The sequence below is a fragment of the Rhinoraja longicauda genome, chromosome 25, assembly GCF_053455715.1.
Source record: "Rhinoraja longicauda isolate Sanriku21f chromosome 25, sRhiLon1.1, whole genome shotgun sequence".
NCBI lineage: Eukaryota > Metazoa > Chordata > Chondrichthyes > Rajiformes > Arhynchobatidae > Rhinoraja > Rhinoraja longicauda.
The window spans coordinates 23,220,541-23,349,677 of NC_135977.1; the positions used below are offsets into that span (position 1 = coordinate 23,220,541).

Consider the following 129,137-nt stretch of genomic DNA (forward strand, 5'->3'; position numbering starts at 1 on the left):
CTAGAGATGCTGCCTCACCCGCTGAGTTACTCCAGCATTTTGTTTCTATCTTCGGTGTAAACCAACATCTGCAGTTCCTTCCTACACGAGGTTAATAATTTGATTTACACTACATGAATTAATTGGATAAATAAAACAATGAGATGGGAGATGTGTTGCTGCTGGAATCTGTGGTCAGTGGACATTTTTGTCCGAGACAGATACATATATCAGAGATTTTGGATGGCCATGGTGGCTCAGCGGTAGAGATGCTGAAATTTACAGCGCTTGCAGCGCCGGAGACCCGGGGTTCGACCCGGACTATGGGTGCTGTTTGTACGGAGTTTGTACGTTCTCCCCATGTGGGTTTTCTCCAAGATCTTCGGTTTCCTCCCACACTCCAAAGACGTACAGGTTTGTAGGTCAATTGGCTTGGAGTATATGTAAAATTGTCCCTAGTGTGTGTAGAATAGTGTTAATGTGTGGGGATCGCTGGTCTGCCGATGGGCCGAAGGGCCTGTTTCCGCGCTTTATCTCTGAACTAACCTAAACTAAACTGCCTGGTCCATCACGGGTACTGGCCTCCCCACTATCAAAGGGATCTATACAAGGCGCTGCCTCATAAAGGCTGCCAGCATCATCAAGGACCCACACCACCCCTGGCCACACTCTCATTTCATTCCTACCATCGGGAAGAAGGTAGAGGAGTATGGGGGGAATGTTTGCTAGTGCTGTCGGGGAGGATTTAAACTAATGTGGCAGGGGGATGGGAGCATGAGCGGAGAGACAGAGGGGTGTAAAATGAGGGTAGAAGCAATAGGTAGCAAGGTGAAAAGTAAAAGTGGCAGGCAGACAAATCCAGGGCAAAAATCAAAAAGGGCCACTTTTCAACATAATTGTATAAGCGGTAAGAGAGTTGTAAAAACAAGCCTGAAGGCTTTGTGTCTCAATGCAAGGAGTATACGCAAGAAGGTGGATGAATTAAATGTGGAGATAGTTATTAATGATTATGATATAGTTGGGATTACGGAGACATGGCTCCAGGGTGACCAAGGCTGGGAGCTCAACATCCAGGGATATTCTATATTCAGGCGGGATAGACAGAAAGGAAAAGGAGGTGGGGTAGCGTTACTGGTTAGAGAGGAGATTAAAGCAGTGGAAAGGAAGGACATTAGCTTGGAGGAAGTGGAATCGATATGGGTAGAGCTACGAAACACTAAGGGGCAGAAAACGCTAGTGGGAGTTGTGTACAGGCCACCTAACAGCAGTAGGGAGGTTGGGGATGGCATCAAGCAGGAAATTAGAAATGCATGCACTAAAGGCGCAGCAGTTATAATGGGTGACTTCAATCTACATATAGATTGGGTGAACCAAACTGGCAGGGGTGCTGAGGAAGAGGATTTCTTGGAATGTTTGAGAGATGGTTTTCTAAACCAACATGTCGAGGAACCAACGAGAGAACAGGCCATTCTAGACTGGGTATTGAGTAATGAGGAAGGGTTAGTTAGCAGTCTTGTTGTGCGAGGCCCCTTGGGCAAGAGTGATCATAATATGGTAGAGTTCTTCATTAGGATGGAGAGTGACAAAGTCGATACAGAAACAAGTGTTCTGAACTTAAAGAAAGGTAACTTTGAGGGTATGAGGCATGAATTGTCCAAGATAGACTGGCGATTGATGCTGAAAGGGTTGACGGTGGACATGCAATGGAAGGCATTTAAAGGTCGCATGGATGAACTACAACAAGTGTTCATCCCAGTTTGGCAAAAGAACAAACCAGGAAAGGTAGTGCATCCGTGGCTAACAAGGGAAATCAAGGATAGTATTAAAACAAAAGATGAAGCATACAGATTAGCCAGAAAAAGTAGCATACCAGAGGACTGGGAGAAATTCAGAGTCCAGCAGAGGAGGACAAAGGGCTTAATTAGGAAAGGGAAAATAGATTATGAGGGAAGACTGGGAAAAAGATTAGTTAAGGCAAATGTAGGTCCCTTGCAGTCGGAAACAGGTGAATTGATCATAGGGAACAAGGACATGGCAGACCAATTGAACAAATACTTTGGTTCTGTAAACCGTCTGCCGGAAATAGCGGGGGACCGGGGGTCTAATGAGATGGAGGAACTGAAGGAAATCCAGGTTAGTCGGGAAGTGGTGTTAGGTAAATTAAATGGATTAAAGGCAGATAAATCCCCAGGGCCAGATAGGCTGCATCCCAGAGTGCTTAAGGAAGTAGCCTCAGAAATAGTGGATGCATTAGTGATAAGTTTTCAAAACTCTTTAGATTCTAGAGTAGTTCCTGAGGACTGGAGGGTAGCTAATGTAACCCCACTTTTTAAAAAGGGAGGGAGAGAGAAAACAGGGAATTATAGACCAGTTAGCCTAACATCGGTAGTGGGGAAAATGCTAGAGTCAGTTATTAAAGATGTGATAGCATTACATTTGGAAAGTGGTGAAATCATCGGACAAAGTCAGCATGGATTTACCAAAGGCAAATCATGTCTGATGAATCTTATAGAATTTTTCGAGGATGTAACTAGTAGAGTGGATAAGGGAGAACCAGTCGATGTGTTATATCTGGACTTTCAGAAGGCCTTCGACAAGGTCCCACATAGGAAAATGGTGTACAAACTTAAAGCACACGGTATTGAGGGTTCAGTGTTGAGGTGGATAGAAAATTGGTTGGTGGACAGGAAGCAAAGAGTAGGAATAAACGGGTCCTTTTCGGAATGGCAGGCAGTGACTAGTGGGGTACCGCAAGGCTCAGTGCTGGGACCCCAGTTATTTACAGTGTATATTAATGATTTGGACGAGGGAATTGAATGCAACATCTCTAAGTTTGCGGATGACACGAAGCTGGGTGGCAGTGTTAGCTGCGAGGAGGATGCTAGGAGGCTGCAGAGTGACTTGGATAGATTAGGCGAGTGGGCAAATGCATGGCAGATGCAATATAATGTGGATAAATGTGAGGTTATCCACTTTGGTGGCAAGAACAGGAAAACAGAGTATTACCTGAATGGTGACCGATTGGGAGAAGGGGAGATGCAACGTGACCTGGGTGTCATGGTGCACCAGTCATTGAAAGCAAGCATGCAGGTGCAGCAGCCGGTGAAGAAAACGAATGGTATGTTGGCATTCATAGCAAGAGGATTTGAGTTTAGGAGCAGGGAAGTTCTGCTGCAGTTGTACAGGGCCTTGGTGAGACCGCACCTGGAGTATTGTGTGCAGTTTTGGTCTCCTAACCTGAGGAAAGACGTTCTTGCCTTAGAGGGAGTGCAGAGAAGATTCACCAGATTGATCCCTGGGATGGCGGGACTTACATATGAGGAAAGACTGGATAGACTGGGCTTGTACTCGCTGGAATTTAGAAGGCTGAGGGGGGATCTTATAGAAACATATAAAATTCTTAAGGGGGTTGGAGAGGCTAGATGCGGGAAGATTGTTCCCGATGTTGGGGGAGTCCAGAACCAGGGGTCACAGCTTAAGGATAAGGGGGAAGTCTTTTAGGACCGAGATGAGAAAACATTTCTTCACACAGAGAGTGGTGAGTCTGTGGAATTCTCTGCCACAGAAGGTAGTTGAGGCCAGTTCATTGGCTATATTTAAGAGGGTTAGATGTGGCCCTTTTTGCTAAAGGGATCAGGGGGTATGGAGAGAAGGCAGGTACAGGCTACTGAGCTGGATGATCAGCCATGATCATATTGAATGGCGGTGCAGGCTCGAAGGGCCGAATGGCCTACTCCTGCACCTATTTTCTAGGTTTCTATGTTTCTATGTTTCTATGAAAACTGTAACGTCCAGGTTCAGGGACTGTTTTTTCCCCAACAACCATCAGGCTATTGAACACTATAAACACCAACTAAACCACAAACTGAACTGTTGTATTTGCACTAGCGTCCGCAGGCTTTATTTGCACTAATATTGTTTTTATTAATTGATTGAACTTTTTTTGTTTATTCTGTTATGTATGGGTACAGGCACTTTGTATTTTACGTGAGGAAAACGTGCTTGAAAAGCAACGTGTACATCAAAAAACGCATAAATCAAACATATACCAGACACCACTCGTGATTATGGTGCCAGGCATAAGTTTCAGCGAGTTATTCTGTAAACAGCAGTGCGTAAATTCAACTTCGGTGCTACTGTACTTTTTTTACAGACTGGATACATTGGGTTCGCCCTGACCTCAGGTTCTGTCTGTGGAACAGTTCTCCATGTAACCTTGTGGGTTTCCTCCGGGTGCTTTGGTTTCCTCCCACATCCCAAAGATGTGAGGGTTTTGTAGGTTAATTGGCTTCTGTATAAAAATCCCCCTAGTGTGCAGGGAATGGATGAGAAAGTGGGATAACATAGAACTAGTTTGAACACGTTGACATAGACTCAATGGCTCAAGGGGGGCGTTTCCATGCTGTATCTCCAAAGTAAACTAAGCAAGCCAACTCTCTGCAGGAGACATGAGGAACTGCAGTGTTGGTTTAGCGCACATTTGGAGTACTGTGTATAGCTTTGCTCGCCCTTCTAAGGGAAGGATTAGTTTAGTTTATACATAGATACATAGATACATAGACAATAGTTGCAGGAGTAGGCCAATCGGCCCTTTGAGCCAGCACCGCCATTCAATGTGATCATGGCTGATCGTCCACAATCAGTACCCCGTTCCTGCCTTCTCCCCATACCCCTTGATTCCGCTAGCCCTGAGCTCTATCTAACTCTCTTTTGAATGCATCCAGTGAATCGGCTTCCACTGCCTTCTGAGGCAGAGGATTCAACAAATTCACAAATCTCTGTGTGAAAAGGTTTTTCCTCATCTCAGTTCTAAATGGCCTACCCCTTATTCTTAAACTGTGGCCCCTGATTCTGGACTCCCCCAACATCGGGAACATGTTTCCTGCATCTAGCATATCCAATCCCTTAATAATTTTATATCTTTCCATAAGATCCCCTCTCAACCGTCTAAATTCTCGTGAACACAAGCCCAGTTGCTTCTTTCATCCTATGACAGTCCCGCCATCCCGGGAATTTACCTCGTGAACCTGGAATGTCCTTCCTCAAATGAGGAGACCAAAACTGCACACTGGAGTCAATTATCAAAGATGTAATTCCTGGAGTCAATTATCAAAGATGTAATCCAAGATGGATAGCAGTGACAGGATCGTTCCAAGTCATCATGGATTGGCGGAGGGGACATCATGCTTGACTAATCTTCTGGAATTTTCTGAGGATATAACAGGTAAAATAGACAAGGGAGAGCCAGTCGGTGAGTGTACCTGGACTTTCAGAAAGCCTTCGATAAGGTCCCACATAGGAGATTAGTGGGCAAAATTAGATCACATGGTATTGGGGGTAGGGTACTGACATGGATAGAAAATTGGTTGGCAGACAGGAAACAAAGAGTAGAGATAAATGGGTCCCTTTCAGAATGGCAGGCAGTGACTAGTGGGGTACCACAAGGCTCGGTGCTGGGACAGCAGCTATTTACAATATACATTAATGACTTAGATGAAGGAATTAAAAGTAACATTAGCAAATTTGGGTGGCAGTGTGAACTGTGAGGGGGATGCTATGAGGATGCAGAGTGACTTGGACAGATTGGTGAGTGGGCAGATGCATGGTAGATGCAGTAGAATGTGGATAAGTGTGAGGTTAACCACTTTGGAGGCAAGAACAGGAAGGCAGATTATTATCTGAATGGTGTCAAGTTAGGAAAAGGGGAAGTACAAAGAGATCTGGGTGTCCTAGAACATCAGTCACTGAAAGTATGCATGCAGGTACAGCAGGCAGTGAAGAAAGCTAATGGCATGTTGGCCTTCATAACAAGAGTAGTTGAGTGTAGGAGCAAAGAGGTCCTTCTGCAGTTGTACAGGATCCTAGTGAGACCACACCTGGAGTATTGTGCGCAGTTTTGGTCTCCAAATTTGAGGAAGGACATTCTTACTATTGAGGGCGTACAGTGTAGGTTCACAAGGTTAATTCCCGGAATGGCGGGACTGTCATATGTTGAAAGACTGGAGCGACTGGGCTTGTATACTCTGGAATTTAGAAGGATGAGAGGGGATCTTATTGAAACATACGTCTATTAAGGGATTGGGCACGCTAGAGGCAGGAAACATGTTCCCGATGTTGGGGGAGTCCCGAACTAGGGGCCACAGTTTAAGAATGAGGGGTAGGCCATTTAGAACAGAGATGAGGAAAACTTTTTCACTCGGAGAGTTGTGAAGCTGTGGAACTCTCTGCCTCAGAAGGCATTGGAGGCCAATTCCCTGGATGCTTTCAAGAGAGAGAGTTACATAGAGTTCTTAATGATAGCGGAGTCAGGGGATATGGGGAGAAGGCAGGAACAGAGTACTGATTGTGGATGATCATTCATAATCACAGTGAATGGCGGTGCTGGCTCGCAGGGCTGAATGGCCTACTCCTGCACCTATTGTCTATTGTCTATTGTCTATAATAAATTCACCTGTTTCTCTCTTCAAGGGACCCACATTTGTCTTAACTAATTTTTTTCTCTTCACATACCTAAAGAAGCTTTTACTATCCTCCTTTATATTCTTGGCTAGCTTAACTTCATACTTCATCTTTGCAGCCCACCGAGACCGCGCCGACCATCAGTCACCTGTACCCTGGTTTTGTCCTACGCACTAGGGACATTTTACAGAAGCCAATTAACTGACAAACCTGTACGTCTTTGGAGTCTGGGAGGAAGCCGGAACACCTGGAGAAAACATGCGGTCACAGGGAGAACGTACAAACTCCATGCAGGCAGCACTTAGTCAGGATTGAACCCGGGTCTCTTGGGCTGGAAGGCAATTATTCTACCGCTGAGCCACTGTGCTGCCTAAACTGGATGCTGTTAAGCTGGAAAGGGTGTAAAACAAGATTACAATGATGTTGCCAGGTCTGCACGGGTTGCGCTGTTAGGGAGACTGGATGGGCTAGATCATTTCTCCCTGGAGCGAAGGAGGCTGAGAGAAGAACATATAGGGGTTTATGAAATCACAAGGGGCACAGGTGAGGTGAAGAGCTACAATATTTCCCTTAGAGTATGGGAATTTGAAATCAGAGGTCATGAGTTTAGGATGAGATTTAGAAGACACCTGAGTGACAAACAGGTAGGTAGATGGATCACATTGCAGATGCTGCTTTATTAAAATAACATAAAGTGCTGGAGTAACTCATACATTTATAAATTCTAGGAGTGGAATTAGGCCATTTGGCCCATCAAGTCTACGCCATTCATTCATGGCTGATCTATCTTTCCCTTGCAACCCCATTCTCCTGCCTTCTCCCCATAACCTCTGGCACCCGTACTAATCAAGGATCTGTCAATCCGTGCCTTAAAAATATCCATTGACGGCTTCCATAGCTGTCTGTGGCAATGAATTCCAAAGGTTCACCGCCCTCTGACTAAAGAAATTCCTCCTCATCTCCTTTCTAAAGGTACATCCTTTTATCCCGAGGCTGTGGCCTCCACTGCCCTCTGAGGCAGAGAATTCCACAGATTTACAACTCTCTGACTGAAAAAAGTTTTTCCTCGTCTCCGTTCTAAATGGCCTACCCCTTATTCTTAAACTGTGGCCCCTGGTTGTGAGTCTATAAATATTTTCACATCAACGCTGTTTACTGTTTACGTAGAAGGAAAAGTGCCCAACACAGTTGGACGACTCTTGTGGCTTGGTTCGGTTTGCAAACTAAGAGCCGCCTTTCAGAGGGTCAGTAGTCCTTTCAGAGGGAATGGAAAGGGGAGTTAAAGTGCTTGGCAACCGGGAGATCAATCGCAAGGTGGTCAACTGATATGTCACAGCTCACGATGCAGAAACAAGGAATTGCAGATGCTGGTTAATACACAACATGACACAAAGTGCTGGAGTACAGCAGGCCAGGCAGCATGGCTGGAGAACATGGATAGGTGACGTTTTGGGTTGGGACCCTTAGAAACATAGAAAATAGGTGCAGGAGTAGGCCATTCGGCCCTTCGAGCCTGCACCGCCATTCAATATGATCATGGCTGATCATCGAACTCAGTATCCCGTACCTGCCTTCTCTCCATACCCCCTGATCCCTTTAGCCACCAGGGCCACATCTAACTCCCTCTTAAATATAGCCAATGAACTGGCCTCAACTACCTTCTGTGGCAGAGAATTCCACAGATTCACCACTCTGTGTGAAAAAAAACGTTCTCATCTCGGTCCTAAAAGACTTCCCCCTTATCCTTAAACTGTGACCCCTTGTTCTGGACTTCCCCAACATCGGGAACAATCTTCCTGCATCTAGCCTGTCCAACCCCTTAAGAATTGTGTACATTTCTATAAGATCCCCCCTCAGTCTTCTAAATTCCAGCGAGTACAAGCCGAGTCAACCCAGTCTTCCTTCTCCTCAATACGGGCCCCGACCTGAAACATCGCGTCTCCATGTTCTCCAGAGATGCTGCCTGACCCGCTGTTACTCCAGCACTTGCTCTTAGGTCAGTTCATGCCTTGTCATGGATGTCATTTTGTTTGCCGGTTGGTTTTGATCTTGACTCTGCCTCCTTTTACGATACATAGTTGAAAAACAAGGAGTCCAGGCAGCTCCTCGTCTGTAAGCTATTTATTTGTAAGTTTTTTATCTGTAAGCTTTTTATGCTGTGTTTTATTTCACTTGCTCTTGACATATAATAATTAGGAGGGTTTATTTTCATTTTAGTATTTGATGTTGGATAGGTTTATTTTTAATTTCCGTTTGTTTTTACCGATTTAAGGAAGTTATGAGTTTTGTTCGGTTTAGTTTATTTTGCAGATACAGCATGAAACAGGCCCTTCGGCCCACTGGTAGACACAAAATGCTGGAGTACCTCAGCGGGACAGGCAGCATCTCTGGAGAGAAGGAATGGGTGACGATTCGGGTCGAGACCCTTCGGCCCACTGTGTGCATGATGACCATCGAACACCAGTTCACACTAGTTCTATGTTATCCAAGTTTCATATTCTGCACACTACACATTAGGGGCAATTTACAGAGGACAATTAACCTACAAACCCGCACGTCGTTGGAATATGGGAGGGAACTGGAGCACCCGGAGAAAACAATAGACAATAGACAATAGGTGCAGGAGTAGGCCATTCAGCCCTTCGAGCCAGCACCGCCATTCAATGCGATCATGGCTGATCACTCTCAATCAGTACCCCGTTCCTGCCTTCTCCCCATACCCCCTCACTCCGCTATCCTTAAGAGCTCTATCCAGCTCTCTCTTGAAAGCATCCAACGAACTGGCCTCCACTGCCTTCTGAGGCAGAGAATTCCACACCTTCACCACTCTCTGACTGAAAAAGTTCTTCCTCATCTCCGTTCTAAATGGCCTACTAAGCTGGTTCGCTTCGTACCTCAAAGATAGGAGTTTCGCCATCAACATAGGCAGTTATTCCTCTGCTCCAGCTAGCCTCTCCTGCGGAGTTCCACAAGGCTCCATCCTAGGCCCCATTCTCTTCTCTCTATACGTGCTCCCCCTTGGCCAAATCATTCAAAGGCACGGCATTTCTTTCCACTGCTATGCCGATGACACTCAGCTTTACCTCCCCCTGAAACCCAACAACCAGTCAAATTTAAACAGCCTCTCACACTGCCTTGAGGACATAAAATGTTGGATGGCACAGAACTTCCTCCAATTAAATGAGAGCAAGTCTGAGGTCATCCTATTCGGCCCCCCCGACTCCATCAAATTGATAACAGGCAGTCTTGGAAGCCTATCCTGCCTAGTCAAACCGCATGTCAAAAACCTCGGCATGATATTTGACTCTGCATTAAAATTTGATAAGCAAGTCAACGCTGTGGTAAAAGCCAGCTTCTTCCAACTTCGAACCATAGCTAAAATCAAACCTTTCCTCAAATTCGACGACACAGAAAAAATCATTCACGCTTTCATTTCCTCCCGCCTAGACTACTGCAACTCCCTATACACTGGGATCAGCCAATCTTCCCTGTCCCGCCTGCAACTGGTCCAAAACGCCGCAGCGAGACTCTTGACGGGTACCCGTAAAAGGGACCACATCACCCCGATTCTGGCCTCTCTCCACTGGCTCCCTGTACGGTACAGAATCAACTTCAAGCTCCTCCTATTCACGTATAAAGCCCTAAATGGACACTCCCCCCCCTACATCAAAAATCTTCTAACCCCCCTCTCTAACTCCAGGTCCCTCAGATCGGCCGACTTGGGGCTATTCACTATCCCGCGGTCTAGGCTTAAACTCAGGGGTGACCGCGCTTTTGCGGTTGCAGCTCCTAGACTGTGGAACAGCATCCCTCTCCCGATCAGAACTGCCCCCTCCATCGACTCCTTTAAGTCCAGGCTCAAAACATATTTCTACTCCCTAGCGTTTGAGGCTCATTGAGGAGGCGCTGTGAACTGTTTGCGTGCTACTGTATGTTTTCATTTTTTTTTTCTATTGGAACCTAATCAAATGTACAGCACTTTGGTCAACGTGGGTTGTTTTTAAATGTGCTATACAAATAAAATTGACTTGACTTGACTTGACTTGACTTATTCTTAAACACATGCGTCACGGGGAGAACTTTTTGCAAACTGTGTCCAGACAGCACCCGAGGTCAGGATTGAACCAGGGTGTCTGGTGCTGTGATGCAGCGACTCTATCAGCTGAGCCACAGTGGCCGCCCCAAATGGGAGAGTGAGAGGGGAGGAGAGATGGTCACTCTGTGTTTGGTAAATGTATTCCTTCCCAGTTTTCAAAAGATGTCCTGAATTAAGAGAATAGAGAAATGGTTGCTCTGCCCATGGTCTTGTAACTAGAGGAACAAGACTCACTCGCCTTCCTCTTTCTTGAGATCTTGTGTTACTAAAAATGTATGTAGCCATCTTACACGGGCTGCGTGTAACTGGAGTGAGATTTCTATATTTCTATATTCTATTCTCTTTGCATTAAAAGGTAACACATTAATTATTTGTCTTCCTAATGGCTTCTTGTGGCAATGTCAACTTTCCATTCTTCATGGAGCATGCCAGAGACCCGGGTACGATCCTGACGATGGGTGCTGTCTGCGAGGAGTTTGCAAGTTTTCCCCGTGACGGCGTGGGTTTCCTCTGGGTGCTCCGGTTCCTCCCACATTCCAACGACGTGCAGGTTTGTCGGTTAATTGGCCTCTGTAAAATTGCCTCTCGTGTGCAGGGAGTGGATGTGAAAGTGGGATATCATTGAACTGGTGTGAACAGGTGATTGATGGTCGGCATGGACTTGGTGGGCCGAAGGACCTGTTTCCATGCTGTATCTCTGAACTCAAAGAAATTTAGCAAGGGATGGAATTGTTTACCCTGTGGTTACTTCTAACTGTCAGTCTGTGGCCCCCCCTGCTGGCCAAATCACCCCTGATATAGATACAAAAAGCAGGAGTAACTCAGCGGGTCAGACAGCATCTCTGGAGAAATGGAATAGGTGACATTTCAGGTCGGGACCTACTCACCTCACTGGGTTATCCACTTTGGTGGAAAGAACAGGAAGGCAGATTATTATCTGAATGGTGTCAAGATAGGAAATGGGGAAGTACGAAGAGATCTGGGTGTCCTTGTTCATCAGTCACTTAAAGTTAGCATGCAGGTACAGCAGGCAGTGAGGAAAGCTATTGGCATGTTGGCCTTTATGACAAGAGGAGTTGAGTATAGGAGCAAAGAGGTCCTTCTGCAGTTGTACAGGGCCCTAGTGAGACCGCACCTGGAGTACTGTGTGCAGTTTTGGTCTCCAAATTTCAGGAAGGCTATTTTTGCTATTGAGGGCGTGCAGCGTAGGTTCACTAGGTTAATTCCCGGAAAGGCGGGACTGTCATATGTTGAAAGACTGGAGCGACTAGGCTTGCACACGTTGGAATTTAAAAGGATGAGAGGGGATCTTATTGAAACATATAAGATTATTAAGGGAGTGGACACGTTAGAGGCAGGAAACATGTTCCCAATGTTGGGGGAGTCAAGAACCAGGGGCCACAGTTTAAGAATAAGGGGTAGGCCATTTAGAACGGAGATGAGGAAAAACCTTTTCAGTCTGGGAGTTGTAAATCTGTGGAATTCTCTGCCTCGGAAGACAGTGGAGGCCAATTCTCTGGATGCTTTCAAGAGAGAGCTAGATAGAGCTTTTAAGGATAGCTGAGTCAGGGGGTATGAGGAGAAGGCAGGAACGGGGTACTGATTGTGAATGGTCAGCCATGATCACATTGAATGGCGGTGCTTGCTCGAAGGGCCGAATGGCCTCCTTCTGCACCTATTGCCTATTGTCTATTGTACACCACAATATATTTAGTGCAAGTGCGTGCATTCATGACGTTCTTCTTTCTGAAATTTAATTATTCACGCTCGGAGAGCAGATTGTGAAACACATGCGCTGCCCAAGTGGCTCAATTAGTTGCTGAGGGAAAGAAAGCAATTACGTTTACATTCCGCATTCAACATCCGGCAGCCCCAAGGGATTTGCAACCAATAAAAGGGTTTTTTTCCGGAAGCGCAACGAACTGCAGGTGCTGGAGATTTGTGAGGCAGCGGTAGAGTTACTGCCTCACAGCACCAGAGACCCGGGTTCCATCCTGACCTCTGGGTGCCGTCTGCACGGAGTTTGTACGTTCTCCCCGAGACCTGCGTGGTTTCTCCGGGTGCCCCGGTTTCCTCCCACACTCCAAAGATGTGCAGGTTTGTAGGTTATTTGGCTTCTGTGAATTGTCCCTGGTGTGTAGGATAGAACTAGTGTGTGGGTGATTGCTGGTCGGCGTGGGCTCGGTGGGCCGAAAGGCCTGTTTCCACGCTGTATCTCTAAACTAATCAAAACGTAGTGCTGGAGTAACTCAGCGGGTCGGGCAACATAGTATAAGAAAATAACTGCAGATGCTGGTACAAGTCGAAGGTATTTATTCACAAAATGCTGGAGTAACCCAACAGGTCAGGCAGCATCTCAGGTGAGAGGGAATGGGTGACGTTTCGGGTCGAGACCCTTCTTCAGACTGATGTCAGGGGGGCGGGACAAAGGAAGGATATAGGTGGAGACAGGAATACAGTGGGAGATCTGGGAAGGGGGAGGGGAAGAGAGGGACAGAGGAACGATCTAAAGTTGGAGAAGTCAATGTTCATACCGCTGGGCTGCAAGATGCTCAGGCGAAATATGAGGTGCTGTTCCTCCAATTTCCGGTGGGCCTCACTAAGGCACTGGAGGAGGCCCATGACAGAAAGGTCAGACTGGGAGTGGGAGGGGGAGTTGAAGTGCTCAGCCACCGGGAGATCAGGTTGGTTAAGGCGGACTGAGCGAAGGTGTTGAGCGAAGCGATCGCCGAGCCTGCGTTTGGTTTCGCCGATGTAAAGAAGTTGACATCCAGAGCAGCGGATGCAATAGATGAGGTTGGAGTAGGTGCAGGTGAACCTCTGTGGAGGCCGTCAAGGATATTTTTAAGGTGGAGATTGATAAATTGTTGATCAATGCCAGTGTCAGGGGTGATGAGGAGAAGGCAGGAGAATGGGGTTGAGAGGGAAAGCTAGATCAGCTATGATTGAATGGCGGATTAGATTTGAAGCACCGAAGGGCCTAATCCTGCTCCTACAATTTATGAACGGAACTTTTTGCAGTCTCTTGTGTCTCCAATAAACCCATTCAACAAAATCCCAGGTGCCTCAATGCGAATTATGGCTGCCATGTACCGTGGTGGGATGTCCGTGTGAGTTGCTGTAAGTCTCACAATGCAACTCCTTTTAACTGCGATTTTGGTCGTTGAACCAGCCCAGATCTATGATGCGATATATCATAACTCCCCCCCCCCTCCCGAACATATTAGACTGCAGTGCCCAATTATTCCTCTTTCAAAGTATCAGAGTTTACTTCCACAATGGGTGACGAGAACAATTCTTGTCCATCAGTGAAGGACATTAACTCATCCTACAACCCGCCAGTGCTCATTTTTACATTTATCTTTGGATTCATTGGAAATGCAATTGCTCTGTGGATCTTCTGCTTCCATGTGAAAACTTGGAGACCAAACACAGTGTACGGGTTGAACCTGGCGATCGCGGACACTCTGCTAATCTGCTGCTTACCATTTCGAGCTCACTACTACATCAATGAGAAAGACTGGATTTTCGGCGAAGCTGCCTGTCGCCTGAAGATATTCACGATATTTATGAACCGGGCAGTGAGCGTTGCTTTCCTGATGGTTATGGCGCTTGATCGCTACTTCAAGGTGACCCACCCTCACCATAAAGTGAACAAGATGACCACAAGCGGGGCGGTGTGGGTGTCCTGCATTCTTTGGCTTGTAACGCTGGCGATGTGTTTGCACGTTTTGACTGAACCCCGCACGTTCGAACACATAAACGTGACAAATTGTGAGCCATTCAAGACAGTTCAGCCCTTAAGCCCCACAGCCGTTTTGACTAACATGGTTTTTATTATTTTGACGTTCATTTTACCGGCTTCGGTCATCCTGTTTTCCACTTGCTGTATCATCTGGAAGCTAAAGCAGATGAAATCTGAACTGAGGACCAAATATAAACGAGCAACGAGGCTTGTGGTGGTCGTGGCGACGGTTTTCATCATCTGTTTCTTACCCAGCAACGTTGCTGTAATTGCTGTTTTAATCTCAAACTGCGTAAGTAATTGCAACACATTCGACGTTACCGTGCAGATCTTCTCCAACACCCTGTGCATCACTTACTTGAACAGCGTGCTCGACCCGGTTGTTTACTACTTCTCCAGTTCCATGTTCAAGGAAACTCTGAAAAAAGCGCTCCGTTCTCACAACATCAGGCTTTTCGGATCGACAATTCGCTCAGCTCCGAAACCTCAACACTCTTCTGTTCTCAACACCTGGGACCATTTACGAACTGTGTCGAAAGACAATCTGTGAACCAGCTCCCAACGTTGCTGCTTGCTTCCTTCCAACTTGCTCTGGGAAGAAGGGTCTGGGCGGTGCGCTCTCACAAATATTTTTAAATCCTTTGATCTTAAGAAAGTCATCGCCCTGCAGTTTCTAAGTTAAGTTACTCGCCCGAGACCACATTTCTAATGCAAAAGGCAACTATAGCACTGAAAATATTGCTTGGTGCATCCGCGACGACCGGTAAGGAGAATGAACTGCAAACGCTGGAGTCCCGATTAGAGCACAAAGTGCTGGAGGAACTCAGCGGGTCAGGCAGCGTCTGTGGAGGGAATGGACAGACGACGTTTTGGGGGTTGAGACCCTTCCACAGACTTCACGTCATGCCCAATGTCTAGGAAGTCACCGCCAAAGTCTCCTTGTTTGCCTTGGACTTTACTTCACAAGTGTGGGGAAGAGAAGGAGACCATTGGGTGGCTTCAAGGTGCCAAAGTCCAGCACTCACTCGTATCTGATTGGAGTGCCTCAAACACTGAGACAGGACCAAAGTATCTTTAGACAGGACTACCTGCCCACCCTTGCCACAGGCAACAGGTGTGCTGTTCACTGTGATTTTTCCCTGCACCCAGAATGGTTCTTGTCTCCTGCCTCCTCCCGGCTTCATGATAACGCTGATTGCTGGAGTAACTCACCGGGTCAGACAGCATCTCTGGAGAAAAAAAGATGGGTGACATTTCCGGTCCGGACCATTCTTCAGACTTAAAGTAGGGGGTTGGGGGTGAGTAGGGAGAGCTGGAGGTGAGGAAAGACCAGAACTCACCTTCTCTCTCCAACTCTCCCCCTCCCTCCATCCACCCACCCCTACTTTCGGTCTGAAGAAAGATCCTGAACCAAAACTGTAACCCATCCTTTTTCTCCCCAGATGCTGCCTGACCCACTGAGTTACTCCAGCACTTTGTGTCCATCTTTGGTGTCATCCAGCATCTGCAGTTCTTTGTTTCTTCATGATAACGTTTTTGGACCCCAGCGGTATGAACATTGACTTCTCATACTTCAGATAGTTGCTCTGTCCCTCTCTTCCCCCTCTCCCTTCCCAGTTCTCCCACTAGTCTTCCTGTCTCCTCCTACATCCTATTTTTGTCCCGCCCCCACCCCTGACATCAGTCTGAAGAAGGGTCTCGACCCGAAACGTCACCCATTCCTTCTCTCCCGAGATGCTGTCTGACCCACTGAGTTACTCCAGCACTTTGTGTCCATCTTTGGTGTAATCCAGCATCTGCAGTTCTTTGTTTTTTCATGATAACGCTTGTGGATAAATCTTGTTAACAATAAAGTAATATTTTGTATATGGCAACTGGTTGTCTTGTGGCACCTTGGAACAAAAGAGGCGGGGACTGGCGATCAGGGTGATCAATGATGTCTCACTGGGAGACACTACAAACTGCTGAGGTCACCACAAATCGATTGAAAGGTGTAGCATGGAAACAGGTGCTTTGGCCCACCGAGCCCACACCGACCATCGATCACCCATTCACACAAGTTCTATGTTAATCCATTGACCTCGGCTGCTGTCTGTGTGGAGTTTGCACGTTCTCCCAGTGACCGCGTGGATTTCCTCCAGTTGCTCCGGTTCCTCCCACATCGCAAAGACATGCAGGTCTGTAGGTTAATTGGCCTCTGTAAATTGCCCCCAGTGTGTCAGGCGAGGATGAGAAAGTGGGATAACATAGAACTAGTGTGAACGGGTGGTCGGCGTGGACTCGGTGGGCCGATCATCCTGCTTTCATGCTTTATCTCTAAACTAAACAAACTTTGGATGATTGGGCATTGGCTATATCTACACTGGGCTGAGAATTCTTTATTTATGGATGTTATGGGAGACATTGGTGGAACAGAATTATGGAGTTGGGAATTAAGTCCTATCGAAAGAAGGATCCTGATTCAGTGGCTTTTATTGTCACATGTGCACAGTGCAACTGCGCAGTGATATTCTTTTCTCACAGTCCAGTGAAGTATTGACACGCCCAAGCACATCCCCAATTAGCAGTTGTACAGAAATAGTCTACCTTATTTTGGTGCTATTTTTCGTTCAATCCACTTTCCAGTCTGAAGAAGGGTCTTGACCCGAAACATCACCAATTCTTTTTCCCTGGAGCTGCAGTCTGACTTGCTGAGTTAGAAACATAGAAACATGGAAAATAGGTGCAGGAGGAGGCCATTCGGCCCTTCGAGCCAGCACGGCCATTCATTGTGATCATGGCTGATCATCCACAATCAGTAACCCGTGCCCAACCTCTCCCCATATCCCGTGGTTCCACTAGCCCTGAGAGCTCTATCGAACTCTCTCTTAAATTCATCCAGTGATTTGGCCTCCACTGCCCTCTGTGGCAGTGAATTCCACAAATTCACAACTCTCTGAGTGAAAAAGTTCCTTCTCACCTCAGTTTTAAATGGCCTCCCCTTTATTCTAAGACTCTGGCCCCTGATTCCGGACTCCCCCAACATTGGGAACATTTTTCCTGCATCTAGCTTGTCCAGTCCTTTTATAACGTTCCAGCTTTTTGTGTCTGTCCATGTTCCAGTTGTTATGGGCGGTTCCCGATTCTGGCAAACCCCAGGCTGCTGCAGGGCCTTCCCTTGGTCGACCAGCAACCAAGGTCCTCTCCTCGCCGGCCCACCTTTGTTCACTGCGGGGTCATCTCCCAGTTGTAACTCATGATGTTCCATGCCTGAATTATCAGGAACTGTTTGAGTAATGAGTAATGAGGAAGGGTTAGTTAGCAGTCTTGTTGTGCGAGGCCCCTTGGGCAAGAGTGACCATAATATGGTGGAGTTCTTCATTAGGATGGAGAGTGACAAAGTCAATTCAGAAACAAGTGTTCTGAACTTAAAGAAAGGTAACTTTGAGGGTATGAGACGTGAATTGTCCAAGATAGACTGGCAATTTATACTTAAAGGGTTGACGGTGGACATGCAATGGAAGGCATTTAAAGGTCGCATGGATGAACTACAACAGTTGTTCATCCCAGTTTGGCAAAAGAACAAACCAAGAAAGGTAGTGCATCCGTGGCTAACAAGGGAAATCAAGGATAGTATTAAAACAAAAGATGAAGCATATAAATTAGCCAGAAAAAGTATCATACCGGAGGACTGGGAGAAATTCAGAGTCCAGCAGAGGAGGACAAAGGGCTTAATTAGGAAAGGGAAAATAGATTATGAGAGAAGACTTGCAGGGAACATAGAAACTGACTGCAAAAGCTTTTATAGATATGTGAAGAGAAAAAGACTAGTTAAGACAAATGTAGGTCCCTTGCAGTCGGAAACAGGTGAATTGATCATAGGGAACAAGGAGATGGCAGACCAATTGAACAACTACTTTGGTTCTGTCTTCACTAAGGAAGACATAAACAATCTGCCGGAAATTGCAGGGGACCGGGGGTCTAACGAGATGGAGGAACTGAGGGTAATCCAGGTTAGTCGGAAGTGGTGTTAGGTAAATTAAATGGATTAAAGGCCGATAAATCCCCAGGGCCAGATAGGCTGCATCCCAGAGTGCTTAAGGAAGTAGCCTCAGAAATAGTGGATGCATTAGTGATAATTTTTCAAAACTCTTTAGATTCTGGAGTTTTAAAAAAGGGAGGGAGAGAGAAAACGGGGAATTATAGACCAGTTAGCCTAACATCGGTAGTGGGGAAAATGCTAGAGTCAGTTATTAAAGATGTGATAGCATCACATTTGGAAAGTGGTGAAATCATCGGACAAAGTCAGCATGGATTTATGAAAGGCAAATCATGCCTGACGAATCTTCTAGAATTTTTCGAGGATGTAACTAGTAGAGTGGATAAGGGAGAACCAGTCGATGTGTTATATCTGGACTTTCAGAAGGCCTTCGACAAGGTCCCACATAGGCGATTGGGGTACAAACTTAAAGCACACGGTATTGGGGGTTCAGTGTTGAGGTGGATAGAGAATTAGTTGGCGGACAGGAAGCAAAGAGTAGGAATAAACGGGTCCTTTTCAGAATGGCAGGCAGTGACTAGTGGGGTACCGCAAGGCTCAGTGCTGGGACCCCAGTTATTTACAATATATATTAATGATTTGGACGAGGGAATTGAATGCAATATCTCTAGGTTTGCGGATGACATGAAGCTGGGTGGCAGTGTTAGCTGTGAGGAGGATGCTAGGAGGCTGCAGAGTGACTTGGATAGATTAGGAGAGTGGGCAAATGCATGGCAGATGCAATATAATGTGGATAAATGTGAGGTTATCCATTTTGGCGGCAAGAACAGGAAAGCAGAGTATTACCTGAATGGTGACCGATTAGGAAAAGGGGTGATGCAACGTGACCTGGGTGTCATGGTGCACCAGTCATTGAAAGCAAGCGTGCAGGTGCAGCAGGCAGTGAAGAAAGCGAATGGTATGTTGGCATTCATAGCAAAAGGATTTGAGTATAGGAGCAGGGAGGTTCTGCTGCAGTTGTACAGGGCCTTGGTGAGACCGCACCTGGAGTATTGTGTACAGTTTTGGTCTCCTCATCTGAGGAAAGACATTCTAGCCTTAGAGGGAGTACAGAGAAGGTTCACCTGATTGATCCCTGGAATGGCAGGACTTTCATATGAAGAAAGACTGGATGGACTAGGCTTATACTCGCTGTAATTTAGAAGACTGAGGGGGGATCTTATTGAAACATATAAAATTCTTAAGGGGTTGGAGAGGCTAGATGCGGGAAGATTGTTCCCAATGTTGGGGAAGTCCAGAACCAGGGATCACAGCTTAAGGATAAGGGGGAAGTCTTTTAGGACCGAGATGAGAAAACATTTCTTCACACAGAGAGTGGTGAGTCTGTGGAATTCTCTGCCACAGAAGGTAGTTGAGGACAGTTCATTGGCTATAATTAAGAGGGAGTTAGATGTGGCCCTTGTGGCTAAAGGGATCAGGGGGTATGGAGAGAAGGCAGGTACAGGTTACTGAGCTGGTTACTCAGCCATGATCATATTGAATGGCGGTACAGGCTCGAAGGGCCGAATGGCGTACTCCTGCAGCTATTTTCTATGTTTCTATGTTTCTATGTTTCTGTCAGAGAACTAAAATGGGCATTACCCCACTTTTCACACCTAAGGGATATAGTGGCTTAAATTTTTTTTACTATCAATTAGAAAAAGTCCCAAGTGAATTTAGGGCTGGGCTTCTTTCAAATTTCAATTGGTGTGAGATTTTGTTAAGTGAATATGAAGAAAAAAAGCTCCACATCCTCTGTGGGGTTTGCTAAACAAAAGCAGAACTAAATAGCGTGCTTTGTTTACCAGTCCACCAATCCATAAACTCAGCACTGAAAGATGTTTTGAGGAAGGACATCCTTGCTATTGAGGCAGTGCAGCATAGGTTCACGAGTTTAATCCCCAGGATGGCAGGACTGTCATATGAGAAAAGACTGGAAAGACTGGTATTCACTGGAATTTAGAAGGATGAGAGGGGATCTTATATAAAATTACTAGACCAAGTGGGCCGGTTGGGCCCAAACCTCTCCTGCATTGGTGCAGCACTCTCTCCTCCCCCACTTCCCCCTCCCCTCTCCCCCCACTCTCCCCCTCCCCCCCGCCTCTCCTCCCCTCCTTTCCTCCCCTTCCCCCCTCCCTCCTTCCCTTCCCCCTCCCTCCCCCTCCTTCCCCTCTCCCTCCTCCCACCCCCCTCCTCCCACACCCCTCCCTCCCTCCCCCTCCCTCCCTAGGAGATAGATTTAAACTTTAAAATGTGAATAACTTTTAAAATATAACACCGATTTCAATGAAACTTCTTCCATTACACCAAAGGGACGACAGTGAGTAAGTTGGGTCTAAAATTGTCACGCTATCGTGTACCGTTTTGACTGTAGTTCAGGAACAAACAAACAAACAAATGAGAGATTTCGTATATAGATAAAAGGACTGGACAAGCTAGATGCAGGAAAAAACAGTTCCCAATGTTGGGGGAGTCCAGAACCAGGGGCCACAGTCTAAGAATAAATGGGAGGCCATTTAAAACTGAGATGAGAAAAAACTTTTTCACCCAGAGAGTTGTGAATTTGTGGAATTCTCTGCCACAGAAGGCAGTAGAGGTCAATTCACTGGATGAATTTAAAGGAGGGTTAGATAGACTCTCGGGGCTAGCGGAATCAAGGGATATGGGGAGAAGTTGGGCAAAGGTTACTGATTGTGGATGATCAGCCATGATCACAATGAATGGCGGTGCTGGCTCAAAGGGCCAATTGGCCTCCTCCTGCAACTAGTTTCTGTTTCTATGTAAAACTTGCATTTCCCTGTTTACAAGGTTGGTTTCTAGATAGCCCAGGAATCAAAGCAGAGAGTGAAAGAGACACAAGGAACTGCAGATGCTGGAATCTTGCATTGAACACAAAGTGCTGGAGATAGACTCAAAAAGTTGTAGTAACTCAGCGGGACAGGCAGCATCTCAGGTGAGAAGGAATAGGTGATGTTTTGGGTCGAGACCCTATTCAGACTGAAGTCTAAAAAAGTCTGAAAGTTCTGAAGAAGGGTCCCACTGAGTTACTTCAGCTTTTTGTATCTATCTTCTGTACTGTTCGATGCTCTATGTTCTATGTTGAACCAATTGCAGTTAGAACAGATAGACAGTCTTGCGCACTGGCTCATTAAAAAGATTTGCACTGGACAGATAACAAGGTGAGAAACAATCAGAAATAATCACCTAACGAATAACTAATAAAAAAACACAAAAAAGACTTATTTTCTTCAACTGCCTCTTGAAACAACCAGCCACAAGTAGAGGAACGAAACCCAGCATTGCTGAAGAGGAGTTGTTATCATCCATCCATCCATCCATCCATCCATCCATCCATCCATCCATCCATCCATCCATCCATCCATCCATCCATCCATCCATCCATCCATCCATCCATCCATCCATCCATCCATCCATCCATCCATCCATCCATCCATCCATCCATCCATCCATCCATCCATCCATCCATCCATCCATCCATCCATCCATCCATCCATCCATCCATCCATCCATCCATCCATCCATCCATCCATCCATCCATCCATCCACCCACCCATCCATCCATCCATCCATCCATCCATCCATCCATCCATCCATCCATCCATCCATCCATCCACCCACCCACCCACCCACCCAAAAATGGTTTCGCACAAAATCCAGCAGATCACTGCGTGTACAGTAAAGAGACTGAAAATGAGAGAATAATTCTGATCATGTGGGTTGACGACCTAATTATTGCTGCCAGTGATAAAGAATCTCTCAATGGTGTGAAAGAAATGCTAAGTGCAAAGTTTAAGATGAAAGATCTTGGGAAACTTAGACATTTTCTAGGCATTGATTTTTCACAGACAGAGGGAGAAATAAAAATGAACCAAAAGAGGTACATAGCAAAAATACTGGAGAAGTTTGGAATGTCTGACTGTAAAACAAGGTCAACTCCATGTGAACAGAAACAAAACTTTTATGACGATGATGAGCCTGTTAATCCAACACAATACAGGGAAGTGGTAGGCAGCTTGATATATGTGATGACATGTACAAGGCCTGATTTAAGCTGGATTGTCAGTAAACTGTCACAATATCTAGCAGAGCCTAAAGAACAACATAGGATAACTACCAAACATGTGTTGAGGTACTTAAAGGGTACTATAAACCAGGAGCTGTGTTACAAGAAAAGAGAGGAAACACTCAAACTTGTTGCATACAGTGACGCTGACTGGGCGGCAGATCAAAATGACAGGCGAAGCACAACAGGATATTGTTTTAGTTTGTCTGAAAATGGGCCTGTTATTTCATGGAAATCCAAGAAACAGCAGACAGTAGCCTTATCCACATGTGAAGCCGAATATATGGCAATGGCGGCTACTACACAAGAGAGCTTGTATCTTGTGCAGCAATTGAAAGGAATGGACAAAGATTGCCAGTACGAGCCAGTGAAAATCTTTGAGGACAATCAAGGTGCGATTGCATTATCAAAGAACCCAGTGAACCGACAAAGATGCAAACATATCGACATTAGGTATCATTTCATTCGGTCTGCACTCAGTGATAAGAAAGTAATCATTGAGTATTGTCCAACAGCAGACATGGTTGCAGATATCTTAACTAAGCCTGCAACAAAGTTTAAAACTGAGAAATTCAGGGATTATATGTTTGGAGTGTAAAATCATAAAAACAAATTTTTTTTTTGAAAGGTTGAACACTGTAAATGTGTAAAATGTGGTGATACAGAGAATGTAATCAGATTAAGTTATGTTGTATATGTTGTTAAATGTAATGCACAGCATAAGAGCAAGTGGGGGTGTTGGATGTTAAACTGAAACTGTTTAACTGTGCTCTTATACTGACGTCACTTCCGGTGTACCAGATATAAAATGCATATGAAAACAAAATAAAAGTCTTCACTTCTGGTTAGAGCAACACCGATGTATGAGAGCATGTGTGTTTATTCCTCCGAAGAATAAAAGACATAATACCGACTATCCTGCCCTTGAGATGCAAACATCAACAACCCCACTGGTCACTGCCTCCCATTCCGAAAGGGACCCATTTATCCCCACTCTTTGCTTTCTATCTGTCAACCAATTTTCTATCCATGTCAGTACCCTACCCCCAATACCATGTGCCCTAATTTTGCCCACTAATCTCCTATGTGGGACCTTGTCGAAGGCTTTCTGAAAGTCGAGGTACACCACATCCACTGACTCTCCCCTGTCAATTTTCCTAGTTACATCCTCAAAAAATTCCAGTAGATTTGCCAAGCATGATTTCCCCTTCGTAAATCCATGCTGACTCGGAATGATCCTGTTACTGCTATCCAAATGCTCAGCAATTTCGTCTTTTATAATTGACTCCAGCATCTTCCCCGCCACTGATGTCAGACTAACTGGTCTATAATTACCCGTTTTCTCTCTCCCTCCTTTCTTAAAAAGTGGGATAACATTTGCTATCCTCCAATCCACAGGAACTGATCCTGAATCTATAGAACATTGAAAAATGATCTCCAATGCTTCCACTATTTCTAGAGCCACCTCCTTAAGTACCCTGGGATGCAGACCATCAGGCCCTGGGGATTTATCAGCCTTCAGTCCCATCAGTCTACCCAAAACCATTTCCTGCCTAATGTGGATTTCCTTCAGTTCCTCCATCACCCTAGGTTCTCCGGCCCCTAGAACATTTGGGAGATTGTGTGTATCTTCCTCAGTGAAGACAGATCCAAAGTAACGGTTTAACTCGACTGCCATTTCTTTGTTCCCCATAATAAATTCCCCTGCTTCTGTCTTCAAGGGACCCACATTTGCCTTGACTATTTTTTTCCTCTTCACGTACCTAAAAAAACTTTTGCTATCCTCCTTTATATTATTGGTTAGTTTACCCTCGTACCTCATCTTTTCTCCCCGTATTGCCTTTTTAGTTAACTTTTGTTGCTCTTTAAAAGAGTCCCAATCCTCTGTCTTCCCACTCTTCTTTGCTATGTTATACTTCCTCTCCTTAATTTTTATGCTGTCCCTGACTTCCCTTGTCAGCCACAGGTGTCTCTTACTCCCCTTAGAGTCTTTCCACCTCTTTGGAATAAATTGATCCTGCAACCTCTGCATTATTCCCAGGAATACCTGCCATTGCTGTTCTACCGTCTTCCCTGCTAGGGCCTCCTTCCAGTCAATTTTGGCCAGCTCCTGCCTCATGCCTCTGTAATCCCCTTTGCTATACTGTAATACTGACACTTCCAATTTTCCCTTCTGCCTTTCCATTTGCCGAGTAAAACCTATCATGTTGTGATCACTGCCTCCTAATGGCTCTTTTACCTCTAGTCCCCTTATCAGATCAGGATCATTACACAACACTAAATCCAGAATTGCCTTCTCCCTGGTAGGCTCCAGTACAAGCTGTTCTAAGAATCCATCTCGAAGGCACTCTACAAACTCTCTTTCCTGGGGTCCATTTCCAACCTGATTTTCCCAGTCTACCTGCATGTTGAAATCTCCCATAACCACCTTAGCATTACATTTTTGACACGCCAATTTTATCTCCTGATAGGGGTGGGAGGGGAGGGGGGGAGTGTTGAGGGGGGATGGAGGGGTGAGGGGGGAAGGAGTGGGTGCGTGGAGGGAGGGAGGGGGATGGAGTGGGTCATATAAGAATATAAAATATATTGTATATCTTTCAATATATATTAATCTCTTGCAGGGGAGTGCGATGGGGGGGGGGGGGGGTCTGACTGATGCCCAGGTTGAGAGGAGGGTGGGGAGTAGGGGTGGGGGAGGGGAGTGGGGGGAGGGGAAGTGGGGGGAAGAGAAGGGGAGTGGGGGTGGGTAGGGGGGGATGGAGTGGGTGAGTGGGGGGAGGAGAGTGGATAAGGGGGATTGAGTGGGGGGGGGGTGAGGGTGCTAGACCAATCCAGGAGAGGCTTTGGGTCCATGGCTCGCTCTGGCTGCAGCGCTGGCGCCACGGGGCCGAAGTGAATGGCCCCCTCTCCCCTTCCCTGTCCCCCCTAAATGAGGAATGGGCCCAACAGGTCCACTTGGTCCAGTATATTGCTAAAACTCTCGGTTTGTTTGTGTGTATATGTTTATGTGTGTACCATGCCCTCTCCACAGCCAAAACAGTATACGATAGTGTGACAATTTTAGGCCCGCCTTACTCATCATTGTCCTGGGGACCCTTTAAAACAAGTTCCATTCAAATTGGTGTTATGTTTTTAAAGTTAGAGAGATTTTAAAGTTTAAAAATTACATTTTATACCGATTTCACTGCGATCTTCAGCGTGTGATGTCACAATGGGACCTGCACGAGTGCTAGCCAATGAGGGAGGGGGGCCAAGGAGTCATGGCCAATAAACTGACTTCAACAAATGCGCTCCCCCCCCACCCCGGAGGACCAGCGGGAGGACCGCCGCCTGTCCCATCATGCCTCGCGCCTGACCTTCCTCCCATGGGTGCAGCGCCGTGCCACAGAGAAGGCGAAAGAAGATGGCCACTGCTAGGACGGCCGCTCTCCTGCTGCTGGCCACCGCGATTGTCACCCGGGGCCGGGGTGAGTCGCACCCTCTCCCCCATCATCCGCACCCGGCCCCGCAGGAGATTCGAAGCAGGACGCAGATGATCACCTCCGTCTCCTCCAGTGCCCGCTTCAACAGACGGCATCGTTGAGTCCCCGCTCCCGCCAGAGCACAGTGTCCCGCACCATCACCAGAATACAACCCCCAGCAGGCAGCTTCTTCTCCTCCTCCCGCCTCTCCTCCACTCCAACGAAAATGGCGCCTGCTCTCCTTTTCCTCCTCCTCCTCCCGCTCCGCCATCTTGTGTGCACCTCCTGCCGCCGCGATGCCTGCTGGGAGGTGTAGTCCCTGATCCCGCCCCCCCTCCCCGCCCCAGTGCAATGGACAATCACCGATTACAACCCCACCGCACATACTAACACACAGAGGGTAATAATAATAATATAATATAACAATTATAATACTTAAAATATAATAATGTAAGAGTATTAAATGTTATATTGTATATCTTTCAATATATATTAATCTCTTGCAGGGGAGGGCGATGTGGGGGGTCTGTTTGATGCCTGAGTTGAGTGACGGGAGGGGGGTGGGGGGAAGTGGGGTTAGGGGGGAGGGAGTGGAGGAGGGGAGTAGAGGGGGGCAGTGGGGGGAGGGAAGTGGAGGTGGGGTAGGGGGGATGGAGTGGGTGAGTGGGGGGGAGGATGGGGGAGAAGAGGGATTGAGTGGAGGGGGTGAGGGTCCTACACCAATACAGGAGAGGCTTTGGGTCCACGGCTCACTCTGGCTGCAGCGCTGGCGCCACGGGGCCGAGGTGAGTGGCACCCTCTCCCCTTCCCTGTCCCCCTCTATGAGGAATGAGCCCAACGGGTCCACTTGGTCTAGTAGTTTATAAATATCTTGTGAGAACCAATTACTTTTGCAAATGTCTCTTCTCTTTTTTATTTTTTCTACATTAGATTTTAAAACAACATATAATTATTTATAATGTGAACATAACAGTCTTTCAAATTGTCCAGTTTAATTGTTGCTCTCACTGCAGATTATTTGCATTGTTAAATATAATTTTAAAATACTTTTCTGCTTTTATAGTTTGACACCTCTGCTGAAACTTGTGTTGGAGGTGCACTTTGAGAATTGCTGAGGTTTTACTAAAGTTCAGATACAGCTGAGGATAGTTCACAACCATAGTTCACTGAGGCTATCAATACCAATTCTGCAAGCAAAACAAAATTATGAGTAGGAAGGAACTACAGATGCTAGTTTACACTGAAGATAGACGCAGAAAGCTGGAGTAACCCAGTGGGTCAGGCAGCATCTCTGGAGAAAGGAATAGGTGATGTTTTGGGTCAAGACCCTTCTTCAGACTGAGAGTCAGGGGAGAGGGAGATGAGAGAGATATGACAAGGTACAAAGAACAAATGAATGAAAGGTGTACAAAAGGACAAATCAAAGCCAGCAACAATGATCAAGAAAAGGTGGAGCCCACACTGGTCCATTGTTGCCTGTGGAGAAAGTGATAACGAGTGATAAAAACAGTGAAACTAAGCAGGGCGACAGTGAAACTAGTAGGACGACGAGGATGGGGGAGGGGCAGAGAGAGAGAGAGATGGTGCCAGTGTTACTTGGAAGTTAGAAAAATCAGTAGTCATACTGCTGGATTGAAAGCTACCCAAGTGAAACATGAGGTGCTGTTCCTCCAGTTTTTATTTGGCCTCACTCTGACAGTGGAGGAGGTCCAGGACAGAATGGTCAGCATGGGAATGGGAAGGGGAGTTAAAGTCTTCGGCGACCGGGAGATCTAGGCAGACTGAGCAAAGGTGTTGAAGTTCTTTTTAAAATTTAAAACTAATTGTGGAATCTCTGTGGAAAAATTAACTCGCTTTATGTGTGAAATTGTTTGGCTTAACATTAACATATCTGATTCTCGCTGAATTGTGCTAATAAGTCATTTTACTTAAACTTTTATTTTGGAATGATCAGAAGCTGTATGTATACATTTTTTTTGTGAATGTAAAAAAACAATATAAAGTTTAAATATGATTGTACCATCTATGGTTTCTGGTTCCCGCATGAGTAAAAAACCCTTTTGTTTCTGTCCACCATTTGCAACATTTTAGACCAGCACATTTAGATCATCATCTGAGATCTGCAATGTCATTGAATAAATACAGAAGTCACGAGGGCCTGTGGTCACAATGTTCTAAGGATGGATAAGGAAATGGCTAGAGCATCAACAACAGTGCACGCAGTCTCCTCATACAGCTTCTAATGGCAACTGCACTGTTCCTAATTTCCCACATGGTGCATTATGTCAATGGCCCCAGAATCAGTTTTAAGAAATTCTACCCAATTTCATAGCTCAGATGAGCCCAAAGACGGATGGTTTTGAAGGTGAATTGGCCTCTGTAATTTGTCCATAGTGTATAGGGCGTGGAGTTGAATGCTCTATACGTTGCACATAAACCCACAATTAGCCTGTTGGATTTTCATTGCTCCCCACTACAGCAAGTGCAGTGTTTCTTAGGTAAGGAGACCATCACTATAAAGTTGCACTGTGCTATAAAGTTTCAGTGGGGCAGTTTCACTCTGTAGTCAAATCCAGTGATAGCTACTGCATTTATTTTGCACAGGATGAGTCTATCAGGTCCATGTGACTTCCAAGGCAACAATCCCTTTAATCCCATAGGAACCATCCTAGCAACAACCAGAGAACAGTCCTGAGCTACTATCTACCTCATTGGAGACCCTCGGATTATCTTTGATCGGACTTTACTGGACTTTAACTTGCACTGAACGTTATTCACATTATTCCCTTTATCATGTATTTGTGCACTGTGATTGTAATCATGTATTGTCTTTCCACTGACTGGTTCGCATGCAACAAAAACTTTTCACTGTACCCAGGTACATGTAATGTACAATAATAAACCAAACTTAGACTCAACTCAACTCAACCCATTTCCCTTTATCCCTACAATTTATACTCTCTCATATTTAGTTTAGTTTAATTTAGTTTATTATTGCCATGTGTACCAGGGAACAGTGAAAAGCTTTGTTTGCGTACTATCCAGTCCAAGGAACGACTCTACATGATTACAATCAAGCAGTCCAGAGTGCACAGATAAAGAATAAAGGATACAACATTTAGTGCAAGATATAGCAATTAAATCTGATAAAGTCTGATTAAAGATAGTTCACAGGTCTCCAGTGAGGTAGATGGGTTAGGACCACACTCTAGATGATAAGAAGAATGTTTAGTTGCCCGATAACAGCTGGGAAGAAACTGCCCCTGAAGCTGGAGGTGTGCGTTTCTAATCTTCTGTACCTCTTGCTTAATGGGAGAGGGGAGAAGAGGGGGTGAGACTCATCCTTGATTGTGCTGGTGGCCTTGCCGAGGCAGTGTGAAGTGTAAATGGAGACAATGGAAGGGAGGATAGTTTTGTGTGATGGTCGCATATTTGCTGATCAACTCACTGTTGATTCCATGTGCCATGGCCAACATTTAGGGATAATTTACTATAGCCAATTAAACTACCAGGATATCCTTGGAACGTGGGAAGAAACCAGAGCGCCCGGCAAAAACCCTTGTAATTATGGAGAAAAGTATAAGCTCCATTCCCTGGCTCCTGAGGTCAGGATCAAACTTGTGTCTCTGAAAATACTCGCTGGAAATTACCAAATATATTCTATGAATAATTCACCGCCTTGGGTCTGCTTACTCACAGTACATATTATGGAGTCATTGAGTCATACAATCTCAACCTCTCCCGACACCTTAGGCCTCAAGTCCTGGCAACATGCTCGTAAATCTTCTTTGCACGCTCTCTGGCCCAACAACATCTTTCCTATTGCAGGGTGACCAAAACTGAACACGATACTCTAAATGTGGCCTCACCAATGTCTTGTACAATTGTAACATGACCTCCCAACTTCTATACTTTACTAGATCAAGTGGACCCGTTGGGCCCAAACCTCTCCTGCATTGGTGCAGCACCCTCCCCTCCCCCACTGCCCCCCTCCCCCTCCCACTCCCCTTCCCTCCCCCCCCACTCCATCCCCCTCAACCCCCCTTATCCTCCCCCCTCCCTCCCTTCCCTCCCTCCACCCCCCTCCCTCCCTCCACCCCTCTCCCTCCCTCCCTAGATTTAAACTTTAAAATGTGAATAACTTAAAAAATATAACACCAAGTCCCTTCGGTGCTAATGGAAGAAGTTTCATTGAAATTGGTGTTATATTTTTTAAGTTATTCACATTTTAAAGTTTAAATCTATCTCCTAGGGAGGGAGGGAGGGAGGGAGGGAGGGAGGGAGGGGGGTGGAGGGAGGGGGGTGGAGGGAGGGGGGAGGGAGGATACGGGGGTTTGAGGGGGAAGGGAAGGGGGGGGAAGGGAGGAGAGGGGAAGGGGAGGGAGGGGGAATTGAAAGGGTGGAGGGAGGGGAGGTGGGGAAATAAGGCGGGTTGGGTGGAATGGAGTAGGGAGGAGGGGAAAGGGAGGGGGTGGATGGAGGGGTGGAGGGAGGGGGAGGGAGGGGGAGGGAGGGGGAGTGGAGGGAGGTGGGAGGGGGGAAGGAGGGGGGTAGAGGGGAAGGGGGAGTAGGGGGGAGAGAGGGGAGGGGGAAGTGGGAGAGGAGAGGGTGCTGCACCAATGCAGGAGAGGTTTGGGTCCAACGGGTCCACTTGGTCTAGTTATAAATAAAAATAAAAATAAGGATAATTGTCATAATTTACTGTGTATTTTTTAAACTGTTACTGTTAACTGGTCTGTTGACTTGTCTGCTGGATGTAGCGCTGGTTGTGCAGTCTCACAGCAGCAGTGTCTCTTTCACACACTTGGGGTGAAGGAGTCTGTCACTGAAGGAGCTACTCAATGCAGTGACAGTATCCTGCATGGGGTGGGAGTCGTTGTGCAGTAGCGATGTTATCTTTGCCATCATCCTATCTTCGGTGTGTCCAGCATCTGTATATCCTTCCTACAAAATAACTCCTTATGTGGGTTAATGATGTCACAGGAGAGTAGGAACCATTGCTATCTGGTTCTTCAGCATGAAGATGCCATCCCTCCAAATAATCCTTTCTCAATCCTACCACACACTGAGTTGGCACATTGAAAGTGATGGTGAATTTTGTGGGTTGGCATATGGTCAGTATGAAAGTGGAATAAGTATTTATGGAAAAGCTCCAGAATTTTATTATTATATGTTCTGGGTATTTACTGCTCTTATCACCAACTAGAGAGCACTCCTGACCTCCCATCTATGCTATTGGAGACCTTCATTCATTGGTCTTTAGGGGACTTTATCTTGCAGCAAAACATTATTCTCTTTGTTATCGGTGCACTGTAGACGACTTAACTGTAATCATGTACAATCTTTTCGCTAACGGCATAGCACGCAACAAAAAACTTTTTGCTGTACCTCGGCACAAGTGACAATAATAATAAACAAAACTAAACTAAACATATGAGTAGGGAGGTTATGCTTCTATCTTAGAGTGTGTAAACTCCACACAGATAGCTCCCGAGGTCAGTATTGATCCCAGGCCTCTGGCGCTGTGAAGCAGCAGTCCTACCCACTGCGCCACTTTCTGACAAAGCTTTGCAGGGAGAGTAACTTTAACAAAATCAGAAAATATTAAAAACTGGAAACAATTCCTTATTCAAATATTTCATGTTCATCGGATAGAGGAGCAGAATTAGGCCTTTTGGCCCATCAAGTCTACTCCGTCACACAATCATGACTGATCTATCTTTCCCTTTCAACCCCATTCCCCTGCCTTCTCCCCATAACCCCAGACATCCGTACTAATCAATAGAGTTTTTACTTAGAGTCAGAGTCATAGAGCGATAGAGTGTGGAAACAGGCCCTTTGGCACAACTTGCCCAACCGCCCAACATGTCCCATCTACACTAGTCCCACATGCCCGTGTTTGGTCCATATTCCTCCAAACACTGATCCATGTAAATCTGTCCTATCCATGTAAACCTGTCCTACCCATGTAAACCTGTCCTATCCATGTAAACCTGTCCTATCTATGTCCTATTCATGTGATACTGGCTTCTCTCCCTCAAGGATATTGTTTGAATGCTCTATTTAGTCCACCGCCTGTTCAAGATAATTCTAAACTACTCGATAATATGTATATCTGTGCAATACTTCAATAGTTAGAATGACTTGGCCCCTCCGACATCCAATCAGCTACAGTATGACAACGTTATCACCAGTTTAGAGACCTACCTCCTTATCGCGGCTTCGTCTCATGATCAATGATAAAAAATATTTATTAGCAGGCAGTGAGTTTTCTTTCTTTACATTTATTTTGCTCCCTTCCACAATGGGTGACGGGGACCAGTCTTGTCCATCAGTGAAGGACATTAACTCATCCTACAATGCGCCAGTGCTCATTTTGACATTTATCTTTGGATTCATTGGAAATGCAATTGCTCTGTGGATCTTCTGCTTCCATGTGAAAACTTGGAGACCAAACACAGTGTATTCACTGAACCTGGCGATCGCGGACACTCTGCTAATCTGCTGCCTACCAGTTCGAGCTCACTACTACTTCAGTAGGAAAGACTGGACTTTCGGCGAAGCTGCCTGTCGCCTGAAGATATTCACGGTATTTATGAACCGGGCAGTGAGCGTTACTTTCCTGATGGTTATGGCGCTTGATCGCTACTTCAAGGTGATCCACCCTCACCATAAAGTGAACAAGATGACCACAAGCGGGGCGGTGTGGGTGTCCTGCATTCTTTGGCTTGTAACGCTGGCGATGTGTTTGCACGTTTTGACTGAACCCCGCACTTTCCAGCACAACAACGTGACAAATTGTGAGCTATTCGAGATAGTTCAGCCCTTAAGCTACACAGCCGTTTTGACTAACACGGTTTTTATTATTTTCACGTTCATTTTACCCGCTTCGGTCATCCTGTTTTCCACTTGCTGTATCATCTGGAAGCTAAAGCAGATTAAATCTGAATTGAGGGCCAAATATAAACGAGCAACGAGGCTTGTGGTGGTCGTGGCGACGGTTTTCATCATCTGTTTCTTACCCAGCAACTTTGCTGTGATTGCTGTTTTAATCTCAGGCAGCGCAAGTAACTGCAACACATTCGACGTTACCGTGCAGATCTTCCGCAGCACCCTGCGCATCACTTACTTGAACAGTGTGCTCGACCCGGTTGTTTACTACTTCTCCAGTTCCACGTTCAAGGAAACTCTGAAAAAAGCGCTCCGTTCTCACAACATCAGAATTTTCAGATCAACAATTCGCTCAGCTCCACCGGAACAGGACATCCAACAAACTGATCCTCAAAGCTCTAAATCGAATCAGGTGAAAGGACATTCCTCACAGACTGACTATCTATGAACCAGCTCCCCGAAACCTCACGCATTCCTTCTCTCCAGAGATGCTGCCTGTGCCGCTGAGTTACTCCAGCTTTTTGTGTCTCTTCCCAATTTCGCTCCGGGAAGATAGGTGGGGATTGCGTGTTACATTAAATATGTTATATTCATCCAATCTCTCTCATCCAGTCAAGCAATGCTGAAAGACTCCTCGGGTTTCTCAGTTGATCGTGAAGTTTTTCCTTTTCATTTAACTCGTGGAAATGGTGGCAAAGAATTCGATGGCTATCTCGTCTACTATCAGGATATTTTGGGAGAAACAAGGAACTGCAGATGTTGGTTTGCAAAAAAGAGACACACAAAGTGCTGGAGTAACTCAGCAGGTCAGGCAGCATCTGTGGAGAACGTGGAAAGGTGACGTTTCAGGTTGGCGTCTTTCTTCACCCTGAAGAGGGGGGAGGGTCATGAGGTCACAAGTGATAGGAGTAAAATTAGGCCATTCAGCCCATCAAGTCTACTCCACCATTCAATCGTGGCTGATCTATCTCTCCCTCCTAACCCCATTCTTCAGCCTTCTCCCCATAACCTCTGACTCCTGTACTAATTAAAAATCGATCTATCTCTGCCTTAAAAATATCCACTGACGGCCTCCACAGCCTGCTGTGGCAAAGAATTACGCAGATTCACCACCCTCTAACTAAAGAAATTTCTCCTCATCTCCTTCCTAAAAGAACGTCCTTTAATTCTGAGGCTATGGCCTCTACTCCTAGACTCTCCCACTAGTGGAAACATCCACTCCACATCCACTCTATCCAAGCCTTTTGCTATTCTGTATGATCCCCCCTCATTCTTCTAAACTCCAGTGAGTGCTGGCCCAGTGCTGACAAACGTCCATCACAGGTTAACATAGTTTTCTATGGCTAAATGGAACCCCATCAGGATAAACATTTACGATTCAAAGCTATTAGAATGGGTGACTGTCTTTTATGAAGGAAAAGGGGAGCCTGTTGAATGTTACACAAAAGAGTGCATGTGTTTCCAGCAAATACTCCAGTGAAGTGTGATACTTCATCAATTATTATTTGTTGCAATCTGAAACAGTATTTCCAATGGATTGTAATGAGTGTGTTCATTTCCGATATTGAATTTGATGCTGTGGGAAATCAGATTTGTTTCCACTGCATTTCACTCTCACAGAGTCGAGCAGTACCATGGCCTGTTACTAGTTCCTTGAAACAGATTTCCAATAAGTGACTAGTTTCCTCTCCCATTATCCTGTTGGAACGCTCCTCTTCAAGTACACAGGAGCAGCACAGTGGCGCAGCTGGCAGAGCTGTTGCCTCACCCTGCCAGTGACCCGGGCGGGTTCAATCCTCACCTGTGGAGTTTGCACGTTCTCCCTGGGTTTCCTCTGGATGCTCTGGTTTCCTCCCATATCCCACAGACGTCTGAGTTTGTGGGTGAATTGGCCCTCTGTAACATCGCCCGCAATGTGTCAGGAGTGGATGAGGAAGTGAGGTAACATAGAACTAGCGTGAATGGGTGATCGCTGGTTGATTGGAATCGATGGGCTGAAGGGCCTGTTTCCTTGCTGAGTCTCTAAAACTAAAAATAAAAAGTATTTTGCATGTATTCTGAAAGTGATCATTGTAAATTATAAAATATATTTGGAACTCAGACACTCGGGAAATAACACATGGCAAAACCCACAGCGAAATCCATGTAGTGTGTGTATGAATGTAAGTGTGTCTATATGTTTGTGGGCATAAGTGTGTAAATGTGTGCATATGTGTGTGTATGCGTGTGTGTGTGTGTGCGTAAGTGTATAAGTATGTGCGTGCATATGTGTGTGTGCGCGTATGTGTGTGTGCGTGTGTGTGTGTGTATGTGTAAGTGTGTGTGTGTGTGTGCATATGTGTGTGTGTGTGTTTATGTGTGTGTGTGTGTGTATTCAAATATGGACATGTCTCTTTTCTGTTGGCTGAAATTAGTCCAAGACTTATAACTGCCACCCAAGGCCAGAGTACAACAACTGTGAATAATTCAGCATGGCCAGTCAATGCTAATATTGTAATACTATATGAAAAAAATGATCTTGGTCAATTTTAAAATAATCTGTGTAAGATTCTGGAATGATTAAATTGCTGTATATGCGAACTGCTTTACTTTGTCTAATCTTGTTAATGCTTTTAATAATCAATGTGTACCATGCATACATGATCAAAGTTGACTATTTTATATATATATCCTAATTCATTTAAACATTATTGGAATTGTTCATGAGCTGTAATTATTTTAACATAAATGCACAATTAAAATTGGTTTTGGTATTGGTTTAACGTTGTCATGTGTACCGACCGAGATACGTACAGTGATAATCTTTGCATGCAATCCATGCAAAATCATTTGAGTAGTTATTCATTAGTTTTCTTTCCTCCAATCTTGTGAATCTCATCATTGGCATTCACTCCATGTTGAGTCTGATTGTTCTCCTGGTGGGTCCTAGTCACCACAGGTCTTTACTGGGGACGTACAGGTGGTATGTTTCTCCAGATGGATACCTGTGTGTAACATCAATTATCACCGGGGTCTGGTGAATGGACAATCTGCACAAGGCCCTTGACAGAGACAGACCCATGTCCAACGGCATGGACTCTATCACGGTTGGGAGTTTCTTCCTGCTGCTGCAGCCTTCTTCCACCAGCAGGCACGGCACGGTGGCGCAGCGGTAGAGTTGCTGCCTTACACGGCCAGAGATCCGGGTTCAATCCTGACTACAGGTGTTGTCCGTACGGAGATTATACATTCTTCCCATTACCGCGTGGGTTTCTCTGGGATCTCTTGTTTCCTCCCACACACCAAAGACTTACAGGTTTATAGGTTAATTGGCTTCGGTAAAGATTGTAAATTGTCCCATGTGTGTAAGATAGTGTTCGTTTACGGGGATCGCTGGTCGGCATGGACTTGGTGGACCGAAGGTCCTGCTCCCGCTGTTTCTCTAAACTGTAAGCTTTAAACCTTCTCAGAAATGGTGGCGGTTCACCATCCTCCACCTGTTCTACTGTTGAGGTCTTCTTCTTGACAGGAACCTCCCCCTCGACCTATCCATCATCAGTGACCCTGCCAGGAGCATAGCTCCAGACAGTAAAGCTCTCAAGATCTTAGACACTGGTAAGCTTCTCCACCACAATAAGGTGTAGAGCCTCGGGGAAGAGTATGTACCATCGCGTGAGGTTAACCATGACTGCAGTGTGAACTTAAACAATGCAGAACATTTGGCTTCATCTAATCCTTGATGAAGTCTCCAAGCCTTTGTGCATTGTGGCCCTACTCTCCCAGTCTACAACGGTTATTTTAGACTGAAGATTAAGAGATGCAGCCACTGCCAGATCAGTGGGAACAGGTGGAAACAAGGTGTTTCTGAATTGGAGAATCTCACTTCCCAATGAAGAGGCCGGAAATGATATTTTCCAATTCTTTTTTCTATGCACTCTCCCGATAGAAACCTCAATGTTTCTGATGCAATAACACAGCTAGTAGATCTTTATCTTCCCCATCCTTAACTCAATGCACAAATGGTCATAGAGTCATAGAGACATGCAGTGTGGAAACAGGCCCTTCAGCCCAACTTGCCTATGTCGAAAAATATGTCCTGTCTACACTAGTCTCACCTGTGCATGCTTGGCCCACAGCCCTCTAAACTAATCCTATCCATGTACCTGTCCAAATGACTCTTAAATGTTATTACAGTACCTGCATCAACTACCTCCTTTAGCAGCTCGTTCCATATGACCACCACCCTTTGTGTGAAAAAGTTACCTCTCAGGCTTCTATTAAATCTTTGCCCCCTCACCTTAAACCAATGCCCTCTGGTTCTTGATTCCCCTACTCTGGGTAAGAGACTCTGTGGGTATACCTGATCCATTCCTCTCATGATTTTGTACATTTCTACAAGATCACCTCTTATCCTCCTCCAAAACTTTATAAACTCGCAACATGACTTCCTGACTCTTATATTCAATGCTTCATATGATGCAGGCAAGCATACCATATGCCTTCTTTGCCCCTCTTTCTACTTGTGTTGCTATTGTCAGAAAGTTCTGGGCTTCAACACCAAGAACCCTCTGTATTTCATTGCGTGTAGTGCAATACACACATAGTGTGTGGTGTGTGCTAGTGTAATAGGGATCGCTGGTTGGCATGGACCCGGTGGGCCAAAGGGCCTATTTCCTCGCTGTATCTCTCTAAACTCTAAACTCTCTCACTGCTCCCTCTCTGAGATTCCCGCTGTCATCCTGCTTTTCAACTATGTTCCAGCTTACTACCCCTCCCCCCAAATCAGTCTGAAGAAGAGTCCTATTCAATCTGTCCATTCCGATCATAGATGCTGCCTTAACCGCTGAGTTCCTCCAGCACGTGGCGCTTTTCTCCAGATTCCAGAATCTGCAGTTCCTCATGTCGCCGGATACCATGGGTGTCTGGTTCTGATGGTGGGGTAACGGTATGATGCAATGACTAGTACCCACATTATAGGGATTGGATCCAATGACTAGTACCCACATTATAGGGAAATGGCAGCAAAATCTGAAGGGAAATTGCAAAGCTACACTCACGTGAAATTTCTCTATACCTTTGGCAGAGTTTCTTGAATTTGGATTGTTATTTTATAATTCATAATTATAATTCATAAGCTTTGTGGAGTTCAGTTTAATTTAGTTTAGAGATACAGCATGGAAATAGGCCCTTCGGCCCTCCAAGTCCATGCCGACCAGTGATCACCTCTCACACTAACACTATCTTATACACCAGGGACAATTTACAGAAAACAATTAACCTACAAACCTGCATGACTTTGGAATGTGGGAGGAAAACGGAGCACCTGGGGAAAACCCATACGGTCACAGGGAGAACGTGCAAACTCCATACAGACAGCACCCGAGGTGCGGATCAAACCCGGGAGCAAATTGCATTTACTTTAACGGTCTCAGGATGTGGGAAACACATAAAAGATTACACACACTCGGCTTGAGAAAGAGACATGTCTTTTGTGACCGATGGTGGTGTGTGAAACCGGACGGATTGAAGGTCAGACAGACGGCAAAGTAGTGCTCTGGGTATGCTTGGCAATCCCAGTTGGTGCCTATGGTAGAAGACTTCCCATATCATAGAGCGTGACATTTAGCGGAAGTGGCGGCGCCTAACGGCTGCGACTGGCTAGCAGTCCGTTTGTCTTTTTTCCTTTTTTTTGTTGTGTGTCGGTGTTGGGATGGTTTTTGTTTTTTTGTTTTTTTTGTTGGTTGTGTATGTGTGGAGGGTGGTGGTGTGGTGGGGGGGGGGGGGGGGGGGGTGGGGGAAACCTTTCTCTTTTAGGTCTCTTCCTCACGGCGCGGGGTGCGGCTCGGCCGCGGGGCCTTCCATCGCCCGGTGCGGCTCGGCCGCTGGACTTAACATTGTCCGGTGCGGCTCGGCCACGGGGCGCAACATCGCCCGGAGCGGCTCGGCCGCGGGGCCTAACATCGCCCGGTGCGGCTCGGCCGCGGGGCCTAACAACGCTGGTGCGGCTCAGCCGCTGGACTTAACAGTGCCCGGTGCGGCTCGGCCACGGGGCGCAACATCGCCCGGAGCGGCTCGGCCGCGGGGCCTAACATCGCCCGGTGCGGCTCGGCCGCGGGACTTTACATCGCCCGGCGCGGCTCGGCTGCGGGACTTTTCATCGCTGGTGCGGCTCGGCCGTGGGGCCTTCCATCGCCCGGTGCGGCTCGGCCGCTGGACTTAACATCGCCCGGTGCGGCTTGGCCGCGGGGCCTAACATCGCACGGCGCGGCTCGGCCGCAGGGCCTAACATCGCACGGCGCGGCTCGGCCACGGGGCCTAACATCGCACGGCGCGGCTCGGCCGCGGGGCCTAACATCGCACGGCGCGGCTCGGCCGCGGGACTTAGCTGTGCACGGCTCGGCCGCGGGGCCTTCAATCGCCCGGCTCGGCCGCGGGACGTTTCAGCGCCCGGTGCGGCTCGGCCGCGGGGACTTCCATCCCCTTGCGGGGACTGTGCGGGTCGGTCGGAGACGAGCTGTCTGTCCGTGGGATTGGGGAAGAGAGTGGAAGTTTTGTTGCCTCCATCACAGTGAGGGGGTGTTTGGAGTCACTGTGATGGACGTTTGTGTTGGAGTTATGTGTCTTGTGTTCTTTTTGTGTATGACTGCTATGTAATTTCGTTCGGTACCTTGGTACCGAATGACAAATAAAGCTCTGTTATCTGTTATTAGCAAACACAGACAGAAGGCCAGATTCCTGCACTCCACAATAAATTTAATAAAACAGGGTGGCACACTGACGTAGCTGGTGGGCTGCTGCCTCAAAGCACCAGACACCCGGGTTTGATCCTGACCTTGAATGCTGTTCGTGTGGAGTTTGCACGTTCCCCCTGTGACTACGTGGGGTTCCTCCGGGTGCTCCTGTTTCCTCCCACTTCCCAAAGGCATGCAGGTTTGAAGGTTAATTGGCCTCTGTAAAATTGACCTGCCTATGTAGGCCCCGGAGTGGATGAGAAAGTGGGATAATGTAGAATGATTAGTAAGGGTGTCGGGGGTTATGGGGAGGGCAGGAGAATGGGATTGAGAGGGAAAGATGGACCAGCCATGAATGAATGGCGGAGTAGACTTGATGGGTTGAATAGCCTAATTCTGCTCCTATAACCTATGAACCTGAACCAGTGTGAAAGGGTGGTTGATGGTCGGTGTGGACTCGATGGGTTGAAAGGCCTGTTTTCATGCTGTATTTCTAAAACTAAACTATGGAACAGATGCCTATACTGAGTGACATTGCAGCCAGGATCCTATGTTTCCATTTAACCGACAGAGGCTCAGGTGGTTTGAGGGTGTTTTATGGGACAGCCAGAACTACTTAAAACGGAGCAAAAATGGACCCTAATATCTGACATCCTAATATCTGACCGGTCCATAAGACCCTTCCAGTGTCAGGTCTGGGTCCCTTTGAATCAGGAGCTGGACAGCAGAGAGCAGACTGGGACAAGTACCAGGGACCCATTTAGTATTGGAATTGGAATTGGTGTTGCAGAGAAAATTTACGAGGATGTTGTCAGGCCTTGAGGGCCTGAGCTATCGGGAGAAGTTGAGCATACTAGGATTTTATTCCTTAGAGTGCTGTAGAATGAGGGGTGATCTTGTAGAATTGTAGCAGCTCATGAGGGGATTTCATAGTGTAAATGCACAGAGTATTTTACTCAAAGTAGGGGAATCGAGAACCAGAGGACATTGGTTTAAGGTGAGGGGGGAAAGATTTAATCGGAACCTGAGGGGCAACTTTTTGTACCCAAGGGAGTGTGGGTCAATGGAATGAGCTGCTCGAGGAGGCAGTTGAGAGCTGGATCTTGGGAAACAGCAGGAACCCTCATGGAAGATAAGAGTATTGCAGCAACTTTTCGCTCTCCTTTCAACACTATGATATCGGAACAAGGCTTTCTGATTTTCGTCACACCTTTTCCTGCTGCCTTAGATTAGATTAAAAACCGCTCATTGTGGGGAAGTGAGTTTAACACGTACATGTTCTGCTACTGTGCTTCGGAGATTTGCAGGGCGGGGCAGGTTTTTTACAGTGTAGTAAGTGCCTGGAATGCACTGTCGGGGTGGTGGTTGAGGCAGATACTTCAGTGGCATTTCAGAGAATTTTGAATAGGAATATGGATGCGCAGGGATTGGAAGGACATGGTTAGGTGCAGGCAGTAAGAGTCAGTCTTGGCATCATGTTTAGCACAGACATCGTGGGCTGATGGGCCGGTTCTTGTGCTGGACTGTTCTATGTTCTATGGTTCATAGAATGCAGATTCTTGTGGGGAGCGTGGAAATTGATGACCAGAGAAACTAGGTTCTTGCTCTGTTTGGGAGGAGAGGAAGTGAGAATAAAAGTGCAGAAAATAGATGCAAAAAAGTGATGAGTTATGAAACTGTGAAAGAGAAGAAGTGATGGTTCAGGAAGAAGGAATTACCCACAGAGGCACCCTTCTCAGAGCAGTGGAAAATATTTTACCTCAGAGATTTGAAGTTGAGCAGTTGGTATTTGGTTAAAAAGGATTGGTTAATGGCATTCTTCAGAATGGACTGAAGTATTCCCTTTAAAGTTTAACAGTCATAGTCATGGAGTCATAAAGCATGGAAACAAGCCCTTTGACCCAACTCACCCATGCCAACCAAGATGCTCCATTTAAACAAGTCCCGCCTGCCCATGTTTGGCCCATGTCCCTCTGAACCTTTCCTATCCATGTACCTGTCGTAATGTCTTTTAAATTTTGCTATTGTACCTGCCTCAACTACCTCCTCTGGCAGCTTGTTCCATGTACCCACCACCATCTGGATGAAGAAGTTGCCCCTCAGGTTCTGATTCAATTTTTCTCCTCTCAGCTTAAAACGTAGCACTATAGATCTTGATTCCCCTACGCTGGGAAAAAGACTCTGTGCAGTCACCGTGTCCATTCCCCTCATGATTTTATACACCTCCACAGGATCAACCCTCAGCCTCCTTCACTCCACGGAATAAAGTCCTAGCTTGCCCAATCTCTCCCTACAGGCTAAGGCCTCAAGACCTGCCAACATCTTCGTAAATGTTCTTGACACCCTTTCCAGCTTAACAACAACTTTCCCAGAACAGGGGGATCAAGACAAATACAAAACTCTAGATGTGGCAATGTTTTGCACAACTGTAACATAACATGCCAACGTCTATACTCAGTTTTCTGACTGTTGAAGGACAACGTACCTACTCATCACTCTATCTACCCGTGACAGCACTTTCAGGGAATTATGTACTTGTACGCCAAGGTCCCCGTGTTCTCTAACACTCCCCGGCCCTACCATTCACTGCCCACAATGCAACAACTTGTCAACCTTAAATAGACACAAAATGCAGTGGGTCAGGCAGCATCTCTGGAGAAAATGGGGAGGTGACATTTTGGGGTGAGACCCTTTCTCAAACTGATTGTGCGGGATGAGAAGGGGGGTGGGGGGGGGGGGGAGAATACAGGAAGCAAGAAAAGACCTGGGGAAAACAGGGCCAGCGAAAGACGACCTCAAGCGGAGAGAAGCCAATTGTTGTCTAGGGACGGTATGATCCCAAGAGGGATACATCGTTGTGAGCTGTGGAACTGGTTAACTGAGTTTTAGTGGAGGAAGGGGGCAAGGAGGGAAGAACAAGGGGAGTGGGGAGGGGAGTGTTTGTAAAAATTAACTAAAGTTAGAGAATTCAACGTCATCCTTCTTGGTTAATTCTTTAAAAAACCTAATCAATCTCGTGAGGCATGATCTTCCACACACAAAATCTCTAATCTTTGGCCCCCACCTCAACGAGTTCCAGGTCCGCCACGACATGGAGCTTTTCTTCCGTCGTCTCTGCCTCCGTGCTTTTTTCTATGGGAAGGAGTCCTCACCACCCAGTGATGACCCCCTTCTCCCTTCTCCACCACCCAGTGATGACCCCTTCTCCCTCCTCTTGGACTCTCCAAAATGGCCTTCTACCCTCTCTAGACCTCAAGCAGTCTCGCCCCGAAATGTCACCCATTCCTTCTCTCCAGAGATGCTGCCTGTCCCGCTGAGTTACTCCAGCTTTTTGTGTTTATCTCTAATCAACTCCTGCCTTTCCAAATACATGTATTTATTATCCCTCAGAATTCTCTCCAGTAACTTTCCTATCACAGATGAAAGGCTCACTGGTCTATGCCCTTGGAACCAAGGGTTTTCATTGCAGCCTTCTTTTTTAAATGAGTACCCATTTTTCTTATAACAACATCCCCTTGTTTGACGTTCTATCACAAATATCTCCAAGGAATGGCACAGCGGTAGATTTGCTGCCTTACAGCGAATGCAGCGCCGGAGACCCGGGTTTGATCCTCACTATGGGCGCTGTCTGTACTGTGTTTGTACGCTCTCCCCGTGACCTGTGTGGGTTTTCTCCGAGATCTTCGGTTTCCTCCCACACTCAAAGACGTACAGGTATGTAGGTAAATTGGCTTGGTAAATGTAAAAAATTGTCCCTAGTGTGTGTAGGATAGTGTTAATATGCAGGGATTTCTGGTCGGCGCGGACCCGGTGAGCCGAAAGGCCTGTTTCCGCGCTGTATCTCCAAAAAAAAATCGACATTCTCATGTTGAAACAAGGATCTACTGTGCTGGTTTACTCAGAAGAACACAAAGTGGTGGAGTAACTCGACAGGTCAGACAGCATCTCTGGAGAATATGGATAGGTGCCATTTTGGGTCAAGACCCTTCCTTACTTTCATGTCCGCTTAGGATCTTAGATGTTCAGTACAATTGAATTTAATTCTCCTTAAGATTTACTTTACTTTACTTTGGTTTACTTTAGAGATGCAGCACGGAAACAGGCCCTTTGGCCCATCGAGTCCGCGCCAACCAGTGATCCTCGCACACTAACACTATCCTACACACACCAGGGACAATTTACAATTTTTACCGAAGCTAATTAACCTACAAAGCTGTACGTCTTTGGAGTGTGGGAGGAAACCGGAGACCCAGAGAAGATACACACAGGTCACGGGGAGAACGTACAAACTCCGTACAAACAGTACTCATGGTCAGGATGAAACCCGGGTCTCTGGCGCTGTAAGGCATCAACTCTACCGCTGTGCCACCGTGCCACTCCAAAGATAAAGTTCTATATTTCATTAGTTTAGTTTAGTTCAGAGATACAGCATGGAAACAGGCTTTTCGTCCCACTGAGTCCACACTGACTATCGATCATCCATTCACACTAGTTCCATGTAATCCCACTTCGTCATCCACCCCCCTACACACCAGGGGCAATCTACAGAGGACAATTAACCTACAAACCTGCATGTTTTTGGAGTGCGGTAGGAAACCAGAGCACCCGGAGAAACCCGCGCAGTCACAGGGAGAATGTGCAAACTCCGTACAGACAGCATCTGTAGTCAGGAATAAACCCAGGTCTGTGTCACTGTAAGGCAGCAACTCTACCGCTACTCCACCGTGCCACTTTCAGTTGAACTCTACAAACACCAACTAAACTTCAAACTACAAACTGTCTTACTTGCACTTTTTGCATGAAAAAATTGAACTTTCTTTTATTTGTTGTGTTATCTATGAATACTGTTTTGACAGATCTGTTAAATTCCTACAAGGAAGAGTTGAATTGTTGCATTTTCAGTAGACGTGACAATTAGACATCCATGACAATTAAATCGAAACATCCAGAGGAAATCCTTGAGTGCTTTCGTTTGGTTCTCTGTAGTTACTAGTTGCAGATGTTTTTTCCACATGGTGTCATTGAGTCACACAGCACAGAAACTGGCCCTCCTGCCCACCCAGCCTGTGCCAACCATTTACACTCAATTCCTTTTATTCTCCATTCACATCGACTATCCCTCATTCTACCACTCACCTACGAACCAGGGATCACCAATTCATCTCCTGACTGACTCATCTTGGAGGGTGTGGTCACAGGGTGTGGACAGGAGAACTCTACACAGGCAGCACCGGAGTATCTCAGGATAGAATCCAGGTCATTGGAACCACGAGGCAGCAGTTCTACCCATCCATCTAAGTTAGCAGGAACTTGAACACCCTGCGCCCACTGTTTGGAAGCTTGTTAGACACGCATACCAATCATGAAAAATTGCTAGTATACTGCTGCTCTGCTCTCCGAGCTGCCCATGGCCATGGAGATTGGTGGGACAAAGGTGGACTGTGGTTCCCCTGTGACTAATTTGGGGAGAACACAAAATGCTGGAGTAACTCAGTGGGTCAGGCAGCATCTCTGGAGGACATGAATAGGTAATGTTTTGAGCCAAGACCCTTCTTCAAACCTTTCTCCTCCAAGAACCACCTCCCCTCTCTCTCACCATCCTCCCCTCCCCTGAAGCCTAGCTGACCTGACTGAGACCTATCAGTTATCTTGTTGTACAATCTGACTGATGGTGACTGATCTTGACTAGGGGTGCTGTCCGTACGGAGTTTGTACGTTCTCCCCGTGACTGCATGAGTTTTCTCCCGGTGCTCCGGTTTCCTCCCACACTCTACTGGTTTGAAAGGTTCATTGGCTTTGGTAAAGATTGTAAATTGTCCCCAGTGTGTGTGGAATAATGTTAGTGTACGGAGATTGCTGGTCGGAGTGGACTCGGTGGGCCTGTTTCCGCGTTGTATCTCTAAACTAAACTAAAGTAAAAACAACTTCAAAGTGCTGGAGTAACTCAGCAGGTCAGGCAGCATCTTGGGAGGGCATGGATAGGTGACATATTGGATTCGACAGACATGGGTGGAACCCGCCTGAAGGCTCGGCAGACCACGGTGCTGGGAGGGAGACACTGGAGATCTCAGACATGAGGAGCAAGGGCTGGCAGGAGGGTAAACTGGGGTAATGCCTCCAGCGCCTTCAAGGTCGGCTGCAGGAGGTGCCCCTGGATACAAAGATGGCCGGGTGAGGAGAGGGATCAGTTCGCAAGCAGATCTGGTGGAAGGCAACAGAGGAGGCCCTGCAGCTGCCTGGAGCTTACCAGGATCGGGAACTGCTCCAGTTGACTGTGAAAATGGTGCCAAAACCTTGCGGATCCTGCATGTGATAAATATACAAAAAGAATTTCACCTTGCACTTGCATATGTGACAAATATAGCACCATTGAACCACTGCACCATTGAACTAAGTTTAGTCCTTCCCTTTACTGAAAGGAAACTGCTGATGCCTATGTTTTAGAGGGGTATAGCTGATCTAAATGAATGATCTAAAATTAACTCAGTGAAACTCGGATCTTAGTGTCATCCAAATTCATGTGGTATTTTTTTGTCTGGAAACCTACTAGAAGAAGATCCCGACCCAAAACGTCACCTATCTGTGTTCTCTGGGGAATCTGCCTGACCTGCTGAGTTACTCCAGCAGTGTGTCTCAACTTAACTTCAAGCCAGGTTTTAACACGCCTCTGTGTATGAAATGTAGGAAAAAAACTGCAGATGCTGGTTTAAATCAAAGGTAGACACAAAAGGCTGGAGTAGCTCAGCGGGTCAGGCAGCATCTCTGGAGAGAAGGAATGGGTGACGTTTCGGGTCGAGACCCTTCTTCAGATTGATGTCAGGGGAGGGGGCGGACAAAGATAGGATGCAGTCGGAGACAGGAAGACTAGTGGGAGAACTGGGAAGGGGGAAGGGATGGAGATGGGAAGCAGGGACTACCTGAAGTTAGAGAAGTCAATGTTCATACCGCTGGGGTGTAAACTGCCCAAGCAAAATATGAGATGCTGTTCCTCCAATTTGCACTGGGCCTCATTCTGACAATGGAGGAGGCCCACTACAGAAAGGTCAGATTGGGAATGGGAGGGGGAGTTGAAGTGCTGAGCCACCGGGAGATCAGGTTGGGTGAGACGGACTGAGCAGAGGTGTTCAGCGAAACGATCGCCAAGCGCATTCTTGTCATGATAATATGAAATCTATAAATTTATATTTCATCTTTTTGTAACAGGTGCAGCATCTCTATATGATGATGTGCTTACATGCAAATTTCAGAAGGCAATAGGATTAATCATTAATATGTGAAGTTTTTTCATCAGATAAAAAAATATTCCAGTAGAACATTCATGTTGTAGTATTATGTAACAGTAGGAGCCAGTTATTTTATTGTTTAAATGATGCAATGGTAAACTGGAGACACCAGCTCCCTCACCTGTATGAACCTATTACGGCACGGTAGCGCAGCGGTAGAGTTGCTGCTTTACAGCGAATGCAGCGCCGGAGACTCAGGTTCGATCCTGACTACGGGTGCTGTACTGTAAGGAGTTTGTACGTTCTCCCCGTGACCTGCGTGGGTTTACTCCGAGATCTTCGGTTTCCTCCCACACTCCAAAGACGTACAGGTATGTAGGTTAATTGGCTGGGTAAATGTAAAAAATTGTCCCTAGTGGGTGTAGGATAGTGTTAATGTACGGGGATCACTGGGCGGCACGGACTTGGAGGGCCGAAAAGGCCTGTTTCCGGCTGTATGTATATGATATATGATATGATTACCTGCCAGGCTTTGTCCTGCTCGTCGTCTATCCAGCTTACTTCTCCCCCTGCCCCCTCCCACCCCACAATCAGTCTGAAGAATTGTTCTGACCCGAAACGTCACCTATCCATGCCCTCCAGAGATGCTGCCTGGCCCGTTGAGGTACTCTGGCACTTTGTGCCATTTTGTTTTTGTGTTTGTCCTATGTACTGGCAACGAAAAGTGAAATTCTTACTTGCAGCATCATAATAGGCCTATAACACACTGCACATTGATATAATAAACAAAATATTAAATGAATTTTTAAAAAAGATACTAGTGCAAGAAGCCTGAGTTGCTTGGTGCAATCATGACAGTTCATTGTTCATGCATTAGTTCATGTTTTGTAGTGTTCATGATCCTGATGTGTATTAGGAAGAAATCAGGTTCTTGAACTTGGAGATTAAGGTTTTCAGGCTCCTGTACCTTCTTCCCAATGATAGGAGTGAAATGATAGTGTGGCCAGGGTGGTGTGGGCCTTTGTTGATGCTGGCAGCCTTCTTGAGGCAGCAACTCTTATAGATCCCTTCAAGAGTGGGGAGGTCAGTACCAGTGATGGAATCAGTGGTGCCACGAATGAGGTCTGGTGTTTGATCACTTTTATTCAGTCAGTTGAAGGCTATGCTTATATGTTTTGGAGTTGATAATGAACCTTGTCATCAAACCTATAAAAGCCTCCAGCTATCTTTTATAAATCCTATGTGGTGGTTCGCCAAATCAGGAAAATAATTGGAAATGAAAGTCTTTGTTTGAATACATATTTTTAGAATTATTTTAAAGTCAGTGATTTCTCACATCCAAAGAAATCTTTTATGGTACACTGCTGGATCTTGTGGGCAGTTCATATTCTAGAGCATAGCTATGAAGCTCATCTTAGTTTACTTCCAGGAATGTAATTATAAAGTTGTTTTGTTGACAAATTCAGGAAATTATTCTTGTTCACGTTAGTTGTCAGTTTGTGGCCCAAGCTTTGAGTCAGCATTCATATCATATCATATATATACAGCCGGAAACAGGCCTTTTTGGCCCACCAAGTCCGTGCCGCCCAGCGATCCCCGTACATTAACACTATCCTACACCCACTAGGGACAATTTTTACATTTACCCAGCCAATTAACCTACATACCTGTACGTCTTTGGAGTGTGGGAGGAAACCGAAGATCTCGGAGAAAACCCACGCAGGTCACGGGGAGAACGTACAAACTCCTTACAGTGCAGCACCCGTAGTCAGGATCGAACCTGAGTCTCCGGCGCTGCATTCGCTGTAAAGCAGCAACTCTACCGCTGCGCTACCGTGGAGACAATATTCGTTGCTGATCTAACAAAAAAACTGCTCGCATAAAAACAGGGTGTGCATTTCCTGTTTTTCAATGCAATTTGCACACAATAGCTAGTTACGCAAAAGCTGAGCTATGCAGCAACAGAAAGACACCAAAGGGCACAAAGTGCTTGAGTAACTCAGTGTGTCAGGCAGCTTCTCTGGAGAAAAAGGATGGGCGACGTTTCAGGTCAGGACCCTTCTTCAGACTGTTCAGTTTGAAGTAGGGTCCAGAACCGAAACTTTACCCATCCTTTTTTCTCCGGAGATGTTGCCTGACCTGCTGAGTTACTCCAGCACTTTGCATCATTTTTTTGACATTGGTACTGGCAATAAAACAATGAAATTCTTATTTGCAGCAGTATAATAGACCTGTATCACACAACACATAGATTAAGAAACCCCAATGCCTGAATTCCTTAGTGGAACCAAGACAGTTCATTGTTCATAGATTAGTTAATGTTTTATTATGTTCATGAGCCTGATGGTTGTTGGGAAAAAAATCAGGTTCTTGAACTTGGAGGTCATGGTTTTCAGGCTCCTGTACTTTCTTCCCAATTGTAGGAGTGATAGTATGGCTAGAGTGGTGTGGGTCTTTGTTGATGGTGGCTGTCTTTTTGAGGCAGCATCTCCTATAGATCCCTTTGATGGTGGGGGAGGTAAGTTAGTTAACCAGAAGCTAGTTAGGCAGGATCTGAGGAATGCAGGAACAGAAAGACACCAAAGGATACAAAGTGCTGGAGTAACTCAATGGGTCAGGCAGCATTTCCGGAGAACATGGATAGTTGAATTTTTCAGTCCTGGCCCGAAACATCACAGATCTACGTTCTCCAGACATGCTGCCTTACAAATTGAGTTACTCTAGCACTTTGTGTCCTTTTGTGTAAACCAGCATAAATAGTTCCTTATTTCTACAGAAAGACGCCAGACAGGTTGAACAACTAATCAAATAGAAATTCCCTTAGAACAGAAACTAAGTAGTAAAGCAAGATTTGCTGACAATTTAACGGAATTTACTATTGTTCGTTACATACGAGATGAATGTAAAATATTATAATTACATAGAATACGGCAGTACATGAACAGGCCTTCCAGCTCAACAACGTTTGGGTCAAACATGATCGTGAGTTAATCTCCTCTGCCTGCACCTGATCCACAAGTTGCCGAGCTCAGCTCTTGAAGACCGACCGGAGAGTCGTGGGGGGAGCCGCTGACGACGACGGATGCGAGGAGTGGGCCAGTAGGAGAGGGACCGGGGTATTGCCTCCAGCGCCTTCAAGATGTGCTGCAGGATGCTCCCCCACCCCACCCCGGGACACGGAGGCAGTCGGACGAGGAGAGGGATGTCGGTTCGTGGGCCGAGCCAGCCGAGGGCGACGGAGGAGGCCCTGCAGCAGCCTGGGGGTTATCTGGATCAGGAGCTGCTCCAGTACATCGAGCACATGGACTGGACTTTAGACTTTTGTAAATGGCGCCAAAATATGGTGACTTGTGCATGTGTGAGCTATGCAAAAAGAATAACACTGTGCAGTGCATAAGTGACAATAAAGAACCATTGAACCATTTCAGCTATTACCCTCTGGTCCAGACAGTATTCTGGTAAACCTCACCTGCACCTTCTCCAAAGTCATTCCATCTTCGTGTAATGGGGTGACCAAAACTGTACACAATACTCCAAATGTGGTCCATGCAAGCTTTAATAAAGTTGCAGCATGACTTCCTGACTCTTATACTCAATGCCTTGACCGATGAAGGCAAGGGTACCCAAAGCTTTCTTTACCACTCTGTGTATGTGTTACCACTGTCAGGGAGCTAGACTTTTGAACTATGGAGCCCTAGATCCCTTTGTACACTAATGCTGTGAAGAGATAGCCATTAACTGTATACTTTCCCCTTACATTCATTCTCCCAAATACATCGTACACTTGTCCCGATTAAACGCCATCTGCCATTTCTCTGTCCATATCAATACTTGATCTAAATTCTTTGAATCTATTTCATTAGCTGTAACCATCAATTTTGGTTTACAAATTTATCAATCAATCTACAACTAGTTGTTTATATATATATATATATATATATATATATATATATATATATATATATATATATGTGTGTGTGTGTGTATATATATATATATATATATATATAGTGTAAGGAAATAACTGCAGATGCTAGTACAAATCGAAGGTATTTATTCACAAAATGCTGGAGTGACTCAGCAGGTCAGGCAGCATCTCAGGAGAGAAGGAATGGGTGACGTTTCGGGTCGAGACCCTTCTTCAGACTGAGTATATATATCACAAACAACTTAGTTCCTTGCACAGATCACTGCGGAATACTACATATCATAGACCTTCCACCACTATCCTTTGCCTTTTATGGGCAAGACACTTCTGATTCCAAACTACAAAGACACCACTGTTCCCATATATCGTAATCTTCTGGATTAGCCTACCATGTAGGACTTTATCAAACACCTTACTAAAATCCACGTAGTCAACATCCACTGCTCTACCCTCATCAACCATCTTCATCTCCGCAAAAAACAATCAAGTTAGTAGGACATGACCTGCCATGGACAAAGTCATGCTAATTGTCCCGAGTTATCCCATTCTCTTCCAAATGTGAGTAAATCCTAACCTGAAGAATCTTCTCCAATAGCTTCCCCTCCACTGACATGCGGCTCACTGGCCTATAATTTCTGGATTATCTCTACTTTGTTTCTTAGACATTGGCTGCTCTGCAGTGCTTGGGACCTCACCTGTGACGAGAGGAGATACTACGATTTTGGCAAGGCCACTGCAGTCTCTCAATAAACTGGGATAGACCCCAACAAGCTCTGGACATTTATCCACTTTAATGCTTTTCAAGTGGCCCAGCTCCATCTCTTCCTGATCTCAAACTGCATAGTAACATATCTTACACCATTCTCGCTACTGACCGCTGGCAAATAACCACAAGGAATGAACGAGCATCAAATCACTGAAGACCCAAGGCTTGTGTCTGAAGAAGGGTCTCGACCCGAAATGTCATCCATTCCTTCTCTCCAGAGATGTTGCCTCACCCGCTGAGTGGCTCCAGTGTAGTTCCTTCATACATCCTCCAACTCCTAGTATAATTCTCTCCTTTATCCTTAGGTTCTCCCCAGTTACCCTCTTGGTTTTAATCTGTGTATAAAAAGCCTAAGAATTTTCTTTCAACTTCTCAATGACATATAATGGGCCCTTTGGGCCATTCTAAATGCCTGATTTGAGTGCTTGCCTGCTTGCATTTAAAAATTGTTTTAAATCTGTGGCTGCATCATGGAATGGAGAACTGGAAATGCATATGTTTCCATGTCAAAGAGGCTATTAACAGTAATATGTAGCATAATTAAAAACTCCGTTTCACAAGGGTTAACATTTTTACTGGTTCTTTCATTGCGAAGATGGGTGCAAAAAGTAAAATTTCACATCATTTTACTGTGTTGATTGCATCTATGGACGTTTTGCCACCAATACAACCTCAAATGTCGCAATAAAATGTTTCGAAATATCAGGCCCCGGTACACAAGAATGCAAGATACATGTATTTCCCTTTTGTTTTTGAGACAACTTTTCCCCCGATTGTTGCCAACACCAACTCTGGCAATAACATAGAAGTGTGACTGTGTAAGCAAGTAAAAATTTAACTGTTACGCTTACGGTACAAGGACATCTAGACACTCTTGACTGTTACTCCACAGTATCTTGAAAGCTGCCCCTGTGGCACAACGGTAAGGTTGCTGTTTTACAGCACCAGGGACCTGGTTTCGATCCTGACTGTGGGTGCTGTCAGTATGGAGTTTATACATTCTCCCTGATTGTGTGGGTTTTATCTGGATGCTCTGGTTTCCTCCCACATTCCAAAGATGTACAGGTTGGTAGGTTAATTGGCGTTGGTAAAATTGTTGAATTGTCCCTAATGTGTGGGATAGTGTTAGTGTGTGGGTGTTAAATTGTCCCTAGTGTGCAGGGTAGTTACTTTATGCAGTGGTTGGCATGGACTTGTAGGCTGAAAGGTCTGTTTCTGGTCTGTATCTCAAAAGGAAATACCTTTGGGCGTATGACAAACAGCAGTCTACTGTTTCACAAAGTTAGTTTTATTGGGATAAGGTTTATCAACGCACTAGGCAAAATACACAATACTAGCTTCTACTAAAATGAAAATATCTCCAAAAATCTCCCAGAAAAAAATAGTGAATGAGGCATAGTTAAAATATTTAAATTATAAAGGTTTAATGTGAGAGGGGAAAGGTTTAATAGGAACCCAAAGGGCAACCTTTTCACAGAGATTGGTGGGTATATGGAACGAGCTTTCAGAGACAAGTACAATAACATTTAAAAGGCATTTAGACTTTAGATTTTAGAGATAGTGTGGAAACAGGCCCTTCGGCCCACTGAGCCCTACCGACCAGTGATCAACCCGTACACTAACACTTTCCTACACACTAGGGGCAATTTTACCATAGCAATTAATCTCTAAACTTGTATGTATTTGGAGCATGGGAGGAAAGCAGAGCACCCGGAGAAAACACACGTGGTCATAGAGGGAACGTACAAACTGCTTACAGACAGCACTCATAATCGAGATCGAATCCGGGTCTCTGGCGCGGTAAGGCAGAAGCTCTCCATCTGCGCTATTGAATGTTTGAGAGGTACATGGATAGGAGTTTACAGGAACATGGTCCAAATGCCGATCAATGGGACCAGCTTGGATGAAGAACTTGGTCGGCGTGAGCGAGTTGGGCTGAAGGGCCTGATTGCGTGCTATTGACTCTATCAGTTTAAAATTAATCTGGCTGGCAGTGGAATCAACAAGCATAAAAGACCCCAAAATTATTTGAATATTTGTAGCCTACCTGGCTACAATATTGCAACCTAAATTTTATATGCAGCCTTATCAGTAAGGGGCGGAATCTGGATAGTCGTGGATACATTTATTTTATATTTATTGCACAATGCTATGATTTACTGCTGGGAGATATCATAGCCTGTGATGTGGGCTTAAAGCTATGATGCAGCTTATTTCTCGTTGATTCCAGCCAGTTGACATGGCTCAGAGGCTATTTTTAGGCCAGAGTATGTCCAAAATGTGCAGAAATTACTTTGATCTGCTGGTGAGGTTAACTCACTGACATGAAATCGTAGCTATCGGGACACAGAATGCATCAGACCATGGGAAGGTAATAAAGCACCAATGCTTTTAAAATGATGCAAGCTGTCTATGAAGATCAATTTTAAAGATACAGCGTGGAAATAGGGCCTTCAGCCCACTGAATCAGTGCCGACCAACTAACACCCCATACACGAGTTTTATCCTACACACGAGGTACAATTTACAGAGGCCAATTAATGTACAAACTTGCCCGTTTTTGAAATGTGGCAGGAAACCAGAGCACCCGGAGAAAACCCACACAGTCATCGGGAGAACGTACAGACAGCACCCGTAGTTGGGATCAAGCCCGGGTCTCTGGGGCTGTGAGGCAGCAACTCTGTTGGCCTGCTGTTCTAAGAAAGAGCAGTAGAAAATGGTGCAGTCCACATACAGTAGTGGGGTCAAATTGGTTTCTCTCTCCATGGATGCTGCCCAAGTTGATAATTTTCAGCATTTCCTCTTTTGATTCTGGCATTTGTTCCTTACATGATTAGCTGTGGCTTGGTGAAATTGGGAGATTTTAGACATCTTCTGCGTCACTTGGGAGATTCCAGTTGTTCAAGCATTTTATTGCATCTTGAAATATTTTCCATGGTAGACCTGGAACCACCAGTATCACCCCGTACCCTGTCCTTCCCACTCCACTGAAAACCCATGTTTACAACCAGCACCTGAAAGGGATTGACTGGAAAGTGTGCACTACCATCATGGTGACTTACTAAACCTAGTCAAGCTCCCTGCACCAACATGCCAGGTGCTTTTACCATCGGGGACTCGAGTGTTGTCACTTTCCACTGAGGCATCAGATGCTCTGGAGACCGCCCATTTCAAGAAGCAGTATATATTATCAAATTCTTGTGGATTATTAACTCAGAAGCCACTGGATATCTTCACAATTCCAGCTATCTGACTGTTGTTATGAATTGCCTTCACATAAACAGGCTAGATTTGGCATGGGAAACATCTAGGAATTTACTGTAGAATAGGCAATTTTCTCACATGATTACCAGCTCTGACATGTCATGGAGTCTCACAGCACAGAAACAGGCTTTTCGGCTAACCTCGTTCATGCTAACAAAGGTGCCCCATCTAAACTTGTCCCATTTGCCTCAATTTGCCAATATCCCTATAACAATATCTTCTTAATTCAATATCTTGCATACTGCTAAACCATCAGAAACACATAGAATTTTCTAAGTGAGGTTCATACTGCCTTGTTCTTCAGCCTATTGAATCATATTGTGGTTGATGATGGGTGTGATGGAGAAATAACACTTCTGAATTTCCTGTCATTTCTTCTTTCTGTGACATTTGTTGGGGTGGAATGAAAGGCAAAACAAGTTTGGCTACTAAATGCAACTGATTTGAAGAAAGCGAACAAGTATCTTGCAACCAGTGCTCATAAACATCTCAATGTATCTGACACAGGAGTACATGTCATCCTCAACTGGATTAGCTGAGTGTAAAGCTTCCTCCTTCTGTGGGAGGGTCACTTAACATTGATGGCCTTCCACCTGGTACTAGTTCAGCAATGACAGTGGAAAAGTGAGTCTGATTCTGAAAGCTCCACTTACCAACTTAAGGCAGGAACTACCTTCCCTTCAGCTAAGAAGTTAGTATCCCCCAACAAGATGAGTTAACCCTATTGTTGCAGTTTCAGTTATTGATAACAGGTCCCGAGCATAATTAGTGTATCTCTAACCAACACAGCAGACAAAAATGGAGGTAGTTATGCTACAAGTGGTTGACCATTGCTGCTGTTGGAAGGTTGCAGCATGGAAGTAGTGTGTGATGATCAAGCAATGATTACCAATGTGTTAATCCTCCATTTATCATACACAGCTGGATATTTATGTAAGACTCTCTGATATTGATACTCCTTATGTGAATTTCTCTGCCACTGCATTCTTGGATTTCCCAGAACCTTTGTCTTTGCTTAATTTCAATCTTCAAAGTTGCAAACACTGTTAATGAATTTGATCACCTTTGCACAAGTAATTCCAAATCGGAAAAGATTATTTCATGATAGTTGTCAGTTGTAAAGCAATCACCTAGCTCCCATTGTATAAAAACTCTAGTGAAAGGGTTAATGCATTCTTATTTATTGTATTTGCATGTATGAACAAAATTCACATCCTTGTGCTGTCTGATATGCGATACAGAACCACAATGTGTTGGACTAACAATGTTTGAAAACAAATCCCAACTCTAATGATCCACAAGAGATCAAAACAGATATTTTATTAAACTAAGGATCTTAGTGCACTCAATGTTTTTGTTTTAAAAGCATAATCCAGAATTTTCACAGGAGCTTTGGCAACCAAAGTACAAGAAAATAGCCTCAAATCCATTGAGGACGTTTGACTAGAGGGGATATCTGTAATAAAAAACCTTATCACTGTTTGTCCAAATATCTTCCGCCAGTTGAAACGAACAATAAAAGTACTGGTCACTTCTTTACTTCTCCAAGATCTTCAATGGAGTCATCATCCACCTGCAAGAATAATTTACATTCAGCAACTGGAAAGGTGAAGCATGTTAAACACAAGATAGATAGGTGACATTTCAGGTCAGGACCCTTCTTCAGACCCGAAACATTTTTTCCATTTTCTCCAGGGATGATGGCTGACCCGCTAAGTTACTCCAGCATTTTGTGTCTATCGTTGGTATAAACCAGCATCTATCTGCAGTTCATTTTTATTACATTTAAACAGAAGATTGATCGAGTCCCATGAATGAATGAATAAGTTTATTGGCCAAGTATGTGCATACACAAGGAATGTGCCTTGGTGCTCCGCTCACAAATGACATCACAAACCTACAGTTAACAATTAAGATTAAAGCATAACCACATCAAAACAATAAGGATACAACATTACGGTTTAAGCATGTGGGTGAAAATAAACCAGAGCAAAAAAGGGACTACAGACTTTGGTTATTGAGTAGAACTACTACTCGTGGAATAAAAATGTTTTTATTTCTGGCTGTGGCTGCTTTGACAGTCCGGAGTCGCCTTCCAGAGGGAAGTGCCATCAGAGTCGTTGTTGAATTATGCAAGGCAAGCATGCAACACAAGGCGGAAATATTCTCCCCCCTGAAATGTTATTGGGTAGTCATTAACCACAGCCTGATAAAGTCATCGTTACAGCAGAGAGGACAAAAGGAACCAAGACAGCAGATATTTCCAAACCTTGCACCTGCAGATGCTATGATGCTTCTGTACCTGTCCGAGAACATCTTTATAATAAACTTTATGCCTTTATAGTCTCACTTCACTGAACCGAAGTTAGCATGATATTGAAATCTATCACTGCACTCATGTCATTTTGAAGTTCTCCCCTTTGTCCAGTTTCCAAATTCCTGTTCTACCTGGTTCCTTCCCTTTGGTCATGTCCTCTGGGGAAAGCAAGTGTGAATCAGCCCTAATTTCAGAGACCCTCCACACTGATCTACTATAGTAAATTCACATCACCTTTCTTTCCAAGGCCCAGCCCTGATACTGTAATATAATGTGGTGCATTTTCACCCTGCTGTTTAGAAAACAGACCTATACAATACAACTCTCGACACCTCTCTCTATCTTCTTTTACACTAGAAATCAAGTAAAGATTAATCATTATTTCTCCTAGCATTTCTTGACATTGCACTCAAACTCAACCTTCAACTCCAAACCAGTTTCTCTCCCCTTACTACGATCTACAAACATGATTGTCATTGTAGAATATTGATTAGGGAATGGGGGTAGGATTAAATAAGTTCACACTTCTTCCTACTCCTTTTCGCACATGTAAAGACGTTAAGTAATGGATTAAATTCTTTGTATTTCTTCTGTTTTTTTGTTTATTTTGTTTTTTAATTGATGTCTTTTAACATGTTGAAATAAAATGATAGAAAAGAAAAAAGAAAAAAGAAAAAGAATTCGCACTGCAGCCTGTTCTTTCCTCAAGAACCTTATTTCTCTCTAAAGATAGAAACAAAATGCTAGAGTAACTCAGCGGGACAAGCATCATCTCTGGATAGAAGGAATGGATGACGTTTCGGGTCGAGACTCTTCTTCAGACCTGAAACTTCACCCATTCCTATCCAGAGATGCAGCTCGTTCCAGAGTTACTCCACCATTTTGTGTCTATCTTAGGTGTAAACCAGCATCTGCAGTTCCTTCCTACACGTTATTTTTCTCTGAAGAAGGGTCTCGACTCGAAACGTCACCCATTCCTTCTCTCCAGAGATGCTGCCTGCCCCGCTGAGTTACTCCAGCATTTTGTGCTTACATTATTTCTCTCTACGGGTCTTTCCTTATCCAGTAACTTCAGATCTACATTTTGACCATCCAAAGCGTCTAATACACAATGGAACCAATTAGGACAGGGCGACCACTCTTCAACAGGACTTTTTTCTTGAACAGAACCCCCACCAATTTATACCCACAACCATCTTCCTCTAACTATATAAATCTGTTCTTAAATTTAACACTCCTTTCAATTCCGTTAATTCTTCCAAACATAAAATAGAACAGTACTATCCATGCCTGGCTGGCTGTGGAACCAAGGCATTCCAGCCCTTCACAGGTATTTATTCACAAAATGCTGGAGTAACTCAGCAGGTCAGGCAGCATCTCAGGAGAGAAGGAATGGGTGACGTTTTGGGTTGAGACCCTTCTTCAGCATTTTGTGAATACCTTCGATTTGTACCAGCATCTGCAGTTATTTTCCTACACCAGCCTTTCATCTTGATTCCCACTGACCCTGTACAGCTTCCCGCTATTACCCCAAACTAGAAAATGCAATTAACCTCGGTCCTCCTTTGCCTTCACATTGGTGATCTTTGACATTTCTATGCCATCTCCATCTGGGGAAACGAATCAAACAGTACCCAATATAAACCTGCTGGTACCAATAGCCACCGTGATCACATTTCCTTCTTCCTTGCTTCCTATAAGAATACCATTCAATTCTATTATTTTTTATACTTTGGTGATAGCTGTTCTTACAATGCCAGCTTTTCATTCTAATCCTTTGTTGGTCTTGTTTTAACTGTAGTTGATAAGGGCCCATGTGTGTATTTGCCGCTTTACCTTACTTTTGCCCTCACCTCTGTCACTACCTCTAATCATAAAAGGGTTCACCCTCTAAATCAGAAGCCCCCACTTCAGTAGAGCATTCTCCAAATTCTTTAACACATGGATTTCTTTTTCAGTATTCCAAACATATCATTCCTTCCACAGCCAGCTCATCCACCATCCCCCAACAGTGTTCCCTTCACATACATGTTAGAAGGTGCAACACCTGCCCTTTCACTTCTGCACTTCTGTAGCTCTAAAAGCTTCACAAAATGGAGACTTGTTTTTAATTGTTTCATGTTTATTCATTGCTCACTGTGGTTTGCTCGGTCTTGGGAACAAACATTTGCTGGGTTATTGCTTCTCTATTCAGATAACAAGTACGATTCTGAGCATTTGTCTTTTTTATTTTGTCTCTCTATCATTCTCACAGCTGTGGCCTCAGTTCCCAACAGATACTCATCTTTCCATTAGGTATTTTATACCCTTCTAGGCTCCACACTCTATTCCAACTATTTAAAATAACAAACACTGTTATTTTGTGATAAAGTACGAGATGGCAATGATTCTATTACAATTTACAGAGTCTTATGACCACTTAAAAAGCAGAAGTCAGATGGTGCACTATACCTAGATTTCCAGGAACTATCAAACATTATGGGGAAAATATAAGATCATGATGCAGAAGATAATTTTGGTGTGAAAAGAAGAAGCACTAGACAACAGGAAACAGAGAAAACATAAATAGATGTGTAGGATGGAACTGCAGATGCTGATTTACCCTGAAGATAGACACAAAATGCTGGAGTCAGATAGTATCTCTGGTGAAAAGTAATAGGTGACATTTTGATCAAGACGCTTCTTCAAACCCTTCTTCTGAAGAAGGGCCTCGATCTGAAACGTCACCCATTCATTTTCTCCAGAGCTGCTGCCTGACCTGTTGAGTTACTCCAGCATTGTGTCCATCTGAACATAAATAGATCTTTTCTGGTGGCCAAATGTGACAAGGGGTATGCTTCATTCAACGTCTTTATCCCAGTCACTTTCTCCCCACCTGTTTCTATTCAAAGGATTTTGGATCTGTAATGCTAGCTCCGATCGTTTCTCTCCATTGCTAATGGCCAAGTGGTCAAGTATTTCTAGCATTTTTTATTTGCTTCCTCAGAGGTGTGACGGCAGTCTTGTTTCATACCACATTGCTTCACGGCTGACTGCAAAAATCTAGCGATGGTACCTGCGCCAACCTTGAAGGCCTTAAAATCTACATCTAAAATATCAATTTTGTTCAGCGCAAAGCAGGTTACTATATTGTCATTATAATTAAACAGCCTTAAAAACCCTACTCAGATTTCCCAGATGATGTTTAAAGTATAATTTGTAGAAAGTCTGGTTCATTTTATACCAGAGGCTCTAGTCAGTTCAATTCATTTGCATGGATGGAGCCAAACAGACAGAAAATTTTAAAGAATTCCATACCTAAAAGCAGAAATGCTGAAATTGCTGTCATTTTAAAGGTAAAATCCAGTAGCTTCATTGTCATTACAACTGCAAAATCGAGGGCAATGTTCTCTAATGTAGGATCTTTACGAATGCTTAAAAGATGTCTCGATAAGGCCAAAAGATAAAATTGCTATGCCTTGCTGGATGAGTTTTATTTATATGCCAACCTCTAGTCAGGTGGAGGTTGAACTTTGCGCTAAATCATGCTATGCGTTAACAGTTCGACTGGCATATCAGCCGTATAGCTGATTAGCTCATTTTGGGCATTGCTCGGTCAAAAGCAGATATCTGAAATGACCCAGGGATCAGATGCTGGTGCAGCTAAAGTGCCTGTCTCACTTAGGCGATTTTTAAAGCGACTGCCAAAGTCGTAGCAGATCGCCAAAATCTTCTTTTACCCTACGACAATGCCGAGTCAGGTCGATACAAGTTACTTTTTTTTGTGAAACTAGCAACTGGCTAAGAGATTACACCATCATCCGAAACATTGCGAAATTCCCACGCTGTCAATGCTTCTCCGGCGGCCTAATTTTCGCTGAAATCATTGACAAGTCTGTAATTACTTGAGTTTTGAAATATAACATCTTGCCCAGATTACTTGAAAACCAAGCTTCACGGTAACAAGGCATAAACTGGATTGACTTCCAGTTTACTAATAGCAGTATTAAGAAATTTAATTTTAAACGTGGTTAAATGGATTTTTGTGCGAATGTGGGAATTCTATGAAAATGTACGGGAGATGCATATCTGGTTTCTGGGTTGTATATCTGGGTTGGGAGCCTATTTTAAAAATAATCGCTGATGGCCATAAACATCACAAAATTCCCACGCTTACCTGACCGTCAAACTGTCGCCTCCAATCTACCTGTCAAATGTCCTGACGGTAAATAAATTGGTTAAACACAAGTATTTTATGGTATCTTCAAATGACTTTACTTAATTTAATATTATATGCTTCTAAATGCATCTGCGACAACCTAGAAAACCTGGGGACAGCATGCGACAGCGCCTGCAATAAGCAACGATGCCTGGCGACAAGCCAGCTGTCGCCGAGAAATTTCAATCCGGTTAATTTCTCAGCGACGCGCTGAGATCCACTACGATTCTTTGAAGACTCCTCACGATCATGCCCACGACACCCCGGCGAACTGTCGGCGACAGCCTAGTCACCGGCAGTCGCCTTAAAATCGCCTAAGTGGGACAGGCCCTTAACTTTCTGTTCCACTACCGGACTCAGCAGCAGAATTCAACAGAACATTACGTAGAGATAGAGTTCAGAGATTAGTTTAGTTTAGTTTTGAGATACAGCTCAGAAACAGATCCTAAGGCTCGCTGAGTCCGCGTCGACCACCGTTCCCTGAACATTAACATTATCCTACGCACTGGGGACATTTTACAATTTTTACCAAAGCCAAATGACCTACAAACCCCTACATCTTTGGAGTGTGTGAGGCAACCAGAGCACCTGGAGAAAACCTAGGTGGTCACAGGGAGAAAGTATAAACTCTGTACAGACAGTATCTGTAATCAGGATTGAACCCGGGTCTTTGGCGCTGTAAGGCAACAACTCTACCGCTGTGCCGCTGTACTGCCCCAAAGATACAGCATGACAATAGACAATAGGTGCAGGAGTAGGCCATTCGGCCCTTTGAGCCAGCAGCACCATTCAATGTGATCATGACTGATCATTAACAATCAGTACCTTATTCCTGCCCTCTCCCCATGCCCCCTGACTCTGCTATCAGGCCCTTCGGTCGACCAGGTCCACCTGGACCATCGATTACCCGTTCACACTAGTTCTATGTTATCATACTTTCTCATCCATTCCTAAGACATTAAGGGCAATTTACAGAGGGTCAATCAACCTGCAAACCTGCATGTCTTTGGGATGTGGGAGGAAACTGGAGCATCCGGAAGAAACCCTCACAGTCACGACATTGTGCAAACTCCACTCAGACAGCACTCAAGGTTAGTATAAGACAATAACTACAGATGCTGGTACAAATCGAAGGTATTTATTCACAAAATGCTGGAGTAACTCAGCAGGTCAGGCAGCATCTCAGGAGAGAAGGAATGGGTGATGTTTCGGGTCAAGACCCTTCTTCAGACTGACCCAAGTCTGACCCAAGTCTAACCCAAGGTTAGGATCGAACCCTGGTCTCTGGCGCTGTGAGGCAGAAGCTCTACCACTGTGCCACTGTGCAGATCTCACTGTGACAGCACAAATTCAGCAACAGAGCATTTCAGAGCTAGAAAGGTGTTACATGCACTTTGCTATCCTTGTGCAAAATGACACGTGTAGGAATGCAGCTCAACAATATATATTTATAATTTGATTTAAAAAAAAATCTTGTTTTTAAATTATTCCAATCTATTTGAATGTTTTTTTAAATCTTCAGCTATCAGAGACACAAAATAAAATTCAAAATACTTTGACGGCAGCCAGCACCAACGCTACTACACGCCTGAAGCCTACTCACCTCCTACAGCCAACTGTATCAGACAGTATGCCTGTCCAATGCAGTGGGCTGGGTTGGCCCCTCATTACCAGAAAAGGATAGTGTGGGTGGAGAGACAGTGAACCCAAGTTAGATCAAAACAATCTAGTCTTGTGTTTAGTTTAACTTAGTTTAGAGACACAGCGCGGAAACAGGCCCTTCGGCCTACCGAGTCCACAACGACCAGCGATCCCTGCACATTAACACTATCCTACACACACCAGGGACAATTTATACTTGTACCAAGCCAATTTACCTACATACCTATATGTCTTTGGAGTGTGGGAGGTAACGGAAAATCTCGGAGAAAACCCACGCAGGTCACGGGGAGAACGTACAAACTTCGTACAGACAGCACCAGGCGTCGGTCTCTGGTGCTGCAAGCGCTGTAAGGCAGCAACTCTACCGCTGCACCAATGTGCCACCCTAGTGTTAGATTAAATTTTTTCCAGAGCTAGATACTCTGGTAAAGTTGAAATAACAATGGCGCTGCTGGTAGACTGCTGTCTCACAGCACCAGAGACCCAGGTTCGATCCTGATGTTGGGTGCATTCTCCCTGTGACTGCGTGGGTTTCCTCTGGATGCTCCGGTTTTCTCCCACATCCCAAAGATGCGTGACTTTGTAAGTTAATTGGTCTCTGTAAATTCCTCCCAGTGTGTAGGAAGTCGATGTGAAAGTGGGATAACATAGAATTTGTGAGAACGGGTGATCGATGACCAATGTGGACTGGGCGGACCAAAGGGCCTGCTTCCATGCTCTATCTGTAAAACTAAAACTGAAATTCCTTTTCCAGATTTGCATTTAAAGAAACAAATGAATCAATGTGTACCAAGAACAATAAATACATCTGCAAATAATGAATAGCCCCTCACCATTGATGGAAAGTAGCAAATTACCTCTTTTCGTTCGCCTCCACTGGCAAACCCTGGAGTCTGCAATATGTTTTTATAGAACATAGAACAGTACAGCACAAGAATGGGCCTTTTGGCCCACAATATCTGTGCCAAACTTGATGCCAAGATCACCTCTCATCACCCTGTCCATAATCCAAGTCTCTCCATTCCTTGCATGTCTGTGTGCCCATCCAAAAGCCTCTTAATTGCCATCATTGTATCTGTCTCAACCAACCCTGGCAGTGCATTCCAAGCACTCACTACCCTGTGTAAGAAAATGTCCTTCAACGTCTCCTTTAAACTTTGCCCCCCATAACTTAAAGCTATTTCTTCCTGGGGAAAATGTTCTAACTGTCTACCCTATTTATGCCTCTCATAATTTTATATACTTCTAGCAGGTGTCCCTGCAATCTCTGGCGTTCTAGAGAAAACAATGCAAGTCTGTCTAACCTCCCTCTGTAGGTAATACTTTCTAATCCAGGCAACATTCTGGTAAACCTCCCCTGCCCACTTTCCAAAGCCTCCACGTCCTTACTGTAATGTAATGTACGATTCTCTTTCCAATTTAAGTTTTCACACTTTTGATATATCTGGTTGGACCCATTCGGAAGGCAATTTTCCTCGTTACACACCAGAAAGATTTGTGCTTAGAAATTCTTCAGCATTGTATGTGCATAGATTCATGAACATGCATTGAACATCCCCAAACCTGAACACTTCCATCAGGGGACTAGTCTTGAACTTGACATTCATTAACTTCATGTGTGGGAAGGAACTGCAGATGCTGGTTTAAACCGAAGATAGACACAAAAAGCTGGAGTAACTCAGCGGGTCAGACAGCATATCTGCAGAAAAGGAATAGGTGATGTCTCGGGTCAAGACCCCTCTTCAGACCTAGACTTCAGAATAATTAGTCTCAGCATTGGTGAAGGTTTTCAAAGACACAATCTGAAAAATTCCATAGAGCAGAGAAAAGTACAGCACAGGAAGGGGCCCCTCAGCTCATGTTTGTGCTAAACATGATGCTAAGTTACATGATCTCATCTGTCCGTACATGCTCCACATCCATCTATTCCCTGCACTTCTATGTGACTCTCTATAAGCCCTTAAACACCACTATTGTATCTATCTCCACCACCACCCTGGCAATAAGTTACAGGCCCCCACCACTCTCTGTGTGGCAGTGAAGAAAAAGGAAGTCTTACCTCTGGCCATTTTTCTTGAATTACATCCATAATATCATCCGTTACATCACCCTGAATTGTAATTTCATCTTCTCCTGTAACGGATGCTCCACAGGAGAACTTCTGAGCAAAGAATCGTTGGGCTTCTTTAAGTTCGATCTCTGTTTTATATACAAAGAAAAGAACCATTAATAATAATTTCAACTAAGATTTTGGGCTGAGTTAACCAAATTCCAATTTTAGAACAATGTTGTGTGGGAAATTAAAAAGAATAAAAGGCATTCAGTTAATCCAGGCGCCTTTCCTCTCGGTATTAAATTATTGCATGATATTTTGTTCAACTGCTAAGGTGTTTTGTTTGAAGAGATGCAATTTTAGAGAAAATAGGAATAAAATGAACATAAAGGAAAATTCCAATTCATATTTTTCATACTCTCCGTATTCAGAAGAATATAAAATTACAGTAAAATGATTAACATCAAATACTTGCCAAAGGTTGCAAGGCCACAGACTCTTGTTACATATTTCTTTTTTGCTCTCGGGATTTTGGCTATTGTAACCTTTTGAGGGGCTGTCTTTTTTTTCTGTTTAATTATACCTCTGCCACCTTAAAAATAAAAATAAAACTTTTATTAGACCACGAGTTTGATCACTACCAACAATCCGCACATGCTAAGCTTGCTTTATATAGAGGCAAATCACGTTTGTAAATTAACTGTAGTTAGAAATTTCAAACTTGTTTGGAGTCGCATCAAAAGAAACTTTGTTCCGCATCTTTATTTGACATTTAGTTACGTAACTTGCCACTTAAGTACAAATCATAAAATGCCGGAGTAACCCAGCGAATCAGGCAGTGATTTTCAGAAGGTCTTTGATAAGGTGCATCACAAAGGCTGCGAAACAAGGTGAGAGCCCCTGGTATTAGAGGGAAGATATAAGCATGGATAGAAGGTTGGCTGTATGGCAGAAGGCAAAGAGTGGGAATATAGGAGGCCTTTTCAGGTTGGGTGCTGGTGACTAGTAATGTTTCTCAGGGGTCGGTGTTGGGTCCGCTGTTCTTCATGTTGTATATTAATGATTTGTATGATGAAATTCATGGTTTTGTGGCCAAGTTTGCAGATAACACGAAGGCAGGTGGAGGGGCAGCTAAGTGTAGCTGAAGCATGGAATTTGCAGTAGAACCTGGACAGCTTGGGAGAGTGGGCAAAATAGCAGATGGAACACAGTGTAGCAAAGTGTGCGGTCATGCACTTTAGTAGTAGAAATAAAGGTGTAGACTATTCTCTAAATGGAGAGAAGATTCAGAAATCAGAGGTGCAAAGGAACTTGAGTGTGCTGATGCAGGATTCCCAAAAGGTTCATTCGCTGTTTAAATCAGTAGTAAGGAAGGCAAATACAATATTAGCATTAATTTCAAGAGGACTCGAATATAAAAGTAGGTATATAATGTTGAGGCTTTGGGAAACTGGTCAGACCGCATTTGGAGTACTGTGAACCGTTTTGGGCCCCATATCTGAGGAGGGAAGTGGCGGTGTTGGAGAGGGTCCAGAGGAGGTTTACGAGATTTATCCTGGGGATCATTGGGTTAATGTATGATGAGCGTTTGATGCACTGGGGCTGTACTCGCTGGAGTTTAGGAGGATGAGGAGGGATCTTATTGAAACTTATTGAATTATGAAAGGCTTGGATAGAGTGGATGTTTCCACTAGTGGGAGAGTCTAGGACCAGAGGGCACAGCCTCAGGAAAAAAAGGACGTTCCTTCAGAAAGAAGATGAAGAGGAATTTCTTTATCCAGAGGGTGGTGCATCTGTGGAATTCTTTGCCACACATCGCTGTGGAGGTCAAGTCATTGGGTATTTTTAAAGAGGAGATTGACAATTCTTAATTAGTAAGGGTGTCAAAGGGTATGGGGAGAAGGCAGGTTAATGGGATTGAAAGGGAAAGACAGATCAGCCATAATTGAATTGTGGAGTATTCAATGGGCCAAATGGTCTAATTCCGCTCCTGTGGAGGGAATGGATAGGTGATGCTTCAGGTTAGGACCCTTCAAGTCCCAACACAAAACGTTGTCTATACATTCCCTCCCTCCCTGGCCCATTGAGTTAATGCAACACTGTGTTTTGATAGAGTTTCCAGCATCTGCAAGTACATCTTTCAAGTACAAATCATACTGCTTGTGTTGAATATTTAAAAATATTGTTTTACTATGGAGCGCAAGAAAATGGCATATCAGTTATGTTAATGAATCGTTAAACTGCATTTTAAAAAGAAAAGGGATAGAAAATAATATTTTATTTTTTGTGCGCTAATTGCAATTCAGGAAACTAAACGCGGTGCTCCAATTCCTCTCTGTGCGTTAAACCTAGAAGAGTAGGGAATAAAATTAATATAAATACATCACTTCTGGTCATGGTCCAGGGAAGCTATGAAACAACATTAAGTGTTCATAATAAGTGAGAAAAGGAAAGGATGCAATTCAAGACCATCTCCACATTTGGGTAGCCAACATTCAAAGGGCTACGCACGGACAATTGCCCAAGCATTGGGGATTGTCTATTCACAGAAAAGTATCTCTGCGAATGGTCAACAACTTCTTCTTCAGGAGAAAAGCAGTTCAAGATAGAAAAATATAATTTGATAGAGTCAGAGTCTTACAGCATGGAAACAGGCCCAACTCGCCCACACCGGCCGACATGCAAAATATACACTAGACCCACCTGCCTGCATCTGGCCCATATCCCTCTAAACCTGTCCTATCCATGTACAGTACCTGTCTAAATGTTTCTTAAACGTTGCGATAGTACCTGCTCAACTACCTCCTCCGGCAGCTTGTTTCATACACCCACCACCCTTAGTGTGATACAGCAATGCAGAATTCAGATATGGGAACACACTGAGAAAGAGAGCTGGCTTCTGCCAACTAGGCTCACTTGTTATCCCAACCAATTACTTAATGAGGCAACATTCTCTTTGAAAAATGCCAAATGGAAAACTGTATCGAAACCTAGAATATTCCAACCATTAATTATTTGTGAAGGTTGTTTTATAGCGAAGTAGCAGTTCAAGGGTTAACATGGGGCGGCACGGTAGCGCAGCGGTAGAGTTGCTGCTTTACAGCGAATGCAGCGCCGGAGACACAGGTTCGATCCTGACTACGGGTGCTGCACTGTAAGGAGTTTGTACGTTCTCCCCGTGACCTGCGTGGGTTTTCTCCGAGATCTTCGGTTTCCTCCCACACTCCAAAGACGTACAGGTATGTAGGTTAATTGGCTGGGTAAATGTAAAAATTGTCCCTAGTGGGTGTAGGATAGTGTTAATGTACGGGGATCACTGGGCGGCACGGACTTGGAGGGCCGAAAAGGCCTGTTTCCGGCTGTAGATATATGATATGATATGATATTGACAATACTATAATCAAAGAACTAGCAAAACAGAAAATGGAGTGGACACGTAGCAAGCTTTAGTTTACCACACTGAGAGATAAACGCACAGCTTGGATGTCAGTGCACAGATGCGTAAACCGTAACTATTCATAGTTACACCAATGACACATTAGTACCTGCACTGATGTACAGCACTTTGGTCAATGTGGGTTGTGTTTAAATGTGCTATACAAATAAAATTGATTTGACTTGACTTGATTTGTAGGAGGCACCTAAAACATCCCTGAAGTAGCCACCGGTCATTTTTTTTAAAATAATTTTTTAATGAATCTCTTGATTTCCAGCTGCCTATGTGAAGGGTCCCTACCCAAAACATCATCAACCATTTATTTCAGAGATACTACCTGACCCACTGAATTACTCCAGCATTTTGTGTCTATTTTTGGTATAAATCAGCATCTGTAGTTCCTTTTTATTACCTACGATGCGCTTCTAAGTAAATAATGGGTTTATAGGTCCCACACTGAGTGAGATCCACAGTTGCACAGTACTTTTTGGTGAGCAGATAACTTTTTCTGAATCTGAATGTAATTATCCACTCAAATATTTGTGTGTGCAGACTAACTGCATATATGCCGACTTGTATATTCAGACTAAATTCAATACACATTCCATCCATTTAAATTAAGGTTTGTCTACAATCCAAGACCTCCCATTTCCAGGCTCACACAATTTCTTCCACTTCAGTAGTGCAGAAGTGGGAGAGTTCTGATGGACCAAGAAGCAATGTGTCATTGGTGTAACTATGAATAGTTACGGGTTACGCATCTGTGCAGTTAGTCTGCACACACAAATATTTGAGTGGATAATTACATTCAGATTCAGAAAAAGTTATCTGCTCACCAAAAAGTACTGTGCAACTCTGGATCTCACTCAGTGTGGGACCTATAAACCCATTATTTACTTAGAAGCGCATCGTAGGTAATAAAAAGGAACTACAGATGTTGGTTTATACCAAAAATAGACACAAAATGCTGGAGTAATTCAGTGGGTCAGGTAGCATCTCTGAAATAAATGGTTGATGATGTTTTGGGTAGGGACCCTTCACTGGAAATCAAGAGATTCATTAAAAAATTATTTAAAAAAAAATATTTTAAAAAAAATGACCGGTGGCTACTTCAGGGATGTTTTAGGTGCCTCCTACAAATCAAGTCAAGTCAAGTCAATTTTATTTGTATAGCACATTTAAACACAACCCACATTGACCAAAGTGCTATACATCAGTGCAGGTACTAAAGAGGAACATACAGTAGCACACAAACCCAAGAACACATACATAAACAGTTTACAGCAACCCCTCAGAGGGCTTCAAACGCTAGGGAATAGAAGTAGGTTTTGAGCCTGGACTTAAAGGAGTTGATGGAGGTGGCAGTTCTGATGGGGAGTGGGATGCTGTTCCACAGTCTAGGAGCTGCAACCGCAAAAGCGCGGCCACCCCTGAGCTTAAGCCTAGACCGCGGGATAGTCAGTAGCCCCAAGTCGGCCGACCTGAGGGACCTGGAGATTGAATGGTGGGTTAGAAGATTTTTGATAAGGGGGGGGGGGCAAGCCCGTTTAGGGCTTTGTATGCAAATAGGAGGAGCTTGAAATAGATTCTGTACCGTACTGGGAGCCAGTGGAGAGAGGCCAGAATCGGGGTGATGTGGTCCCTTTTACGGGTACCCGTCAGGAGCCTCATTGCGGCGTTTTGGACCAATTGCAGGCGGGACAGGGATGATTGGCTGATCCCAGTGTATAGGGAGTTGCAGTAGTCCAGGCAGGAGGAAATAAATGAGTGGATGATTTTTTCTAGATCATCAAATTGGAGGAATGGTTTGATTTTAGCTATGGTACAAAGCTGGAAGAAACTGGCTTTTACCACAGAGTTGACTTGCATGTCAAACTTAAAAGCGGAGCCAAGGTTTTTGACATGAGATTTGACAAGGGAGGATAGGCTTCCAAGGCTGCCTGTTATCATTTTGATGGAGTCGGGGGGGGGGGGGGCGAATAGGATGACCTCAGACTTGCTCTCATTTAATTGAAGGAAGTTCTGTGCCATCCAACATTTTATGTCCTCAAGGCAGAGCATGAGGCTGATTAAATTTGATCGGTTGTTGGGTTTCAGGGGGAGATAAAGCCATGTGCCATCAGCGTAGCAGTGGAAAGAAATGCCGTGCCTTTGAATGATTTGGCCAAAGGGGAGCATGTATAGAGAGAAGGGAATGGGGCTTAGGATGGAGCCTTGTGAAACCCCATAGGGGAGGCTAGCTCGGGAAGAGGAGAAATTGCCGATAATGAAGGAGAAACTCCTATTTTTGAGGTAGGAAACGAACCAGCTCAGGGCCGTGCCATCTTGGCAGTGGCAGCTCAGGGCAGTGCAATCAGGCTATGTTGTTTTGAATCTTTGTAAATGTTTGATATAAAAGGCACAGTAACCTCGTCTTTGTTTTTTCTTTTCTTCCTCCTCCCCAGCTGGTGGCTCTCCTCCTCCTGAATCCGGTTGTGTAGACTGATCTATTAAATAAAAATCAGAGTTAATTTTCAATGGAAAATCTTGTCTCATTAATCTTTTAATTAATTTTTGAGATAGGTTCTGAGTTTCAATTGTCTACTTTGTTGACATGATCTAGTTGAGAAAAACTGCTCAAGCAATTTAGGGCGGCACAATGGTGCAACGGTGGAGTTGCTGCCTTACAGCGCAAGAGATCCAGGTTTGATCCTAACTAGGGGTGCTGTCTGTACTGAGTTTATACGTTCTCTCCGTCACTGTGTGGGTTTTCACCGGGTGCTCCAGTTTCCTCCCACACTCCAAGACGTATAGGTTTGTTGGTTAATGGGCTTCGGCAAGTTGTAAAAATGTCCCTAGTGTGTCGGTTAATGTAAAGGGATGATCGCTGGCACGGACTCGATGGGCCGAAGGGCTTGTTTCCTTGCTGTATATCTAAATTATATAGTTTGTAGATAAAACAATAATCAATTAATACATTTTCATCTCTTTCAACTCTTTGTAAGCAAAAGTAAAATTATAAGAATGATATGATGCAAAGACTTGCCTCCTTATTACTTGAATTTATCCAGTGTTTGTTAATTCTCAATCGACCAGGAAGGTTCTTGGACAGCTTACTGTCTACAGGATGTTTTGCTAATTGCAAAATCAGGAAATTAATTGTGGTGCTCTAGAGAGAGCAGAAAGGCATTTGCGTTCAAGCTTTATAAGCCAAGTTAGGTGGAGCTGAAGCATACATGGTCAGCATTCACATTATGCCCAATAAACAGACTAGTTCATTTTTTCCCTATATGTTACAACTGTGGAAAAGCGAGTACATCTTTTACAACAACATTTTAATAATGCCACTGCTGAAAGACTGTGGATTATTTGAGCAATACAAAGTAGAAAAGATCTTCATGCAACATAACACAAGGGAGAAACATCCTTGCTTGCGTTCAGATTCTAAAGATGTCTTCATAATTGATTTGCGACGAACTTGTGTTTTGTCTTGTCTATTCTGTGTGCCAAGATTGATTACATTGTTTTGTTTTAACCCATTTCTTCCATCAAAGTATCAATTACTGCTGGAATTTTATGTAAATACATGTTATATTTATCCATCCATTCTTCGCACAATAACCATATTATTGAATTCTGAAAGTAAGATTTTTTAATCTTTGTTTTTCAAGAGGTTCACAGCAGTGGAAGGAAAGAAGTCAGAAAGGGTGGCTCAGCAGTGTAGCTGCCTCACAGTGCCAGAGAGCTGAGTATACAATACAATACAATATATCTTTATTGTCATTGTACCCAGGGGTACAACGAGATTGGGAATGCGCCTCCCATACGATGCAATAATTTAAGTAATTAACAGCAACCCAACGAAACGAAACAGTTGGAACAGTTTTTAGACATGGTAAAGTGCAAGTTGATCTATGCGTTGTGGCCATCCGGCTCAGCAGGACCGGTTCATAGCAGCTATGGCCCTGGGGATGAAGCTGTTCCTGAGTCTGGAGGTGCGGGCATAGAAGGCCTTGTATCGTCTGCCCGATGGAAGGAGTTCGAACAGACTGTTGCAGGGGTGTGAAGAGTCTTTGTGGATGATGGTGGCTTTTCTGAGGCATCGTGTGTTGTAGATGCCCTCCAAGTCTGGTAGCTGTATTCCGATGGCCCTCTGAGCTCTATGGACTACCCGCTGTAGAGCTTTCCTTTCTGCCTCCGTGCAGCTGAGGTACCACACAGGGATGCCATGCGTTAGGATGCTCTCCATGGTGCAGCGGTAGAAGGTCGTCAGCAGCTGTTGGGGTAGACCAGACTTTTTCAGTGTTCTTAGGTAGAACAGTCTTTGTTGTGCCTTCTTGACCAGCGCAGCAGTGTTATTGGACCATGTTAGGTCCTCCGAAGTGTGAGTGCCCAGAAACTTGAAGCTGGACACTCTCTCCACACTGTCCCCGTTGATAGAGATCGGGGCATATTCCCCGTTATGTGACCTACGGAAGTTGATGATCAGCTCCTTGGTCTTGGTGGTATTTAGGGACAGGTTGTTATCCGAGCACCAGTCCGCCAGGTTCTGCACCTCCGCTCTATAGTTTGTTTTATCCCCGTTGGTGATAAGCCCGATCACCGTTGTGTCATCTGCAAACTTGACAATGGTGTTGGTGTCGAATGCAGGAACACAGTCATGTGTGAAGAGGGAGTAGAGCATGGGGCTCAGAACACAGCCCTGTGGTGTGCCGGTACTCAGGGTGATAGTGGAGGACAGGTGCGGGCCCATTCTCACTGCCTGCGGTCGTTCCAGCAGGAAGTCCAGGATCCAGTCACATAATGACGAGCTGAGGCCTAGCTGGTGGAGTTTCGTGATGAGCTTGGTGGGGATGATCGTGTTGAAGGCGGAGCTATAGTCTATGAATAGCATCCTCACGTACGTGCCCTGTCTCTCTAGGTGAGTCAGGACAGTGTGAAGAGCCAGAGAGATGGCGTCCTATGTGGATCTATTTGCCCTGTATGCAAATTGATGTGGGTCCAGTGAGTCAGGGATGCTGGATTTGATGTGTGAGAGGACCAGCCTCTCAAAGCACTTCATGACTATCGGCATTAGGGCAACCGGGTGGTAGTCGTTCAGGTTGGAGATCTTTGTTTTTTTCGGCACCGGAACTATGATAGCCGACATCAGGCACTTGGGGACCGTAGCTAGAGATAATGACAGGTTAAAGATCCTGGTGAATACCTCAGCCAGCTGTTCAGCACAGTCCTTCAGTACCCTTCCTTGAACTCCATCCGGTCCTGCAGCCTTGCGTGGGTTGACCCTTTGCAGAGCGCGTTGTACCTCCTGTGTGTTCGGTTGCAAGACCTGTCCCACCGCCTCGGCTGGGGTTCTTTCACTCAAGGTGGTTTTGCCAGTTTCAAAGCGGGCAAAGAAGGTGTTAAGCTCGTTGGTCAGTGCCATATCGCTGTGGGGGCAGGTAGGGCTGCTCTTGTAGCCAGTGATGTCCCTGACACCCTGCCACATGCTTCTGGTGTCCGTGGTGTTGAAGTGGTCTTCCACCTGTTGCCTGTGGGTGTCTTTGGCCCTTTTAATACCTTTGTTCAGGTTTGACCTGGCAACACTGTATGCTGAAGTGTCACCAGATTTAAAGGCATTGTTGCGTGCCCTCAGCAGGTTCTGTACCTCCTTGTTCATCCAGGGTTTCCGGTTTGGGAACATCTTTATCTCCTTGTCCTCCGTGACATTCTCCACACAGCAGTTGATGTAGGAGAGTACAGTGGATGCGTATTCCTCCAAGTCTACCTCTGAACCGTAGGTGGCCTGTTGTGCAAACAGGTCCCAGTCGGTGCGATCAAAGCAGTCCTGGAGTTGTAGGGTGGCATCCTCGGGCCATATTTTGACCGTCTTTATTGTGGGTTTGGTCTTGCGGATGAGGGGTTTGTATGCGGGCAGTAGAAACAGTGAGAGGTGATCGGATTGTCCCAGGGGTGGGCAGGGGAGAGCTCTGTAGGCGTCCTTTACATTGGTGTACACCTTATCCAGTGTGTTTGAGCCCCTGGTAGGGCACTGCACATGCTGATGGAATTTGTGGAGCGAGGCTCGTAGGTTGACCTGATTGAAGTCCCCTGCAACAATGAAGGCACCGTTGGGGTGGGCATCCTGCTGCTTACTGATGGCCGAGTGTAGTTGTGCTAGTGCTAGGTTAGCATTAGCCTGTGGGGGAATGTATACGGCCATGATGATGACCACCGTAAACTCCCGCGGCAGATAGAATGGCCTACATTTGAGCAGTAAGTACTCCAGGTCTGGGGAGCAGTAGCTCTCTATTGCGGAGTGATTGGTGCACCAGTCATTGTTAATGTAGATGCAGAGCCCACCGCCCTTGCTCTTACCGGAGTCCTTTGTTCTATCAGCACGATGTAGTGAGCGGTTTGTTAGCTCCACAGCCCCGTCGGGGACCAGCGCGTTGAGCCACGTCTCCGTGAAGATCAGCGCGCAGCAGTCTTTCAGGGATCGCTGGGTGTTGATCCACAGCCTTACCTCATCCAGCTTGTTGGAGAGTGACCGGACATTGGCGAGAAAGATGCTTGGTAAGGATGGTCTTTGTGGGGCCCTCCTTAGCCTGGCCTGCACCCCCGCTCTCCGACCACGTTTTTGCTTCTGATCCTATGATCCTGACCCCAGGTGCAGTCTGTGTGGAATTTGCACATTCTTACTGTGATCGTGTTGGTTTCCTCTGGGTGCTCCAATTTCCGCACCCATCTTAAAGACGTGCGGGTTTGTAGATGAATTGGCCGCTGTAAAAAACAAAATGCTCCTAGGGTGTCGGGAGTAGATGAGAAAGTGAGATACCATAAAACTAATGTGAACAAGTGATCAATGGTCGGCATAGACATGGTGGGCTGAAGGGCCTGTTTCTATGCTGTATCTCTAAATTAAACTGTGAAATAAATGTTTCTTCTCTCTGTCTTATCTCCCCACCTCTGAATTAATTTACAACTTATGGTCATTATCTTTGTTAGGATATTAAATGGTCAATGGTGGGTTGGGAATATTGGGCACTTTAACAAAGCTTGGGATAAGCTAGCCTTTCTTACTAATCATTTATTTTGCTTTAAACTACAGTGATATATTTCAAGTCAAGAGTGTTTTGTTGTCATTTGAACTGAAACAGAACAATGTAATTCTTACTTGCAGCAGCATAGCAACTTTGACTGGAGATAGTAAGGTCAGTGTCTGTATCATATCATCATATCGTATCATATATATACAGCCGGAAACAGGCCTTTTCGGCCCTCCAAGTCCGTGCCGCCCAGTGATCCCCGTACATTAACACTATCCTACACCCACTAGGGACAATTTTTACATTTACCCAGCCAATTAACCTACATACCTGTACGTCTTTGGAGTGTGGGAGGAAACCGAAGATCTCGGAGAAAACCCACGCAGGTCACGGGGAGAACGTACAAACTCCTTACAGTGCAGCACCCGTAGTCAGGATCGAACCTGAGTCTCCGGTCATGGCAAAACATAAAGGCAGGAGATGGGGTGCTGTATTAATACCTTTGGAACTGATACAGTACATAGCATATGCACCATATAAGATGCTTCAAAAATTAGTTTCCCCAAAGGGAGCTCACATTAACATCTGAAGCACAGATCTTTATATTTAAAATACTACACGAGAAATGATACTTTCATACCTATACTGAGTTTTGCAAATTCCTCTGGGCAGTTCTTCTCCAGCCATTGTCTGCACTTGGTATACTGGGGCATATATTCACAATACTGTAAAAACAAAAGCCGTGTATATAATAATTTTAGAAACATTGAGTTAATGAAGATTTCCCATTTGGAGAGTCAACATTATAAGTACCAATGGTAGAATCAAGAAGCCAAGCAGCCAATATTGATTGAGTGACAGAAAACATCAACCCATTACTAGTTTTTATATGAGGAAATGCATCATACAATTTTGGAAAGAAACATCAAAATCTTCAAATTTTGTCAAAATTCAAACACCCAAGAAATATTTTGAGCTAAAACTATGTAACAGCAAAGTTTTCTGGTTCAAACATGCCTAAAAGGATTCAACATAAATATACCATTTAACAACCTAAAAACAATAACGTCTGAGGAAAGGTCATTGACCTGAAATAACGGCTCAATTTCTCTCTCTACAGACACTACTGTACCTACTGAGTATATGTTGCATTTATTAGTTCATTCTTAACACAATAACAATGATATTATTAAATTCTAAAAGGAACATTAATGTTTATAATGATTTTCAAGAGGTTCACAGCAGTGGAAGGCAAGAAAGAGTGATTCAATAGCACAGCTGGGAGAGCTCCTGCTCCTCAGTGCCAGAGATCTGGGTTCGATCTAACCTCGGGTGCTGTCTGTGTGGAGTTTGCAAGTTCTCCCTGTGTGACTATGTGGGTTTCCTCCAGGTGCTTCGGTTTCCTCCCACATCCCAAAGACATGCAAATTTGTAGGTTAATGGACATCTATAATTGCCCTCTAGCTTGTAGGGAATGGGATTACATGGAACTAGTGTGATGGGTGATCTATGGGAAGCGTGGCCTCAAGTCGACCAAAGAGACTGTTTTCAGGCTGTATTTCTAAACTATGAGTCAGACAAACCTACCCCACTGACTCAGTCAGAAGTATTGACAATGTGTGGTTATCAAGATCCTCTATGGACTGCTGTCTTCTAAAGTGCAAAATATTTAAATGGCACAGTACTGACCCTTAATGACAGAAAATTGGTACATTAGCCAACTGTGAAAGTAAATTGAAATGTGTCATTTTGAAAGAAAGTGGCCTTAAGTGCTCTAATTTTGAAGTGGGAAAGCTTATTAAACTCCGTACTCACTGAGAAACCGTTAGCAACGTCCAGACAATCCCCTTGGCGTGGGCAATTTGGGCCAAAGGGCCTGTTTCCACGCTGCATGACATGCTATTGAATACAGAAGCCAGGAACCTGCTGCCAGTGATTTCCTGCACCTCCCCTGATTACATTGCTACGTAAACTACTCTCAAGTAAGCAACAAATAAAAAACTTGAATTGATGTGAATTTAGAAATGTCTACAACTTAGCCTCTCTGTAAAGTACTCATAAAGTAACACGTTTGTTGCACAATTTGACAATCTGTAACACCCAGTCACACTTCGTGTATTTTTATATACACGGTTGAATGTTGAATGGCCAAAAATGGACATCTAGAAATAAAGAACTGCAGATGATGGTTTGCCAAAGACACGAGTGCTGGAGTAGCTCAGTGGTTAGGCAGCATCTCTGGAGAACATGGGTAGGTTTCGGTTCAGGACCCTTCTCAGACTGCAAAAGGACATCTATCTGCACTGCCTGCACGAAGTTTGCACATTCTCCCTGCGATTGCATGGTTTACCTCTGGGTGCTCCGGTTTCCTTCCACATCCCAAAGACATGTGGGTTCATAGGTTAATTGGCCTCTAAATTGCCTCCAGTGTGTAGGGAGTGGATGAAAACGTGGGATAACATAGAACAAGTGCACGGGTGATCACTGGCCAGCATGGACTCGGTGGGCCAAAGGGCCTGTTTCCACACTGTATCTCTAAAAGTAAAATCTAAACTAGAACATTGTACAAATAAGACATCACATTCTAATTACTGGAAAACTTTCTTGTGGTGAATTGTGCTGGCCAGCTGCAATAACAGCCTCAGTGATTTTGACAACTTTGAGAAAGAGGCTTCTGTCAGAGAAGTAAACTTGTCAGACATAGTCATGTCTTGACCACAGGAACAATTGCATATATAGCAGAGGGATTAACACATATAAAGGAGGGGTAGAAAGCTAGAGGGGATCCTAATCTTAGTTGTTATATTATCAATGTTATATTTCAACTTTAAATACAGGTTTGATATGACAGAATTCAGATTTCTTATCATTTTCTAGGGGCTTTCCTTGAGTGGGTGGTTATCACATTACCAGCCCATTGCAAATGCAGAGGTCTGGGGAGTCTTTTATGGTACATTTTGACTTTAAAGGTAGGATATATAAAATAGTTGAAGAATGGTTCCAACCCAAATCACCGATCCTTGTTCTCCAGAGATGTTGCCTGACCCGCTGAGTTACTCCAACATTTGTGTTCTTTTTTGTAAGCCAGCACCTGTGGTTCCTTGTATCTCTCTGCCTGTCTTATTTGTAGCATAGACCATGGTTTGGGAGTATGAAATCATTAATAATTTAACCGTGGAGTGTGCTTGATTGGTCTTAAAAGGTCTTAAAAGGTACTATTTACATATGTAGCAACACTTTATTTGTTATAACTGAATATTTGTACAGTCCGAGTAAAATGCAGATAAAGGTTGTTTTTTTTTAAGTACCCTCGCATGAAAAGTGAAGCAAATAGAAATATGGGTACAGTAGAGTTTAATTTAAAAAGTGTAACGTCTCCATAAACCTATCTTTTCTTTCACGTTGTTTAGCTGTGAAAAACAGGAATTGTAAATTGCTATCTTTTTACACCATCAAATCAACAGAGGCTCAAAGAGAACTCTAGAAAAATACCAGGTAAACACAAAATGCTGGAGTAACTCAGTGGGTCAGGCAGCATCTCGGGAGAGAGGGAATGGGTAACGTTTCGGGTTGACACCCTTCTTCAGACTTTAAACTAGAAAAATACCATTCAAAATAGGAAAAAAAGAGTAAACCAAAGTAATAAACAAAAGTAAAAAGGAGAGCTTAATATATTTGGTAATTATTTGCACTTACCTCTGTTGGCAATGAACAGACTAGAAAGAGGAAAAAATCAATAGTAATTTGAGTTCAATTATAACATTTTGGAACAAGTAATGTACGAAGAGCTTAAAAATTCTTGCATGCAATTAAATTAATTAACCAAATTGATTAAGACGACAATTCAATAGTCAATAGTCAATTTATTTATAATTATAACGACATATGCCTTAGAGTGGCAAGTTCAGTAAGTGCAATTTAAACTCATATCCCAATGTTTAATTAGAATCATATACAGGGAATAAACAACTTCAAAATATTTTTGCTAGATAATTTAACTTCCATTAAAAAGTTTTAAAAATCAATACAACATAACAATACTTTGTAATAGAGAATGTTATTGCACTGGGCATGTCTTTGCTTTAGATGTTTAATGTAAATAAGTAAAACATTTAATGTATATTGTATTATTAAATGTTTTTTGTTCCACACTGATGTACTTTGAAAACACATTTTTGGCTTCACGTTAAGTTATTTCCCTTCTCAGTTTTGCTGCTCGTCCTCCTTCTTCCCATCTTCCCTCACCTCAATGAACAGGCTAATCCAAACTTTACTATAAATCCTGTTGTGTGTGATCATGGTTACATTGTCATTTTCCATATTTCTGGCAACATGACGATGTAATGACTAAATGGAGGTGCAACTGTTTAAAACATTATCATCCCAAATCGCCCGGAATTTCATCACATCAAAATAATAAGATCCTCATCATGTCACTGTTTTAGTACATAGTACATGTCAAACTTACTTCCACAGTAGAGTACTTTTAACGGACCTTGCACCTTATTGCTGGCTGGTTTATCTCCTATTTTGTTTTCTAAATCAGCAGTTTCAGTAGTGGCCATCTCACCAATCTAAAGAACAGATTCATCCAAAACAAAAAAGATAAACATTATTTCTCGTTTTCTGCTCATAAATTATATATATTTTTTAAATCTTATTGCTAGACTCTCCAATCAGCAGAAAGAAATTCTTTTATCTATCTTATCAATTGCTATTGTCATAGATAACATCTACAACAAGGAACAAGAACAAATTTCACACGATGTTAATCTGTTTCATATCTTACTTCACCACCCCATGACTACGAGACAACCCCATGTATCATCAGTCTGAAGAAGGGTCCTGACCTGAAACATTGTCTGTCCATTCCCTCCACAGATGCTGCCCGACCTACTGAGTTCTTCCAGTAGTTTGTTTTTTTGCTCAAGATTCCACCATCTGCAGTTTATTGGGTCTCAAATTAATAGGAGGTTTTGTATTATCAAAGTTGTTGATTATGCCAATTTTAGTCCATACCAATGGTTCAATGGTTTCGCTATTGTAAACGTGTACCTGGTACAGTGAAATACATTTTTTTGCATTCAGCTCAACAAGACTATCCCAGTACTATCATAAACTCTTGCTGCTGAATCCATCTCCTTCCCTGGTCAACTGCACAGGTTAAAGCAAACGGAGTAAACTTTATCATGAGCTTTGACAAAACCAGGGCTTCAAATACTCCATTCACGCTATGTTATCGATTTCTGGCACTACCTTACCCCACTACTGGCAAAATAATTATAATGGCTGGACACAATTTCTCAAACTGCTTCTTACAATACAGCTTTCTAGCTTTTTAAAACACTCAGGCCACTTCCTCCACAGCAGTACATCCCATACTTCAAATACCATGTCTTCATTGAACTACACTGCCTATGTGTCCTCTAATGCATGGATTCAAAATTCAGGTCCTCCTCCATGGCCCTGTCCATAACCATTCTTGTAATCTTCTTTGCCATTTTACTAATTTTCCTTCACTCCTCCAGCATTACCTTCTTCAACTTATACCAAATGTCTGTCATTCCCTTTCCTGCTTCATCCACAGTGACAGACTACAAGTGAGGATACAAGGATTGAACACTGTGGCCCCCTTTGTACGGCACCTGTTTAGACGCACTCTGGTCTCCAACTCGTTGTAGTAGACCCCATCTCCATCACGGAAGGTGAAGCAGTAGTTTTCCTTGTATCCAGAAGTGAGGAATCTTCAGAAGCTTTTGCTCTCCCTCACATATTAACTACCCAAATATCTATCTCTCTTTCCAAGGAAGTCCGGAGGGATTAAGGATTCTGTGTTCGGAGGTTGATGAGAGGCCAATGTGGCATCCACAGACCCTTCCAGAGATGGAGTAGCGGGGGGGGGTTCAAAGTTCCCTACTTTGCCTGGTCATGGGCCAATGCTTTCCAGGGATTCATTTTAGTTTTTTCCAAACATGCTATGAGCATCTCCTTCAATCGTTTACTGTGTCCATTTGGCGATCCCTTCCCATGACAAAGCTCAGAATGGAGTGTCTGACTCAGGAGCCTGATGTTAGGTGTGCAAACAATTTGGCCTGCACAGCAGAGCTAAGTATTTTTTAAGGCGTCTTTGCTCGAGTTGTTGCCTGAAGAGGGGGCTGATATTGGCTCATTTATCCTTTAAGTGAATTTAGAGGATTTTGCAGAGAAGCAATGGGTGCCCCCAATGATAGGGCCATGAGATTTCCACTGCAGATAATCTAGGTCTCATTGGAGACACAAAATGCTGGAGTAACTCAGGAAGCATCTCTGGAGAAAAGAAATAGGTGACGATTTGGGTCGAAATCCTTCAGTTCGGAACCGAAACGTCACCTATTCCTTTTCTCCAGAGATGCTGCCTGACCCGCTGTATAAACCAGTATAACAACCTTCAGTATTATCCAGCATCTGCAATTCTTTCCTACACATTTAGGTCTTATTGGAGACAGGAATCATTGCACCATGCATCGGAACCTATGTAAACATTCTTAAATCCATCTTTTCAATGAACTATATGATCACCTCTCCACTAATTAATTGCTTTTAAATAGTCTTTCAGTTTGTTCTAGATAATGCCTTAGGAATTTTACTATTTAAAATATGGACTATATCAACGCAACCTCTTGCTGCAAATAGAGATTTCGCCCAAATGGATATCATAAAAGGTGCACCAGATTATAACTTAAAGGAGGAAACTATGCCAAAAAGAGATGAAAACAAATTCAGATCAGGTTTCAAGAAAGATTTCCTTGCGTGGCAATTCATTTTTAAATTACTCATCAAATGAACTATATTCAAATTGGGACATTCACAATACAATCAGATTACCGCAATTTAATAGATGATATTCTGAAAGATCACTCACTCAGTGTTCTGATTTTCCCAGAATTCTAACTTTGATGTTATAATTAAAATATAGTTTGGATCAATCTGGTGGTGTCTGAAAAATTCCTACTCTACTGACATAAAGGCACCATAAAACAGGCTTAAAATGTGCATAACTTTTAATTAATACTTTCAATGGTGCTGTTCCTCAGACCTTATTAATCATAAACTAAAAGGGATAGATTTATTTAAGTCTGAAGAAGGATCCCAACCCAAAACATCACCTATCCATGTTCTCTAGAGATGCCTGACCAACTGAGTTACTCCAGCACTTTGTGCCCATCTTTGGGAAACCATCCGCAGTTCCTTGTTATTACGAATTTATTTATGCCCCTAGTCACACCCACAGGACATCCAAAAATGCTGTACGGGCAATGAATGTCTTTTGTGGTATTGACAACTGTTGCAAAATAGAAAACATAACAGTCAATTTGCCCACAGCAAACCATCAAAAGCAAATTGAGTAATAACATGTTTTGATGAATACTGCCCAAGAGATAAATATTGGTTCGCACACATGAGCCGATCACGGCACAATCTTTCACATTCACTTGAAAAGGCAGATCGGACCTGAATTTGAGCTCAACATCTTTCGCAGTGTGGAGTTTCCTCAGTGTTATGTTAAGGTACAAGTATATTTTTTGCAATAGGACGTATTCAAAGATGAGAAGGCTAACCATTGAATGGCTTAAATGGGCACACAAACAGTTATATTAAATGGCTGATGAGATTCTGGCCTTTCTAGTCTTGTTTAAATAAGATAAGCTTGTGAAATGAAGTTACAGCTGTGAAGAATTCTGGTATTCTCCCCCCCCCTGCTGGACAGTTCTGGACACTTCAGCCCTGACTGAAGTGATATACTGGACGGAGGGGCTGCAGAGCACATTTACAAGGGGCAAGGGCTCAAAGAAGACATTAACAAGGACAGGCACAGGTGAGGTTGACATGCCTATGAGATTAATCAACAGAATGGAGTTACAACAGCTTTAAACCTAAACACACTATCTAGGTGAACGCTCAGTGTAATACCGAGTATGCATCGCAATGTCAGATACCATTATGGAACTGAATGTAAAAGATCCCAAGACTCTATTTGAAGAGTAGGAGTAAGAGTCTCTCAATCAAGATTTTGCCCCCAACCAAAACCCTTCAGGGCCTATCAAGTCAGTTATGAATTTATTTCTTTTGGTGCTAGCAAATGGATAACATATATCTTAAAAATAATGAGTAAACAATATAACTCATTGTTTGCAAAAACCCATTGTGACATCCAGAGGGTGTAATCAGGTGTTATGCAGATAAACAATACTTGTTTCCAACCTGACAAATGTCAAATTTTAAAAGCACAAGGAAGAAATATTGTTGTTTTAATATTGCACAGCTTACATGCAGGTTACTATATAATATAACAAGCGTGGATTAGCTCACTTTACTATAGCAGGCACTTTGATTATTAGCCACCTGCTATAAACCATCAAGATTGTTGGGGAAACCCGATTAATGACTAGATACTTTCCACAATAATTTCATATTTTGGTGGAGCAGAAGGGGTCATGGGAAGAGGTTTGGCAAAGATAATTGCCATGGCGATAAACTGACTACAGCAAGTTACATTTATTCAGCATCTTTAACATAGCACGATCTCCTATAGCTCCCTCACAACAATGTTAGCAAACAGAAATTGATGGTGAGTGACATCAGAGATATTTAGGCTAAAGACTTAAATTTTGGTTGAAGAAACTGAGATAAATAAAATGAAAACAGTAGAGTGGCATAGAGTCTTATGAATACATTCCAGATTTAAAGTCCTTGGTAACTGAAGACACAAGCACAAACTGGAGTGATTAAATTAAGGAACTAGCAAAAGGTCAGGCTTAGTGTGCAAAGGGTTTATCGGAACAAAAGAGATTCCAAAGGGTTGGAGGAATGAGAATTTATCAGCTAGCAGATGTATTTTGGAAGAGTCAGATGATTCTCTAGGTATAGATGGATTAAAAAAAAAGAAATCTAAAATTTTAGACACAAAGGTGGTGGATAAACAGGACATTGGGAAAGTTAGGACACAACTAGTGTCCTCCATAAATGTTTGGGACAAAGACCCATCATTTATTTATTTGTCTCTGTACTCCACGATTTGAATTTTGTAATAGAAAAAAAAAATCACATGTGATTAAAGTGCACATTGTCAGATTTTAATAAAGGCCATTTTTATAAATTTTGGTTTCACCATGTTTGAAATTACAGCAGTGTTTATACATAGTCCCCCCATTTCAGGGCACCATAATGTTTGGGACACAGCAATATCATGTAAATGAAAGTAATCATGTTTAGTATTTTGTTGAATATCCTTTGCATGCAATGACTGCTTGAAGTCTGTGATTCATGGACATCACCAGTTGCAGGGTGTCTTCTCTGGTGATGCTCTGCCAGGCCTGTATTGCAGCCATCTTTAGCTTATGCTTGTTTTGGGGGCTAGTCCCCATCAGTTTTCTCTTCAGCATATAAAAGGCATGCACAATTGGGTTCAGATCGGGTGGGTGATTGACTTGGCCACTCAAGAATTGAACATTTTTTAGCTTTGAAAAACTCCTTTGTTGCTTTAGCAGTATGTTTGTGGGATCATTGTCTTGCTGTAGAATGAACCGCCGGCCAATGAGTTTTGAGGCATTTGTTTGAACTTGAGCAGATACGATTTGTCAACACACTTCAGAATTAATTATGCTACTACCATCAGCAGTTGTATCATCAATGAAGATAAGTGAGCCAGTACCTTCAGCAGCCATACATGCCCAGGCCACAACATCCCCACCATCATGTTTCACAGATGAGCAGGTATGCTTTGGATCTTGGGCAGTCCCTTCTCTCCTCCATACTTTGCTCTTGCCATCACTCTTCGTCTGCATTAATCTTCGTCTCATCTGTCCACAAGACCTTTTTTCAGAACTGTGGTTGCTCTTTTAAGTACTTCTTGGCAAATTGTAAACTGGCCATCCTATTTTAGTGGCTAACCAGTGGTTTGCATCTTGCAGTGTAGCCTCTGTATTTCTGTTCATGGAGTCTACTGCGGACAGTGGTCATTGACAAATCCACACCTGACTCCTGAAGAGTGTTTCTGATCTGTCGGACAGGTATTTTGGGATTTTAATAAAGAAAAATTCTTAATAAAGAGAGAATTCTTCTGTCATCAGCTGTGGAGGTCTTCCTTGGCCTGCCAGTCCCTTTGCGAATAGTAAGCTCACCAGTGCTCTCTTTCTTCTTAATGATGTTTCAAACAGTTGATTTTGGTAAGCCTAAGGTTTGGCTGATGTCTCTAAAAGTTTTATTCTTGTTTCTCGGTCTCATAATGGCTTCTTTGACTTTCATTGGCACAACTTTGGTCCTCATGTTGATAAACAGCAATAAAAGTTTCCAACAGAGATGGGAAGACTGGGGGAAAGACCAGGTGCTGAGAGCTCTCTTATACCTGCATTAAGGAGGTATTTAAACACACCAGAGCACACACAAACACCTGTGAAGCCACGTTCCCAAACATTATGGTGCCCTGAAATGGGGGGACTATGTATAAACACAGCTGTAATTTCTACATGGTGAAACCAAAATGTATAAAAATACCCTCTAATAAGATCTGACAATAGTGTACTTTAACCACATGTGATTTTTTTCTATTACAAATCTCAAATTGTGGAGTACAGAGGCAAATAAATAAATGATGGGCCTTTTTCCCAAACATTATGGAGGGCACTTTAGTTTTGGATAACCTTATCCCTCCAAACCTGTCCTATCCCCCCAGATACCCATTATATCTTTCCCCCTTCACTGTAAATCTATGTCCTCTGGTTCTTGATTCCCTTACTCTGGGCAAGTACTCCCTTATCCTCCTGCACTCCAAGGAATAATCCCAGCCTGCTCAACCTCTCTCTATAGTTCTAAGAAGATAAAGTATATCAGTTTGCAAACGAATTAAGGAAGAAAGAGTCAGATGATTTAGGCTTGGAAATGGGTACCACCATAATGCCACCATTATGTATTATTTAGGGTCCAAAAAACAACTCCAGTTCACACATGGTAACAAGATCAAGACTAATCTGGTTCAGTTTACTATAGATTCCTGGAGGAATAAAGTCAGAGGCGAGAGAACAGAGTTTGCAACGAATTGATATCAGTGCGACAGTTAAATGGGAGATGTTTTTACTCAGTGCTAACCATCTGTCAAACAATCTGACACTTGGAGTACAAGGATATTTTTAATTTTTGTTATTTTTAGTGTGTTTTAAAAGTATGTATTAATGTTCTCTGATTTGTTTCATGTGTTTGGGGGGGGGGGGTCGGGGAAACTTTTTCCAATCTCTTACCTTGTCGGAAATGCGATTGTTTTCCAGATCGTATCTCCGGTCGCTCTGCGGCCTAACATCTTGGAGCTGGAGGCCTTGCTCGAGACTGACTTTGAGCCCCACCACAGGGTTGCGGACTGACCATCGGAGCCTGTGATCCCTTGCCTGGGATCAATGCTCCACCCGCGGCCTGCGGATTTCACCATCAAAGAGCTCGCAGTCTCGGGTAGAGACTGATGTCGAGCAGCTCCAAAGTCGCAAGAGGTTCAACTAGCCCCAACCCGGGATCCAATCACCCGGCGCGGGGGAGCCGAGATCCCCTCCGATGCGGGAGCTTGATCGCCCCGACGTGAAGGGCCCAACCGCCGGCTACGGGAGTTAAGATCGTCCCGTCGACGGAAGGCAAGATCGCCCCGTCAACAGAAGGCTCGAGGCCCCCGACTGCGGGAGAACAAAGAAGGGAAGATATTGAACTTTATTTTGCCTTTCATCACAGTGAGGAATGTGGAGGAGTCACTGTGGTGGATGTTTATGTTAACATTTGTGTGTTTTGTTGCTTTTTATTGGTATGACTATGGCAAAATCAAATTCCTCGTAAGTTGCGAAACATACTTGGCTAATAAAGTATGATTATGATGATCAAGAGAGGCTGTGATGATGCACAGCTATGTATCATGCCAACATCAACACGATCATGTTCGAAATAATGCATCTTGAGTCATGGACAGATACAGAACCAGAACAGACCCTTTAGCCCACTGAGTCCACCCAGCCCATCAACCACCCATTCACCCGAGAATCATGAAGTCATAGAGCACTGAAATAGGCCCCTCGGTCCAATTCATCCAATCCGACAAAGATTCCCTTCCAAACTTTTGCCATTTGCCTACGTTTCTCACATATCCCTCGGCACCTTTCCCAAATGTCTTTTTTAATATTTTTAACTGCAGATGCTAGTCTACAAAAAAAGTGTTGGAGCAACTCAGCACATCAGGCAGCACTCGGGCTGAGTTACTCCAACACTTCGTGTCTTTTTTCAACCTCAACTTCCATACTTAATGACATGACTGATGAAGGCCAGCTTGCTAAAAACTTTCTTCGTCACCCTGTCTACTGGTGACATCATTTACCAAGATTCTTCTATTCCACGTATTCTCCAGAACCCTACCGCTCACCGTGTTTGACTTCCCAAGAAGCTACACCCTGCACTATACGAATTAAAGTCCAATTGCCATTCCTTGTACTACTTACCCAACTGTTCAAGAACCTACTGTAATTCTTGACAACATTCTTCACTGACCACAATACTACCTATTTTAGTGTCGTTTACAAACTTACTTTTACCTTCCTACCACAGAACATCCCTTCTACATTCTCATCCAAATTGTTGAATAGATGACAAACAACAAATCTTTAAACCCAATTTTGAAGACACATCACTAGTCACGGGTTTCCAGTGCGAAAAACAACCTTCTACCATTACCCTCTGGTTCCTACCTATGTATCCAATTAGCTAGTGCTCCCTGTGGGATTTCATGTGATTTAATCTTCCAAAGTAGCCTACAATACTGAACCTTATCAAAAGCCTTATCAAATTATATATAGACGATGCCTACCACCTTATCCTCATCAACCTTTAAAAAAAAAAACTCAAATTTGAGACATAATCACAAAGCTATGCTGACTATCTCCAATAAACCTCAGTCTTTCCAAACGCATGCACATCTTATCCCTCAGAATCCCCTCCAGTAACTCATCTACTACAGATGTTAGGTTTATAGGCCTATAGCTCCCTGGGTTTTCTTTCCTAACTAAAGGTATAACTTCCAGTACGTCATCCTAATCCCATTATTCCATACACAGGAAGCTGGAAGGCAGCAATAAGGTCAAGTTAAGATGCATACTTCATGTTTTTAGAATAACTACATTTCAGAATGATTTAAAATTTGATGAGAATGTTGCAACAATCTGTCCAGCACATTTTGAAGATAGTAGTTATTTTAGTCTTGACCTATTTTTAATCCCATGTTTAGGTTTACAAAGAACAGATTTCCAGTTAATTTTCATATTCAGGTTTGCGAGAAATGGTGAGCAAATTGGCTGCACTACTCACCCTATACCACACCACTCGCAACACCGCACCCCAGAATTACAACCGTTGTCTGTACCGCTCCGCGCATTTGGCTGCACCACTCCCCACAATTGCAACTGCTGGTTCCACGGCTCCCCACAATTGCAACTGCTGGTTCCACGGTTCCCTACAATTGCAACCGATGACTATACTTCAAATTTTTTTTTTACCAGCTGTTAAGGCATTTGGAACACCCTGATGGAGAAAACACATACCCCACAGACGAGTGGATTGTGCACAAAATTGTCATTATGCAATCCGTATAAAAGCAAATGGAGCAATAATACCCCAAAACCCAGTGCAGTAAATGATGTGGGATTGCACCGAAAACATTTTGTTTAAATGAGAGGGAGAGGAGGGAGGAGCAATGTAAAATAATTGCAGCAACACATGGCCCGGGCAGCAGCTGCAAACCACCGCTGCCCCCATGAGATTGAGAGTGAACAGGCGTCCAGCCCCACCCTCACACTCAGCTGCAAAAGCCACTTACCTTTGCACCAGTCGTCAAATTCCAATGTGACCATGAACCGCGGATAATTTATTCCTCATGAAATGAATCAAACTGTCCCCGTGAACCAACCGTCCGCACGGTCTCCCCTACCGCCCGGCGCACACACCGCGCGAATAGGCTTCCCGCGCGAAGCCGGAACTCATTCCTGCAGCGTACAAACACCATCAGTGTCTGGATATTGTCGTCGGCATTGCAATGCAGCAGTGAGATAAGTAGGTATCGATGGCGAGCATTGCTGCGGGTAGTTTTTGCTGTGGGTAGTTTTTGCTGTGGGTTTGTGCAGGCGGAGTGGTGGCAGTTCCAGGGGCGGGCTTTCCTCATCGGTCGCACTGACAATGGCGGCCCCGGGCAGCGGCGAGAAGGGTGAGAGCCGGGGAGAGAGAGAGAGAGAGAGAGAGATGTGTGTGTGTGAGAGAGAGAGGGAGGGGAGAGGGAGAGGGGTGAGAGCCAAGAGCCAGAGAGAGTGTGTGTGAGGGTGAGAGTGTGAAGGATGGGAGCCGGAGAGAGGGATGGGAACCGGGAAGAGAGGGGTGAATGCTGGGGACACCAATGTGAGTTCTTCTGGTTTGTTGCTGACGACTTTAAGCCGAACTGATTTGGAGCGATTGAGAAACCCTCAGAGTCGGTTCCGGCTCCAGTTAACTGAAGGGGAGATCACAAAAGTTGGTTGGTCTTGATTCACACCATCACCAAAAACAGTGAGAAACCATCTCCACCACACACAGATCAGTCTGAAGAAGATTCTCGACCTGAAACGTCACCCATTCCTTCTCTCCAGAGATGCTGCTTGTCGTGCTGAGTTATTTCCTCCAACATTTTGTGTCTACCTTCGATTTAAACCAACATTTGCAGTTCTTTCCTACACAGACCACAGCACCATCTAATTAACATTCAAAAGACAATAGGTGCAGGAGTAGGCCATTTGGCCCTTCGAGCCAGCACTGCCATTCAATGTGATCATGGCTGATCATTCACAATCAGTACCCCGTTCCTGCCCTCACCCCATACCCCCTGACTCTGCTATCATTAAGAGCTCTATCTAAACATAGCACAAAAAGTAAGGAAATTTGTGTTTGGTAGATTATTTCTTTGTTGTAACAATGCTTCTTGGCAATAAATCTTATACCGTTGGAAAGCCTGTTTATTTCCCTTTTAAATGGTGCCACATTTGTAAGGAACATGCATTTGTGGGATGAGCAGCAGAGCTGAGTATATGGGTTGCGCCCATGAAAAATTTGCCAAATCTCTGCCAATGCCAAACAGCTTATTCTGCCATTGACTCTTGTTCGGTGTTGTTTGGTGCATTGGATGATTGAAGTCTGAAGAAACAAGACATATTGGCAATTTAACAATTTATTCATTTAATAAACAGGAGCCACAGTAGCGTGTGGAAGAACCATACACAGCCATAACAGCCTGGCACCTCCTCATGCTGGTCACCAGCCTGGTCACACACTGTTGTGGGATGGCATCCCATTCTTGTCAGCACCTGGGGGTACCAGAAGCTCAAAACAAGAGTCAATAGCAACAGCAGAATAAGCTGTTTGGCATTGGCAGAGAAGATTTGGCAAATTTTTCATGGGCGCCACCCATATACTCAGCTCTGCTGCTCATCCCACAAATGCATGTTCCTTACAAATGTGGCACCATTTAAAAGGGAAATAAACAGGCTTTCCAACGGTATAAGATTTATTGCCAAGAAGCATTGTTACAACAAAGAAATAATCTACCAAACACAAATTTCCTTACTTTTTGTGCTATGTTTAGTTCTCTCTTGAAAGCATCCAGAGAATTGGCCTCCACTGCCTTCTGAGGCAGAGAATTCCACAGATTTACAACTCTCTGAGTTATCACCACCATCACACACAAATATCCTCACCACCACATCATCACTATCCCCACCACAATCTCATACACATGCGCACACAGTGAGAAACCATCTGCACAGCACTAACCCTAACACCATTCATCACCACCATTGCAAACAAACATCCCCATCATCATCTACACACACCAGACGCAGAGTGAGAAACCCTCACCACACCACTACAGCACCATCCCAACTACAGTGGTGTAGTTTCATCACGCCACCATCCCATCATCACCATTTGTTTAAATATGAGTTCTGGTCTAACTGAAAGTATACCCGGTACACTGCTTTTAAATGTTTACAAAAGTGTACCTAGTATACTGCTTCTAATGGTCCTGCGCATTCAGTTTCCCTGAGTGCATGGGACCAATATTTTCTTGGTCCCATTCACTCAGGAAAACTGCCTGTCCAATTCACCTCTTGCAGTAACAAGGGCCAGAGACAGACCAAAGCGTTGTGTTTAGTAAATTGTTTATGATACGGGTGATGATATAATTTGGTGGTGATAGAGTCGAGGGTTCAACATTTAGACAATCTGTTAGTTGAACCAATCCTCGAGTTTATTGTGTAGGAAAGAACTGCAGATGCTGGTTTAAGTCTGAAGAAAGGCCTCGACCCAAAACATCACCCATTCCTTTTCTCCAGAGATGCTGCCTGACCCGCTGAGTTACTCCAGCATTTTTTGTCTACCTTGAGTTTATTGTTTTGGTATGAGAGCACATTGGTACAGCTTACTCACTGTCTAATTTTGAGTCAGATTTACCAGAGGACATTTTATTTATTTTGTCGAGATGGTTATTTTGGTAATTGATTCAGAAAGGTTTATAGCTAGCCAGAAAGGGGGCTGACCAATGCAAAGGTGAGCTCAGGGTAGCTGTGAGCTGATTGGCTGGCCAGTACCACTATGGCATCATAACTGAAATGATAACACATCACGTTGTGATTATTTGTAAAATGTCCTGGTATCATTCAGTTAAATAAACTCGCATCGCTACAGTACAAACTATCTTGTATGCATACAGGAATATTTATAGGTTAGCCTTTACCTTTTTTTTTCATCTTTAGGAATTTTTAATTAGACAGCTTCCATTTTTAGAATAATGGTGAGTATATATATGTATAATGAACTGATTATCTTTTCTAATTACGATAATTATGAGTCAGCATGCAATGAAACTTTGATCATCAGGACTCATTTGATGTATGTGTGCCTTTTGACTGTTGCAAGAGTTATATGTAAACAGTTTATTTGTCTCAACCGGCACATGCACTATTTTATGATTGAAATCAGGTAATCTGAAGGATAGAGATCAGGCAAGATTAAGGTTATGTACTCTATGATTATGTTTTACATTGAGTTTGTTCAAGTGAATGAAATATGTTGTATGATTGGATATGTTTAATTCAAACCAAATATATTTTTTCGCTTGGATTACATTTCCTCATGGCACTTTTAGTATTGTTGCCTTTCTTTCTTTCTTTCATCCAGCACTTCCACTCTTTGTGAATTGTTCCTACTTCATCGCTAAAATGGCTCCACTCTCCTTTTTTTCAAATTTTGCTCAATTTGTTAGCCTGTTGCTCCCCCCTCACATGAATACCTGAGGCGGTCCAACAAAGTGAATTTCAGAAGCAAAGTTCAGTAACCATACGTAATAATCATATTTCTGGCATTACACACTCTGTATTGATAATTCACACTATTTAAAATGAATTTCATATTTCAAATTCGTCGGGTTTTCTCCTTGTGGGTTGGTGGTTCTTCATATGAATAAGGAGTTTCAAGATCATTTAAAGAAAAAAATCACTCTTTGCCACAATTATGTTGGAAAACTGGGCTTTGAAATACATAAATCGTAGTTAAGGTCTTAATACACTTTAGTTTTGAATTATTTGGTTTTAGAGGTTATATAAAAACTATATTGTAGCTTGACTGTAAAATATGTTTATAATAAATTAATTTGACCTAAACTTTATTTGGCCTCATTGCGGTATATAATTCTGCATTTCTGTTAGACACCGGGTGTCGAAATGGAAGGAGACATCCCTTCAGGAGACTCTACCCTTATTAACCCTAGGAATACAGTAACTGCAGCATGTTCCACCTCAGGTACAATGCATGATAAATATTTATTTTGGTATGACTTGCATACTTCTGTACCATTAAATGACATTTTCTAAACCTTAATGGATTGAGGTATTAATAGATCTATTTGTGTCCATTATAGAATGTCATCTTGAACAGTGGCGAAGCACTCCTAAATCTAAAGTAAGAAAGCTATCTAAAATAATCACCAAATGTATAATTTGTCTATCTTTATTTATATTAGAGTTTCATTTTCGTCAACTGACAAGAGCAGGAAGCCAGTTCATGTTACCTGAAAGAGCTGATAGCCCAGGATTACTTAACTTGAAATTTCAATAGCCCTTTGTTTGTCTTCCACTCAATGACCTTGTTTTTTTTTCTTACCCCACCCCCTCATCCAAGTGCATTGAAAGAGAAAGATTATTCTCAGCGGGCTGTGGGGTATGCCTATTTTGCTCCGCTTCTTCATTGCCAGTATTCAGTTAATTGAAGAAGAGTCAAATAGGCTGAAAAGGTCCTGACGCATGAAGTCACCTCTCCATTCCCTCCACAGATGCATCTGACCCACTGAGTTCCTCCTGCACTTTGTGTGTTGTTCTGGATTCCGACATCTGCAGTTCCTTGCGCCCTCAGTTATGTTGAGACAGATGTAAGACCGGATTGAATGCATGCCTCCGACTCAATTTTTGAATTTACAAGAGCCTCCCACCACTCAAAACCAAATTTTTTAACACCATCTGTACAATTGTTATCTCACTCTCCCATTCCAAACATTGTTACCCTCCAGGTCTGTCGTCCACTTACTGCTGGGGTTCATTCCCAGCAATGTCCGGCCGCATTGCCCTGCAGGTAGGTTCTTCCTGCTATCCACCGAGCAGGCGATGCATCAGCCTGGGTTCTGATATGACTGCAAAATTACACATAATGTTTCCCATCCTTCCATTAAAATTTACCAGGCCTCTTTTCCCTGGACTCTGATTCCATGACCCACTTTGGAATTTTCCCTATTCTCCTCTTTAGTATCGGGGCCAGTGTCTCTCCCTACAACATGGCTGAGATTGGGATTGGATGCTTCAAGATGTAAGATACATTATGAGTGGAACCAGAATTTTTGTCTACCTTTTTAATGTCTCAAATTCAGTCACACTGCAGATCTAGTTAGTGATGTGTTCCTTTATTATAATTAACACAAAAGATAACTCATTGCCCATTAAGTCTCCTGGTGACTTTCAAAAAGGACATTGGCGAATAGAAAATCCTACCATCTCTCGTATTCTTTAGACTTACCAAAATAAATGGTTTTGTTCTAATATTGATTTTAATTTATTTCAGCCTTCATTAGAGAATGTTAACTGTTCAAAATCTATTGGAGATTCAAAAATGAACTTTGGAAAAATGCAAGAATTTGCAGCAAGGTATAAAACTGGCCCGACTAAAGCCATTCATGCAATTCCAACACTGAACGGCTCTTCCAAAAATGTAAGTAATACTTTTCTCTTGTTTTGTCCGATTACAGTTTTTACCCAAAGAACATAATTTAGATTATCTTCTGTACAAGGTCCTTTTTTATTTGGGCAGTGCGAGGCCTTCTTGAACTACTGTTGTCTTTCTGGCAAAGGTGCTGTTGAGCAGGGTGTTCCATTGCTTGGATCGATCTCTTTCCATGTACGACCTAAAGAAGAACTTTTTGCTGAACACTTACGCTCAGTCTGCCTTGGCCTACACGATCTCCCAGTTGCCAAACATTTTAAGCCAAAGTATTGTACAATTCCGATCCATTCCCATATGACCTTTCTTTCCTGGGCCGCCTCCACTGTCAGAGTTAGGCCACTGTAAATTGGAGGAACAGCACCTCATATTTTGCTTGGGCAGCTTACATGCCAGCGGTATGAACGTTGATTTCTCTAATTTCCAGTAACTCCTGCATGTGAGTTTGTACGTTCTCCCCTTTGACCACATGGGTTTTCTCCGGGTGCTCCGGTTTCCTCCCACATTCCAAAGATGTGCAGGTTTGTAGGTTAATTGGCTTCTGTAAATCACCCTTTGTGTGTAAGATGCGAAAGTGGGATAACATGGAACTGGTGTGCGGGTGATCAATGGTCAGCGTGGACTCGGTGAGCCTGGGGCCTGTTTCTGTGCTGTATCTCTAAACATAAATAGCCCAAATTTAGACCTTTTAACTTCTCCGGAAGGCTCCCAAGTCATGTGGGAAAGTTAAATGGTGTAGTGGGAATAGATTAAACAAAAGGGCAAATCCATGTTACAACCAACTGCAACTGTAAAATAGTAACATTTTCTAAACTCAGAAACATTTGCAAAGTAAAATTTATCAGTACGCATCATAAGGAGATAGCAGTGGGAATTCAGCTTTAGTAGTATAGCAGCATTCAAATCGCTTAGAATTGATGGGGAATCCAAAAAAAAGAAAATTATTTTATAATTATTAGGTTTATGGGAGTGAAACGTGGAGGGCTTCGTCACACAAATGTTAGGGAAATTTTGGAATTTGAACTTTCAATTTGAGTGGCAGATTTTGGTGAGGTAAAGATATAAAATGATGTCAACATTTTGGGAAGTATAAAAACAGGGAAATATTTGTTCACCTGTACAGGGCATTGGTGAGACCACACTTGAAGTTGCATGTAGTGTTTTAGTCTAATTTTAAGATGCCACAATGATGCTGGGGACAAATGAGGTGAAAGGTTGAGTTTATATTCATGTTGAGTTTATATTCATCGTCTCAGAGGTTTGAGAGGTGATCTTACTATAATGCATAAGATTCTGAGTGACTTTTCCTGGAGGAGGAATTTTGAAGTAAGGTACATAGTTTCAGTTTAAGCGATTGCCCAGTTTAAAATGAAGGCGAAGAAGAGTTTCTACTCTCAGATGATCATGAAGTGGTGCAATTCTATGAACTTTGGGTCGTGACAGTTAAAGTAAATGATACTTAATTTCTGCTATATATTCTATGGGGAATATTGAACAGATATTGAACATGATTTCTAGTAGAATTATGGGTTGATGGGTTATTGTTGCCATTAATAGCTCAACCAGGATTGCAATAGGTGATATTCTGGATACTCTAAAGTATAATAATTTTCTCCAAATGCAAGAAAAGATGCTTTATTCTAACATATTTTATTTCCAGAATGCGAATATAGATCTGGAGTCTGCTACAATCCAGAAACAACGCAATGAATTACAGCTGCTTGTTGTAGAACTCAAAGATCGGGATAAAGAATTAAATGAGATGGTGTCTGCACATCAGAAGCAGCTCCTGGCCTGGGAGGAGGATCGTCTGCGCATACTCAGCCTGGAAGAGAGATGTGCCAAAGTGGAGCGTTAGTACTCTTTCTAAACATTTAAATTGCATCTCAGTGTCTTATGCACAAAAGCTCTGTGGCAAGAAGTTAATTACTTTGTGGTTTGTTACTTTGAATCACCCGATACAGTGCATTGAGAAAGTATTCAGACCCCTTCATTTTTTCTGCATTTTGCTACGTTACAGCCTTAGTTTAAAATGGATTAAAAAAAATTTTTTTATCATCAATCTACACACAATACCCCATAATTTAAAAAAAAGCTAAAACTGGTGTTTTGAAATTTTTGCAAAGTAATTAAAAATAAATGACTGAAATATCACATTTACATAAGTATTCAGACCCTTTACTCAGTGCTTTGTTGAGGCACCTTTGGCAGCGATTACAGCCTCAAGTCTTCTTGGATATGATGCTACAAGCTTGGCACACCTGTATTTGGGTAATTTCTCCCATTCTTCTCTGCAGATCCTCTCAAGATCTGTCAGGTTGGATGGGGAGCATTGATGCACAGCTATTTTCAGGTCTCTCCAGAGATGTTCGATCGGTTTCAAGTCTGTACATTGTTTACTTCGAGCTTCATGTGAATCAGGAATTTCATTGCACTTTGGTGTATATGACAATAAACTAATCTAATCTAATCTTTGTTCCTTTGTAATTTGTTTTATCCAGCTTTGTCCCTAGTTTCAAATTGAACAAAATTGCTTTCAGTTTATATATATAAAACTCCAAAAGGAATTTCATTGCACTCTGGTGTATATGACAATAAGCTAATCTAATCCTTGTTAATTTGTAATTTCCTTTATTCAGCTTTAAGACCCTAGTTTTAAATTGAACAAAATTGCATTCAATTTTATATACAACTCAATTACAGTGCCCTCCATAATGTTTAGGACAAAGACCCATCATTTATTTATTTACCTCTACTCCACAATTTGAGATTTGCAATAGAAAAAATCACATGTGGTTAAAGTTAAAGGGTATTATTAAAATATCCTTATTAAAGGGTATTTTTATACATTTTGGTTTCACCATGTAGAAATGACAGCTGTGTTTATACATAGTCCCCCCCATTTAAGGGCACCGTAATGTTTGGGACACATGGCTTCGCAGGTGTTTGTAATTGCGCAGGTGTGTTTAAATGCCTCCTTAATGCAGGTATTATAGAGCTCTCAGCACCTGGTCTTTCCTCCAGTCTTTCCATCACCTTTGGAAACTTGTATTGCTGTTTATCAACATGAGGACCAAAGTTGTGCCAATGAAAGTCAAAGAAGCCATTATAAGACTGAGAAACAAGAATAAAACCATTGGAGACATCAGCCAAGCCTGAAGGCTTACCAAAATCAACTGTTTGGAACATCATTAAGAAGAAAGAGAGCAGTGGTGAGCTTACTAATCGCAAAGGGACTGGCAGACCTCCACAGCTGATGAAAGAAGAATTCTCTCTATAATAAAGAAAAATCCCCAAACACCGGTCCGACAGATCAGAAACACTCTTCAGGAGTCAGGTGTGGATTTGTCAATGACCACTGTCCGCAGAAGACTTCATGAACAGAAATACAGAGGCTACACGGCAAGATGCAAACCACTGGTTAGCCACAAAAATAGGATGGCCGGGTTAGTTTGCCAAGAAGTACATAAAAGAGCAACTACAGTTCTGGAAAAAGGTCATGTGGACAGATTGAGACGAAGATTAACTTATATGAGAGTGATGGCAAGAGCAAGGTATGGAGGAGAGAAGCAACTGCCCAAGATCCAAAGCATATCACCTCCTCTGTGAAACACGGTGGTGGGGGTGTTATGGCCTGGGCATGATTGGCTGCTGAAAGTACTGACTCGTCCTCATTGATGATACCAGACCTCCCAACCCTTCCGAATTTGGTGGAAAGTTTCCGCTTTCTTCTTTCAATTCCGCCATTCTGATTTTGCCTCACATTTTTCCGCAAAACACATGCCCCGCCGCTCGCCTCGCCCGGCCTCGCAGCTGTACTCGCCTCGCCGATAGCCTCGCCTCACCTCGCCGCTCGCCCGGCCTCGCCTTGTCGCTGGCCCGGTCTCACCTTGTCGCTGGCCCGGCCTCACCTCGCCTCACCAGCAAGACAATGATCCCAAACATACTGCTAAAGCAACAAAAGAGTTTTTCAAAGCCAAAAAATTGTCATTTCTTGAGTGGCCATGTCAATCACCCAGTCTGAACCCAATTGAGCATGTCTTTTATATGCTGGAATAAACTGAAGGGGACTAGCCGCCAAAACAAGGATAATCGAAAGCTAGCTGTGCAATATAGGCCTGGCAGAGCACCACCAGAGAAGACACCCAGCAACTGGTGATGTCCATGAATTGCAGACTTCAAGCAGTCATTGCATACAAAGGATATGCAACAAAATGCTAAACATGACTACTTTCATTTGCTTGACATTGCTGTGTCCCAAACATTATGGTGCCCTGAAATGGGGGGACTATGTATAAACACTGCTGTAATTTCTACATGGTGAAACCAAAATGTATAAAAATGGCCTTGATTAAAATCTGACAATGTGCACTTTTAACCACATGTGATTTTTTTTTCTTCTATTACAAATCTCAAATTGTGGAGTACAGAGGCAAATAAATAAATGATGGGTCTTTGTCCCAAACATTATGGAGGGCACTGTGTTCATTATTCCCTAAAGGCCCCTGAACTAATTAATTATGTTTACTTGATCCTGACAGTGTCCAACCAGTATATATGAACTCAGGATAAGGGATACCGAGTATAACCTCTTCTTTGTAAAATAGTCCCCAGACAAAACCTTGCTTAAAGAATTAGAAAAGCATTCTCCACTGATCAGTTGTGTGCAAAGGAAATTGCATTAATATATATATATTTTTTAAAGGCACTTAATAACATTGTGTTTAATAGATGAACTGCGAAACAGGAATGAGATTATCAGAACGTTAAGTGTACAGCAAAAGATTTTAGAATCTCAACAAGCTGATTGTTTAAAAACACTCAACTGCACCCAGCAAAAGCTGAAGGAAATGTCTGAGAAAGCAGCAGAGTCTGCTAGCATCTGTGAAGAGCTAGAGGTAACAAAAAAGAAAATTATTGGCACTTTCGCCCCATAAATGTGTATTTGAATTCAATTAATGGATTTTGTTTGCTTCTACCAGGACAGGAACAAAAGTCTGAATTCCTCTGTAATGGAGCTCTCTGCCCAGGTGGGACAGTTACAGGCGCATGAACAGGAGCTCACTACAATGCTGGAATTAAAGGTACTACAAGTGATCAGTAAAATGTGCACTAAATCTGCTCTGTTCTCAACTATAAGCAAATTCTAGTTTCCATTCAAGGGGAAAAAAAGGTGTTAATGGAATGAACGAGATGTTGCCAGACCAGATGCTATTGAAGCCAGGTTCTTGAAAAGTGATTATTAAAATTTTGTAGACGCAAGGAACTGCAGATGCTGGAATCTTGAGCAGAAAACACAAAGTGCTGGAGTAACATCCATGTCGCCAGATATGGATCGACACCCTATCCATGTCCATCTATATCCGTTGAGATGGATATGGACTTCACACTGAAGAAGGGTCCCGATCCGAAACCTGATCCCGATCTATATCCTCCACAGATCCTGCCTGGCCCGCTGAGTTACTCCAGCACTTTGTGGATTTCAGCATCTGCAGTTTCTTGCGTCTTCTTGAAAATGTTCTAAATGGCGTCTTGCATAAATGCTGCAATAACCATGATGCTAATATAATATATTTGGTCTAGGACAAAGATATGGTTGAAGCTACCAATCATATCATGGATCTTACAGCGAGGTTTAAAACCTTGGAGGGTGCATTACGAGAAGCCAGGTTAAATGAAACAAATTCGAGGAAAGAGGTTTATGATTGCAAACAGCATTCAAAGAAACTGCGACATGAAATCTGCAAGCTTAAGGGTAGGTATAAATGACTATTCTTTAGGAATTGATGTTGGTAGATGGCGGCACTGTGGCGCAGTGGTAGAATTGCTGCCTTAGCGCCAGAGACCTGGGTTCGATCCTGACTACCGGTGCTATCAGCATGGAGTTTGTACCTTCTCCCTGTACGTTTTTCCGGTAGCTCCGGTTTCCTCCCACATCCCGAAGACGTACAGGTTGATGCGTTAATTAGCTTCTGTAAATTGTCCCTCGTGTGTAGGATGGAAGTAGCGTGAATCAGTGTTCGCTGGTCAGCGCAGACATGGTGTGCCAAAGGGGCAGTTTCCTCGTTGTATCTCTGAACTGAACTAAATATGTTTATGAATTAGGATTTTCCAATATTCTACAGTATTTGGAAAAAATACTGATATCTGGCATGCTTGGAACTTTGGTGGTGCCCAACCAGTAGATTTTCCAGACTATTGGATGTTGTTAATACTTCAGCTAACTTTTAAAGTTGTATGGTATTAAAATATAGTTTTCAATGAACCAGGTAGGTTTAAATGAAGCCGGGGACCTGGTGAGTTTAAATGGAGCACAAGAACCTGGGCTTAGGTGAGTGGAACTGGGGTCCTGGTGGGTTGAAAGGGAGCTGGGGAATGGAGGCTTCAGTGAATAGAAAGGGAACATTGGAGCCAGTGTCGCCATCAGAGGGACAGGTGCATGGGAACCAGGGCCCAGCAAGTTGCAAGCGTCTGGGAACTGGGGCTCTGGTGAGTCAAAAGAGAGCACGGTAAATCATCAGACGGTGGATTATCGGGGACCTACTGTAAATGTCATATACATTACTTGTGGATGCATCCCTTTTATTAAGGTAGCTATTTGTTATTTGTTATTTGAAACTGTTTCCTGTAGTAATGGTATAGTATCACAAAACAGTTATAAGTTCATAAGATGTAGGTACAGAATTAGGCTATTTGGCCCATCAAGTCCACTTGGCCATTCAATCATGACTGATCTATCTTTCCCTCTCAATCCCATTCTCCTGCCTTTTCCCCGTAATCTTTGACCAATTAATCTTTACCAATTTAAAAACCTGTATCTCTGCTTTAAAAGTACCCAATGGCTTAACTTCCACAGCTGTCTGTGGCAATGAATTCCACAGATTCACCACCCACTGGCTAAATAAATTCCTCCTCATCTCCTTTCGTAAGGTATATCCATTTACTCTGAGGCTGTGTCCTCTGGCCCCAGACTCTCCCACTAATGGAAACATCTTCTCCACATCAACTGTATCCAGGCCTTTCACCATCTGGTCATTTTCAATGAGATCTGCTCTCATCTGTCTGAAACCCAGTGAGTATAGGCCCAGTGCCATCAAGCACTCCTCGATGCAGATTCACTACCCTCTGGCTAAAGATGTGCTGATGTCATGATCCCTGTGTCTTGAGTTGCATGTTTTCAGAAAATCTATTAGGTCCAATGTCATGATTCGCATTTGTCAATCCCTGCATTCACCAGCAGAGATTACTTTCAGGATAGCATCTGGACTCGTAGCATTAGATGCAGTAGTTTCAGGAAAGATGGAACAAAATGGGAGGTGATGGTGGTGGTTTATATCAGAGAAAAAACCCATTCTAAATCAAGGATTCTAATTGTAAAGCAAAGAAACCTGAACTGGCGATCTCTCTCAAAAGCAAATTGATACTGTAAATCTGTCTAAATTAGTACTTGCCTGGGATTGAGAAAACTAATGATTTAAAGGTAGAGGCTTGGTGTCAACATCAGACTGCAAAATTCTTCAACACTTTGATCGTAATAATTTTCTGTCCTATGTCCTGTATTTTCACCAGTCCACCACTGATGACTTTTAACCTTTTTTTGTTTATTTAGATGAGTTGGATGAAAAGACAGTAGAAAATAATGAGCAGAGGGAAGACATTATTCGCTTTAAACAAGAAAGACAATATCTTGGAAATGAGCTCACTTTAGCTGGTGAGTAAATAACCCTAGTTTTGCTGCATGATATTTTATGACCTGTCAGGGATTCCAGGTTGGTCACTTAACACACAAACGAAAGCAGGAATCAGTGCTAATACCGGCCCCATAGCAGAAGCGTCCACGTCGCGGGGCTGGAAACTGGAAGTGTCCTGGGCTAATTCTGCCACCACCATCATCTATTGTACAAGTGGTGGCTTGTCGCCGGAAGCTTGCGCCCTTTTCATGATGGACGATGACAGTGATGTAACATTTGAAACATGGATGATGGACACGAAAGAAAAAGTGTTAATACCCGTGTATTCTGGGACTTGTTGAGAGAAAATACAGTGCTCACGCACCTAATTCATTATTCATAGAACTTGGAATAATACAGCACAGGAACAGAGCCCCCCTTTGGCTTACAGTGTTTATGCCAAACATGATGTCCAAATCCCTCTATTCCCTGCACTTCCATGTGCCTATCTCAAAGCTCTTAATTGATTGTGCCTCTACCACCACCCCCATGAATGTGTTCCAGGCCCTCATCACTTTGTGTAAATAAAAAGACTTCCCCCCCCCACACTTCTCCGTTAAACATTCCCCCTCTTACCTCAGTGATCAAAGGGGTAAAGTGTGGTGCTCTCCTTTGGTTTTCATAATTCAGCACAAAACAAAAGACCTGCTTAATAAAGAGATATTAAAGGGTTTCTTTTCCTTGTGACTGTGCAAAAATCAAAAAGGGCCACTTCTCAACATAATTGTATAAGGGGTAAGAGTGTTGTAAAAACAAGCCTGAAGGCTTTGTGTCTCAATGCAAGGAGTATACGTAATAAGGCGGATGAATTAAATGTGGAGATAGTTATTAATGATTATGATATAGTTGGGATTACGGAGACATGGCTCCAGGGTGACCAAGGCTGGGAGCTCAACATCCAGGGATATTCTATATTCAGGCGGGATAGACAGAAAGGAAAAGGAGGTGGGGTTACGTTGCTGGTTAGAAAGGAGATTAAAGCAGTGGAAAGGAAGGACATTAGCTTGGAGGATGTGGAATCGATATGGGTAGAGCTGCGAAACACTAAGGGGCAGAAAACGCTAGTGGGAGTTGTGTACAGGCCACCTAACAGCAGTAGTGAGGTTGGGGATGGCATCAAACAGGAAATTAGAAATGCGTGCACTAAAGGTGCAGCAGTTATAATGGGTGACTTCAATCTACATATAGATTGGGTGAACCAAACTGGCAGAGGTGCTGAGGAGGAGGATTTCTTGGAATGTTTGCGAGATGGTTTTCTAAACCAACATGTCGAGGAACCAACGAGAGAGCAGGCCATTCTAGACTGGGTATTGAGTAATGAGGAAGGGTTAGTTAGCAGTCTTGTGCGAGGCCCCTTGGGCAAGAGTGATCATAATATGGTGGAGTTCTTCATTAGGATGGAGAGTGACAAAGTCAATACAGAAACAAGTGTTCTGAACTTAAAGAAAGGTAACTTTGAGGGTATGAGGCGTGAATTGCCCAAGATAGACTGGCAATTGATGCTGAAAGGGTTGACGGTGGACATGCAATGGAAGGCATTTAAAGGTCGCATCGATGAACTACAGCAAGTGTTCATCCCAGTTTGGCAAAAGAACAAACCAGGAAAGGTAGTGCATCTGTGGCTAACAAGGGAAATCAAGGATAGTATTAAAACAAAAGATGAAGCATACAGATTAGCCAGAAAAAGTAGCATACCAGAGGACTGGGAGAAATTCAGAGTCCAGCAGAGGAGGACAAAGGGCTTAATTAGGAAAGGGAAAATAGATTATGAGGGAGAACTGGCAAGGAACATAAAAACTGACTGCAAAAGCTTTTATAGATATGTGAAGAGAAAAAGATTAGTTAAGACAAATGTAGGTCCCTTGCAGTCGGAAACAGGTGAATTGATCATAGGGAACAAGGAGATGGCAGACCAATTGAACAACTACTTTGGTTCTGTCTTCACTAAGGAAGACATAAACAGTCTGCCGGAAATAGCGGGGGACCGGGGGTCTAATGAGATGGAGGAACTGAGGGAAATCCAGGTTAGTCGGGAAGTGGTGTTAGGTACATTAAATGGATTAAAGGCAGATAAATCCCCAGGGCCAGATAGGCTGCACCCCAGAGTGCTTAAGGAAGTAACCTCAGAAATAGTGGATGCATTAGTGATAATTTTTCAAAACTCTTTAGATTCTGGAGTAGTTCCTGAGGACTGGAGGGTAGCTAATGTAACCCCACTTTTTAAAAAGGGAGGAAGAGAGAAAACGGGGAATTATAGACCAGTTAGCCTAACATCGGTATTGGGGAAAATGCTAGAGTCAGTTATTAAAGATGTGATAGCATCACATTTGGAAAGTGGTGAAATCATCGGACAAAGTCAGCATGTATTTACAAAAGGCAAATCATGTCTGACGAATCTTGTAGAATTTTTAGAGGATGTAACTAGAAGAGTGGATAAGGGAGAACCAGTCGATGTGTTGTATCTGGACTTTCAGATGGCCTTCGACAAGGTCCCACATGGGAGATTGGTGTACAAACTTAAAGCACACGGTATTGAGGGTTCAGTGTTGAGGTGGATAGAAAATTGGTTGGCGGACAGGAAGCAAAGAGTAGGAATAAACGGGTCCTTTTCGGAATGGCATGCAGTGACTAGTGGGGTACCGCAAGGCTCAGTGCTGGGACCCCAGTTATTTACAGTGTATATTAATGATTTGGACGAGGGAATTGAATGCAACATCTCAAAGTTTGCGGATGACACGAAGCTGGGTGGCAGTGTTAGCTGCGAGGAAGATGCTAGGAGGCTACAGAGCGACTTGGATAGATTGGGCGAGTGGGCAAATGCATGGCAGATGCAATATAATGTGGATAAATGTGTGGTTATCCACTTTGGCGGCAAGAACAGGAAAGCAGAGTATTACCTGAATGGTGACCGATTAGGAGAGGGGGAGATGCAACGTGACCTGGGTGTCATGGTGCACCAGTCATTGAAGGCAAGCGTGCAGGTGCAGCAGGCAGTGAAGAAGGCGAATGGTATGATGGCATTCATAGCAAGAGGATTTGAGTTTAGGAGCAGGGAGGTTCTACTGCAGTTGTACAGGGCATTGGTGAGACCGCACCTGGAGTATTGTGTGCAGTTTTGGTCTCCTAATCTGAGGAACGATGTTCTTGCCTTAGAGGGAGTACAGAGAAGATTCACCAGATTGATCCCTGGAATGGCGGGACTTTCATATGAAGAAAGACTGGATAGACTAGGCTTGTACTCGCTGGAATTTAGAAGACTGAGGGGAGATCTTATAGAAACATATAAAATTCTTAAGGGGTTGGAGAGGCTAGATGCGGGAAGATTGTTCCCGATGTTGGGGGAGTCCAGAACCAGGGGTCACAGCTTGAGGATAAGGGGGAAGTCTTTTAGGACCGAGATGAGAAAACATTTCTTCACACAGAGAGTGGTGAGTCTGTGGAATTCTCTGCCACAGAAGGTAGTTGAGGCCAGTTCATTGGCTATATTTAAGAGGGAGTTGATGTGGCCCTTGTGGCTAAAGGGATCAGGGGGTATGGAGAGAAGGCAGGTACAGGTTACTGAGCTGGATGATCAGCCATGATCATATTGAATGGCGGTGCAGGCTCGAAGGGCCGAATGGCCTACACCTGCACCTATTTTCTATGTTTCTATGTGCTCTTTGGCTCAGGATCAGAAATTAAGTTATTTTGCAAAATCAGCTTAAAGCCAACATCTCAACTGAAAGACTGGTAGGAAGGTACATTGTGAAAGGACCTGAAACAGAAGCTGCAGGGTTTGTCTGGCCCCCATCTCTCTTTTGCAGCTTCATCCCCGCCCCCCCCCCACTTCAATCTGTCTGAAGAAGGATCGCAAGCTAAAATGTCGTCTGTCGTTTCCACCACAGATGCTGCTGAACACTGTGTTATGCTTAATACTTTAAAATTGATTGAACGTAGAACACTATAGCACAAGAACAGGCCCTTCGGCCCAGCATATCTGTGCAGATCGTGGTGTCATGACCATCTCTTATTTGCCTGCACATAATCCATATCCATTCCTTACATTTTGATGTGCCTATCCAAAGTCTCTTAAATGCTACAATTGTAAATGCCTCAACCACTGGTTATGTTTATATTTCATTTTCCAATAATTTTAGTAATTTTGCACGCCAATCTTATGTTAAAGAGAAAATCAGTGCCATGTTTTGCAATTCTAATTTAGTCGAACGAGAGAAGAGAAAAGATCAGATTCTGGAACTGTCAAGATCAAAGCAGGAACGAGCTGACACTGAACTGCATGGTCTTCGTCAGGTAAGACCACCTGTAACCTGTTACTCACCTCAGGATTTACATTGTGTACCACAAATCTGCTTTGAAGTACTCAGGTGAACACAAAAAGGTTGGAGACCTTCAACTGCAGATGCTGGAAGAAAGGGTGTCATCGTGTTAATCATCGTGTTTATAAGTATTATAAGAAAATAACTGCAGATGTTGGTACAAATCGATTTATTCACAAAATGCTGGAGTAACTCAGCAGGTCAGGCAGCATCTCGGGAGAGAAGGAATGCGTGATGTTTCGGGTCGAGACCCTTCAGTCTGAAGATTGACCCGAAACGTCACCCATTCCTTCTCTCCCGAGATGCTGCCTGACCTGCTGAGTTACTCCAGCATTTTGTGAATAAATTGTGTTTATAAGTATAATTGATTTCCACATTCAGAGGAACATTTAGTATTCTGATCGTATAAATTAATTATTTTACATATTTTAAAAAATGGAGCATAGAAGCTCAATTAGTATTTAAAATGAACACTCCAATGCAGCACTCCAATTACAGAAGATAGATCTGGAATTATTATGTCTTCTACTTTGGTCAGCGATATATGTGGAAAAACTTTGTGTAAAGCTTGTCTCCCATGAGATGTGCAAAAAATAACCTAAATAGGTAATGGTTAGTTCTTTAGGCTCATCTATGATGAGCTGTTATGTAGCCCTATAACAGCAGGAGCTACATTCCTTGAACTGTAACTGAGAAGGATGGTGGATTTCTCCAGCATTGGACTTGGATTCCCATCTCAGTCATTCCCTAAAACTGAAAGATGTTCTTATTTTAAATAAACGGTACTAAGACTTGTTATGCAATATAACCAAATTATTACTCAAATCAGTGGTTCTGGAGCAGCTGTTATCAGGCTTCTGAATGGTCCTTCCATAAGCTAGGGTACTATCTGATTCACTTCTACTCCATTGAGAAAATTGCACTTTGTCTAAGGAACTGATGCACTACAATGCTGAGAACTATATTCTGCACTGTAAATCTTCCCTTTTGCTGTATCTATTGTGCTTGAATTTGAACTCTGTTTTATCTATGAATGGTATATACAGTATGATCTGTTTGGAAAGCATGCAAAACAATGCTATTTATTGTACCTTGGAACATGTGACAATAGTGTGACTAACCTTTGGCACCAGGAGGATGGCGACATTTTAACTGCATGCTATTGGGTCTTATTCTGAGAAGTCAATAACTTGAATCTTTATTTAAATAACTTAATATCTTACTGTATCCATGTAGGTTAATTAGGCTCTAAAACTGAGCTTTTGCAACCTACATCTAACATTGCCTTAGCTCTGCAGGAATCTTGGTAGCATTTGGAATACCCGTTCTGTGTTGAGTACATGAAGATTCAGTAGTTAATGATTTCTCAGTTAACTGACCTTAAAAAATATATATTACCATTGTTCTTAGTTACAATGCATTTGTACATCATTGACACCAAACAGAAACTGATTCAGTGTTCATAAGCCAAAGTTATGATGATTAAGGAAGACTATTTTCTTAGTTCACTCTAGAATGTCGTAACTCGGTACTCCTTCCAGAGGTCTGTATGCTTGTATATAAACTTTATAATGATTTGAGGTCTAGCAATTCTATTTCTTGTGATCAGGTAAATGAAAAACAACAACATGACTTGCAGCTTCTTCATCTGAATCTTGAAAGTTCTCAGGAATTGATCCAAAAGCAGGAAGAGAAAATTCTTGAAATTAGGTAGGTCAACAACTTTGATTTTGTATTTTTAAATATCAGTCTCGTGTGCCAACTCGACTCTATACTGTCATCAACCCATCATAACTGTCCACGCTGAAATTAGCACGAACTACTGAATATGCAGTGGTTGCCACATATGAACTGAACGTACATGGTCGTGGGGTTACAAGTGGCCTTATTTATTAGAAGATAAGTAATGAATCTCATTGAGACTCGCATCAACAGTGCAGAAGGTTCAGGTGTTCAGATTTCTGAAAACTATTCCATATGAACATGCTTGGGGATTTGTATCATAGGTCTTGCATGACTAGTTTTTCCTTTCTTCTTTAGTTTAGTTTAAACTAAAATAGAAAAAGGCCCTTCGGTCCACCGAGTCCTCGCCGACTGTCGACCACCAATTCACAGCAATTCTATGTTATCCCTCTTTGCATTCACTCCCTACACACTTGAGGTAATTTAGAGGCCAAATAATCAACAAACCTGTCGCCTTTGAGATGTGGGAGTAAATCAGAGCACCAGGAGGCAACCCACGTGGTCACGGAGAATGTGCAAAGTCCGCACAGACAGCACCCGAAATCAGAATCGAACCTGCCTCCAGAGCTGGGAGACGGCATCTCTGCTATCTGCGCCACCATGCTGTGTTCTCAAGAAGGGGAAAACGCATAATATCGAATCTTTGATAGTGTTTGGCGCAGGTTTTTCAGTGGACAAGTTTACATGCTTCTCCATATGCCTCATTGGTATACCGCTCGTGGTGTTTTAGTGAGATAATTATCAATGCTGGTTTTCTGGTTGTGTTAATGGGTCCATTCTTGTGGACAATTTTTAATGTCATAATTGTGAATGGTTTCCCAAGTCATGTTAGGATAGAAGTAGCTATTTCATTAGAACTGTTTCATTTTGAGGGCAGCAGATGAATATTTGGCTTTGATCATTTTGATGTATTAGAGAACAAAATACTTTATTTTTTTTGTCGTAGTCTTCATATCTGATCCTCGGCAAAAATTGGCCTGCCGGATTATATGACTTGCCATTGGACTGGGCAAAATTGAATGGTTTCTTTTGTGCTTTTCTGAATACTTCCATCTTTCCAAAGTTTGTGATTTAACCAAGTTGTTTAAAAAGATACAGGATAGCGAGGTAAAGTTTCATGTAATGTAATGTTCAGAATAAGGGGAATCTTGATGAGGTCTAGTCTAATCAGATGTAAAATAAGGACACATTTTTCACACAAGGACTGCTGCGGGAAACTTCTCAAAAGGCTGCAGTTGATACAGCGATAATGGAAATTTCCAAGATTCAGATCACCAACGGTTAAATAAAAACCTTGTAAAGGTGTATGAATGGATTTAAGCTGTAGAGACATGGGACTCAGTGGCTGACTCCTGCTCTGATTTTTCTATGGTGTTGTACCTATCAATGTGAATCACTTTGATAAAGATCCTGAAGATTACTGTGCCCCGTTGAAGCTGGTGTGGCTCTGATCGTGGCTAAGCATGATCTTATCCTCGGCTTAGAGGGGGAGTTCCTAGTGGTTCTGTGTGATTCCTGGCAGAGTTCACTCAATTGAGAATGCCAATACTTTATATTTGTCTTTTTGGGTCTAGAAACTCGAGCCAATTGTCCGTTGGATTTTTTAATAATTACAATTATAGTTAAGGCATGAACTTTGGAATTATGTTGTTAATGGAACAATGGAACAAAATTTTGATAGTAGAATAGACAAATGCATGGTTGCCACTCTTGTGTATCAACGGGTTTGAATGCTAGAGATCAAGGAATTGGGCATTTAAAGGGATGAATTTACTACTTTAATTAGCATTTTTACATTTGGAACGACATTTTATAAAAATGGAGAATTAGTTTAATAATAATATATGGTGGATGCTGAATATTGACAACAAAACTGCAAATTGAAAAAATGATGTTTATTCCATTTTACATGTTTCTGTACCTTGCATTTTAATCATGAAGCAGATAAAGTTGGAAAATTCCACTGAATTGTTAGCATAACAGTATAGATTTTCTAAATGAGGTGACATTTTTGTGTTTACCCATATAATTCCTTAATCAGAACCTGATTTTTAAAAAAAAAATCATTAGTATTAACATTTTGAAAAAATATATAAAGGGACTACTCGAAGTTAATCTTACCGTTGTTCCTGTTGTACCTTTTGTTTTAGTTCCGGTAGATTTCTGCCAGACTCCAAATGTATTATACAGAACAGCAATGGATACAATAAAGCAGAGGGACAAGAACATAAAAATGTCTTCAAATGGAAAAAGGAGCCAACTAAAGATCAGAAAATGGTATCCCTGACCAGAAGACACACAGAAGTAGCTACCTCAACTCAGAACCTTGATACTGAATTAATTCCTATTAGTACCAAAGAGCAAGGTCACTTAATGGGCACTGAAGGGTGCAATGCTGTCAATTCCAGATGTTACAGCTCGAATGATAGTGCAAATACTCAAGCAGCCTATCCTATTGACTTTGATCAGTGTAGTAATGGAAATCTGGCATTCAAGACTCATAGTCCTCAGTGTAACACCAATGATTCCAATAAGAAGCCTACAAAATACATGGTGCCAAAGCAAAATTGCAGGAATACGACTGCAAATGATTGTGGCTCACCTCAGGGAAGAGAGAACAATTTGCAGCAAATGTCGAGGAAGCAAAAATGGAAGTATGAAGGCTCTTGTGATGTCCCCACATTGGAGCATGACAACTTGGCATATATAAACTCTGATCACCACAGTCCCAGTGGTGGCACCTCTTCCCGTTGCAAAGGCAGCATTTCAGCAGACAGCCATCACCCTCTTTGCTCAAAGCCAAGTATGACTTCTATCATATCAACAAAAGAAGCTGCAAGGATTCCTGAGAGTCATAGCCTGGAAGACAGATACAGTAATGAATTGAGTGAACGTGGAATGAGTGACGAAGTGACTCAGTCCCCTGCAAGGAATGAAGCTGACCAGGAGGGTCCAATTTCCGAACAAGACTGGATGAAGCTTTATCAGCCAGCTGTTGATGTAAAAGATTTGTGGTGGCTGTACCTTAATGATGGTTCAGTCTCATCACAAGGGTTAGGTAGTCCTGCTTGTGTGGAAAAAAAGAGGTGCGATACTCTATTTAACTCTCTACATTAATTAGAAAAGGAATTGTTTACATTGACCACCATTTCTGGTGCCTGATTTGACTCATTAGAGACTTGTGCTAGCTCAGTATTTGGGAAGTATTGAGTGAGTAGAATTATATTTGAAAGTAACTTCCTAACTTGGAAAACTCCAGAGACTTATGTATCAGGGATGATCACTTGGGTGCTTCTGTGTTGCTTGAATTATGACATTTTATTCTATGATTTGTTACCATTAACAATAAGCAAGAGAAAATTGGAGAAAACTTAAAAGAATAAATATGAGAACTGATGGGGGGGAAAAAACTGCAATTACTGGAAATCAAGAATTAAAGCAGAAAATGTTGGATTTTCTAGGCAGATTAGGCAGCATCTGTGGAGAGTTTAGTTTTAGTTTGGAGATAGAGCATGGAAACAGGCCCTTTGGCTCACTGGGTCCACCAGTGTTATTGATCACCCATTCACATTAGTCCCACATTATCCCACCTTCTCATTAACTCCCGACACACTTGGGGCAATTTACAAAGGCCAGTTAACCTACAAACCTGCACATCTTTGGGATGTGGGTGGATACCAAAGCACCTGGAGGAAACCCACGTGGTCTCAGGGAGAACGTGCAAACTCCGCACAGACGGCACCTGAGGTCAGGATCAAACCCGGGTCTCTGGCGCTGCGAGGCAGCAGCTCTACCAACTGCACCACTCTGCCACCCTCATTGTCAGAGAGTCAATGACCAGTCAATCGACCCGTAGTATTGACTCTCTTTCCTGATGAATATTGCCTGACCTGCTGAATATTTCCAGCACTTTCTGTTTTGGTTTTGGCTGTTAATGGGACCTTGTAGCTCGACTTCGCTCTGCAAACAAAAACTTTGTTAAATTGGTGTTTGGAAATTGTCATGGTTTTTCCTTTTTCATGTTATTCTTGTACCAATAACAGTGATGAGAGACTGGACCTGAATGCCTACGGTTTGGAGTCACCACTACGTTCCATGACTTCCTCACCAGTGAGAGAAAGGCCGAGGGGAAAGAGCAGCCTCCATGGTGAGCTTTGTGACTCTGTGTCACCGTCAAGACTGAATACCAACGAGGACAATGCAACTAATAATGTAAGTTGTTATAGTCTAATGAAGATTAGTAGCTAAAGAAGAAAACCATTACCGTCAGTAGGACCTTCCGCTGACTTGGATTTCCATCTTTACAAACGTAAACCACGAGGGAATTTTCCAGTAGATCACACAATGGCAACTTTAACAGAGCCGTGTGGATAATATTTGAACCCCAGTATATTTTGAAACAAAAGATAAAGTGATAAAAAGAGATATAAAATTGCATTTGCCACAGTTCTGAAATGCTTGGCAAATTGGGTCTGACTTCACTTATATTGTAAACAGGTGAGATTAAGCTTTGGGTGTAGACTGTCAGCCAGAATACATAAGCAATTAATTTCAACTTTATGGCAATGCATTTGAAAAGACTTTGTACCCTATGAAGATATGTCCTACATAAACATCAACTCCATGCTAATCCAGTATCCGCTGAAATATTGCTACGGAAATTAAAACTTTCCCTGCTTGTAAAATGGAAGGGAAGAGCAAATGTTCAACATTTTTGTTGTACTTCTAGTATATCAACTTAAAAATTACCATTTTGTGTCAATATCCCTTAAATTTCAGAAACTTAACTTGCCAAGCTAGTAAATTGCATATTCTTGCATGTTTCGGCACCTATTTTAGTAAGAACAAATGGCATGGTTTATGGAAAATGACTCATTAATTATGTAAGATGTGTATTGTGAATAAAAGCTAATTGTTGTCACAAAGTGCTAGAGTAATTCAGTGTCTCTGAAGCATCTCTGAAGAACATGGATGGGTGATGTTTCAGATCGGGATTCATCTTCAGAAGAATAGTCTTCTAAAACACAGTACGGCACAGCTGGTAGAGCTGGTGATTCACAGCGTCAGAGACTCGGGTTTGATCCTAACCTCAGTTGCTGTCTGTGTGGAGTTTGTGAGTTTGTAGGTTAATTGGTCTTTGCAAATTCCCTCTGTTAAGTAGGGAGTGGATGCGAAAGTGGGATAACGTGGAACAAATGTGAATGGGTGATCGATGGTCGTTGTCAATTTGGTGGGCTGAAGGGTTGGTTGCCTGCTGTGTCTCTAAAGACAAAAGGTCCCGAAGTGAAGCATAACCTATCCATGTTCTCCAGAAATGCTGCCTGGCCCACTGAGTTACTCCAGCACTTTGTCTTTTATTGGTAAACCCACATCTGCAGTTCCTAGTGTGCACTAATGTTTGTTCTGTTAATATTAATAAGGCTTACCGTGAGGACTGTTCACCCACCAGTAAACTGCAACGCCTCCTAGCTGAATCCCGGCAGATGGTTGCCAGCCTAGAACGCAGCACTCAGCTTCCTCTTGGTTTGTCCTCCGGTGCCAATAGCAATAGCAACGTTAGGGTGAGTTAAGTTTTTATCTAAACGCGCTACATTGTAGGGGGAAAAATTCATCAAGCACATTAGGTGTGGCACAGCATTGAAGTTGCTGCCTTACAGCGTCAGAGACCCGGGTTCGATCCTGACGACAGCCGGCGCGGACTTGGTGGGTCGAAGGCCCTGTTTCCGCGCTGTACCTCCAAACAGTTAGTTTTTCAATTTGAGAATAAGTAACCCAATTTCTACATAAGTCTTTCTGACCTAAATAACTGGAGCATAGAAGCATCGAGCATAATGGTTGATGTGATGAATGGGTTGGTGTTGTGTCTGTGCCTGTGCCATAATTAAAGTGTGGTGTTCATTCCCTCCGATCTGATAATGCTTGTTGTTGAAGCCATCATTGCTGTTACTTAAATTGCGAGATCATATGTCACCACTTGCCTCACATGTTAGGCATTAGGTTTTATTACATTTGGTGGCAAAGCTCTTGTTGCCATTTTTCTATTCGCTGATCACTTTGTTCCAGGAAAATAAATATCCAAGATTAATTTATTCCCATCCCAATTAAAACTCTTGAAAGCTGCTTGCTGGTAAATGTTTGAATTTACTGCTGTGCTTTCAGGACAACTATTTAATCCTCAGAAGGATCTTTAACCCATCACCAGGCATGCAAACATACATGGCCTCAAATTTCTCAAACCACAAGTTTCATGGATATTAGTTTTTTCAATCTCCTGAATTGAAACAGTCTGTAAATTACTTGCATAAAGGGTTACTTGGGGGAAAATAAACATTAAAAATTGTTTTGTTTAATTAAAAAATAATGTAAAGAAAATTGTTAGAGTTCAAGTTAACACTGTCCAAATCATTTGACTTTAATGACACCGTCTTATCAATTCTGATTCAAAGTTATACTCTGGTCTCAGTTTAGGCTTGTTCCTACTCTTTGGAGGTCATTAGTGAACACAGTGCAGATGCCATTACCACCAACAATCTTACCAGTTTCCTTTCCATTCCTCAAAATTGCACAATGCCACCCATTCACCATTCAAATAACACTGCGGAAAGCTGTTATAATTTCCTCTGCTTGGGGGATACAAACATAAAGCACGTTGATACTAAAGTAATTTACTGTACAAATAGAAACTGATCATATTTTCAAAGTGTATTTACGGGATAATCCAGAAATGTGTGAGCTGCTGTGTTTGGGGTGAAGGAATACATGATAAATGGAAGGATTCACAAGTGATAGGAGCAGAATTAGGCCTACTACGCGATTTAATCATGGCTGATCTATCTCCTAACCCCATTCTCCTACCTTCTCCCCAGAACCTCTGACACCTGTACTAAATAAGAATTGTATCATCACTGCCTTAAATATATCAACTGGCTTTGCCTCTACAGCCTTCTGTGACAAAGAATTTCACAGATTCACCATCCTCTGACTTAAAGAAATTCCCCTTCAACTCCTTCCCAAAAGAACGTCCTTTAATTCTGAGATTATGAAGTAGTGTAGAGGAATAGACAATAGACAATAGACAATAGGTGCAGGAGTAGGCCATTCAGCCCTTCGAGCCAGCACCGCCATTCAATGCGATCATGGCTGATCACTCTCAATCAGTACCCCGTTCCTGCCTTCTCCCCATACCCCCTCACTCCGCTATCCTTAAGCGCTCTATCCAGCTCTCTCTTGAAAGCATCCAACGAACTGGCCTCCACTGCCTTCTGAGGCAGAGAATTCCACACCTTCACCACCCTCTGACTGAAAAAGTTCTTCCTCATCTCCGTTCTAAATGGCCTACCCCTTATTCTCAAACTGTGGCCCCTTGTTCTGGACTCCCCCAACATTGGGAACATGTTATCTGCCTCTAATGTGTCCAATCCCCTAATTATCTTATATGTTTCAATAAGATCCCCCCTCATCCTTCTAAATTCCAGTGTATACAAGCCCAATCGCTCCAGCCTTTCAACATACGACAGTCCCGCCATTCCGGGAATTAACCTAGTGAACCTACGCTGCACGCCCTCCATAGCAAGAATATCCTTCCTCAAATTTGGAGACCAAAACTGCACACAGTACTCCAGGTGCGGTCTCACCAGGGCCCGGTACAACTGTAGAAGGACCTCTTTGCTCCTATACTCAACTCCTCTTGTTACGAAGGCCAACATTCCATTGGCTTTCTTCACTGCCTGCTGTACCTGCATGCTTCCTTTCATTGACTGATGCACTAGGACACCCAGATCTCGTTGAACTCCCCCTCCTCCTAACTTGACACCATTCAGATAATAATCTGCCTTTCTATTCTTACTTCCAAAGTGAATAACCTCACACTTATCTACATTAAACTGCATCTGCCATGTATCCGCCCACTCACACAACCTGTCCAAGTCACCCTGCAGCCTTATTGCATCTTCCTCACAATTCACACTACCCCCCAACTTAGTATCATCTGCAAATTTGCTAATGGTACTTTTAATCCCTTCGTCTAAGTCATTAATGTATATCGTAAATAGCTGGGGTCCCAGCACCGAACCTTGTGGTACCCCACTGGTCACTGCCTGCCATTCCGAAAGGGACCCATTTATCCCCACTCTTTGCTTTCTGTCTGTCAACCAATTTTCTATCCATGTCAGTACCCTACCCCCAATACCATGTGCCCTAATTTTGCCCACTAATCTCCTATGTGGGACCTTGTCGAAGGCTTTCTGAAAGTCGAGGTACACCACATCCACTGACTCTCCCTTGTCAATTTTCCTAGTTACATCCTCAAAAAATTCCAGTAGATTTGTCAAGCATGATTTCCCCTTCGTAAATCCATGCTGACTCGGAATGATCCCGTTACTGCTATCCAAATGCTCAGCAATTTCGTCTTTTATAATTGACTCCAGCATCTTCCCCACCACTGATGTCAGACTAACTGGTCTATAATTACCCGTTTTCTCTCTCCCTCCTTTCTTAAAAAGTGGGATAACATTTGCTATCCTCCAATCCACAGGAACTGATCCTGAATCTATAGAACATTGAAAAATGATCTCCAATGCTTCCACTATTTCGAGAGCCACCTCCTTAAGTACTCTGGGATGCAGACCATCAGGCCCTGGGGATTTATCAGCCTTCAGTCCCATCAGTCTACCCAAAACCATTTCCTGCCTAATGTGGATTTCCTTCAGTTCCTCCATCACCCTAGGTTCTCCGGCCCCTAGAACATTTGGGAGATTGTGTGTATCTTCCTCAGTGAAGACAGATCCAAAGTAACTGTTTAACTCGTCTGCCATTTCTTTGTTCCCCATAATAAATTCCCCTGCTTCTGTCTTCAAGGGACCCACATTTGCCTTGACTGTTTTTTTCCTCTTCACGTACCTAAAAAAACTTTTGCTATCCTCCTTTATATTATTGGCTAGTTTACCCTCGTACCTCATCTTTTCTCCCCGTATTGCCTTTTTAGTTAACTTTTGTTGCTCTTTAAAAGAGTCCCAATCCTCTGTCTTCCCACTCTTCTTTGCTATGTTATACTTCCTCTCCTTAATTTTTATGCTGTCCCTGACTTCCCTTGTCAGCCACAGGTGTCTCTTACTCCCCTTAGAGTCTTTCCACCTCTTTGGAATAAATTGATCCTGCAACCTCTGCATTATTCCCAGGAATACCTGCCATTGCTGTTCTACCGTCTTCCCTGCTAGGGCCTCCTTCCAATCAATTTTGGCCAGCTCCTGCCTCATGCCTCTGTAATCCCCTTTGCTATACTGTAATACCGACACTTCCGATTTTTCCTTCTGCCTTTCCATTTGCAGAGTAAAACTTATCATGTTGTGATCACTGCCTCCTAATGGCTCTTTTACCTCTAGTCCCCTTATCAGATCAGGATCATTACACAACACTAGATCCAGAATTGCCTTCTCGCTGGTAGGCTTTTAAGAGGCTTTTGAATAGACACATGATATGTAGGGAATGGAAAGATATGGATTACATGCAAACAGTAGTTTAACGACATCACGTTCAGCAGGGACATTATGGGGGAAAGGGCCTGTTCCTGTGCTGTACTGTATTATGTTCAATATTCTATGGAGGATTAGTATTGGGGCAAAAATAACAAGGTTCAGTTTAAGTTTGAATATAGGTCAGATTAAAATTTAAAGTTTTATCATTCAGGTGGGGTAATATCATTCAACATGTTGTAAATGTCAGCATTCTGAAATCTATTGAAATCTTTCCTGATTAAATTGTCACTATGCAATTTTATTTTTGCAGGATGGCGGTTCACTGTAGTTTAAGAAAAATCCATTCAGTAAATATTACTCCTGCTTGATGAGTTAAAATTGCAAAGCGGAGTAAAACAAGACTCTTCGGCTGCAAAGGAAAGGATATTGAGCTTTCAAGGTGAATCACAATTATGCAATGTTTACCAATGGACCAGATACTGATGTGTTTTAGGACGCAGATATGAAAATTGCAAATAAATACACAGAAGCAATTGTCGTTTGTGCACAGCAATAACTAAGGTAGCATTTCAAGTTACACACTTGATTTTCATGTGCACCTCACTTTTTCACGTGTGTATCGCAGCACTGATCATGTTAACCATGACATGTGAAACCTGTATTCCAAGTGGCGCTTTGAGCAAAATCTCCACTTCTACAAGTTGTGTAATTGAATATAAGCTACAAAATATCATTACTGTTTGTGCAATCTGCCTCGACAAGTGTTGGACGATAAGATATCATAAGATATCAGTCTGAAGAAGGGTTTCAACCCGAAACGTCAACCTTTCCTCTCCAGAGATGCTGCCTGTCCCGCTGAGTTCCTCCAGCATTTTGTGTCTACCTTGGACGATAAAATGTGGATTTCTGTGAAAAATACTTCAAAATGAAGATGGATACAAAATGCTGGAGTAACTCAGCAGGTCAGGCAGCATCTCTGGAGAGAAGGAATGGGCGACGTTTCAGGTCGAGACCCTTCTTCAGACTGATGTCAGGGGAATGGGCGGGACAGATAGAATGTAGTCGGAGACAGTAAGACTGGTGGGAGAACTGGGAAGGGAGAGGGGATGGAGAGGGAAAGCAAGGGCTATTTGAAGTTAGAGATGGCTATGGAATTACTGCTGTTAAGGAAGCTGCTTGCTTGCTTTTCATTTCAAATGGAAGGACAGTGTTTTTCCACATTTTGGGAAAAGTGCAATTGATGACCATTTCTATAAATTATTGCTTGATATTAAGTCAGTGATAAGAAAATCCTTATAACCAACTTGTGGCAAATGCCCCCCAAAAGAAAAACCAGATTCCAAATGTCTAAATGTAAAAACTCTCCATTCCTGCTAATTTTTTAATTGACTTAATCATCATAAACAAGCCATCAGTGTCGATGCTCAGGGTCTGTGAGGCAACAGCTCAAGAGTTGTGTCAACAGACAACACTGTTTGGAGTGATAAATGGGGGAGAAGATAATGCAGTTGAGGGTTTTCCTTCATCATAGATGTTTGAATCTTTACAATTCTGTGAGAGCAAATCGAACTCCACCAGGCATAAGTAAACCAGTTGGTTATGTAGGCGTTCCCTTTCAAGTAATCCGTTTCAGTCATAGACATAACATAACCACAAATGAAAAGTTAACTTCAGTGAGCCATCTGTAAATGGAGGAAATGTGCTGACTGCTCCAGATCTACAGTGTGCCTCTTCACTTTGAATGGAATAGTCCAACCTGGACTGGGTAGAATGTGGATTGTTAGTCCTAGAAGTACACAGAAGTCTTGTTTCTTGAGCAGCATCTTTTGGTACCTTTTTTTTTTTAATAGAAGACCCCTATTCTAATTCAAAGATAGACACAAAATGCTGGAGTAACTCAGCGGGTCAAGTAACAGCTCTGGAGAAAAAGAATAGGTGATGTTTCGGGGTCGGAACCCTTCTTCAGATTTATTTTGGGTCGTAACCCTTCTTCAGAAGCCTTCCTAAAACATCATCTATTTTTCTTGAGAGATGCTGCCTGACCCGCTGAGTTACTCCAGCATTTTGTGTCTATCTTTGGTATAAACCAGCATCCGCAGTTCCTTCCTACACCTGTTCTAATACTCGAGTTTTCAATTTTGTGATATAAACTTAGCAAAATGAAAGAATTTCTGATGTGCATTGAAAGAATTTCAAGCAAGGATTCTTTAATTCAGGAAGGCAGCTAAATTAAATGATTGCAATAATTTGTTTGCTCTGACAAGAGTTTATTGGTAATTTATCATTGGACCCACTAGTTATGCTTACTCTCTGGAGTAATTACTTTTCCATCCATATTTTAAACTCCTGAAAGTTGATATTTGCATTGAAATATGTTTGCTGTTTTACAAAATATCAGAGCCCAAACAGAAGCATTTGTCCCTTGAGGATGTTATGGCATTCAACTGCATCATGGGCAATCTTTCAGCTAAACTCAACTCCAATCATATCTCTTGGCTCCCTTAGATTCCAAAGGCTTATAGATTTTGATCTTGAATATACTCAACAACTATGCTCCACAATTAGCTGGCAGTGAATAAGAATCCTCTGTAAAGAGATTTGTTAGATCTAAACAGGCAGTCCTGAGAGAGCAACCCCTGGTTGTAGACTTTCCAGCCAAAAAAAACATCCACAATAAGCCCACTGATCTCCTGTCCAAATATCGGACCGTACATAAGAGGATAGGTAGCTGGCAGACCAGTGGACGCAAAGGCAGCACGTCAAACTCAAACTGGATTCTCTAATCACTTACAATCCACAGTCTGGTATGTGCTGAATCGTGATGAGGAGCAGTGTTGTTCCAGCAGAGTAGGCAATTATTGCAGAGATTGGTATGTGCTGGGGGTGGAAAGAATTCGTTCCCAGTTCATGTAGATTGTTCCCACACTGAATTGCACACTTTATGCTGTATTTAAATGGCCTTTCTGCCAGTTCACATTCCCAGTACTTGTAGATTGTTCCCACACTGAGTTGTATGCTATATACTGTATTGAAATGGCCGTTCTGCATGATTTTTTTATTGAGGTGTATTGTCTTTGGACAGGACACTGTAAATATTAACCCATAAATGTTGAACTATTTTAATCTTTTAAAAAAATTATCTGTATAAATTGTAAATATTTTTTTTATTGGTGGTCCCATTATTGTATAATTAAAATGCTCCCTCAGTTGCATGTCTACATTCATGTATGTAACGATGTAATATAATTAATGATTAAAACAAATCTGTATTTTTCAAATTTGGAAGTTTCCCCATATTTGATGGGAATCAAATGTTTATGTATCCACTCATGTTGTTAGCAAATGTAGTAAGTTTACATTTTTAAGCAAGCCACTATCTCTAGCGGTGGAGTGATCAATCTAAGATGAGGATTCTGCCTCCATTGTGTGGACGAGTGTCTCTGATTCCTTGCCAGAATGCTCACGTGTGAGAGCTGGTGGAGTAATCATCATGTGGCGGAATTAAACTACAAGGACATTTGCCATGTAATCCCCTGCAACCAATTGTGCCTCTTCTTAAATTGACATTTCCAACACTGGTAAAAGTCAACTCACACAGGCCTTCCCTTCCCAATTGAAGCTGAGGGTTTCAGCAAGAATGCATACATTTGTTATGAAGATATTTTATTGCATGGAACAACAGAGTAATGTTTATAGTAAGTATTTAATTTTTAAATGTGTCATTTTGTATCTTTTGTTCATTTATTAGAAGTCAAGCTGCACAATACATTTATAGTTTATTAAGATCGAAATACTTAATTTGAATGTTATGTGCAGCATTAACTCTAACAACAAAATTAACTTTTTTTCACTTAAAAGTTTCTAAACATAACTGACTCATTTTGAAGTAATGTAATTGCAAGTTTTGTACTTGGGTTTTTTATAAACATAAAAGATTATTTAAGTATGAAAAGAAGTATATGTGTGGTTATTTTGTTGCACCTGGCAACTCAATATATTTTCCACCCCCAGAGCCAAGTAAAGATTGTGTTGCAAATAATAGTCTGAATTTTGACGGCCTGGAAGAAATTAGATCAAAAGTACTGAACAAAATTCCCAGTCTAATAATAGATTAAAAAAAATATTGTTTACTGTTCATTTTAGCATAACGTTAAACAAAAAAATCTGTATATATGTGGATACATTTCATTTATATTTTTCAAGCTCCTGATATTCTTTGCTGGGATAACATTTGTAGAAATACCATTGAGCAGTCTCAAATGTTATGGGATTAATTGTAGGTGGAACCCAGTCGACCATCCATCCATATGACCCAAGCAAAGTTGTAAAGCAATTAGACGACCCATGTGCAATTTTTATTTAGTTTTTAGTTTAGAGATATAGCATGGAAACGGGCCCTTCGGCCCACCGTGTCTGCGCTGACTATGATCACCTGTACACTAGTTCTATCCTACACACTAGGGACATTTACAGATGCCGATTAACCTACAAACCTGCACGTCCCTGGAATGCGGGAGGAAACCGGAATACTCGGAGAAAACCCATGCAGTCACAGGGAGAATGTCCAAACTCTACAGACAGCACCGAGAGCCAGGGTTGAACCCGGATCTCTGGTGCTGTAAGGCAGCAACTCTACCGCTGCCCACTGTACTGCCCTTTGTGTTACCCTGATACCAGGCCCAGTATTTCATTTGAGAGGATTAGTGTAAGACGGTGTTGGTTATTGGAAGGAAATCACAGCAACGTATTTTGGTCACAGCCTGCTTTTCTGCTTGTGCTGAATAAGTAACCAGGTTGTACTGTTTATTTATTGCCCTGTTTAGATGGAATGCATTCTTTCCTTGCCCAGAAGAAACTATTTAAGTTTTTCCTTTTCAATTATACATCCTTCTGCTCCTTGCAGTTTTTAATTCTTTCCTTAGAAGAAGACTAGCATTAATAATTTTAGGGGCATTGCTGCCAAGGCTGGCATTTATTGCTCATTGCTAATTGCCTTTGAGAAAGTAGTGGCGAGCTGCCGCCTTGATATGCTGTGGTTTTGGTTGAAGGTACTCCAGTGATGGGGAGTGTGGTCCGAGATTCATTTCCATTGACCAGTAACATTTTCAAGTGGGGATGGAGTGGGCCTTGAAGGGACACTTGTGGTGGTATTATTCCGTGTGCCCACTGCTCCAGGTAGTGGTTTGGGAGTCTTGGAGAATAATCGCAGTGCACTTCGTGAATAGCACACATTGTGAGGACAGGAATGCAAAGAATTGTGGAATGGTTCAATGGCACTTTATTGTCACAAATACCGAGACCCAGTGAAATTCCTTGTTTTGCATGCAATTCAGTAAAATATTACCATACCATAAGCACAATCATACCCAAGTATAAGCATAGTCGAATACACTGAGGCAGGACTCAAAGAGTTGCCATGTTTCCAGCTCCATCTTGAATGGGTGACAGTTAGCCATGTAACCTGTCGTAAATGTGTGTGGAGCTGTTGGGAGTATTGTCAGATTCAGTCAAACAAATGATGAGAATTGTATCGTACAACAGTACAGTGTGCAGCGGTAGAGTTATTGCCTTACTATGCAAGAGACCCAGGTTGATTCCTGACTACGGGTGTTGTCTGTATGGAGTTTGTACGTTCTCCCTGCGACTGCGTGGCTTTTCTGCCGGTGCTCTGGTTTTCTCCCACATGCCAAAGATGTGCAGGTTTGTAGGTTAATTGGCTTCAGTAAATTATCCATAGTGAGTAGGATAGAACTAGTATGGGTGATGGCTGGTCGGCACAAACTCGGTGGGCCAAAGGGCCTGTTTCCACCCTGTATCTCTAAATTAAATTAAACCATACTAATGAGAATCACATCACACTCCTGACTTGCACTTTTGCAGATGGTGGAAAGGCTTTGGGAATCAGAACATGACATTGACTTTATCTGCAGGTTGTCTTGTTTTACCTGAAGCTCTCTTAACTAATGGTTAATACAGTGGGTTTTTAAGATGAATCATTCTTTTTAAGCTGCCCCTTAAACCTACTACATTGACCAAGCTGCCCACAGCTCCGAGGACCCAGGTTTGATCTTGACAGTGGATGGAATTTGTAGGTTCTACTCAAGACCGTACAGCTTTCTGTCAGTATTGCTGGTTAATTAATTGTCACTTAATTATTTCTTAGCAAGGGTAAGTGGCAGAAGAATTAAAATGAGTTGGTGGGAATATGAGTGAGAATATGTTGCAGGGTTACAGGGATAGAGCAGGGAATAGGGCCAATGGGATAGTTCCCTCCCACCAGATGAACCGAATGGTTTCCATAACAAGACGCGTTGCTGGAACAGCCGAGGCAGCATCTTCGCAAAACGTGGATAAGCAACGACTCGGGTCAGGATCCTTTTTCAGATTGATTTCCTTCTGAATGGTTTCTTGTGTTAAGTAAGCCATGGTCACCCACCTGAGTATCTCTGACTCTCTACTAAAACATTTCCCTTACATTTCTGTCAACTGATTTGAAATGCTTTTTAAAATTAAATACAAATTACTATTTGTGTTACTTTGAGGTACAAGTGTTTGATCTGTAAAAGATAATGTATTCCCCTTACATTTTCACAACCTTTAAGGCATCAAAAGTGCCATGAAGTAGTTTGGAAATGTCACTTGCAGAAGAGTTGTCTACAGCTGGCCACCACAAACAGCGATGCGTTCATGGTTTCTGCTTGTGTCAACTGAAGAATAGTATCTACCCTGGAGAGAAGGAATGGGTGACGTTTCGGGTTGTGAGACCCTTCTTAAGTCGGAGGGCAGGGGGAATCACAGAGGGGGTAGCAGTGAGAGAGGATGTTGCTGAACTCTCGTCGGAGAGTTCTCCTCTCTGACACGGGTTCAGCAACATCCTCTCTTACTGCTCCCCCCTCTGTGATTCCCCCTGCCCTCTGACTTAAGAAGAAGGGTCTTGACCCAAAACATCACCCATTCCTTCTCTCCAGAGATGCTATCTGTCCTGCTGAGTTACTCCAGCATTTTGGTCTACCTTTGATTTAAACTAGCATCTGCAGTTCATTCCTACACAATAGTAAATACCCTGCTTTCCTTCAAATTAGTCCAATTCAAAGGTCAGATGATTCCATGGTTTAATATGACATCTGAAAGGAGACATCAATAATACACTGCATTGCATCTTAATTTTGCTACTCAAGTCTTGGAGTGAGTTTTAAACTCAATTTTCAGATTTTGTACTGATTTATTTGACTAACACATCAGATTACCAGAATATTTGAAAGCACAATATGGTGCAAGTCTTCCTTCGTCCTGAAAAGATATATATATTCGGTCTTTAAGAATGCAGCTTGGTCTTCAAGTTATAATTATGACCTTTGAACCAGAAGTGGAACCTTGGGATTTCCCAGGACAGGACAGTTTGTGGATTCGATACAAACTCTGTGGGAGAGGGAGAACAAGGATGAGGAAAGTTAATGCCTACAGTATCCACAAGGTGGTGCAATCTCATACACTTGTATCTATCTGGTCTGGTACTTTTATTGGGAAAGACCAAAAAAACGCAACAAAACTTTTGAAGGAAATGTGGAGAATGTATTTTTCCCAAGCACCTAGTTTTCCTAATAAACGTGAAGGTCTCGGGATTTTGTTTAACATAACACACCAGCTATCTGTACAAAGAAGGGCCTCGACCCAAAACCTCACTTGCTATATTTAACATGGATGTTCCTCAATCCAGGAGAATTTTTTTCAGCCAAACGTTTTCTGACTGGTTCAGAGTCTGAAACAACTCCTGGTGGTAATGTTTTAATGTGATTCTGATATTTGACATCAGTCTGAAGAAGGGTCTCGACCCGAAACGTCACCTATTCCTTCTCTCCTGAGATGCTGCTTGACCTGCTGAGTTTCTCCAGCATTTTGTGAATAAATACCTGATATTTCAACTTCGTGTCACCTATTCCAACTACATCAAAGCCTACACCATCCAGGTTTTCAGTTTAAGTTGTTAAAAAAAACTTGCCCTACATACATACGATAGAATTTTATTTATCCTAGGAGGGAAATTGATCTGCCAACAGTCATAAAAACGACAAAATTCATGAAGCATAAAATTAAAGTGACGAGTGGAAAGGATTGGGGATGTGCAAAGATGGGGGAAGAGTTGTACAGTTTGATAGTCACAGGGAAGAAGGATCTCCTGTGACCTTTCTTTACTGCATCTGGGTGCAGTGCTAAGATGTTTGAACCAGACTGAATATGCAGTATTTTCTGGATTCTCACCTGCATATTCAGTCTGGTTCAATACTGCAATAGAATATGGAGCAGTACAGCACAGGAACAGGCCCTTCAGCCTGCAATCTCTGCTGGGCGGGGGCTTCAATGTCGGGAGCCACGACCGCCCCGACGTGCAGCAACAGCAGCAGCAGCAGCGTGTTCGCCCGCCCCGGATCGGACTTATCATCGGCGGAGCCGGCCGTCTTCGGAGGCTGCGGGAGCGGCTGGGACTCGCCTTGGGCTTGGCCCGCTGTGGACCGTCCGGTGCGGCCTGCAACCACAACAACCTGACTGCGGGAGAAGACAGCAGGAGAAGGGAAAGACATTGTGGCCTTCCATCACAGTGAGGAGAGGACTGGAGGAGACTCACTGTGATGGATGTTTCTTTGATGGATGTTTCTTTTTTGTGTGTTTTTGGGGTTGGGTAATTTGAATGCCTATTTAATGCTTTTATTGTTGGACTGTGTTTTTGGGGGTTTTGGGGTTGTGTAATTTGAATGCCTATTTAATGCTTTTATTGTTGGACTGTGTTTTGGGGGGTTTTTGGGGTTGTGTAATTTTAATGCTTATTTAATGCTTTTATTGTTGGACTGTGGGTGACTGAATTTCGTCCAATATTGGATGACAAATAAAGCTATCTTGAATCTCTTGAATCTTGAATCTTGAAACATGATGAAAGTTAAACTAATCTCACCTGTCTGCACGTTATCTAAATGCCTCCATTCCCTGCATATCCATTGTGCCTGTCCAAAAGCTTCTTAAATGCCACCCCTGACAGCCCATTTCAGACACCCATCACTCTGTTTAAAAAAACACCCCACACATCATCTGTCAATGTAGCTCCTCTTTGGAGGGGAGGGGGGGGGGGGGGGGGGGAGGAGGGAGGGAGGGAGACCTTCTATCAGGTCTTCCCTCAGCCTCTGATGCTCCCGAGAAAACAATCTGAGTTTGTCCATACTCAATTGTCCCATTTCATTCAATTTCATGCAATCATGAATGGTTTCATTTTTATTCAGTTAACCCTTTTATCATTAAAGATTGTGAGCGCTTCTTGGTATTATAGTCATCATACTTTTTAAGTACTCTAAATGCTGAAAACTTAAGAAATTATGAACACAAAAAGACACAAGGTGCTGGAGTAACTCAGCAGGTCAGGCAGTGTCTCTGGAGAACATGGATAGGAGACATTTCTGGTCAGAACCTTTCTTCAGGCTGAAGATGAGTCTGGACCCAATACATCACCTATCCATGTCTCCAAAAATGCTGCCTGACCTGCTGAGTTACTCCAGCACCTTGTATCCTTTTGTGTAAACCAGCATCTGCAGTTCTTTGTTTCTAGATCTCAAACTTTTGAACACCTTTGTTTAAGTTCTTGCTTTCATTTCATTTGCTCAATTTTGCAATATGCTTATGCCTACAAATTCTGATGATGTGGCCTTTTACACCACATTGCAAGTGCTCAGATGACATTTATTTCCTCTCATGATGCTAATAATCTCTGTTTACCTAAAATGACATTCAGTTTGTTTCTGAACAGTGTGTTTGCTGTGTGTGCAGTCTCATTTGCAAATCCTTACATGCTCATTCCATTGTCTGGCATCTCTGGTAGATTGCCTCATGTTTCATTTATGAGTACTGTATAGGAAATAAACTAAGACCAAGCTAATGTGGGAGATACAAGAAACTGCAGATCCTGGATTACAAAAAAGACAAAAGTGCTGGAGTAAATCAGTGGGTTAGGCAGCATCTCTACAGAACATGGATAGCTGACCTTTCAGGTTGGGACCTTTCTTCCCTGAAATGTCGCCTATCCATGTTCTCCAGAGATAACCGCTGAGTTACTTCAGCACTTTGAGTATTTTTCAGGATAATATTGGATGCTTACAAGGTTAGTCATTTAAAGAAATGACAGTGCAAATCATGTTTTGAGTGCATTTAAGGTTTAGATTTAGGTTTACTATTGTCATGTGTACCAAGGTTCAGTGAAAAGCTTTGCTTTACATGCTGTCTAATCAGATCAGTTAATAGAATACATAAATCAAGCCAAACGCATATAAAATAGGTAGGATGAAAAGGAGTATACAGAGTGCAGAATATAGCTCTCAGCATAATAACGCAACAGTTCCAGAGACAATATGTACTGTATTTCCAAATTTTTAAACCATGAGTCCATTTTAAGGACTGGTCCAAGGAGAGCAGGGTTGAACAACTGTAACAATGCACAGCCTGCAGAAACACCCCCACGTGTAGATTGTCTCATGTTCAAGGTTAGTCATTACAAATTGACTGTGGAAATCATGTATTGTTTGCATTTTATGTTTATTGCCACATGTTCTGAGGTACAGTGAAAAGCTTTGATTTGTTTATCCAATGACACCATACATAAAGACAATCAAGTCAAACTCAAGTGCAAGTAGAGCAAAGGGGCAGATTCAGAGTGGAGAATATAGTACTCAGCATTGTCACCAGTGTTGCAGTGCTAATTTTTGAGGTGCTGGAGCTGTCACTGGTGCCACTGTAAATTCCCCGCTGTTTATTTTGGCTTTTTTTGCAGAGGTGCCGGAGCGGCACTCCGGTGAGTTCCGGCAGCATTGCACCCCTGGTTATCGCACATCAGTTCCAGAGACAAAGTCCAATGTCGGCAATGGGGAAGAGGTGAACTGGCCAGTACCCTAGCTTATTGAAGGATTGTTCAGAAGCCCGATAATGGATGGGAAGAAGCTGTTCTGGCACCACTAATTTCAGTAACAATCTGTTCATATTGTCATAATAAGTCTTAGTAGCCTTACTTAAAATAAGAACATGTTTCAGTGTTAGGGAGTGACTAAGATATGAATCCAAGAGAAATTCAGTTATTACTAGTTTATGGAAGGTATCACAAAATGCTGGAGTAACTCAGCAGGTCAGGCAGCATCTAGGAGAGGGGATGGATGACGTTTCGGGTCGAGACCCTTCTTCTCGACCTGAAACGTCACCCATTCCCTCTC

General features: G+C 43.2%; 4 protein-coding genes across 6 annotated transcripts; 3 read left to right on the top strand and 1 right to left on the bottom strand.

Moving 5' to 3' along the window:
* Positions 1-13,812: 13,812 nt before the first annotated feature.
* On the top strand, positions 13,813-14,886 carry LOC144605939 (hydroxycarboxylic acid receptor 2-like). The gene has a single exon (XM_078421631.1). It carries the CDS (start codon positions 13,813-13,815, stop codon positions 14,827-14,829), a length of 1,017 nt encoding a protein of 338 aa, XP_078277757.1. The 3' UTR covers positions 14,830-14,886.
* A 17,260-nt stretch (positions 14,887-32,146) lies between these two features.
* LOC144605797 (hydroxycarboxylic acid receptor 2-like) lies at positions 32,147-33,181 on the top strand. Its single transcript, XM_078421354.1, has one exon. The coding sequence runs from the start codon at positions 32,147-32,149 to the stop codon at positions 33,179-33,181; it is 1,035 nt and encodes a 344-aa protein (XP_078277480.1).
* Positions 33,182-55,779: 22,598 nt separating this feature from the next.
* On the bottom strand, positions 55,780-89,296 carry denr (density-regulated protein). Its single transcript, XM_078421152.1, has 8 exons — positions 89,171-89,296; positions 79,766-79,871; positions 78,994-79,013; positions 75,938-76,022; positions 70,699-70,776; positions 65,330-65,446; positions 64,861-65,000; positions 55,780-56,197 (listed from the first exon to the last, which is right to left on the bottom strand). Exons 2-8 carry the CDS (start codon positions 79,860-79,862, stop codon positions 56,153-56,155), a joined length of 582 nt encoding a protein of 193 aa, XP_078277278.1. The 5' UTR covers positions 79,863-79,871; positions 89,171-89,296; the 3' UTR covers positions 55,780-56,152.
* Positions 89,297-89,502: 206 nt separating this feature from the next.
* ccdc62 (coiled-coil domain containing 62) lies at positions 89,503-121,627 on the top strand. Of its 3 annotated transcripts, XM_078421695.1 has the most exons (16): positions 89,508-89,554; positions 92,127-92,164; positions 93,078-93,171; positions 93,290-93,330; positions 94,480-94,626; positions 96,296-96,488; positions 99,367-99,533; positions 99,618-99,719; positions 100,219-100,390; positions 102,245-102,346; positions 106,567-106,655; positions 108,291-108,391; positions 110,575-111,510; positions 112,468-112,636; positions 113,845-113,985; positions 118,208-121,627. In XM_078421695.1, the coding sequence occupies exons 2-16, from the start codon at positions 92,162-92,164 to the stop codon at positions 118,223-118,225; spliced, it is 2,475 nt and encodes an 824-aa protein (XP_078277821.1). In that variant the 5' UTR covers positions 89,508-89,554; positions 92,127-92,161; the 3' UTR covers positions 118,226-121,627. The 3 variants fall into 3 exon arrangements, with proteins under 3 accessions (XP_078277822.1, XP_078277821.1, XP_078277823.1); XM_078421696.1 differs by lacking the exon at positions 92,127-92,164 and having other exon boundaries at positions 89,503-89,554; XM_078421697.1 differs by lacking the exon at positions 110,575-111,510.
* Positions 121,628-129,137: the final 7,510 nt, after the last annotated feature.

Coding starts and splice junctions, on each gene's coding strand:
- LOC144605939 (XM_078421631.1), top strand. CDS start 13,813: ATGGGTGACGAGAACAATTCTTGTCCATCAGTGAAGGACATTAACTCA.
- LOC144605797 (XM_078421354.1), top strand. CDS start 32,147: ATGGGTGACGGGGACCAGTCTTGTCCATCAGTGAAGGACATTAACTCA.
- denr (XM_078421152.1), bottom strand. CDS start 79,862: ATGGCCACTACTGAAACTGCTGATTTAGAAAACAAAATAGGAGATAAA. Junction 65,447..70,698: donor AAAGAAAAAACAAAGACGAG/GTTACTGTGCCT, acceptor TTTATTTTTAAG/GTGGCAGAGGTATAATTAAA. Junction 65,001..65,329: donor CTGTGGCCTTGCAACCTTTG/GCAAGTATTTGA, acceptor TATATAAAACAG/AGATCGAACTTAAAGAAGCC.
- ccdc62 (XM_078421695.1), top strand. Junction 99,720..100,218: donor CTACAATGCTGGAATTAAAG/GTACTACAAGTG, acceptor TATTTGGTCTAG/GACAAAGATATGGTTGAAGC. Junction 111,511..112,467: donor GCTTGTGTGGAAAAAAAGAG/GTGCGATACTCT, acceptor TACCAATAACAG/TGATGAGAGACTGGACCTGA.